Source organism: Crotalus tigris, unplaced genomic scaffold, assembly GCF_016545835.1.
Source record: "Crotalus tigris isolate CLP2741 ecotype Arizona unplaced genomic scaffold, ASM1654583v1 scf7180000023874.160978, whole genome shotgun sequence".
NCBI classification, from domain to species: domain Eukaryota; kingdom Metazoa; phylum Chordata; class Lepidosauria; order Squamata; family Viperidae; genus Crotalus; species Crotalus tigris.
In genome coordinates this window covers 11363-155541 of record NW_024100242.1, presented here as the reverse complement: position 1 = coordinate 155541, position 144179 = coordinate 11363, and the positions used below count along the sequence as shown (strand labels likewise).

The 144179-nt window shown below is 44.8% G+C and overlaps 2 protein-coding genes across 4 annotated transcripts; one reads left to right on the top strand and one right to left on the bottom strand.

Moving 5' to 3' along the window:
- Window positions 1–35734: 35734 nt before the first annotated feature.
- Window positions 35735–70725, top strand: ANKRD13B (ankyrin repeat domain 13B). The gene is made up of 15 exons (XM_039322196.1): window positions 35735–36073; window positions 46297–46432; window positions 49069–49193; window positions 54892–54937; window positions 56152–56295; window positions 57961–58150; window positions 59338–59404; window positions 59501–59582; window positions 61984–62048; window positions 62129–62259; window positions 62364–62521; window positions 63899–64057; window positions 64878–65038; window positions 70184–70260; window positions 70364–70725. Exons 1-15 carry the CDS (start codon window positions 35912–35914, stop codon window positions 70572–70574), a joined length of 1914 nt encoding a protein of 637 aa, XP_039178130.1. The 5' UTR covers window positions 35735–35911; the 3' UTR covers window positions 70575–70725.
- A 4257-nt stretch (window positions 70726–74982) lies between these two features.
- On the bottom strand, window positions 74983–100010 carry LOC120298429 (coronin-6-like). Of its 3 annotated transcripts, none has more exons than XM_039322194.1 (9): window positions 99864–100010; window positions 91943–92072; window positions 88488–88669; window positions 85788–85907; window positions 81825–81929; window positions 80569–80714; window positions 78754–78811; window positions 77342–77572; window positions 74983–75975 (listed from the first exon to the last, which is right to left on the bottom strand). In XM_039322194.1, the coding sequence occupies exons 1-9, from the start codon at window positions 99864–99866 to the stop codon at window positions 75853–75855; spliced, it is 1098 nt and encodes a 365-aa protein (XP_039178128.1). In that variant the 5' UTR covers window positions 99867–100010; the 3' UTR covers window positions 74983–75852. The 3 variants fall into 3 exon arrangements, with proteins under 3 accessions (XP_039178128.1, XP_039178126.1, XP_039178129.1); XM_039322192.1 differs by lacking the exon at window positions 85788–85907 and adding an exon at window positions 84460–84579; XM_039322195.1 differs by lacking the exon at window positions 85788–85907.
- Between the last annotated feature and the right edge of the window lie 44169 nt (window positions 100011–144179).

Here is a 144179-nt window from a genome sequence, read left to right as displayed (position 1 = left end):
TGGACAATGAGCTTGTCTAGCGTGGTCTAAAATTCCTAAAATTTGGCTGCAGTGGGAGAAGTCAGCAGCTTCCTCTTTTGAAAACAAAACAAAAGTCATGGTGCTAGTCCCCTTGAGGGAGAGGCCAAAGAGAAAGTGAGGCAGCCAAGGGAGAATTTCAGCTCGGGTGTCCTATTCCTTGCAGAAATGGGACACCCAGGGACCTGTGAGATTCCTGCCTCTTTTGGAGAGGGCGTGCAGCTAGTCCTCAGTTTACAACCATTTGTTTAAGGACCATTTGAAGTGACAACAGCACTGAAAGGAACTTGGGGACTTGGCAACTGGCATGCATTTACCACGGTGGCAGCGTTCCAGGGCCATGTGATTGACATTTACGACCTTCCTGGACAAGCAGACTCAGTAAGGGAAGCCGGATTTGCTTAATGACCTCCTGATTCTCTTAACAACTGCAGTAATTCACTTAACACCCTTGGCAAAAAAAGGGGGGTGATCCACTCACTTAACACCTGGCCTGCACAAAATGCTTTCTAAAGCACAAATATTTTTAAAAAGCGCAAGCACCTTTTAAAAAACATAAATGCCTTTTTCAAAACACAAACACCTTTTAAAAACAAAAGTACTTCTAAAAAATACAAATACCATTTCAGAACACAAAAGCCTTTTTCAAAGCCCCAAACTCTTTTTAAAAGCACAACCCCCTTTTTAAAAACACAAACGCCTTTTTAAAACAGAAACATCTTTAAAAACAAATAACTTTTTAAAACAAATGCTTTTTAAAAGCACAAACACCCTTTTAAAAACACAAGCACCTTTTTAAAAGCACAAACGCCTTTTTAAAAACACAAATGCCTTTTTAAACCACGAACGCCTTTTTATAACACAAACGCCTTTTTAAAAGCACAAACACCTTTTTAAAAGCATAAACGCCTTTTTAAAAACACAAATGCTTTTTAAAACACAAACACATTTTTAAAATACAAATGCCTTTTTAAAAACAAATGATTTTTAAAAACACAAAAGCCTTTTTCAAAGCCCCAATCCCTTTTTAAAAGCACAACCCCCTTTTTAAAAACACAAAGGCCTTTAAAAACAAATACCTTTTTAAAACAAACACTTTTTAAAAACACAAACACCCTTTTAAAAACACAAGTACCTTTTTAAAAGGACAAATGCCTTTTTAAAAACACAAACGCCTTTTTAAAACACAAACCCTTTAAAGACAAATACCTTTTTAAAACAAACGCTTTTTAAAAACACAAACACCCTTTTAAAAACACAAGCACCTTTTTAAAAGCACAAATGCCTTTTTAAAAACAGAAACGCCTTTTTAAAACACAAACACCTTTAAAAACAAATACCTTTTTAAAACAAACGCTTTTTAAAAACACAAACACCCTTTTAAAAACACAAGCGCCTTTTTAAAAGCACAAATGCCTTTTTAAAAACACAAACGCCGTTTTAAAACACAAACACCTTTAAAAACACTTTTTAAAACAAACGCTTTTTAAAAACACAAACACCCTTTTAAAAACACAAGCACCTTTTTAAAAGCACAAACGCCTTTTTAAAAATACAAATGCCTTTTTAAAACACAATCCCCTTTTTAAAACACAACCCCCTTTTTAAAAAAACAAACGCCCTTTTAAAAGCACAAGCACCTTTTTAAAAACCCAAATACCTTTTTAAAAATATAAATATCTTTTTAAATACAAGGGCCTTTTTAAAAAGGCAAACACCTTTTTAAAAAACAGGACAACCACTGGCCTTTAAAAATTTAAAAGAAAGGAAAAATGGGGCAGGCCACTGGTCAAACACCTGGCCCATAGCTTGGGGAATGACCCCAGTGCAAGCCAGCAATCATTCTTCTGACGCACAGACACACACATACACACACACACACACACACACACATTCTGCACCGAAGTGACTTCCTGTCCAGGATGCGCACTGAAGGTGCCCCACTGAAAGGGAAGTCTGTTTGAAGCAGCTCGCCCCAGTTTTGACTCGTGACACAACTTTTTCCACAATTACCAAGCGGGGGCACGCAGAGGGCACCCGGCAACCGTCAAGCTTCCTGAAAAATCCTCTTTTTTATTTCTTCTTCTTTCCCAAAAGCCAGATTTCTACACAGTGAAAAGCCAAACGCTGACTTAACACTTGAGTGACGGCCCGGGATTTCCACGAGCCCAGAGACGCTCACCAAAAGAGAGGAGCAACCTAGAACTGAGGAGAAATTTCCTGGCAGTTAGAACAATTCATCAGGGGAACTGCTTGCCACTAGAAGTCAGGGGGGCTCCAACACTGGAAGTTTTTAAGAAGACACTGGACAGCCATTTGTCCGAAATGGTGTAAGGTTTCCTGCCTGAGTAGGGGGTTGGACTAGATGACCTCCAAGGCCCCTTCCATCATCATCATCATTATTATTATTATTGTTGTTGTTGTTGTTGTTATTATTATCAACCTGCCTCCAGAAGCTGTGAATGCTCCAACACTGGAAGTTTTTAAGAAGAGCCCGGACAGCCATTTGTCTGAAATGGGATAGGGTTTCCTGCCTGAGCAGGGGGTTGGACTAGATGACCTCCAAGGTCCCTTATATCATCATCATCATCATCATCATTATTACTACTACTACTACTACTACTACTACTACTACTACTACTACTACTGATCATTGCACAGTCAGCCAGATGTTCAGACTGGATTTGGCAGTTTGTCTACCTATTGAGTCCTTACCCAGGACCTGGGATAGGCAGATGTGGATGTTTGATGGTATTACAGATATCGTATTATTATTGTTGTTTTGTTGTTGTTGTTATTTTGTTACATATTATATTATATTAATTATATATTATATTATATATTATATATAATATTATATATATTATATATAATATTATATTATATTATATTATTACTGTATATTGTATTATATTACTGTATATTATTATATTATAATATTTATATTGCCAAGAACGCATGGGTTCAAACTGCTAAAAACTTTTTCAATAGGAGTTTGTTTGGAGATTGTACATACACTGTTAATTTTATATTCGTTATATATTGGTGTGAAATTAGACATTTTAAGGAATGCCTAGGAAATCTGTAAAAGTGCCCAAAATGGGACCTCAAAGTATGAAACGCTTAATATTTTACACCTTTCCTAGGCGCTCTGTGCAATGCCAAAAGGCAAACTGGCAAAAAATAAAATATCCCAAATAAAATCCCATTTTTAGCCTTCCCGGTGACGACCAGGAGGTCAATCCTGGTTTTTTTTCCTTGTGTTTTTTTCCCCCCGGTTAAGAAAGTTCTTTATACCTGGTCCGCGACTTATAACGGTTCGTTTAGTGACCATTCAAATTTACAAAGCAACGAAAAAAGGGACTTACGACCAGTTTTCACACTTACAAGCCATTGCAACACCCCTGCAATCACGTGATAAAAATCCAAACAGTTGGCAACTGACTCGTATTTATGAATGTCCTGGTGCTTGTGACCTTCCCACAAGCAAAGTCAACGGGGAAGCTGGGTTCACTTAACAACTTAACAACACTTAACCACCGTGTGACTAAGTCAACAACTGCGAAACAAAAAGGTCGTAAAATGGGACTGAACTCACTTAACAGCATCGCCGGGATCACAGGATCAAAATTCAGACGCTTGGCAACTGACTCACATTTATGACGGTCGCAGTGTCCCGGGGTCCCCTTTTATGACCTTCTGCCAAGCAAAGTCCATGGGGAAAGTCAGATTCATTTTAACAACTGGGTGACTAGCTTAATGTCTGAATTTTGATCCCGGCACCATGGAGATGCTGCAACCGTCATTATATGTGACATATGTTCCTCCCTTTTTTCAGGACTGTTGTAACTTCGAGCGGTCACTAAATGAACTGTTTTAAGTTGAGGACTAGCTGTACTTTCAATCTGCCTCCAGACCAGGGGGCACGGTGTACCCGGTTATCCTTCCCCAATCTGGAGTGCAGATAGAATAGAGTCATCACTTTATTGTCACTTTAAACCAGGGGTAGGCAACCTTGATTCTTTTATGACTCGTGGACTTCAACTCCCAGAATTCCTGAGCCAGCATGGGGGAACTGTGGCCCCTTCATGACTCGTGGACTTCAACTCCCAGAATTCCTGAGCAGCCATGCTGAGGGGAAAGGTAGAGGTTTCCAAGCTGAGCCATGCTGGCTCAGGAATTCTGGGAATTGAAGTCCACCAGTCATGAAGGGGCCATAGTTCCCCCATGCTGGCTCAGGAATTCTGGGAGTTGAAGTCCACCAGTCATGAGGGGGGCCATAGTTCCCCATGCTGGCTCAGGAATTCTGGGAGTTGAAGTCCACAAGTCATGAAGGGGCCATAGTTCCCCCATGCTGGCTCAGGAATTCTGGGAGTTGAAGTCCACCAGTCACGAAGGGGCCATAGTTCCCCCATGCTGGCTGAGGAATTCTGGGAGTTGAAGTCCACCAGTCATGAAGGGGGCCATAGTTCCCCCATGCTGGCTCAGGAATTCTGGGAGTTGAAGTCCAGGAGTCATAAAAGAGCCAAGGTTGCCTACCCCTGATTTAGATGTACCCTAATCAGCATTCATTAAAATGAGATTCCCTTGCTGACAGCTCTCAAAGCGGCATAAATGCGGACAAAAAATATCCATAAAATAAATTATGCATATACCCACCTATACACCGATACGTGGCCATCAATTCAAATCATCCCCCCCCCCGCTATAACAACAACAGCAACAACAACAACAACAACAATAATAATGTAATAATAATATAGTAGTAGTAGTAATAAAGTTGGAAAGGACCTTGGAGGTCATCTAGTCCAACCCCCTGTTCAGGCAGGAAACCTTAAATCACTTCAGACAAATGGTTCGCCAGTCTCTTCTTAAAAACATCCAGAGTTTGAGCATTCACAACATCTGGAGGCAAGCCATTCCACTGATGAATTAACAGAATGACAGAGTTGGAAGGGACCTTGGAGTCATCTAGTCCAACCCCCTGCTCAGGCAGAAGACCCCATACCATGTCAGACAAATGGCTGTCCAGTCTCTTCTTAAAAACCTCCAATGTTGGAGCATTCAGTTTCTGGAGGCAAGGAGTTCCACTGATGAATTAACAGAATGACAGAGTTGGAAGGGACCTTGGAGGTCATCTAGTCCAACCCACTGCTCAGCCAGGAAACCCTATACCGTTTTAGACAAATGGCTGTCCAGTCTCTTTTTAAAAATTTCCAGTGTTGGAACATTCACCGCTTCTGGAGGCAGGTTGTTCCACTGGTTAATTGTTCTCACTGTCAGGAAATTTCTCCTTTGTTCTAGGTTGCTTCTCTCCTTTATTATAATAATAAATAAAGTCGGAAGGGACCTTGGAGGTCATCTAGTCCAACCCCCTGCTCAGGCAGGAAACCCTACACCATTTCAGACAAATGGCTGTCCGGTCTCTCCTTAAAAACCTCCAGTGATGGAGCGTTCACTGCTTCTGGAGGCAAGGAGTTCCACTGATGAATTGTTCTCCCTCTCAGGATATTCCTCCTCAGCCGGGCGCGTGGGCACCTCCACACTGATGGCAGTCACAACTCCTCAGCAGATGCAAGGCGCTTTTGCGCACTCGGCGGTGTGGCACGACGAGGCACCGTGCCAGGAAACGCCGGGCATCTCCCAGACAGGCAGAAAAGTGGGCGCTGAGCAGATCAGACTGTTTCCCGTGGGTGCCAATCCTGAGACGGAAGAGAGACACCCCCCTCCTCATCTCCTGCCCCCATCCCACCCCCAGACCTGGGACCCCCCCCAGCAACCGAGGGTCTCGCCAGCGAGGCCCCGAACATCAGCAACCCCCAGCCCATAAACGGAGTCCTCAACTTACATTCCCAAAATATAAGAGACACTTATCCAGGGACTGTTTTTCACACATACGACGGATGCAACATCCCCACGGTCCCGGGATCGAAATTCAGACATTAAGTTAAGCAGACGGTCGCTAAATCAATCTGGCTTCCCCCTCCCCATGGTCTTTGTTTGGCAGAAGGCCATAAAAGTCGAGCCCGGGACACTGCGACCGTCATAAAAATGAGTCAGTGGCCAAGAGTCTAAATTTGGACCCTGGGGATGGCTGTTAAGCGAATTCTGTCCCATTTTACGACCGTTCTTTTGCCCCAGGCCTTAAGTGAATCCCTGCAGTTCAGTTAGCAACCCGGTCGTTAAGTGAATCCAGCTTTCCCCCTTGTCAGAAGGTCGCAAAAGGGGGACACGTGACTCTGGGATGCTGCGGCCGTCGTAGTACAGGAAGTCCTCGACTTACGACTACAGCGGAGCCCAAAATTTCCATGGCCAAGTTGTTAAGCGAGTTTGGGTCCCTTTTTAGGCGACCTTCCTTGCCGCCATGGTTCAGGGAATCCCTGCTGCCGTTAAGTTGAGGACACGGTCGTTAAATGAATCCAGCTCCCCCCCCACTGACTTTGCTGGTCAGAAGGCCGCAAAAGGGGAGCCTGTGAGCCCGGGACGCTGCAACTGTCACAAGTACATGTCAGTTGCCGAGCTTTCGAATTGCCGTTGTAACTTCGGTCGCTAAACGAACGGCTCTGCCTGCCGCTGGCGAGGGCTGAAAGGAAGACAACGCAACAGACAACCTGAACATGTGCAGAGAGCAGGGCAGTCAGCAGTAGCTGCTTTGGGGGGCTTTCTGAGCAAGTCAGGCTCCCTCCCCCTTTCCCCCCCCCTCCTGTTCTTCACCCAGATCTTAAGCCATCTTGGGGAAATAAGCGCAGACGCGAAGCAGGTCTGTTCTGCCCTCCCCAGAATGGAGGTTTATATTTATGGCCTGGCACACAAGGCAGAGCTCTGGGGAAAGGCCTTCCTCACCCTTTGGGGTGTGCTGCGTTGTGGTGGGTCTTTGCCCCTCGGCTTCATGGGGGTCCTCTCTCTCTCTCTCTCTCTCTCTCTCATATCTAATATCTCTCTCTCTAATCTCTCTATCCCTATTATTTGTCTGTCTATCTATCTATCTATCTATCTATCTATCTATCTATCTATCTATCTATCTATCTGTCTATCCATAATCTCTCTATTATGTCTGTTTATCTATCCCTAATCTTTTTCTCTCTATCCTTAATCTTTCTCTTTATCCCTATTATCTATCTATCTATCTATCTATCTATCTATCTATCTATCTATCTATCTATCTATCTATCTATCTATCTAGGTAGGTAGGTAGGTAGATGAATGGACGGATGGATGGACGGACAGATGGACGGATGGATAATAGGGATAGAGAGATTAGAGATGGATGGATGGACGGACAGATGGACAGATGGGTAATAGGGATAGAGAGATTAGAGATGGATGGATGGACGGATCGATGGACGGATGGATAATAGGGATAGAGAGATTAGAGATGGATGGACGGACGGATGGATAATAGGGATAGAGAGATGGATGGATGGATGGATGGATGGATAATAGGAATAGAGAAAGATTAGGGATAGATAGATGATAGATAGATAGATAGATAGATAGATAGATAGATAGATAGATAGATAGATAATAGGGATATAGATAGACGGATGGATGGATGGATGGATGGATGGATAATAGGGATAGAGAGATTAGAGATAGATAGATAGATAGATAGATAGATAGATAGATAGATAGATAGATAGATAGATACTAGGGATAAAGAGAAAGATTAGGGATAGAGAGAAAGAGATTAGGGATAGATAGATAAATAATAGGGATAGAGAGAGATTAGAGAGAGATAATAGGGATAGATAGATAGATAGATAGATAGATAGATAGATAGATAGATAGATAGATAGATAGATAGATAGATAGATAGATAGATAGGCTGGGGAATTCAGGGAACTGAAATCCCCCTACCTTAAAGCATCCTGACTGGGGGATTCTGGGAGTGGAAGTCCACCCCTCTTAAAGCATGCTGACTAGAGAATTCTGGGAAATAAAACCCACCCCTCTTAAAGCAGGCTGGCTGGGGGATTCTGGGAGTGGAAGCCCACCCCTCTTAAAGCAGGCCGGCTGGGGGATTCTGGGAGTGGAAGTCCACCCCTCTTAAAGCAGGCTGGCTGGGGGATTCTGGGAGTGGAAGTCCACCCCTCTTAAAGCATGCTGACTGGAGAATTCTGGGAATTGAAGTCCATTCCTCTTAAAGCAGGCTGGCTGGGGGATTCTGGGAGTGGAAGTCCACCCCTCTTAAAGCATGCTGACTGGAGAATTCTGGGAATTGAAGTCCACCCTCTTAAAGCAGGCTGGCTGGGGGATTCTGGGAGTGGAAGTCCACCCCTCTTAAAGCAGGCTCACTGGGGAATTGTGGGATTTGAAGTCCACCCATCTTTTGGTTGCCAGTTGAGAAACTCTGCCTTGAAATTTTACAATCGAATTAAAACAAAACCAGGCCTTCATTTGAAAAAAAAAAAAAAAAGTTCCAAGACTTTATGGATGATTGATGCAATCAAGAAACACCCACCGGAATTGACGTGTCCCTGGTCAAAATCCCAAACAACGTACAATCCCAAGGCCTCCCAGCAGGATTCTTAAATTTATCAGAAGCTGCTAACAAGGGTTTTGTTGACCTCAGCATTATCTCTCCTACCACACACGTTAGTTTCCTGCTTTCGGTGTGTATTAGCTGGCTACTTGGCCTTTCCTGAAAAATATCATCCATGGCTGCCAAGGTTATGGAGAGATTAGGTGTTTTTTTTCCCCACAGGTCTCATTAAACAGCTCCGTTTTTTTAAAAAAAAGGTCAAAAAGGCCACCTCATCCTTTCAGTCTTCCTGATCCTACACTCTGCACCTCTTAAGATGAGCCCGTTAAATAAGGTGGGCGTGCGAGTGTGTTTGTGCAAGGGTGTGTGTGCGCGCGTGTCATGCAGCCCAGAGAAAGAGATTTAAATCACCACAGGCAAGAGAATGAGCAGTTAAATCAACTTCCAGGTTTTGTCCTCTTCCGCAGGTTTGGCACTCCCCCACAATACTAAAAAAAAACCCATGACATAAGCAAGTTTGCTATGAAAGGGAGAGAAAAACAGATTATCTGTGCAAATGTGAATTTTTTTCCTCTTAAGTTATTACAACTGCGCCTGGAGGAGGTCAGATAATGGAAACTTTAACTACCAAGGTGATTTGCAATTCTCATGGTGTCCTTGCCAAATTTGGAGGTTATAATAATAATAATGATGATGATGATAAAGTTGGAAGGGACCTTGGAGGCCATCTAGTCCAACCCCCTGCTCAGGCAGGAAACCCTGTACCATTTCTGACAAATAGCTGTCCAGTTTCTTCTTAAAAACTTCCAGTGTTGGCGCATTCACCGCTTCTGGTTTGTAGAACAAAAGCTATAAGGCAGTGGTTCTCCACCTGTGGGTCGGGACCCCATTTGGGGTCGAACGACCATTTCACGGGGGTCGCCAAACAACGCAGTCCGCCATTTTTTCCCCCTTTTCCTTAGCTGACTCTCTTGAATAGAGTCTAATTCTATTGGCTTTCAAAAGCCAATCGAAATTGTCCAGGCTGTCTCTGCCCTGCTGAGCCCACCAAAAGTCCCATTCTGCAAACGGTGCTGCACCAGTTGAGTAGTCCTCGACTTACGACTGGTTGGGGGTCGCGGCATTAAAAAGGTTGAAAACCACTGCTATAAGGGAAAGGGCTTCCAGCATTTATAGTCTAAACCAGTGTTTTTATAACTTCACACAACTTTTAAGATGGGTGGACTACAATTCCCAGAATTCCCTAGTCAGACACGCTTTAAGATTTGTGGATTGCAACTTCAACCATGCTGGCTGGGGAATGCTGGGCGTTGAAGTCCACCCATCTTAAGAGTTACCAAGGTTGAGAAACACCAGGCTTGACCATTCTTTATGTGCGGACATCAACTCCCAGTATCATTTGCAATCACCATGCTGGTTGGGGAATCTTGGGAGTTGAAGTCCATACATCTTAGCTAAGGCTGAGAAACACCAGCCTAGACCAGGGGTAGGCAACCTTGGCTCTTTTATGACTTGTGGACTTCAATACCCAGAATTCCTGAACCAGCCATGCTGGCTCAGGAATTCTGGGAGTTGAAGTCCCCCCATCTTAGAGTTACCAAGGTTGAGAAACACCAGCCTAGACCGTTCTTTATGCGTGGACTTCAACTCCCAGTATCCCTTGCGATCACCATGCCGGCTAGGGAATTCTGGGAGTTGAAGTCTACACATCTTAAGAGTTGCTGAGGCTGAGAAACACCAGCCTAGCCCAGGGGTAGGCAACCTTGGCTCTTTTATGACTCGTGGACTTCAACTCCCAGAATTCCTGAGCCAGCATGGCTCAGCTGGGAAACCTCCCCTTTTCCCTTCAGCATGGCTGGCTCAGGAATTCTGGGAATTGAAGTCCACAAGTCATGAAGGGGGCCAGTTTCCCCATGCTGGCTGAGGAATTCTGGGAGTTGAAGTCCACCAGTCATGAAAGGGCCATAGTTCCCCCATGCTGGCTCAGGAATTCTGGGAGTTGAAGTCCACAAGTCATGAAAGGGCCATAGTTCCCCCATGCTGGCTCAGGAATTCTGGGAGTTGAAGTCCACGAGTCATGAAGGGAGCCATAGTTCCCCCATGCTGGCTCAGGAATTCTGGGAGTTGAAATCCACAAATCATAAAGGGGGCCATAGTTCCTCCCTGATGGCTCAGGAATTCTGGGAGTTAAAGTCCACAAGTCATGAAGGGGCCAGAGTTCCCCCATCTTGACTCAGGAATTCTGGGAGTTGAAGTCCACCAGTCATAAAAGAGCCGAGGTTGCCTACCCCTGGTCTAGACCATTCTTCATGAATGGACTTCAACTCCCAGAATCCTATGCAATGACTCTGCTTGCTGGGGAATTCTGGGAGTCGGAGTCCATAGACCTTTTGAGTTGCCAAAGTTGAGAAACACGGGTATGGACCACAGGAACGAAGCAAACATGAACCCTCCATCCTTATAAATCACAATCCCACCCTACAGGGGCTCTGTTGGCGTTCCCTAGGCCTGCTTTTCCAACCTGGCGCTCACCTGTCCGGGCCACAACTGCAAATTCTGACAAAAGAAGGAATAAACTGAGAAAGGAGTAACTATCCGCTTTCATCAATATATTGAAGCCGCGTTGTCCTTTTTAGGACAGCAAAAGTGAATCTTGCACAACTCTTGCACCAACCCTGGTTGTGTGGGGGAATATTTTCACTGGGTTACGACCCTCCCTGCCTCTCTTTTCACGCTGCTCCCCAGTTTCAAGGAAACCATCTAGGTGTCTTCCAAAGATATTGGACTACAACCCCCATAATTCCTAGCCAGCACAATTGTCAGGGGATTCCTGTCTTTTCCGGTATAGGGTTTCCTGCCTGAGCAGGAGGTTGGACTACATGACCTCCAAGATCCCTTCCAACTTTATTATTATCTTTTATTCATTAAACATGAACCTCAGTCTACTGAACATTCAAATTGGCTGGCGCTGATGGTTGACATGGGTTGCTTCCAGCATCCTAGGTGTCAACCAGGCACCTCCTTAAAATATAAGGTGTTCCGAGTAGCGCAGTTTTTTTGTAATGTTGTTGGAGTTATTGCAGGAAGCTGCAGTTTCTTGATGTATTTTACAAAGTTTTTGGACATAGTTCCCAGTGTCCCGAGGACAATGGGTACCACTGTTGCACGTTTCATTCATAATCGCGCAGTTTCGATGGCCAGGTCGCGATATTTCGTAATTTTTTCCAGTTCTTTTTCTTCGACTCTGGCATCTCCTGGTTACAGCGATATCAATCAGCTGTACGCTTCGGTTCCCTACAACTGTGATATCCGGTGTATTGTGTTGCAATTGGCGATCTGTCTGTATTCGAAAGTCCCACAAGATCTTCACCCTCTCGTTTTTAACAACTTTTTCCACCCTATGTTCCCACAACTTTTCGGACATGGGCAAGTCGTATTTTTTACACAATGCCCAGTGGATTAATTTAGCAACTTGGTCATGTCTAGCTTTGTAATCACTTTGCACGATTTTGCTGCACTCACAAATTATTATTATTACTACTACTACTATTATTATTATTGATCATCACACAGTCAGCCAGATGTTCAGACTGGATTTGGCATTTTGTCTACCTATCGAGTCCTTACCCAGGACCTGGGATAGGCAGATGTGGATGTTTGATGGTATTACAGATATCGTCGCAGGATGGAAGCAGTTCCTAATAAGGCCGCCTTTTGCAAGTGACTAATAGCGAATTTGTCAATGCCAATGGTGTTCAAGTGGTGCTCCAGTTGTTTTGGGATTGCACCCAAGGAGCCTATGACTATTGGTACTACCCTTGCTTGCTTTTGCCACAGTCTTTCTATTTCTATTTGTAGGTCTTTGTATTTTGTTATCTTCTCCAGTTCTTTCTCGTCTATTCTGCTGTCTCCAGGCACTGCCACGTCCACTATCCAGACTTTTTTGTCTTTCTTATCGACAATTGTTAAGTCTGGGGTGTTATGTTGCAGGTGCTTGTCTGTTTGAATTCTGAAGTCCCAGAGCAGTTTAATTTTATCATTTCTTGCAGATCTTCCAATGCACCATTGTTGCTACTTTGTCATGCCGCTGCTTGTAGTCAGTCTGTGTGATCTTCTTGCAACAGCTTACCAAGTGGTTAAGAAGCATTGATCATGTTACCTAGTTGGGTCATGAAACGTCTGCAAGAAAACCACCAAACTCAGAGAGCACCCAGGACCCCACAGTCGTCGTCGTTGTTGTTGCCGTCTTCCTCCTCCTCCTCCTCCTCCTCCTCCTCCTCCTCCTCCTCCTCCTCCTCCTCCTCCTCCTCCTCCCTTCTAGCACTGATGAGTTAGCTAGTTGGGTCATGAAACATCTACAAGAAAACCACCCAGCTCAGAGAGCACCAAGGACCCCACAGTTGTCGTCGCCGCCGCCGTCCTCTCCTCCTCCTCCTCCTCCTCCTCCTCCTCCTCCTCCTCCTCCTCCTCCTCCTCCTCCTCCTCCTCCTCAAACTTGCTCCTTTTCCACAAACCACACTCCCTTCTAGCACTGATGATGTTACCTAGTTGGGTAACAAAACATCTGCAAGAAAACCACCCAGCTCAGAGATCAATAAAGACTCCAGAATCCTCTTCTCTCTCCTCTTGGTCTTCCCCCCTTCATTCCTTTGTCTTCTCCTCCTCCTCTTCCTCCTCTTCCCCTTCCTTCTCCTCCTCCTCCTCCTCTCTGTAAACCCTACTCCCTTCTAGCACTGATGATGTTCCCTAGTTGGGTCATGAAACATCTGCAAGAAAACCACCCAGCTCAGAGAGCAACAAGGACCCCACAGTCGTCGTCGTCCTCCTCCTCCTCCTCCTCCTCCTCCTCCTCCTCCTCCTCTCCACAAACTCCCCTCCCAGCACTGATGATGCTACCTAGTTGGATCATGAAACGTCTGCAACAAAACCACCAAGCTCAGAGGGCACCAAGGACCCCACAGTCGTCGTCCTCCTCCTCCTCTTCTTCCTCCCGCTCCTCCTCCTCCTCCCATCCTTGCTCCTTTTCCACAAACCACACTCCCTTCTAGCACTGATGATGTTCCCTAGTTGGGTAACAAAACGTCTGACAGAAAACCACCCAGAGAGCACCAGGGAGCCCACAGGTCAACCCTGAGCCACAATATTCTCTTCTGTGGTGGTTTAATAACCACCACAGATAAAGTTGCAGAAACCAAAAGCAGACACAGATCCAAGGAGGGCTTTCTGTAACATATGAACACAACCCCCCCCCCCATAACTTTTTACCCATTGCATCATCAATTGTGACTTATAACGTGCTAAATCAAGATTCACCCTAACCCAGATCTAAACCACCTCAGTACGGCTTAACACCAGGCTGACACCCAGACATTCTCAGATTCAACCCTCCATTTGGACCCTTATTAGATGCACTGGATCCCAAGATCCTTTTTGAAATCACGCGGACCTCAAGAGGCCCCACTTTGCTTCTCCCCCCCCCCGACAGATCGCCCAGCAAGCCCGTTGATTCCCATAAACACCTCCAACGTATATAATTCACATTATTTACATAATATCATTCCCGTTTTTCCCAGGTCTGAACGCACAGGGAGTCCTCGACTTACGACCGAAAGGTCCGCTGCGAAGCAAAATGGTTCTTAAGTGAGTTTTGCCCCATTTTACATGCCACAGTTGTTAAGGGAATCACTGCATAAATTAGTAACCCAGTCGTTAAGTGAATCCGGCTTTCCCTCATTGACTTTGCTTGTCAGAAGGTTCCAAAAGGGGATCACGTGACACCCCTGGGGACGCTGCGACCGTCATTAATATGAGTCAGTTGCCAAGCTGGCAATTTTGATCACGTGACCATGGGGGTTACTGCAGCGGTCGTAAGTGTGAAAAACGGTCAGGAGTCAGTTTTTTCAGTGCCGTTGTAACTTTGAACAGTCACTACACCAGAGGCGGGGAACCTTGGCTCATTTATGACTCGTGGACTTCAACTCCCAGAATTCCTGAACCAGCATGGCTCAGCTTGGAAACCTCTCCCTTTCCCCTCAGCATGGCTGGCTCAGGAATTCTGGGAGTTGAAGTCCACCCATTTTAAGAGTTACCAAGCTTGAGAAACACCAGCCTAGACCAGGGGTAGGCAACCTTGGGTCTTTTATGACTCGTGGACTTCAACTCCAGAATTCCTGAGCCAGCCATGCTGAGGGGAAAGGAAGAGGTTTCCATGCTGAGCCATGCTGGCTCAGGAATTCTGGGAGTTGAAGTCCATGAGTCATGAAGGGGCCATAGTTCCCCCATGCTGGCTCAGGAATTCTGGGAGTTGAAGTCCATGAGTCATGAAGGGGCCATAGTTCCCTCATGCTGGCTCAGGAATTCTGGGAGTTGAAGTCCACAAGTCATAAAGGGGGCCATAATTTCCCCATGCTGGCTCAGGAATTCTGGGAGTTGAAGTCCACAAGTCATGAAGGGGGCCATAGTTCCCCCATGCTGACTCAGGAATTCTGGGAGTTGAAGTCCACTAGTCATAAAGGGGGCCATAGTTCCCCCATGCTGGCTCAGGAATTCTGGGAGTTGAAGTCCATGAGTCATGAAGGGGCCAAGGTTGCCTACCCCTGCGACTAAACAAACTGTTGTTAGTCAAGGATCACCTATAGTTATGGAGCCTTTGCAAACACATCCAAGGAGGGGTTCAGACGCAAGAGAGAGGGGCGGCGGGGGGGGGGGTGTCCTTCCTGACTGTCCCAAGCCTCCTTCCAAAGGAATTTTGATGGTCTCAGGAAATCCCGATTAAGTTTTCCCAAATGTGAGCTTCACACAAACCACACAGACTTGAATCTGCATGACACACCACGGGGAAGGCAGTCAAGGAAGCTAAGACAGTACTAACAACCCCATAATCCACATTTTTGGAAAGGACTCCGAGCCTATCTCTCTTAATTCATCCTTTCATCATCATCATCATCATCATCATCATCATCATCATCATTATTATTATTATTATTGATGTTTAGCAAACTGCCTGGGCACATTGTAGCTAACGCAACCATGCAAAACACAGGATACTAAACCATCGCAATCACTGCTAAGAAATCAGGCCCAGATTCCAGATCCTAAGCTGGGGCTTTCTTGCCCCAGGGGGGAGGGCCCCAAAGGAGCGTGATCCCGAATTCAAATCCTGCATCTGTTGAGTTGGACTCCATTCTCTGGCCTACAGAAACCGAAGGCCAAAATTTGGATGACAAAGAGAATTATTAAAAGCCGCTCCAGATTCGGGGTGGGTTACTCGCACCCGGAGCCGTGAACCCCCAAATCCACTTAATGGGGGGAGGGGCTTCCCTTCCAGGAAAGGCCGTGTGACCTGCCCCTTGCCACCCCCCACCCCCAAAGCAGAAATTCAGGTGTGCCAAGACTCCCTGCGGAGACAGACCCCTCCCTTCCTCCTAAAAGACATCTCCCCCCCCCAACTCAACTCCCACCAGCCCCAGCAGACGAGTGGCTGGGTGGTTGGGAAACATGGGAGTCGTAGTACCGTGCACCCCCAAGGGTGCCCAGTTACAGAAGGCTTCTCAGGTGGCCCATGGGGAGGGGGGACACCCTCCCCCCCCCCAATCATGGGCGCAGGCCCTACTCTACTTTCTCCCAAGTGGAGACTTGAAGAGGAGACGGGTGGGGGGGGGGCGGACAAAAAAATATACATGGAAAATCCAGAATATAAAGAGGGGGGGGTCGTAGGCGCAAAACCGGAGCGAGGGAAGGCTGCGGGTCTCCTCCGGGTCCGCCAGGCCGAGCATCCTCTCTGCTGGAGGGGCGGACGGGAGTGGGGGGGGCAGGCCGGGTGGGGGAGGGGGGCGCAGCAGAGCCAGGGCGACCCCCCCTCCCTTGCCCCATCCCCCTCTCCTCTGCAGAGCCCGGCCTGGAGACCCGGGCAAGGCCGGCCGGGGGAAGCGCGCAAGGGGCCGCTGGGATCCTCTAGGGAGTGGATGAGACGGGCGCATCTCCCTCTCCCTCCCCCCTCCCTCCCCCTCCCCTCTCTCTCGCTCGCTCGCTTTGCACCAGCAGCAGCTGCAGCTGCAGCCTCCTCCGCCACCGCGGCGCCCGCCGCACCTGGCCGGGCAGCGCAGGGCTGGGCGAGGGGCAGAGGCGCAGGCCCGCGCCCGGCCGGGGCTCACCTGGCGCGCTGCAGTCGGCGCACACCTCCGCCCGGCCCACCTTCCGCGCCATCCTGAGCGGCCGCGCAGCCAGCCTGCGCCCGCCGCACCTTGGCTGCTGCTTCTGCTTCTTCCTCGCCGTCCTCCTCCTCCTCCTCCTCCGCCGGCCAGCCGCCGCTTCCCGGACTGGGCGCAGCAGCAGCAGCGGCGGCAGCAGAAGCAGCGGCGGGCGCAGGAGCTGCCCCTCCTGCAGGAAGCCAGGCGGGCGGGCGGCGAGAGCGCAGGGCCGGCCCTCCGGAGGCGGAGCGAGCCGGGCAGCGGGGCGCCCCCGAGCCGCCGCCGCCTCCACCGCCGGGGTCCCAGGCGGAGGCTGTGCGGGGGCGTCCCGGAGGCTGGCAGGCTCGCTGCCCGCCCTGCAGCGCCCGATCCTCCGCTGCGTTGCGCGGTGGTCTAGGGTAATGGGGTGGGGGGCGCTGCCCCCTGTCTCGGGAGGCTCTCTTGGCCCCGGGGTGCCCGTGGGCGCCGGGTTGGGGTCGCGCTGGGCAGCCCACCCTGGCTAGCTGGGTCCCCGCAACCCCCATCTGACGGGGGTCTTTAAGTCAAGCCAAGATTGGGGGGGGAGAGAAAAGGGGTGTCTTGCCATCCGAACCCTGGAGCAAAATTCGCACCCTGAACCCCAAATATACTTCAGGGGTGGGGGTTCCTTCCCCCTGCCAGCCCCCTCCCCGGCAGAAATGCGGGGGTGCCCAGAATCCCTATCCTTCCCCCGTGAAATCCTCAGTCTCCCCCCCAGTGCAATTCCCATGAGCCCCAGCCGATGGAGGAGTTGCGTGTGTGTGTGTGTGTGTGTGTGTGTGTGTGTGTGTGTGTGTGTGTGTGTGTGTGTGTAAAACGGCAGGAGGGCCATTCACACGTGCTTGACCCGCTTTTGTCCTCCTCTCGCTGGCCAGGCGGACTTTCCGAAACTTGTTCCGCAGAGGGCCCGTTCACACGTGCCGCGTGCACGATCCGTGTTTATTGCTTTGGCCTCCTCGGGTTGCAACGCGGCGGGGGGGGAGGCTTTGCAAAAGGCTGATTATTATGCAAGGCCGGGTGGGCAAGAGGGGAGAGTCTGCCCCCGCCCCTCCTGATTTGGCCGGAACTTTTGCGTGACGGGTTGGGTCCACCGTGGGGATGGGGGGGGGGGTGGAGGAGAAATGGGGTGGGTGGGGCCAGCCCGAGGAGGAAGTGATGTCCTGGCCTTGGTGACATCATCGCCCCCGCGATGCAAATGAGGTGGGCTGCCTGGGGCAGCTGGGCATGATGTCATCGGGGCTCGGGCGGGGACGCCGCTGGGTCCTACAGGGAGACGTGCAAACTCCCGCATGGGGGTGTGTGTGTTACGTTTGAATGGCAGCCGACACGCAACGGGGGGACGGGGGTGTTGCACGGAATCGGCTGAAGGAAGCAATGCAAAACGGCCGAGAGAGGCAAAAGTGCAGAAATCTGAATTGAGGATGCATAAAATTGTAGGCTCATAAAGGCCAAAAAAGAATTGGAAGGGGTGGAAGATGGGACTTCCACTCCCAGAATCCCCCAGGCAGCATACGAAACAAAGAGAAAAACGGATTATCTGTGCATATGTAATTCCCCCCCCCCCCGCCGCTAAGTTATTACAACTGCCCAAATTCAGCTGGGAGGAGGAAGAGGAGGCCAGATAATGAGAATACATAAAAATAATAATAACAACAATAATAAAGTTGGAAGGGACCTTGGAGGTCATCTAGTCCAACCCCCTGCTCAGGCAGGAAACCCTAGACCAGGGGTAGGCAACCTTGGCTCTATTATGACTTGTGGACTTCAATACCCAGAATTCCTGAACCAGCCATGCTGACTCAGGAATTCTGGGAGTGGAAGTCCACCCATCTTAAGAGTTAACAAAGTTGAGAAACACCAGCCTAGATAAGGGATAGGCAACCTTGGCTCTTTTATGACTCATGGACTTCAACTCCCAGAATTCCTGAGACAGCATGGGGGAACTATGGCCCCTCATGTCTCGTGGACTTCAACTCCCAGAATTCCTGAGCCAGCATGGGGGAACTATGGCCCCTTCATGACTTGTGGACTTCAACTCCCAGAATTCCTGAGCCAGCATGGGGGAACTATAACCCCTTCGTGACTCGTGGACTTCAACTCCCAGAATTCCTCAGCCAGCGTGGCTCAGCTTGGAAACCACTCCCTTTCCCCTCAGCATGGCTGGCTCAGGAACTCTGGGGGTTCAAGTCCACGAGTCATAAAAGAGCCAAGGTTGCCTACCCCTGGCCTGGACCATTCTTTACACATGGACTTCAATTCCCAGTATCTTTTGCAATCACCATGCTGGCTGAGGAATTCTGGGAGTTGAAGTCCACCCATCCTCAAGTGGCCAAAGTTTGGAAACACGGAACTAAAGCAATTCTAATAATCAAAACTTTTCACGAAATCAAGCTTAAATATTGTCTGCAGTGTGTTTTTTTTTTTAATTTATCAGAAAAAGCAAAAATGTTTCCTCTTGGGCTTATTTCTTCCGATTCGTCCAACTTCCTCACTGAACACGCTCAAGCAGATCCTTCTGCCTGATATCCTCTGCAAAATATAAAAATCTAAAAAATCAGTTGTTTCTTTCCGCTTTTCAACTCTGGCCTTATCTTTCTGCTCTGCGGAAAGAAAAATTTGACACTTGGTTTTTAAAGTTCTCACGAAGTGGCTTCTCCAATTAGCTTAACCCTTCGCCTTCTTTTAATTGGCCCTTTTTTTTTAATTCTCACTTTTTTTTTTACCTGCTACACATTGCATCACCTCCGTAGATACCATAGGCTAAATAAAAAATAAATAAATACAGGGGCTGCCCCAAAGAAGAGGGAGTCAAGCTCTTCTCCAAAGCGCCTGAAGGCAGGACAAGAAGCAACGGATGGAAACTCATCAAGGAGAGAAGCAACTTGGAACTAAGGAGAAACTTCCTGACAGTTAGAACAATTAACCAGTGGAACAACCTGCCTCCAGAAGCAGTGAATGCTCCAATACTGGAAATTTTTAAGAAGAGAGTGGACAGCCATTTGTCTGAAATGGTATGGGTTTCCTGCCTGAACAGGGAGTTGGACTAGATGACCTCCAAGGTCCCTTCCAACTTAATAATAATAATAAATATAAAAAATAAATTTTCTACATTTTTCTTGCCCTTTAAGACCCGAGGTCATTTTCTTGGATTTGAGAAACAGGCAGAAATAGGTAGTCCTTGAATTACAACAATTCATTTAGTGACCGTTTGACAACAACACTGGGAAAAGTCACTTTCAACCGGTCCTCACACTTGACCATTGCAGCATCCCCATGTGGTCACGTAATCAAAATTCAGACCCTTGGCAACGGACTCACATTTATGACAATTGCACTGTCCCGGGGTCATGGGATCACCATTTGTAACCTTCCCAGCTTGCTTCAGACAAACAAAGTCAATGGGGGGAGCTGGATTCACTTAACGACCATGTGATTCGCTTAACAACCATAGCAAATAACAGCTGTAAAATCAGGCATGACTTACTTAGCAGTTGCCTTGCTTGGCCAGGAAAATTCTGGTTCCCGCTGTGGTCCAAAGTTGAGGACCTGTAATCGAAAATATTCATCCTATTTGAATAGAACAGAGCTGGAAGGGACCTTGGAGGTCTTCTAGTTCAGCCTCCTGCTCGAGCAGGAGAACCATCCTATACCATCTCAGACAAGTGACTGTCTGGCCTCTTCTTAAAAAAGCGCCCACGATTTCTGGAGGCAAGCTGTTAATTGTCCTCCCTGTCAGGAAGTTTCTCCTTAATTCTAGATGTTTTTTTCTCTTCTCCTTCTCCTTCTCCTTTTCCTTCTCCTTCTCCTTCTCCTCCTCCTCCTCCTCCTCCTCCTCCATATTTATGCCACTGGGATCCAAATCCAAAGTTTCCGCATGCCAAGCGTAATATCATGGTCCTTCAAAATTTACACCAACGCTTTCATTGCTTGTATCTTACGATCAATATTGTTTTATTTAGTATCCTAGTATGATTTCTGTTGGTTGCTTATTTAGTATCCTATGAACTATCCCTGAATGTTGTATCTTATGATTTATGTTGATTGTTGCTCATATGTACACTGAGAGCTTTTGCACTGGAGACAAACTCCTTGGGTGTCTAATCACACTTGACCAATAAAAATTCCAATCCAATCCAATCCAATCCTATCTATCTATCTATCTATCTATCTATCTATCTATCTATCTATCTATCTATCTATCTTTCTTTTCTATCTGTCTGTCTGTTTTTATCCATCCATCCATATCTATCCATGTCTGGCTGGCTGGCTGGTTGGCTGGCTACTTATCTACCTACCTACCTATCTTTCTCTCCATCCATCCATCTATCCATCCATATCTATCTATCTATCTATCTATCTATCTATCTATCTATCTATCTATCTATCTATTTTTATCCATCCATCCATATCTATCCATGTCTGTCTGTCTGTTTGGCTACCTATCTACCTACCTATCTACTCTATCTATCTATCTATCTATCTATCTATCTATCTATCTATCTTTCTCTCTCTCCATCCATCTGTCCATCCATATCTATCTATCTATCTATCTATCTATCTATCTATCTATCTATCTATCCATCTATCTTTCTCTCTCTCCATCCATCTGTCCATCCATATCTATCTATCTATCTATCTATCTATCTATCTATCTATCTATCTATCTATCTATCTATCTATCTATCTACCTACCTACCTACCTACCTACCTATCTATGTATCTATCTATGAGACCTGGGTCTTGGGAGTGTTTTCTACCATTGGAGAGTTCTCTTGGGTGTGAAGGAACCCCTGCTTTTGAGGGGGATGGGCAGTTTAGAACTAGGAAGTATAAATAAAAATAAATTAAATAGCTAGCCATTCTGAACTGCCCTCTCCAACTGAGGACCAGGGAATAAGTCTCTCCCTAGAAGGAGCTTGGCCGGTGGTGCTGAACCCATCTGGATCTTGCAAAACTGCCCTCTCTGCGGGGGTCCCTTCAGATGGGGTGACGTCCCCCAACAGAGTCTCGACAGGGTTCCCACCTGGGGGGGGGGAGGATGTGGACTGGAGTTTTCAACCCCCTCCCCCCTTTTTTTTCCTTTGGTGATTGGAATTGCTGCTGTGCTGTTGTTTCAATCAAAACAAAATAGCTCATTCATTTATTTCTGGAGACTTCATACAGATGTGTGGTTGCATCATTAACACCCAAAGAGATGGAAAATAACAGTGTCATTTCAGGTCACTGTTTAATTTTGCAATTTCTATTCTATTTTATTTCAAATTCTATTCTTTTTTTCTATTCTATTCTATTCTATTATTTTAATTCCTATTCTATTCTATTCCTTATTTTAATTCTATTCTATTCTATTCTATATTCTGTTCTATTCTATATTCTGTTCTATTCTATTCCTTATTTTAATTCTATTCTGTTCTGTTCTGAATTCTATTCTATTCCAAATTCTATTCTATTCTATTTCAAATTATATTCTATTCTTTTTTCTATTCTATTCTATTCTATTCTATTCTATTCTATTCTATTCTATTCTATTCTATTCTATTCTATTCTATTCTATTCTATTCTATATATATATATCATTTAAATCAAACTTGGCCTATCCCAACAATTGTGCTAAGCCAGAATCCATCTTAATTTCATTGCCCGGGTGTGCAGCACACAATTAACCTGTAGTTAATTAAACCTGGTTTACTCAACCTAATTTTCTGGGTTTGGATGACATGTTCTTTTTTCTTTTTCACATTTCCTTGGAATGAAAAAGAAAAATTTGCGAAGAACCAAAAATGACGTTAATGCTGCAATTTGCCTGTCGTTTTAAAAGAAGTAAATAAAAAAAGCCACGGAAAGTTATCTTGCTTAAAATTCAAATCAGAACAGAGCTGGAATGGACCTTGGAGGTCTTCTAGTCCAACCCCCCACTCAAGCAGACCCTATCTATGCCATTTCGGACAAGTAACTGTCCAGTCTCTTCTTAAAAAGCTCCGGTGTTTTCAGCTTCTGGTGGCAAGTTGTTCCACTGGTTAGCTGTTTTCACTGTTAGGAAGTTTGTCCTTAATTCCAGGTTGCTTCTCTCTTTGATCAGTTTCCAACCATTGTTTCTTGTTCTGGTGCTTTGGAAAATAGGTGGAACCCCCCCCTTCTTTGTGGCAGCCCCTCAAATATTGGAATACTGCTATCATGTCCCCCATTTCTGATTTTCTCTTTTCTTTTTTCTCTTTTCTAACTCCTAGTTTCTGTAAATCCTCTTCCTTCCCCCCCCCTTGTAGTTTTTAATAAGGGCTGTCATTTTTATTAATTCAGGTGTTGACAACTTGCACATAATAGTACAAACCAAGCATGGATTTTTCCTTTTAATATATACAGGGAGTCTTTGACTTAAAACCGTTCATTTAGTGAGACACTGAAAAAAGGGACTTATGGCTGTTTTTCACACTTACGACCGTTGCAGCTTCCTCTGGTCACGTGATCAAAATTCAGACGTTTGGCAACTGACTCGTATTTATGACCGTTGCAGTGTTCCCTGGGGTCACGTGATCCCCTTTTGCGAACTGACAAGCGAAGTCAATGGGGGAAGCCAGATTCGCTTAACGACTGTGTGACTCACTTAACTTTAGTGATTCACTTAGCAATGGGGACAAGAAAGGTCATAAAATGAGGCAAAACTCACTCAATTTTAAAAAAATTGCTCAGCCATGGAAACGTTGAGCTCCAGTGTGGTCGTAACTGGAGGACCCAATGGCTGGTAATTGAGCACCGATTTGTCCTTCTGAAGTTGTACAACTTTTTTTTGTTATTATAAGATTTTTATTATTTTTTTCCATACAGATAACTTTTTTTCCTATCCACCATGTACAATTCTTGACCTTTTTTTTTTTCAATACTTTTATTAAGGATTATTCCCTGTGACTGGCTGGGGAATTCTGGGAGTTGAAGTCCACCCATTTTAAAGCTGCTGTGATTGAGAAACATCTATTTACCTCAGGACGAGTTACAGTTCCCAATCTCCAATTTCATCCCATTTCTACAGGCCTCCAAGGTGGATAATATGAGAGAATAAAAGAGAATAAGTTGTTTTGTGAGGTTTTTTGGTTACTGATTCCAATGCTTTTTACTGTTTTTATTGCTTTAACGTGTTTTTTTAAAGTTTTAATTGTAATCTATGCTTTGAATTGTGAGCTGCCCAAAGTCCTTTGCAGAGATGGGTGGCTATAGAAATTAAATAAATACATATAAATAAATAAATATACACAAAATTGAGCTTTGTTGTCCTACCGGCCTCAGTGGGTGCTGAAAAGAAATTAAAGTCCCATTCTTTAAGACAGTGTTTCAACCTTGGCCCTTTTAAGATGGGTGGACTTCAACTCCCAGAATGCCTTGCTGGCTGGGGCATTCTGGGAGTTGAAGTCCACCCATCTTAAAGTGATCAAAGGTTGCAAAATGTTGTTTGAAGATGATCTTTCCCTAATCCGTGAAAACAGAACACAGAAACTCATTATTCCGAAGTGTGAGTGAATGATTAATGTCAATTTGAGAGATTAACGCCGGTTGGATTCTTCTAAATTGGATTACTTTCTTAGCAGCCTTAACTGATGCCACTGAAGCCTCTAACAAGGGATGGTATTTCAAAGCCAACAAGGGCATTTGTCCAATCTAGGGGGTTGCCTAGCTAGCTACTTGGTGGCTTGGTGTGGGTCGTGGCTTGGCCCCACATGCAAATGTAGATAATATGCAGTGTCTTAAGTTTTAATTATTCTTGTCTTGTGGAAGTATAGGAAGGGAAGGGAAGGGAAGGGAAGGGAAGAGAAGGAAGGGGAAGGGAAGGGAAGGAGAGAAGAGAAGAGAAGAGAAGAGAAGAGAAGAGAAAGAAGGGAAGGAAAGAGGAGAGGAGAAGAGAAGAGAAGAGAAGAGAAGAGAAAGAAGGGAAGGGAAGAGGAGAAGAGAAGAGAAAGGAAGGGAAAAGAAGGAAGAGAAGGAAGAAGGGAAGGGAAGAGAAGAGAAGGGGAAGAGAGAAGAGAAGAGGGGGAAGGGGAAGAGAGAAGAGAAAAAAGAGAAGAGAGGAAAAGGGAAGAGAAGAGGAGAAGAGAAAGAAGGGAAGGGAAGAAAAGAGAAGGAAGAAGAGAGAAGAGAAGAGAAAAGAGATTTTATTTAACCAAGTGTGCTTAGACACACAGCAATTTATAATTATATAATTATAATTAAAAGTAAATTATATGATTTATAAAAATAGAATATCTCTTTAGATAGAAAGATAGATAGATGATAGATAGATAGATAGATAGATAGATAGATGAATGATAGATAGATAGATAGATAGATGAATGATAGATAGATAGATAGATAGATAGATAGATAGATAGATGATAGATAGATAGATAGATAGATAGATAGATAGATAGATAGATAGATAGACAGACTTTTATTGTCATTTTTTCCTGTGGGCACAACGGCACACATTAAAAATGAAATTCAGTTGCTTCCTCTCAAAGTGTACACATACATAACATGCATTTAAAACATTCTATATACAACATAAATCTAGACAGCATACTAAAAAGCAGAGACATCACCCTGCCAACAAAAGTGCGTATAGTCCAGGCCATGGTTTTCCCAGTTGCAATGTATGGCTGTGAAAGTTGGACCATAAGAAAGGCTGAGCGCCAAGAATTGAGGCCTTTGAACTATGGTGCTGGAGAAGACTCCTGCGAGTCCCTTGGACTGCAAGGCGTTCAAACCGGTCAGTCCTAGAAGAGATCAACCCCGACTGCTCTTTAGAAGGCCAGATCCTGAAGTTGAAACTCAAATCCTTTGGCCACCTAATGAGAAGGAAGGACTCACTGGAGAAGAGCCTAATGCTGGGAAAGATGGAGGGCAAGAGAAGAAGGGGACGACAGAGAATGAGATGGCTGGATGGAGTCACTGAAGCAGTAGGTGTGAATTTAAATGGACTCCAGAAGGTGGTAGAGGACAGGAAGGCCTGGAGGAACGTTGTCCATGGAGTCGCGATGGGTCGGACATGACTTTGCAACTAACAACAACAACATACAACATATGTATAGACTTACACCCTTACATATAAGTAACATATAAATATTAATCATTGTCCATCTTGAAGACATAATGGAAGGAGGAAGCTTTAGAGTTGACAAGATTAATTGTATGGAACAAAACTGAATCTGGATGTTCTGCTTCGGATACCACGGAGCCCCCACCCCACCCCAAAAGGTAACAAGGAAAAAACAGGTTTACATTTGATTTAACAGACAGTCCTGGCAGTAAATTCTGGAATCCCTTGGATCAGGGTGCACCTGATCCCTGCGGAAAATCAAGAATCTCTTTAGATCAGTGGTTCTCAACCTGTGGGTCGGGACCCCATTTGGGGTCGAACGACCATTTCACGGGGGTCGCCAAACAACGCAGTCCGCCATTTTTTCCCCCCTTTTCCTTAGCTGTGCTACTCCCTTTTATTCTATTGGCTTTTGAAAGCCAATAGAATGGACTCTCTTGAATAGAGTCTAATTCTATTGGCTTTCCAAAGCCAATAGGAATTGTCCAGGCTGTCTCTGCCCTGCTGAGCCCGCCAAAAGTCCCATTCTGCCAACGGTGCTGCACCAGTTGAGTAGTGCTCGACTTACGACCGGTTGAGTAGTCCTCGACTTACGACCGGTTGGGGGTCGCGGCATTAAAAAGGTTGAGAACCACTGCTTTAGATCAAGCTCGTTTAAGCACTAAAGATTTATGTAGCTGTAAGGTGAGTGGCTGTGGACATGAATATGAATGGGGCAATCAAAAAGGAATGTCATGGTTCCGACAGATGAAACTCTTCGATAATAATAATAGTAGTAAAGTTGGAAGGGACCTTGGAGGTCATCTAGTCCAACCCCCTGCTCGGGCAGGAAACCCTACACCAGTGGTTCTCAACCCTTCTAATGCCGTGACCCCATAATACAGTTCCCCATGTTGTGGTGACCCCCAAGTGGGTGTGGCCACCAATAAGAGGGAGTAGGACAGCTAGGGAAAAGGGGGAAAAAATGGTAGACTGCGTTGTTTGGCGACCCCCGTGAAATGGTCATTCGACCCCAAATGGGGTCCCGACCCACAGGTTGAGAACCACTGCCCTACACCATTTCGGACAAGTGGCTGTCCAGTCTCTTCTTAAAAACTTCCAGTGTTGGAGCATTCACAGCTTCTGGAGGCAAGCTGTTCCACTGATTAATTGTTCTCACTGTCAGGAAGTTTCTCCTTAGTTCTACGTTGCTTCTCTCCTTGATTAGTTTCCACCCGTTGCTTCAAAAGAACCTCGCGGCATTGTTTACCTTAAAGCAGTGGTTCTCAACCTTTCTAATGCCACGACCCTATAATACAGTTCTCCATGTTGTGGTGACCCCCAACCACTTATACATCACTGGGTGCCAGGGGCGTGGCCAAAGAAAAGGGGGGGAAAATGGCGGATAGCCTTGTTTGGCGACCCCCGTGAAATGGTCGTTCGACCCCAAATGGGGTCCCAACCCACAGGTTGAGAACCACTGCCTTAAAGAATCTTTTATTTGAGTAGCATAATATCGGCATTTACATAATCGAAGCCAAAAACTGAATTCCCCTCCCCTGGGCACACAGTATCAAAGCACCGTTCCCTCCTCCAATGAACCATCATAAGTCACATTCCCCAATTAGCTTGAAGCGCGGGCTTTCCCTCCAGTTCTCCAGCCAATTCCTATCATCTCTTATTTCAACAACCTTGATTCTCACGCTGAGTTTAGTGTTGTTATGTCTAGCTGGATTCTCGTTCACATCCCCCCTCCCAAGCATCATCTAACTCTAAAAGAGAAAGGAAAAAAATAGCTACATTTCCATCTGTTGTCAATGCAAAAAACATCCGACGTTAGCAGTGTTGACAATGGATTTAAAAAGTCAAAATGGTGACCGTAACCACTGAATTAAAAAAAAAAAAAACTGGCCCTGTTTGATGTGTGTTGCATGTAAAAAGGAGCTGAGCTTCAATCTTGAGATTTATTTTTTTTAGATACCTTTGCAGACAACCCTGAGGGAAACAGCTGCCAAGCTTTGGATGGCCTCACAGAAACTCAGACGTCTTCCCCAGATGTAGTCTCCAGCCTAAATACATTTCTAGAAAAACAGATCAGGAGATAAAAGGCAATAAAAGAATAAATGGAGAGGGCCAGGTTCAAAGGTCTGGAGAGACATGCAGAGTTAGCAGACTTGGGACAGGATACTATATCGCAGTGTCTCTCAACCTTGACAATTTTAAGGCATGTGGACTTCAACTCCCAGAATTCCACAGCCAGCATTGCTGGTTGTGGAATTCTGGGAGTTGAAGTCCACATGCCTTAAAATTGTCAAGGTTGAGAAGCACTGCGATATTGGAATTCTATAGCCATTCTATAGGTTAAAAAAAAAAACAGTATTTAAGCTTTTCTGCAGAGAGTGCTCTTGTCTGTCTTGGCGCCAAAAATTCGTGCAGAAACAAAAAGAAAGAAAGAAAAGAGAGAGAAAGTGAAAAAAAGAAAAAGAAAGAAAAAGAGAGAGTCCAGGAAAGGAGAAAGGAAAGGGAAAGGAAAGAAAGAAAATGTAAAAGAGAGAGAAAGTGAAAAAAAAAAAGAAAAATAGAGTCCAAGAAAGGAGAAAGGAAAGATAAAGGAAAGAAAGAAAATGTGAAAGAAAGAAGATTAAGAGAAAGAAAGAAAAGGGGGAGAGAGGAGATATAAAGAGAAAGAGAAAGAAAAAAGAAAGAAAAGGATTGAAGAAAAGAAGAAAGAGAATGTGAAAGTAAAAGAAAGGAGGAAGAGAGAAGAAAGAAAAAGTGAAAGAAAAAGAAAATGAAAGAAAAAGAGAAAGAAAAGGAAAAAAGAGAAGGAAAGAAGGAAAGAAGAAGAAGGAAGGAAAGAGAAAGAAAGAGAAAGAAAGAGAAAGAAAGAAAGAAAGAAAGAAAGAAAGAAAGAAAGAAAGAAAGAAAGAAAGAAAGAAAGATTCAACTGCACCGATCAAGAACATCCATGCAGAATGAGGGAACATTTCCTGTCCATTGACTTAAATCCTAACTCCCATGCCACATTCCCAAATGTATCCATGTTAAGTTAAACAAACCAAGGCATGGTTTACTTGTTGCTACTTTCTCATGTTGGATCAGTAAAGCCACCTAGGGTTGAGACTACAAACTGTAGTTAAGAAACTGGCTGAACACAACCAACGGAGGGATTCACACATGACGATTCAACCATAATTTACAGAATAGAATACAGAATAACAGTGGGAAGGGACCTTGGAGGTCTTCTAGTCCAGCCCCCTGCTCAATCATGGTTTGTTCAAAGTTATGTTCCAAAGCACCAGAAGGCAAGACAAGAAACAAGGGATGGAAACCAACCAAGGAGAGAAGCAATCTGGAACAAAAGGAGAGACTTCCTGAAGTCAGAACAATTAACCAGTGGAACTCCTCGCCACCAGAAGTTGTGGGTGCTCCATCCCTGGATGTTTTCAAGAAGAGACTGGACAGCTGCTTGTCTGAAAGGATCTAGGGTCTCCTGCTTGAGCAGGGGGTTGGACTAGAAGACCTCCAAGAGCCTTTCCATTGCTGTTATTCTCTGTTCTAACCTGTTCTAACCAGGTTTGACCAAACTACAGTGGTTCAGAAGGCCGCAACCCAAAACTTATGATATGGAAGTTTTGGGAAGGTCTTCCCTGGTTACTTTTTCTTCATTTCTGGCATCGAGACACACAAACTAGCTCACTCACGAGAAGGAAGTGAAACATGGCACACACAGATAACCCCTGCCCACATCTGTTTTTCTAGAATTATATTTAGGTTGAAGATCACATCCGGGAGAAGACTTCCGAGCTTCAGTGACGCCAGGCTATATTTACACAAGGCCTATCTTAATAATAATAATAATAATAATAATAATAATAATAATAATAACAACAACAACAACAACACCCCAGACTTAACAATTGTCGATAAGAAAGACAAAAAAGTCTGGATAGTGGACGTGGCAGTGCCTGGAGATAGCAGAATAGAAGAGAAAGAACTGGAGAAGATAACAAAATACAAAGACCTACAAATAGAAATAGAAAGACTGTGGCAAAAGCAAGGAAGGGTAGTACCAATAGTAATAGGCTCCTTGGGTGCAATCCCAAAACAACTGGAGCACCACTTGAACACCATTGGCATTGACAAATTCGCTATTAGTCAATTGCAAAAGGCGGCCTTATTAGGAACTGCTTCCATCCTGCGACGATATCTGTAATACCATCAAACATCCACATCTGCCTATCCCAGGTCCTGGGTAAGGACTCGATAGGTAGACAAAATGCCAAATCAGTCTGAACATCTGGCTGACTGTGCGATGATCAATAATAATAATAATAATAATAATAATAATAATAATAATAATAATAATAATAATAAAGTTGGAAGGGACCTTGGAGGTCATCTAGTCCAACCCCCTGCTCAGGCAGGAAACCCTAGGCCATTTTGGACAAATGGCTGTCCGGTCTCTTCTGAAAAACTTCCAGTGTTGGAACATTCACTACTTCTGGAGGCAGGTTGTTAATAATAATAATAATAATAATAATAATAATAATAATAATAATAATGATAATACGATAAGAAAGACAAAAAAGTCTGGATAGTGGACGTGGCAGTGCCTGGAGATAGCAGAATAGAAGAGAAAGAACTGGAGAAGATCACAAAATACAAAGACCTACAAATAGAAATAGAAAGACTGTGGCAAAAGCAAGCAAGAGTAGTACCAATAGTCATAGGCTCCTTGGGTGCAATCCCAAAACAACTGGAGCACCACTTGAACACCATTGGCATTGACAAATTCGCTATTAGTCAATTGCAAAAGGCGGCCTTATTAGGAACTGCTTCCATCCTGCGACGATACCTGTAATACCATAAAACATCCACATCTGCCTATCCCAGGTCCTGGGTAAGGACTCGATAGGTAGACAAAATGCCAAATCCAGTCTGAACATCTGGCTGACTGTGCGATGATCCATAATAATAATAGTAGTAGTAATAATAATAATAATAATAATAATAATAATAATAATAAAGTTGGAAGGAACCTTGGAGGTCATCTAGTCCAACCCCCTGCTCAGACAGGAAACCCTAGACCATTTCGGACAAATGGCTGTCCGGTCTCTTCTTAAAAACTTCCAGTGTTGGAGCATTTGCCGCTTCCGGAGGCAGGTTGTGATTAGAGGTAGTTCTCAGCTTACATCACCTTCGATTAGTGACCGAAGTTACAACGGCTTGGGCAAAAAGTTACCACCGATCCTCACCCTTGCAGCATCCCCAGGGTCGTGTGATCAAAATTCAAATGCTATTTATGGCGGACCGAGGGCCACGCGATTGCTATTGATGACCTTCCCGGTTGGCATCCAACAAAGTCAACGGGGAAGCCTGATTTGCTTAATGACATGTGATTTGCTTAACGACTGCGTGAATTGTCTATAGGTATTCTCAGTCATCCAGGTCAGGGTTGTCCCAAAGGTGATTTTTCAGGAGGCATCTGGACTTTCTTATTTTTCCTTTGAAGATGTTTCGCTTCTCATCCCAGAAGCTTCTTCAGCTCTGACCGGATGGTGGGGAATAGAAGGACTTATACTCCTTGCAGACAGCCGGTCATTTGCATCCTTTCAGAGTCGTTGAAGTCACTTGGAGGTTTGTCTGTGTCCTGAAGGTCATCTGAGTGGTGCAAATGGGTGTGGAGCCTACTTTGCTGCAGGATGTTTTCTGCCCTGTGTCCCTCCTGTAGTCAACAAGGCTCCACACCCATTTGCACCACCTTAAGAACACAGAAAAACCTCCAAGTGGCCTCAACGACTCTCTCAAAGGATGCAAATGACCGGCTGTCTGCAAGGAGTATAAATCCTTCCATTCCCCTTGAAGACGTTTCCCTTCTCATCCAAGAAGCATCTTTGGCTCTGATTGGATGGTGGGGAACAGAAGGGTTTATACTCCTTGCAGACACTGGTCATTTGCACTCTTTAAGAGAGTCGTTGAGGCCACCTGGAGGTTTTACCTGTGTCCTCGGGGTCACCCGAGTGGTGCAAATGGGTGTGGAGTTCCTTTCAACAGTTCTAAGAAGGCTCTACAGCCATCTGCGCTTCTGAGGTGACCCTGAGGACACAACTCAGCCTCCAAGTGGCCTCAACGACACTCTAAAACAGTGGTTCTCAACCTGTGGGTCGGGACCCCATTTGGGGTCGAACGACCATTTCACGGGGGTCGCCAAACAACGCAGTCCGCCATTTTTCCCCCCTTTTCCTTAGCTGTGCTACTCCCTTTTATTCTATTGGCTTTTGAAAGCCAATAGAATAGATTCTCTTGAGTAGAGTCTAATTCTATTGGCTTTCAAAAGCCAATAGGAATTGTCCAGGCTGTCTCTGCCCTGCTGAGCCCGCCAAAAGTCCCAGTCTGCAAACGGTGCTGCAAGTTGTCTGCAGCGAAGGCGAGCTGTCTGGAAGCTTCCACCCCTCCCTGCTGAGCAACTACTAAAAATGTAAGTAAAAGAGGGTCAGGGGTGGGAGGTGGGAGGTCGGCGGGCGCATGGAGGGTTGCTGGCGCACGTGGGGCCCGGCGGGGGCCTTACCTCCCTTGGGCTGGGCCAGCTGGTGGCCCAGCCGGTGGTCGCCCTGCGCCGTCTCTGCCCCTTGCCAGCTACGCCTCGGCCGGCACAGAGGGCGGCACCACGCATGCGCGGCGCTCCCGGGCAGGGAAAGTCCTCGACTTACGACCGGTTGGGTAGTCCTCGACTTACGACCGGTTGGGGGTCGTGGCATTAAAAAGGTTGAGAACCAGTGCTCTAAAAAAAAATGCAAATGACCAGCTGTCTGCAAGGAGTATAAATCCGTACGTTCCCCACCAGCCAGTCAGAGCTGACGAAGCTTCTGGGATGAGAAGAGAAAGGTCTTCAAAGAAAAACAAGAAAGTCCTGCTGAAAAATCACCTTTGGGAGGGAAGAGGAGAAGAAAGATGGGAGGGAAAGAAGGAGAAGAGAGACAGACAGAAAGAGAGAGACAGAGAAAGAAAGAACAAGAAAGAAGAGGAGGAGGAGGAGGGGGAAAGAAAAAGGAAGGGGAAGTGAAGGATAAGGGAAAGAAAGAGGAAGGAGGAGGAGGAGGAGGAAGAGGAGGAGGAGAAGAAGGAGGCCTTTTCAAATGGCTTCAACGACTCTAAAAGAAGGCAAATGACCGGCTGTCTGCAAGGAGTATAAATCCTTCCATTCCCCACCCTCCAGTCAGAGCCGAAGAAGCTTCTGGGATGAGAAGCAAAACGTCTTCAAAGGAAAAATAAGGAAGTCCAGTTGCCTCCTGAAAAGGCTCCTTTGGGACAACTGCATCAATGCATCTTTATCTTAATATAGATGCTACAAGTGTCTTGAGGATAGTGTCAATGCTGCTGACATCGGATGTTTTTGCATTGACAACAGATGGAAATGTAGCCATCTTTTTCCCTTCCGCTTTTAGTGTTAGATGATGCTGGGAGGGGGGATGTGAACAAGAGTCCGGCTAGACATAACAACACTAAACCTAGTGTGAGAATCAAGGTTATTGAAATAAGAGATGATAAGAATTGGCCGGGCTGGAGAACTGGAGGGAAAGCCTGGCTTCAAGCTAATTGGGGAATGTGATTTATGACTGTTAATTGGAGGAGGGAATTGTGCTTGGATACTAAGTGCCCAGGGGAGGGGAATTCATTTTTTGGCTTCGATTACGCAGTGCTGAAATTATGCTACTCAAAATAAAGATTCTTTACGCTAAACAACACCTCAAAAGTTCTTTTGAACAGTTTCATCTGTCGGAACCATGACAGATAGAATGGAAATGAAATAGCCACATATGGGTGGTCCCCGACTTTTGACAAGAATGGAGCCCAAAATTTCCACAGCTAAGTAAGACAGTTGTGAAGTGGGTTGTGCCCCATTTAGTGACCATTTTTGCTTCGGTTGTTAAGTGAATCGTGTGGTCACTAAGCAAACCTGGCTTCCCCCATTGACTTCGCTCCTTGGAAGCCAGCTGGGGGGGTGGCAAATGGGGAACACGGGATCCCATGATGTGGCAACCGACATCAGTACGAGTCAGTGGCCAAGCGCCCGAATCCTGGTCACGTGACCAGGGGGAGGCTGCAACGGTTGTGGAAAAAGTCATGGCACTTTTTTCGTTCTCATTTCGAACGGTCACTAAATGAATGGTTGTAAACCGAGGATTATCGGTCTTGCTTATCTTTGCAAAATTATGTGCCCTGAGATTTAATTTTTCCCCCCTGTTTTCAATGCATATTTTTCTTAGTAGTAGAAATGCCACAATTGTCCCCAGGGTGACATAGGAATAGAATAGAATAGAATAGAATAGAATAGAATAGAATAGAATAGAATAGAATAGAATAGAATTAAACCACAATTAATAGAATAGAATTATGGAATGGAATGGAATGAAATGGAATGGAATAGAATAGAATAGAATAGAATAGAATAGAATAGAATAGGATAGGATAGGATAGGATAGGATAGGATAGGACAGGATAGGATAGAATTATGGAAGGATAGGATAGAGTAGGATAGGGTAGGGTAGGGTAGGATAGAACAGAATTACAGGATAGAACAGAACAGAATTACAGAACAAAATAGAATTACAGAATAGAATAGAATTACAGAACAGAATAGAATTACAGAATAGAATAGAATTACAGAACAGAATAGAATTACAAAATAGAATAGAATAGAATAGAATAGGACAGGACAGGACAGGACAGGATAGAATTATGGAATAGGATAGGATAGGATAGGGTAGGGTAGGGTAAGTAGAGTAGAATAGAATAGAATTACAGGATAGAACAGAACAGAATTACAGAACAGAATTACAGAACAGAATAGAATTACAGAACAGAATTACAGAACAGAATAGAATTACAAAATAGAATAGAATAGAATTTAGACTAGAATAAAGCAGAAGAGAATTCAGACTAGATTAGACTAGAATGACACAGTTGGAAGGGACCTTAGAGGTCATCTAGTCCAACCCCCTGCCCAAGCAGGACACTTCCCACCCACACCATTTCTGACAGGTGGCAGTCCACTTCTCTTCTTGAAAGCTTCCAGGGATGAAGTAACACAGCAACTAATAAAACAACAACATTCCAATATGCTCCTTGCAGGGACGAAACTGCCCCAGAAAAAAAGGTCAAGGTGACACCCATCCTCCTGGCGCAGCAATTCCAAGCGGTCACTCCTGGTTACCGTGACACCCCCCCCCACCTCCACCTTCTCTTGTCTTCTTTGAGGACCCCCCAAGCAGTTAGCCGAGCACAGAAATCCCAGCCAGATCCTGAACCAATTTCTCAGGTGTGGCTCACCTCACCAGGCAGTCTCAAGTCTGGTGGGCAGCGAGCATGGCAGCTACCACAGTCAGTAGCCACGGGTGGCAGCGGCGGGGGCGCCCGACCCAGCGTGCAAACCACGGATGCAAGCTCGCAGGGGGCTTCCCTGCAAAGGGCGCGGGGGTGCAAGGGGAGAGGTACCCCCTTTCCCGCGAGGCTTTGGGGTTCCTGGCCAGAGCTGCGGCCGCCCCCTCCCCCTGCACTGCCATGGCTCCAGCTCCACTTCCGGGCCTCTTCGCCGCCCCCTCCCCACCCGCAAGGCCGCGAGGGACCCCCGCAGACTTCCCCCCCCCCGAAAGAAGAGAGAGAGAGAGAGAGAGAGACAGAGAGAGAAAGAGAGAGAGAGAGACGCCAGGAGCAGCCGCTGCGCCGCCACACAGGTGGGTCCGGACAGGCCTTTTGCAACCTGGCGCCCGCGGGCGCCACCGACTGCCCCAGCCCCTTCCCACGCGGGCGGCAAGCTGGGGCGGGCGGTGCCCGGCGTGGGGGAAGGGGAGGAGGGGGCTCCCTCTCGCGGGGACGGGCGGGAGGGTGGTGCCCGCGCCGACTCCAAGTCCCATGGTCCCCCGCTGAAGCGCTGCTCCGTGGGCTGCGGCGCGCGTGGAGGGAGACGGGGCGCCCCGTTCCACGCGCACCTCCCCCCCCCTTTGTGCACCGCGGCGGGGGCGCCTCCTCCTCCTCCTTCCTTCCTCCACCCTCCTCCTTCCTCTTCCTCCGCCTCCTCCTCCTCCTCTGCCGGCGTGCCAGCAGCTCCGGGGCCCGGCTGTCGCTCGGCTCCCCGCGGCCCGGCCCGGCCCCGCGGCGCCCATGCGGCTGCAGCCCCGGCCAGCCCCTCGCCCCGGTGCCAGGAGGATGCTGGCCGCTTCTCCCCGAGCTACGAAGGGCGCCGAGAGCCGCTACCCGCTGCACGCGCTGGTCTGGCGCGACCGCCCCGCCGAGCTGGACAGAGCGCTGAGCAACGGCCAGCAGGTGGGTCGGGGGTCTGCCCGGGTCGGGGCCGGGGGTCTGCGAGGGAGGAGCCAGCCTCCGCACCCCCAGGACCCTGTAGCGGGGCCGAGGCGGGGCTGCGGAGGCATCTGGAGGGCGAGGCTGGGCGACCCCCGCGGGACCCCCTCCCTTTAAGGCGGGGGCGCCGCTTCCCCTCCCCCCTCCCTCTCCCCCAGCCCCGAGAAGGCGGGTTCTGGGGCATCTGCAGAGGGCCTTTTGTTCAGCAGCCCCCGCATCTTGGGGGGGTGGGGGGATGGAGGGAGGGAGGGGGGGCAGCCTCACCCTTTCCCGGGTATCCTCCAGCATCTCTGCCCCCCACATCCAACATCCGTGGGCAGCCCCCCCTCCCTCTCCGTCTCGTTTTCGCGGGGGTGCCTCTGTCCACGGTGTCAAGGCTGCCCTTCCCTTCTCTCCTGGCTGCTCTCCCCCCCCCCGCAAGAAAACCACAGGCCACATGGCGGCTGGCTCTCTTAAGTGGCCAGACCGGCAGCTGGAAGTCCAGGTGCGGCCGCGGGCGGGCGGGGGGGGGGGAGAGAGGTAAGAAGATCAACCACCCCTTTTGAAACGTGGTGAAGGGGATCTGGGAGTGGGGGGTGTGTGTGTGTGTGGAGGAAAGCCCACTGGAGCCTCCAGAAAGATCTGCCTTGCATAGTCCAGTTGGTCGCTTTCTTTCTGCTCCAGGGTCAAGGGTCCAAAGCGGTGTTTTCTGGGGGGGCGGGGCGGCTGTCTGGTTGCTGCCCCTGTTTTGGGGGCTTCAAAGACCCCTGTCCCAAGAGCAGTCTACCTCTGGAGCAAATAGCTGTTGAGTTGGGTTGATCCCTGGAGGTTAGTCTGAAATGGTGGAGGGTTTCCTGCTTGAGTAGGGGGCTGGACTAGAAGACCTCCAAGGTCCCTTTTGTTATTCTGTGATTCTGTCAGGGTCTCCTGCTTGAGCAAGGGGCTGGACTAGAAGACCTCTAAGGTCCTTTCCAAAATTCTGTGATTCTTTAAGAGTCTCCTGCTTGAGTAGGGGGCTGGACTAGAAGACCTCCGGAGGTCCCTTTCAACTCTGCTGTTCTGTGATTCTGTCGGGGTCTCCTGCTTGAGCGAGGGGGCTGGACTAGAAGACCTCCAAGGTCCCTTCCAAAATTCTGTGATTCTTTAAGAGTCTCCTGCTTGAGTAGGGGGCTGGACTAGAAGACCTCCAAGGTCCCTTTTGTTATTCCGTGATTCTGTCAGGGTCTCCTGCTTCAGCAAGGGGCTGGACTAGAAGACCTCCAAGGTCCCTTCCAGCTTTATTCTGATTGGTTGATTGATTGATTGATAGCCTTCAGAGACCCCGGGTAAGGTTCTCTGTCACTTCTATCAGCAAAATTCTGGATTTAGTTTCACTGGTGGACCTAACCAAACCATTTTAGTAGTTCTCAACTTACAACAGTTCATTTATTGACCGTTCAAAGTTACAGCAACGCTAAAAAAAAAAAATGACCTAGGATGTTTTTCACCCTTACAACTATTGCAGCACCCCCATCTTCCCGTGATTCAGACGCTTGGCAACTGACTCACATTTATGACGTACTTGCAGCGTCCCCGTGTGTGTGTGTGTGTGTGTGTGCGCGCGCGTGTGTGCCATGATCCCCTTTTGTGACCTTCTGAGTCAAAGAGGGAAGTCGGATTCACTGAACAGCCGTGTTGCTAACTTTAACAACTGCGGTGCTTCCCTTAATGTCTTTGGCAAGACAGGTCATTAAATGGGGCAAAACTCAACTGTCTCGCTTTAGCAATACAAATTTTGGGCTCCTTTGTGGTCGTAAGTCGAGGACTACTGGTGTTTGGTAAATCTTTGTATGGTTTGTTTGTTTATGATACATGTATGGGCGGGGGGTTGGACTAGATGACCTACAGGGTCCCTTCGAACTCTGTTATTGTATTCTATTCCATCCCATAATTCTATTCTATTCTATCCCATAATTCTATTCTATTCTGTTCTGTTCTATTCTAATTTTAATTCTATTCTATTTTATTCTATTCTATCCCATAATTCTATTCTAATTTTAACTCTATTCTAATTTTAATTCTATTCTATTCTATCCCATAATTCTATTCTTTCTATTCTATTCTATTCTATTTTAATCTGTTCTGTTCTAATTTTAATTCTATTCTATTCTAATTTTAATTCTATTCTATTTTATTCTATCCCATAATTCTATTCTAATTTTAATTCTGTTCTAATTTTAATTCTATTCTATTCTATCCCATAATTCTATTCCATTCCATTCCATTCTATTCTATTCTATTCTAATTTTAATTCTATTCTATTCTATCCCATTCCATTTCATTCCATTCCATTCTATTCTAATCTAATCTGTTCTGTTCTGTTCTAAGTTTAATTCTATTCTATTCTAATTTTAATTCTATTTTATTCTATTCTATCCCATAATTTTATTCTAATTTTAATTCTATTCTAATTTTAATTCTATTCTATTCTGTCCCGTAATTCTATTCCATTCCATTCCATTCCATTCCATTCTATTCTATTCTAATTTTAATTCTATTCTATTCTAGTTTTAATTCTATTCTATATTTTATTTCTATGCCGCCTATCTTGCCTAAAACTTTAATCTCGCTAGAGAGTTGGGAAGAACGGTTGGCTGTAGACATCCAGGCGAAGGCCAGGCCAGCCAACATTGGGCTGACTCGGCTGTCTAAAGATCGAGCCTCCATGTTGAACAGCAGTCTACCTGTGCGGAATGGAAGCTGGGAAGCCGCAAGCAGGCTATAAACTCAGAATGGGGAGCCAAGTCACATTTCAGCCGCGACAGATGTGTCCCTCGTTGGCTTCATGCCTGGGGTGTAACTTCGCTACCATTTGGAAATCATGGCTTATTTGCAAGCCATGTTTCAGCAAACCACGATGTGGCATCGCGGGTGAACCCAGGAAGAGCCAAATTGTTAGATCTTTGGAGCATCGTTGGTGGAGCTCATCTAGGCAAACCCACCCTTGAATTTATACAATACCGGGTAATCCTGACGACCAGTTTAGCAGCTGTTCAAAGTTACAACGGCGTCAAAAAGGGACTTGCTACTTACGACCGTTGCGGTGTCCCCATGGTTACATGATCACGGCAACCGTCCTGTCTTTATGATGCTTGCAGTATCCTGGGGATCATGTGATCACCATTTGTGACCTTCCCAGAGGGCCAGATTTGCTTAACGACTGTGTGATTCACTTAACAACCGCAGGGGATTCACTTAACAACCATGTGATTCACTTAACAACCGCAGGGGATTCACTTCCTAATCAGGCCTAAAATTGTGCAGGATTCACTTTCACAACCCATGGACATTCCCGGGCCCGTTGTAGTCGGAAGTCTAGGTCTACCTGTGCGAGAATCGCAAAAGGTAGGCGTTAGATCAAGAGGACTAGCAGCAGCGTGATTCCTTGTTGACCTGGAGCTGAGTTCCAGTCCTGGTAGCCTGTGACCTGCAGAGAGGCTGGGGCAGACTTCCCATAAGACAATTAACACAATCATCTCTTTTCCCTGGGCTCCTGTCGCTGCTGGGAGGGGAAAACAGATTACCCAGAAAATGCAGGCTTCCTGGTTGATCTCTTGGGATCCCTTTTCCCACAATGCCAGATTCGGTCTGGGGGTCACTCGGAGAACGAAACCCCAGCCCATTGTTTGTGAGACGCCTAGCTGCTTCCTGCTTATCTCTGCTTCTTGTGTGTGTGTGTGTGTGTGTGTGTGTTTTCTTTATCCGTGTTGTATGAGGATACGCCACGCCCGCTGCGGCTTGGCTGGGCTGTTGTGGGTCAACACGGAAGATCCTGGGTTTACACGGGTCACCTTGGCCATAGGGGCAAGTCCAGGCCATCGTGGCTGGTGGGGTGGGGTGGGGGAGGCGCCCCTCTTTTTTGGCATTTTGGGAGAAAGTCACAATCACGACAAGGCTGTCTGAAGTGCAGAAATGGCGTCAGAGCGTTGTGAGGCTGTGTGGAGCTGTTTTGTCACGAGGGTGTTAGAAAGGACAGCAAGCACCACAACAACAAATGTTGACAAAGAAGGGAGGGTGGCAGCAAAGGGGTTGAAGGTGTTGGCTGTAAATATTTAGAGTGTGATTGCCCTCTTTCTTTCTTTCTTTCTTTCTTTCTTTCTTTCTTTCTTTCTTTCTTTCTCTTTTTTCTTTCCTTCCTTCCTTCCTTCCTTCCTTCTCTTTCTCTCTCTCTCTCTCTTTCTTTCTTTTCTTTCTTTCTTTCTTTTTCTTTCCTTCCCTCCTTCCTCTTTTCTTTCCCCCTTCCCCTCCTCTACTTTCCCTTTCCTTCCTTCCTCCTTTTCTTCCTCCTTTCTTTTTCCCCTCTTCCCCCTCCCTTCCACTCACCCACCCTTTCCTACTTCCTTTCCTTCCTTCCCCCTCCCTTCCCCCCACCTTTCTCCCCTCCTTCCTTCCTTCCTCCCTTCGACCCACCTTTCCCCACTTCCCTTTTCCTTCCATCCTCCCTTCCACCCCCTTCCCCCTTCTTCTTTCCTTCCTCCCTTCAACCCACCCTTCCCCACTTCCCTTTTCCTTCCTTCCTTCCTCCTTTCTTTCCCCCTTCCCCCTCCCTTCCACCCACTCACCCTTTTCTACTTCCCTTTTCCTTCCTTCCTTCCTTCCTTTCCCCCTCCCTTCCCCCCACCCTTCCCCACTTCCCTTTCCCTTCCTTCCTTCCCCCTTCCTCCTTCCTTCCTTCCTTCCTTCCTTCCTTCCTTCCTTCCTTCCTTCCTGTCTGTCCAGTTTCTTCTTAAAAACTTCCAGTATTGGAGCATTCACCGCTTCTGGAGGCAGGATGTTCCACTGGTTAATTGTTCTCACTGTCAGGAAGTTTCTCCTTAGTTCCAGGTTGCTTCTCTCCTTGATTAGTTTCCACCCGTTGCTCCTTGTCCTGCCTTCAGGCACTTTGGAGAATAGCTTGACTCCCTCTTCTTTGGAGCAGCCCCTGAGATACTGGAATGCTGCTATCATGTACCCCCTTCTCCTTGTGTTCATTAAACTAGACATTCCCAATTCCAGCAACCGTTCCTTATATGTTTTAGCCTCCAGTCCCCTGATCATCTTTGTTGCTCTTCTCTGCACTTTTTCTAGAATCTCAACATCTTTTTTACATCGTGGTGACCAAAACTGGATGCCGTATTCCAAGTATGGCCTTACCAAGGCCTTGTAAAGTGGTATTAACACTTCACGTGATCTTGATTCTGTCCCTCTGTTAATGCAGCCCAGCACTGTGTTGGCTTTTTTGGCAGCTGCAGCATACTACAGTGTCTCTAATAATCCCCAAACTGGGGACAGGACTCCATGTATGCATTTTGCAAATGCCACACTGTAATTGGCTCCCTATCATGGCTGGCTGAGGAATTCTGGGAGTGGAAGTCCCAACTAAAGTCCTATCTTAAGCTCTCATTCTGGCTTGATTTGAGCTGTGCCTTTCGCAAACTCCTCAATGCTGGTTTATGGTGCAAATCACAAGCGAAGAGGAATTGATTGCAAATTTGATAATGGCAGCTAAGATTAGTGGTGGCTAAATATGGGAGATGGAATTGGATTATTCCAAGAAATGAGGGGCATAATGAAATATGGAATATGGCAATAAATGGTAAATTAACAACAGAAATTGAATTTAAAAAAGGGATAGTTAAAAGTAAATAATTGTAATGACATATGGGAGGATTTTATAAAAACAGGGGTGGTGGAAGGCAAAGGGAATAAATCTACTCAGGAATATATGCTGTTTTGGAGGGGATAAGGGCACAATTGAAATATATTGGATATTGTTCATCATCATCATCATCATCATCCACATCTGCCTATCCCAGGTCCTTGGTAAGGACTCAATAGGTAGACAAAAATGCCAAATCCAGTCTGAACATGTGGCTGACTGTGTGATGATCCATAATGATGATGATGTTGGAAGGGACCTTGGAGATCATCTAGTCCAACCCCCTGCTCAGGTAGGAAACCCTATACCATTTCAGACAAATGGCTGTCCAGTCTCTTCTTAAAAGCCTCCAGTGTTGGAGCATTCACAGCTTCTGTAGGCAGGTTGTCAATAATAATAATAATAATAATAATAATAATAATAATAATAAAGTCGGAAGGGACCTTGGAGGTCATCTAGTCCGACCCCCTGCTCAGGCAGGAAACCCTATCCCATTTCAGACAAATGGCTGTCCAGTCTCTTCTTAAAAACCTCCAGTGTTGGAGCATTCCCAGCTTCTGTAGGCAGGTTGTCAATAATAATAATAAAGTTGGAAGGGACCTTGGAGGTCATCTAGTCCGACCCCCTGCTCAGGCAGGAAACCCTATAGTACCATTTCAGACAAATGGCTGTCCAGTCTCTTCTTAAAAACGTCCAGTGTTGGAGCATTCACCCCTTTTAATTAACGACAAGAATAATTGAATATTAATCATAATTCATTATTTGAGCATGTTTATTCAAGTGGTCCTCAACGTATGGGCCCAAAATTTCCGTTGCTAAGCCAGACAGTTGCTAAAGTGAATTTTGCCGTATTTTACCACCTTTTTTTCCACCGTTGTTAAATGAATCGCTGCAGCGGTTCAGTTAGGAACACAGTTGTGAAGTGTATTTGGCTTCCCCATTTTCTTTGGTTGTCAGAAGGTCGCAAAAAAATTGATCACATGGCGCCGGGACACAGGAACCATCATAAATAGGAGTCAGTTGCCAAGCATCTGAATGTTGATCATGTGACCCTGGGGATGCTACAACGGTCGTAAGTGTGAAAAACAATCACAAGCCACCTTTTTCACCGCCGTTGTAACTTCGAACAGTTCCTAAACGAACTTGTCTCACAGATATGTGACTCCAGGTGATGTATAACATGACAGCAGTTAAGAACTCCATAGCCCTCTGAAAACAGTCAAAATAACTAAACAGACTAATGTAAACAGATTGAATAAACAGCCAAACTCAAGAAAGGGGGGGGGGGAGACAAACAGTCACGTAATCTCATCCAGCTACTTTGCAGATTCTCCCTGGAATAAACGAGCCTGGTGAATAGAATAATAGGAATAAGAATAAAAGAATAAGAATAAGAATAAGAATAGAATAGAATAGCATAGCATAGCATAGCATAGAATAGAATAGAATAGAATAGAATAGAATAGAATAGAATAGAATAGAATAGAATAGAACAGAAATAGGAATAGAATAGGAATAAAATAGAATAGAATAGAATAGGAATAGAATAGAAATAGAATAGAATAGAAATAGAAATAGGAACAGAATAGAATAGGAATAGAATAGAATAGAAATAGAAATAGAAATAAATAGATATAGGAACAGAATAGAATAGGAATAGAATAGGAATAAAATAGAATAGGAATAGGAATAGAATAGAAATAGAATAGAAATAGAAATAGGAACAGAATAGAATAGAAATTAGATTAGAATAGAACAGAACAGAACACAACAGAACAGAACAGAATAGACTAGAATAGAATAGAATAGAAATAGGAACAGAATAGGAACAGAATAGAATAGGAATAGGAACAGAACAGAACAGGAATAGAATAGAACAGAATAGAATAGAATAGGAAACGGAAGGGAATGGAACAGAGCAGAATAGAATAGAATAGAAATAGAAATAAAATAACAGAGTTGGAATAGAATAGGAAATGGAATGGAATAGAATAGAATAGAATGGAATGGAATGGAATGGAATGGAATAGAATAGAATAGAATAGAATAGAATAGAATAGAATAGAATAGAATAGAATAGAATAGAATAGAATAGGAATATGGAAGGGACCTTGGAGGTCTTCTAGTCCAGTCCCCTACTCAAGCAGGAGATCCTCTACCATTTCAGACTGCCTAGTCTTTTTTTAAATATTTTTTTTCCCAAAGCTACATTTTAAGGGACTTGCTGAAAATTGACAGAGATGGACCTTAGATGGAACGATGCACAGAAGGTGGGGACTTCCAACAGGAAAGGCAGGTGGCTTGGGTCTCCCCCCCCCCAGACAGAGCTCCTTCGGACACAGGACCCCCCCAGAGTCCTCCTCCTGCCTGACCTGATGGAAGGAATCAATGTAATCAAGGGCAGTCCCTCAAGTAACCGGGTTCCATGCCAGGCAGGGTTTCAAAGCTTTTAAAACCACCATTTTGAATTGCACCCCGAAGTCAATTGGCACCACAATGCAGCTTGCAAAAACTGCGGTGTAATTGTCACTTCCTTGTTAGGCGGGCGGCTGTACTGCTACCAAGGTGGGGAATAAAAGGCGGGTAATCCTCGTCTTGCGACCGTTCGCTTAGCGACCGTTCCACTGCACTGAAAGAAAGTGACCGTTTTAGGACCGTTTTTCACACTTAACGACCGTTGAAGGCTCCCCCTGGTCACGTGATCCAAATCTAAACACTTGGCGATCTGGCTCCTGTTTGTGATGGTGTCCCAGGGTCATTTAATAAGCTTTGGAGGAGCAAAGACAGATTCAAATCACTGGTGTTGTGAGGTGTGTGCGTGTGTGTGTGTGTGTGTATATATATACTAATCTCTCTGTGGATCTCTCTGCTGAGCGTCCCCCCCAACCCCCTCCCTCATTTGCTGCTTGTTTTCTGGCTGCACTGACAAATGTTAGTTCCTCTTATTTGCAACTAATTCTCAGGTGCTGGAAGAAGGGAGGACTGTAAGAATCCCCTGGGGAAGGTTGGCGAAGAAATAATTCTCACGTCTTGGCACGGAGCCCCCCCCAGAGAATTTTGGCCACACCTGCCCATGAAGCATCACTGTTTCTGAGCCTCAGCAACATTACAATGGGTGGACTTCCACTCCCAGAATTCCCCAGCCAGCCTGCTTTAAGAGAAGTGGGCTTCCACTCCCAGAATTCCCCAGTCAGCATGCTTTAAGAGGGGTAGACTTCCACTCCCAGAATCCCCCAGCCAGCCTGCATTAAGAGGGGTGGACTTCCACTCCCAGAATCCCCCAGCCAGCATGCTTTAAGAGGAGTGGGCTTCCACTCCCACAATTCCCTAGCCAGCATGCTTTAAGAGGGGTGGTCTTCCACTCCCAGAATCCCCCAGCCAGCCTGCTTTAAGAGGGGTGGACTTCCACTCCCAGAATCCCCCAGCCAGCCTGCTTTAAGAGGGGTGGACTTTCACTCCCAGAATTCTCCAGCCTGCATGCTTTAAGAGGAGTGGGCTTCCATTCCCACAATTCCCTAGCCAGCATGCTTTAAGAGGGGTGGACTTCCACTCCCAGAATTCCCCAGTCAGCATGCTTTAAGAGGGGTAGACTTCCACTCCCAGAATCCCCCAGCCAGCCTGCATTAAGAGGGGTGGACTTCCACTCCCAGAATCCCCCAGCCAGCATGCTTTAAGAGGGGTAGACTTCCACTCCCAGAATCCCCCAGCCAGCCTGCATTAAGAGGGGTGGACTTCCACTCCCAGAATCCCCCAGCCAGCATGCTTTAAGAGGGTTGGACGTCTCCTTGGCCACTTAACCAGAAGGATGGAAACGGTGCTTGCTGTCATGTCCAAGTATCAAGGGGACAACAGAACAACACAGTTGGAAGGGACCTTGGAAGTCATCTAGTCCAACCTCCAGACAATAGACACTATATAATTCCAGACAAATGGCTGTCCAATCTCTTCTTAAAAGTGATGGAGCACCTACAACTTCTGTTTAGCTGGTTAATCGTTCTCACTGTCAGGACGTTTCTCGTTATTTTGAGTAAGGATCTCAGAACAGAGTTGGAAGGAACCTTGGAGGTCATCTAGTCCAACCCTCTGCTCAGGCAGGAAACCCTACACCATTTCAGACAAATGGCTGTCTAGTCTCTTAAAAACCTCCAGTGTTGGTTCATCCACAAATTCTGGAGGCAGGTTGTTCCACTGGTTAATTGTCCTCACTGTCAGCAAGTTTCTCCTTAGTTCTAGGTTGCTTCTCTCCTTGATTAGTTTCCATCCATTGCTCCTTGTCCTGCCTTCAGGCGCTTTGGAGAATAGCTTGACTGCCTCTTCTTTGGGGCAGCCCCTGAGATACTGGAAGGCTGCTATCCTGTCACCCCTCGTCCTTCTCGTTAAACTAGACATACCCAATTCCAGCAACCGTTCCTTATATGCTTTTAGCCTCCAGTCCCCTGATCCTCTTTGTTGCTCTTCTCTGCACTTTCCAGAGTCTCAACATCTTTTTTATATAGTGGCGATATAAAACACCTCCTTTTTCTCCTGACAGGTGGATGTTGAGCAGGTGGACCCGCGAGGCCGAACACCCTTGCACCTGGCCACCACCTTGGGCCACTTGGAGTGTGCACGGGTTCTCTTGCGGCACGGGGCAGATGTGGCCAAAGAAAATCGGTCTGGCTGGACAGGTGTGTTGCCATTTCTCTCCTTGGCACGTGGGAAGCACAACGGGCATGAGCGCCTTTGATTTAGCAGAACAAGATTTTCCGAGCTGCAGAATTTACACGTAGTCGTTAACTTCAACAACTGGGGCAAGTTATGTCAAACCTCCCTGGGGGAATTATGACCTGGTTCCGAAGTTGCTTTAAAAGGGGTGGGCTTCCACTGCCAGAATCCCCCAGTTAGCCTGCTTTAAGAATCCCCCAGCCAGCATGCTTTAAGAGGGATGGGCTTCCACTCCCAGAATCTCCCAGCTAGCATGCTTTAAGAGGGGAGGACTTCCACTCGCAGAATCCCTCAGCCAGCCTGCTTGAAGAGGGGTGGGCTTCCACTCCCAGAATCCCCCAGCTAGCCTGCTGTAAGATTGGGTCAATCCCCCATAAAGTCTTGAACTTTTTTTTCCAAATGAAGGCCTGCTTTTGTTTTAATTTGATTGCAAGATTTCAAGGCAGAATTTCTTAACTGGCAACCAAAAGATGGGGTGAACTTCCACTCCCAGAATTCCCCAGCCAGAATTCTTTAAGATGGCAGATCTTCATGCTGGCTGGGGAATTCTGGGAGTGGAAGTTGCAGAGGTGAAGAAACACCATCCTTGACCGCCTTGCCTTCCGCCAACGCATCACTGTGCCGAAAAGCGAACTGAAAGTCTTTTTTTTTTTTTAAAGAAAATGAAAATCTTTTCACGCCTGCGTTGAACCGTTTCGATCAAGGACTGTTGATTTCCGGTTCTGCACATTTTCAGCCGACCGTTTCCAAAGTTATTTTCAAAGACGTTTTAATGAATTTTTTAAAAAAAGATTTTCAAAGGAATTTTTTTTTATTAAAAAGTTTTATTAATAATTACATAATAAACCCAATAACCCACCCCCCTACCCCCACCCCCCCATTTCCTGGAACCAAATACAAGGTATATCAAACATATTAAACATAATCTAATTAAGTTAACAAATATATTAATCATAAGCTAAACAAGTTTAACAATTTGTACAACAATTAATATCATACTTAACCCTTAAGTCCCTTTAAACCTTATTTATTAATAATACTTATTTTTTAATCATAAAATAAATGGAACTTTTCAGTTCCATATTTAATCTGAATATAATCTATCCATCTTCTCCATACCATAATATATCTTTCTTGTGCATGATCCTTTAAATAAGCAGAAATTTTAGCCATTTCTGCCAAATTGGAAACCTTAAATGTCCATTCTTCTAATGTAGGCAACGAATCTTTCTTCCAATATTGACCTATCAATAACCTTGCCGCTGTAATTAAATTCAACATTAAAATAGTTTCTTTAACATCAAAATCCTCAAAAATCCCTAATAGAAATAGTTGAGGAGTAAACTTTATCTTCCTTTTAAAAATATTTTGAATGTTCCACCAAATCATAATCCAAAAGGCCTTAATATTTTTACAAGTCCACCAAATATGAAAATAAGTTGCATCAGAACTACCACATCTCCAACATTTTTCAAAGGAATTTTAATAAATTCACACACACACACACACACACACACACACACACACACACACACACACGGATAGGTGGCTGGGAACTTGACTTTGTACATTCAAGGATGTGAAAGTGTGAAAAAGTGGAGGTTGTGACTTTCAAAGAGCCCTCCCCTTTTTTTAACATGCCTTGCACGCAGAACACAATGCAAAAAAGAGACACGGGTTTTCTCCTGCAATGGCACCTGCTCCACAGTTTGTTCATTAAGGCAGTCCTCGGCTTACAACTACGGAATTTCCATGGCTAAATAAGGCAGTCGTTAAGCGAATCGCGGCAGTGGCTAAGCGAGTTACACAGTCGTTAAGCAAATCAGACTCCCCCCCCCGTGATTTTGGTTGTCGGAGCTTGGCTGGGAAAGTCCCAAAGAGTGACCCGGGACTTTGCAACCGTCGTAAATACAGGGCAGTCCTCGACTTAACGCCCACAACTTACCCCTCAAGTTTTATGTTGCTAAATGAGAAATTGGTTCAGTGAATTTTGCCCCGTTTTACCATCTATGGTTCACTTTTCTTCCCAGATTTGTTCTGTGAATCCCTGTAGTTGTTAAGTGAGTAACGAGGTTGTTAAGTGGATCCGGCTTCCCCCATCAACTTCACTGCTCAGAAGGTCGCAAAAGGGGATCACGTGACCCCAGGGAGGCTGCCACCGTCATAAATACGAGTCAGTTGGCAAGCCTCTTTGAGTTTTGATCACATGACGATGGGGACACTGCAACGGTCATAAGTAATGTACAGGTCGTCGTCAACTTAATAACGGTTTGCTTAGTGGCCGTTGGAAGTTACAACGGTGCTGAAAAAAACTGACTTATGACCGTTGTTCAGTGCGGTCACTAAGCAAACCGTCGTAAGCTGAGGACTAAACAACGGTCACTAAATGGACCATTGTAAGTCGAGGCCTCTCTGCCTATTCTGGTGGCCAAGTGCCCAAATTTGGATCGCGTGGCCATGGGGATGCTGCGACGGTCGTAAGGGCGAGGACCCGTTGTAAGTCACTTTTTTTTCCACCGCCGTCGTAACTTTGGTCACGAAACGAGGACCGTGCAGCTGGGCGATGGATGGGTCTCCTGATTCTCTTTTTGGGTTGCAGTGCTGCAGGAGGCAGTTAGTACCCAGGAGCAGGATTTGGTTCAACTGGTGCTGCGTTACCGGGACTACCAGAGATCCATCAAGCGCTTGGCCGGGATTCCCGTCCTGTTAGAAAAACTGCGGAAGGTCAGTCCTCCCCTCACCCCTGCCTCGGTTTCCCCTCCCCCCCCATCCTTGTTGAGAATAATAATAATGGTGGTTTATGGTGCAAATCGCAAGCGAAGAGGAATTGATTGCAAATTTGATAACGGCAGCTAAGATTAGTGGTGGCTAAATATGGGAGAGGGAATTGGGTTATTCCAAGAAACGAGGGGTATAATGAAACATGGAATATGGCAATCAATGGTAAATTGGCAACAGAAATTGAATTTTAAAAAACGGATGGTTAAAGTAAATGATTGTAACGGAATATGGGAGGATTTTTATAAAAACAGGGCTGGTGGAAGAAGGCAAAGGGAATAAAGCTAGTCAGGAATATATGCTGTTTTGGAGGGGATTAAGGGCACAGTTGAAATATATTGTTAGTAGTATAGTAGTAGTAGTAATGATGATGATGATGATAAAGTTGGAAGGGACCTTGGAGGTCATCTAGTCCAACCCTCTGCTCAGGCAGGAAACCCTAGACCACAGGTCGGCAACCTGCGGCTCCGGAGCCGCATGCGGCTCTTTGAGCCTTCCCCTGTGGCTCCCAGCTTTGCTGAGAGAGACAGAGACAGAGAGAGGCAATTGCGCTTCCCTGCTTCTCTCTCCCCCCCCTCTCTCTCTCCGTGTGTGTGTGTGTGTGTGTGTGTGTGTGTGTGTGTGTGTGTAAAAGAGAGTGCACTCACAGTGTTCTCCCAGGAGCTGAAAAGCTTACTGGGCGGAGCTCCTCCCTTTGTTGCATCTCTGCAGGAAGCAGGAAGCAGGAAGGGCAGGAGAGAGCTAGCTAGCCCAGCTAGGCTGACTCAGGAATTCTGGGAGTTGAAGTCCATGAGTCATAAAAGAGACGAGGTTGCCTACCCCTGAGCTTGTTGGACAACAGCTTGAAGCTTGCCAGGTGAGCAGCAGATGGGAGGGGGGGGAGAAAGAGAGAGAGAGAGAGGGAGGGAGAGAGAGAGAGAGAGGAAAGAGAGAGAGAAAGAAAGAGAGCGGGGGAAGAGGAGTGGCAGACCAAGGGCAGATAGAGAGGGAGGGAGAGAGAGAGACAGAGAGAGAGAGATTCTTTTGACATCTAAAATGAAGATAACACTGCATATATCCTTTTTTACCTGTGTGTGTGTGTGTATGTGTATGTGTATGTATGTATGTGTATGTATGTATGTATATATATATATACACACACACACACACATACATACATAAACATATACATATATATATATATATATATATATATATATATATACACACACATACACACAAATACAAACACACACACACCTATAATAAAGGTAAAAAAGGATATATGCAGTGTTATCTTCATTTTAGATATCAAAAGGGTTTTACAGCTCCCAGTGTTTTGTTTTTGGTGGGAAACGGGTCTAAGTGGCTCTTTGAGTGTTTTGGGTTGCCTACCCCTGCCCTAGACCATTTCACACAAAGGGCTGTCCAGTCCCTTCTTAAAAACCTCCAGTGTTGGAGCATTCACAACTTCTGGAGGCAGGTTGTTAACAATAATAATAATAAAGTCGGAAGGGACCTTGGAGGTCATCTAGTCCAACCCCCTGCTCAGGCAGGGAACCTTGTAACATTTCACACAAAGGCTGTCCAGTCTCTTCTTAAAAACCTCCAGTGTTGGAGCATTCACCGCTTCTGGAGGCAGGTTGCTAATAATAATAATAATAATAAAATAAAGTCAGAAGGGGCCTTGGAGATCATCTAGTCCAACCCCTTGCTCAGGCAGGAAACCCTGTACCATTTCACACAAAGTGCTGTCCAGTCTCTTCTTAAAAACTTCCAGTGTTGGAGCATTCACCGCTTCTGGAGGCAGGTTGCTAATAATAATAATAATAATAAAATAAAGTCAGAAGGGGCCTTGGAGATCATCTAGTCCAACTCCCCGTTCAGGCAGGAAACCCTAGACCATTTCACACAAAGGGCTGTCCAGTCTCTTCTTAAAAACTTCCAGCATTGGAGCATTCACAACTTCTGGAGGCAGGTTGTTAACAATAATAATAATAAAGTCGGAAGGGACCCTGGAGGTCATCTATTCCAACCCCCTGCTTAGGCAGGGAACCCTGTACCATTGCAGACAAAGGGCTGTCCAGTCTCTTCTTAAAAACTTCCAGCGTTGGAGCATTTGTTGGAAATGGTAAATCTCTCCCGGGGCTTCTCCCCTTCTTCAGTTCAGACACGCAGTTATTCCTCAACTTAACGACCGCAAGAGAGCCCAGAATTTCGGTCACTAAGCGAGACATCTGTGAAGTGAATGTTGCCCCGTTTTACGACCTTCCTTGTCACAAAAGTCTGTGGAGGTTATCATTCAGGTCAGGTGTCCCAAAGGTGATTTTTTTCAAGAGGCAACTGGACTTTCATGTTTCTCTTTGAAGATGTTTCGCTTCTCATCCCAGAAGCTTCTTCAGCTCTGACTGGATGGTGGGAGAATGGAAGGATTTATACTCCTTGCAGACAGCTGGTCATTTGCCTCCTTTTAGAGAGTCGTTGAGGCCACTTGGAGGTTTATCTCTGTCCTCAGGATCACCAGAATGGTACAAGTGGGTGTGGAGCCTCCCTGGAACACCTGAAAGGAATTCCACACCCATTTGCACCACTCAGGTGACCCCGAGGACATAGGTCAGCCTCCAAGTGGCCTCAAAGACTCCCTAAAAGGCAAATGACCAACTGTCTGCAAGGAGGATAAATCCTTCCATTCCCCTTGAAGATATTTCCCTTCTCAATCCAGAAGCTTCTTCAGCTCTGACTGGATGGCGGGGAAATGGAAAGATTTATACTCCTTGCAGACAGCCGGTCATTTGCCTCCTTTTAGAGCAGTGGTTCTCAACTTTTTTAATGCCGCGACCCCCCCCAACCGGTCGTAAGTCGAGGACTACTCAACCGGTTGTAGGTCGAGGACTACTCAACTGGTGCAGCACTGTTTGCAGAATGAGACTTTTGGCGGGCTCAGCAGGGCAGAGACCGCCTGGGCAATTCCTATTGGCTTTGGAAAGCCAATAGGATTAGACTCTATTCAAGAGAGTCTATTCTATTGGCTTTGAAAAGCCAATAGAATAAAAGGGAGTAGCACAGCTACAGAAAAGGGGAAAAAAAATGGCGGACTGCGTTGTTTGGCGACCCCCATGAAATGGTCATTCGACCCCAAATGGGGTCCCGATTCACAGATTGAGAACCACTGCTCTAGTTTAATGAAGAGAAGGAGGAGGGGGACAGGATAGCAGTTCTTCCAGTATCTCAGGGCTGCCCCAAAGAAGAGGGAGTCAAGCTATTCTCCAAAGCGCCTGAAGGCAGGACAAGGAGCAACGGATGGAAACTAATCAAGGAGAGAAGCAACCTGGAATTAAGGAGAAACTTCCTGACCGTGAGGACAATTAACCAGTGGAACAACCTGCTTCCAGAAGTTGTGGGTGCTTCATCACTGATCTAGTTAGAGCCGAAGAAGCTTCTGGGATGAGAAGCAAAATGTCTTCAAAGGAAAAAAACCAGACAGTCCAATGGTCTCCTGAAAAAGCATCTTTGGGATGACGATGATTTGGAGGATGGAGCACCTCCAAAGACGTTGAGCCAAGGCAGTCTAGATGTGGTGGACTTCCATGACAACAAGGAATTCACGAGCTCTTTATATTTGGAAGCCCGCTTCTTCTCATCCCTTATGACAGGGGTAGGCTCTTTTATGACCGGTGGACTTCAACTCCCAGAATCCCCACAGGCCACTTGGAGGTTTGTCCGTGTCCTCGGGGTCCCCTGAGCCGTGCAAATGGGTGTGGAACACAATTTTTTCAGCAGTTCCAAGAAGCCCCCCCTACCCACCCATTTGTACCAGTCAGATGACCCTGGGGACACAGACCAACCTCCAAGTGGCCTGTGGGAATTCTGGGAGTTGAAGTCCACGGGTCTTAACATCTCCAAGCTTGGACAGCCCTGGCGCAACAACACATCCTGTTGCAACTTTGAATTGTCCTTAAACAACCGGTCGTCAATCAAGGATGACCTGGCCATATAAATTCGCTTATTCAGCCATTATCAGTTTCCTGGGGTCCATTTTAATTGCACTTGATGAGGTTTGAAGAGTCTCCGAGATACAGTGGGATATACGACCGATGAATAATTGAAAGAGATGAATAAATAAAGGAAAGTTAAATGGGAAATGAGATTTTGGGCAGCCCCTTTTCTCCTTTTAATGTTTCTTGGCTGCCAATCCCTAATACAAACTCCAGAGAAGGTCCCGTTCGTATCTTTAAATAATTGCATTTAATGATGATGATGATGATGATAAAGTTAGAAGGGACCTTGGAGGTCATCTAGTCCAACCCCCCTGCTCAGACTGGAAACCATGTACCATTTCGGGCAAATAATAATAGTAGTAAAGTTGGAAGGGACCTTGGAGGTCATCTAGTCCAACCCCCTGCTCAGGGAGGAAATCCTGTGCCATTTCGGACAAATGGCTGTCCAGTCTCTTAAAGACTTCCAGTGTTGGACCATTCACCGCTTCTGGAGGCAGGTTGTTAATAATAATAATAATAATAATAATAATAATAATAATAATAATAATAATAATAATAATAATGTCAGAAGGGACCTTGGAGGTCATCTAGTCCAACCCCCTGCTCAGGCAGGAAACCCTGTAGCATTTCGGGCAAATAGTAATAGTAGTAAAGTTGGAAGGGTCCTTGGAGGTCATCTAGTCCAACCCCCTGCTCAGGCAGGAAACCCTATACCGTTTTGGACAAATGGCTGTCCAATCTCTTCTTAAAGACTTCCAGTGTTGGACCATTCACTGCTTCTGGAGGCAGGTTGTTAATAATAATAATAATAAAGTCAGAAGGGACCTTGGAGGTCATCTAGTCCAACCCCCTGCTCAGGCAGGAAACCCTGTACCATTTCGGGCAAATAGTAATAGTAGTAAAGTTGGAAGGGACCTTGGAGGTCATCTAGTCGAACCCCCTGCTCAGGCAGGAAACCCTACACCATTTCGGACAAATGGCTGTCCAGTCTCTTCTTAAAAACTTCCAGTGTTGGAGCATTTACTGCTTCTGGAGGCAGGTTGTTCCACTGGTTAATTGTTCTCACTGTCAGGAAGTTTCTCCATAGTTCTAGGTTGCTTCTCTCCTTGATTAAAGTTTCCACCCGTTGCTTCTTGTCCTGCCTTCAGGTGCTTTGGAAAATAGCTTGATTCCCTCTTCTTTATGGCAGCCCCTGAGATACTGGAAGACTGCTATCCTGTCCATTTCCTTCCCCTCCTTAACCGTAGCGGAGAGTGTTGTCTGAAGGGATTACACAGATAGTTCTCGACTTACGACCACAATTTCTGTCACTAAGTGAGATAGGGGTTAAGTGAGTTTTGCCCCATTGTACGACTTTTCCTGCCGTCGTCATTAAACAAATCATGCAGTGGTTAAACGAGTAACCCGGTTGTTAAGTGAATCCGGCTGGTCAGAAGGTCACAGAAGGGGATCACGTGACCACGGGACGCTGCGACCGTCGTAAATACGAGTCAGCTGCCAAGAGGCCGAATTGGGATCGCGCGACCGCGGGGAGGCTGCCATGGTGTGAAAAACGGTCCCGTCCCTTTTTCCAGCGCCGTTGTGTCTTGAAACGGCCGCTGAGCGAAACGTCGTAAGTTGAGGACTCTCTGTATTTCATTTTGCCTGTTCTGTTCTCTTTGCTGCAGGCTCAAGATTTCTACGTAGAGATGAAGTGGGAATTCACGAGTTGGGGTATGTGTGCCTGCCGAAAGAAAGCAGCTGATGCCCCAGTTGGGAAGGGGCTGTCGCCTCTTTGCCCCCCAAGTGGGAAAAAACCCACCCCCCCTTAAGAAAAAAAAATCTCCCCCCAAGGGGCATTTGCAGGATTAGCAAAAGCCAAGATAGTCCCACGTGTGCAAAGCCTTCTCGTGTTTATGTTGTTGAATGCATCGTAACAGGCGGGGCTTCAATTCCACAGACAGGTCAGCCATCTTGACTTTTTTGACCCCACCCCATGCCAGACGTCCCTACTTTCCCAGGGTAGAGAACATGGCTGCCCAGACTAGGGGAAGGACTTAATTCCGGGGACAAGACCCAGGGACTCGACACAGAGATATAGAATGACTGAGTGAAGAAAGGAAGGAAGGAAGGAAGGGAGGGAGGGAGGGAGGAAGGAAGGAAGGAAGGAAGGAAGGAAGGAAGGAAGGAAGGAAGGAAGGAAGGAAGGAAGGAAGAAAAAGAGTCCCACCCAGGGACTCTTGACACAGAGATAGGCAGCATATAGAATGACTGAGTGAAGAAAGGAAGGAAGGAAGGAAGGAAGGAAGGAAGGGAGGAAGGAAGGAAGGAAGGAAGGAAGGAAGGGAGGAAGGAGAAGGGAGGGAGGAAGGAAGAGAGGAAGGAGAGGAAGGAAGGAGAAGAGCGGGAGGGAGGGTGGAAGGAAGGAAGGAAGGAAGGAGAGGGGAGAGGAAGGAAAGGGAGGGAGGGAGGAAAGAAGGAAGGAGAAGAGACAGGGAAGGAAAGAAGGGAGGAGAAGAGACAGGGGAAGGAAGGAAAGGGAAGGAAGGAAAGAAGGAAGGAGAAGGGAGGGAGGGAGGAAGGAAGGAAGAGATGAAGGAAAGGAAGGAGGGAGGGAGGGAGGGTGGAAGGAAGGAAAGAAGGAAGGAGAAGAGTGGGAGGGAGGGAGGGTGGAAGGAAAGAAGGAGAAGCGAGAAGAAGGAAAGAAAGAAGGAAAAGAAGGAGGAAGGAATGAAGAAAGGAGAAGAGAGGAAGGAAGGAAGGAAAGAAGGAAGGAGAAGAGTGGGAGGGAGGGAGGGTGGAAGGAAAGAAGGAGAAGCGAGAAGAAGGAAAGAAAGAAGGAAAAGAAGGAGGAAGGAATGAAGAAAGGAGAAGAGAGGAAGGAAGGAAGGAAAGAAGGAAGGAAGCAAGTGCCCCCAAGGCACTCACCCTCCTCTGCTTTTTCGCAGTTCCTTTGGTCTCCAAGATTTGCCCCAGTGACACATACAAGGTGTGGAAGTGCGGCCAGAACCTGCGGGTAGACACAACGTTGCTGGGCTTCGACCACATGACGTGGCAGCGTGGGAACCACAGCTTCATCTTCCGGGGTCAAGGTGGGTGAAAACTCTTGGAAGGCTACTTTGACATTCACACCTGTCGATGGCTCATGAAAGCAGCCAAGTTTTCTTTTGCGCTGGAGAAAAGGTTTTCCTTCCATTCTGCCCCCCCCAAAAGGTGCCGTTGCTTTAAGAAGCTGATTAAAATGTCCTGCTTTCAGGGGTCAGCTCACTTAAAGCAGCCGCATCCTTTTTCCCTTCCCTGCAAAACTGGGGATTAAATAGTTTGCTTTAAGGAGGTGCAGAGTTGTGCTGTTTCCGACGGATCTCTCTATTTCCAAATACATGTTGATGGGTCCACAACTTGTGTTAACAATGCTTAATGAATACATTTGTTTTTGGGCTTAGGATACCCCAGTGTTTTTCCACCTTGGACACTTTAAGAGGGGTGGACTTTCTCTCCCAGAATTCCCCAGCCAGCCTGCTTTAAGAGGGGTGGACTTTCACTCCCAGAATCCCCCAGCCAACCTGCTTTTAAGAGGGGTGGGCTTCCACTCCCAGAATCCCCTAGCCAACCTGTTTTAAGAGGGGTGGACTTCCACTCCCAGAATTCCCCAGCCAGCCTGCTTTAAGAGGGGAGGACTTCCATTCCCAGAATCCCCTAGCCAGCTTGCTTTAGGAGGGGTGGACTTCCACTCCCAGACTCCCCCAGCCAGCCTGCTTTAAGAGGGGTGGGCTTCCATTCCCAGAATCCCCCAGTCAGGATGCTTTAAGAGGGGTGGACTTCCACTCCCAGAATCCCCCAGCCAACCTGCTTTTAAGATTGCTTGATATACAATTATTTGTTTTTTTTTTACTTCATTCTGGTTATAAGTCTACCTTATAACATCCTGTAGACTACCTGTACAGGTGTTTCACTGTAACCTAATATTGGAGCTTCCTTGAAGATGTTTTTAAAGGGGGGGGGTTACATGAATCGGTCATAAAATGAATTAGACCAGGATTAGAGACGTTCTCAGGACTTGGTGAAAAGAACTAGCTAGCTTTGTTCTCTCGTCACTTAAGCTCCCGCCTGCTTGTACAGGGGTGTGATGCCACGTCTTGCTATAAAAAGGGGAGGGGGTTTAAGAGACAAGGCTGCTTTCAATATTTGGACCAATTGGACCATGCTTCTGGGGAAGGGGCTTCGTTCAAAGACTTATGAGACAAGGCTGCTTTCAATATTTGGACCAATTGGGGAAGGGGCTTCATTCAAAGACCTATGAGAGGAGGCTGCTTTCAATATTTGGACCAATCAAATGATGCTTCTGGGGAAGGGGCTTCATTCAAAGACTTATGAGAGGAGGCTGCTTTTAATATATGAACCAATTGGATGATGCTTCTGGGGAAGGGGCTTCGTTGAAAGACTTATGAGACAGGGCTGCTTTCAATATTTGGACCAATTGGGGAAGGGGCTTCATTCAAAGACCTATGAGAGGAGGCTGCTTTCAATATTTGGACCAATTGGATGATGCTTCTGGGGAAGGGGCTTCGTTCCAAGACCTATGAAATAAGGCTGCTTTCAATATTTGGACCAATCAAATGATGCTTCTGGGGAAGGGGCTTTGTTCAAAGACTTATGAGACAAGGCTGCTTTCAATATCTGGACCAATTGGATGATGCTTTTGGGGAAGGGGCTTTGTTCAAAGAGGGGACCCCTCTCTTTCTCTCTCCCCCCCCCAGATACGAGTGCGGTGTTCATGGAGGTGGATCACAACAGGCGGGTGGTCTACTCCGAAACGCTGGCGCTGGCTGCCCACGACCAGGAGACCATCCTCGCGGCCATGCAGCCCACCGAGGAGCAGGTGATGGGGCGCCTGATGGCCCCCGTGGTCGCCACGCACCTGGACATGCGCAATATCGCCTTCGAGAGGTACGGGAAGGGAGCGCGGGAAGGCCCACGGCTTGTCCCGGGTTCAAAACAGTGAGCATCCTGGCATTGACTGATGGGCATGGGGCATTGGTGGTGGTGGGGGGTCTTCGAAAAATAAAAAAGGGTGAGGGGTGCAATTTATGCATGTTTGGCAGCCCCCCCCACTTTCCTGGGCTGAAGTGTTAGAAGACCTGGCTTTGCTGACTAACTTGAGGTTCACAGAGGGACATGTCACCTGGTTATTGAACTGTTGATGTTCCCTAGTTGGGTCATGAAACGTCTGCAAGAAAACCACCCAGCTCAGAGAGCACCAGGGACCCCACAGTCTTCCTCCCCCCTCCTTCTCCTCCTCCTCCTCCCCCTTCTCCTCCTGCTCCTCCTCCTCCTCCTGCTCCTCGCAACTCCCCCCACCCTTCTAGCATTGATGATGTTCCCTAGTTGGGTCATGAAATGTCTGCAAGAAAACCACCCAGCTCAGAGAGCACCAAGTACCCCACAGTAGCCTTCTTCCTCCTCCTCCTCCTCCTCCTCCTCCTCCTCCTCCTCCTCCTCCTCCTCCTCCTCCTCCTGTCACATGACCTTGCTTTGTAACTAGCCATTATTTTGGGCTTTTCGGGAAAATGGCAGTCACAGCAAACCTTTGATTCATTTCATGAGTGTGACGGCTGCTTTCCAACTGTCAAAAGTTATGACTGTGATGACCAGGCTCTCTTACGGTCATAAGCCGAGAATCACTTACGACACATTTGGATAAAAAATAAACAATTTACAGGGAGTCCTTGACTTACAGCAGTTCGTTTAGTGACTGTTTGAAGTTACGATGGCATTGGAAAAAAAGGGACTGAGGACCATTTTCCACCCTTTTTCCACCCGTTGCAGCATCCCCACGGTCAGGGGATCCAAATTTAAGACGCTCGGCAACTGACTCGTGTTTACGACGGTCGCAGCGTCCCCGGGGGTGTCACGCGATCCCCTTTTGCGACCTTCTGACAGGCCAAATCAATGGGGGGAAGCCAGATCCACTTAACAACTGGGTTACTAATTGAACAACTGCAGCAAGAATGAGCCAAAACTCACTTAACAAATGTCTCCCTTAGCAACATCAATTCTGGCCTCCCTTGTCGTCGTAAGGCGAGGACTCCCTATCATTCTCCCAGTGATTCCTTGTCTCTCTCTCTCTCTCTCAGGAACAAGACGGGTATATTAGGCTGGAGGAGCGAAAAGACTGAGGTGGTGAACGGGTACGAAGCCAAGGTGAGACCTCTGATACTGAAGACTAGAAGCTTGACAAGTGGATGGGAAGAGGGGTGGGAAGGGGCAGAAATGTACTGTGTGTCCCTCGCTCGACAGGTTTACGGGGCTTCCAATGTGGAACTCATCACCCGGACGCGGACCGAACACCTTTCCGAGCAGCACAAAGGTAAAACCAAAGGTGAGGATCGCTTTGCTTTCGGCCAAAAATCTGGATTTTTTTTTCCTTGCTGAATTGTGCTGCTCCTCCTATTTGTAACATGGGTGTCCTTATTGCGGCCTCCTCGCCTTACGACCGCAAGGGAGCCCGAAATTTCCCATCGCTAAACCAGACTTTGTTAAGCGGGTTTCGCCCCATTTTACAACCTTCTCTTGCCGCCGTCGCTAAGCGAGTCACCACTGTTAAATGAGTAACACGGTTGTAAAGTGAACCTTTCCCCCTCGACTTTGCTTGTCGAGAGGTCCCGCACACGGGACGCGGCAACCGTCATAAATACGAGTCGGTTGCCAAGCGTCCGAATTTTGATCCTGGGGATGCTGCGACGGTCGTAAGTGTGAAAAATGGCCAAAGATCCCCTTTTTTTTTTCACTGCTATTGTAACTTCGATCGGCCGCTGAACAAACCGCCGTAAGTCGAGGATTCTCTGTCATTCATTTTGCTTTTTCGTATTCTTTCTGCTCACCCTGTTTTCCTGGAGTGTTTGGACATGGGTCTCATTAGAAATAATTCTAATTAAAAAAAAAACAAAACCAAAAAATCCTAAGCCACTCTGTGGACTTTGTGCGGTGCCCCAGATATGGCATAGCTTTATATTATATTTCATCTCCTGTGCTATTCCTGTTCATTAGAATTAGAATAACAGAGTTGGAAGGGACCTTGGAGGTCATCTAGTCCAACCCCCTGCTCAGGCAGGAAACCCTACACCAGAGGTAGGCAACCTTGGCTCTTTTATGATTCGTGGACTTCAACTCCTAGAATTCCTGTGCCAGCCATGCTGAGGGGAAAGGGAGAGGTTTCCAAGCTGAGCCATGGATGGCTCAGGAATTCTGGGAGTTGAAGTCCACAAGTCATGAGGGGGCCATAGTTCCCCCACACTGGCTCAGGAATTCTGGGAGTTGAAGTCCACGAGTCATAAAAGAGCCAAGGTTGCCTATCCCTGGTCTAGGAGGCTCACCGCTTAGAACAGGAGGACTTAGGACAGGGGTAGGGAACCATGGCTCTTTTATGACTCGTGGACTTCAACTCCCAGAATTCCTCAGCCAGCATGAGGGAAACTTTGGCCCCTTCATGACTGGTGGACTTCAACTCCCAGAATTCCTCAGCCAGCATGAGGGAAACTTTGGCCCCTTCATGACTGGTGGACTTCAACTCCCAGAATTCCTGAGCCAGCCATTCTGAGGGAAAAAGGAGAGGTTTCCAAGTGAGCCATGCTGGCTCAGGAATTCTGGGAGTTGAAGTCCACAAGTCATAAAAGAGCCACGGTTGCCTACCCCTGCCCTACACCATTTCAGACAAATGGCTGTCCAGTCTTTTCTTAAAAACTTCCAGTGTTGGACCAGTCACAACTCCTGGTGGCAGGTTGTTCCACTGGTTAATTGTTCTAACTGTCAGGAAGTTTCTCCTTAGTTCCAAATTGCTTCTTGATGAGTTTCCATCCGTTGTTTCTTGTCCTGCCTTCAGGGGCTTTGGAGAACAGCTTGACTCCCTCTTCTTTGGGGCAGCCCCTGAGATACTGGAAGACTGCTATCCTGTCCCCCCTCATCCTTCTCTTCATTAAACTAGACCAGGGGTAGACAACCTCGGCTCTTTTATGATTCATGGACTTCAACTCCCAGAATTCCTGGGCCAGCACGGCTCAGCTTGGAAATCTCTCCCTTTCCCGTCAGCATGGCTCGCTCAGGAATTCTGGGAGTTGAAGTCCACAAGTCATGAAAGGGGCCATAGTTCCCCAATGCTGGCTCAGGAATTCTGGGAGTTGAAGTCCATGAGTCATAAAAGAGCCAAGGTTGCCTACCCCTGAACTGGACATACCCAATTCCAGCAGCTGTTCCTTATATGCTTTAACCTCCAGGCCTTTGATCATCTTTGTTGCTCTTCTCTGCACTCTTTCTAGAGCAGTGGTTCTCAACCTTTTTAATGCCGCAACCCCCAACCGGTCGTAAGTCGAGGACTACTCAACCGGTCGTAAGTCGAGGACTACTCCACTGGTGCAGCACCGTTTGCAGAAGGGGACTTTTGGCGGGCTCAGCAGGGCAGAGACAGCCTGGACAATTCCTATTGGCTTTTGAAAGCCAATAGAATTAGACTCTATTCAAGAGAGTCTATTCGATTGGCTTTCAAAAGCCAATAGAATAAAAGGGAGTAGCACAGCTAAGGAAAAGGGGGGAAAAACTGGCGGACTGCGTTGTTTGGCGACCCCCGTGAAATGGTCATTCGACCCCAAATGGGGTCCCGACCCACAGGTTGAGAACCACTGGGCTAGAGTCTCAACATCTTTTTGACATCGTGGTGACCAGAAACTGGATCTTCCGTCCACAAATTCCAAATGACACCCCTTTTTAACAGCGTTCATCTCTTGCAGGTGGTAAAACCCCATTGCAGTCGTTTCTGGGCATTGCCGAACAACACGTGGGTCCCAACAACGGGGTGAGTCACTGGAAGAACAGCGGTGCGAGGGTCCCGGAGCACGGGGAAGCAACTTGCATATTTTCTCTGACCCTCTGCAGGCTCTCATCACGCAGACGCTGAGCCACGCCAACCCCACGGCCATCACGCCTGAGGAATACTTTGACCCCAATTTTGAGCTGGGGACTCGGGATATGGGGCGACCCATCGAACTCACCACCAAGACGCAAAAGTGAGAGCAGAGCCAGGGGGCCGTTGGACTGTTTTTGAAGGGTGGGACAAGCGGGGGGGGGAGGGGAACCTTTCCTCACGGTCGTCCTCCCCTTCCTCCCTCAGGTTCAAAGCCAAGTTGTGGCTGTGCGAAGACCACCCTTTGTCCCTGGCCGAGCAAGTGGCCCCCATCATTGACCTCATGGCGGTCAGCAACGCCCTCTTTGCCAAACTCCGGGATTTTATCACGTTGCGTCTGCCGCCTGGCTTTCCGGTCAAAATTGGTGAGGGTCCGTGCCAGGAAAGGGTTAGGCAGAAGAAAAATTGCCTATAGAACAGTGGTTCTCAACCTTTTTAATGCTGCGACCCCCAACCGGTCGTAAGTCGAGGACTACTCAACCGGTCGTAAGTTGAGGACTACTCCACGGATGCAGCACCGTTTGCAGACTGGGACTTTTGGCGGGCTCAGCAGGGCAGAGACAGCCTGGTCAATTCCCATTGGCTTTTGAAAGCCAATAGAATTAGGCTCTATTCAAGAGAGTCTATTCTATTGGCTTTCAAAAGCCAATAGAATAAAAGGGAGGAGCACAGCTAAGGAAAAGGGGGGGAAAAATGGCGGACTGCGTTGTTTGGCGACCCCCGTGAAATGGTCGTTCGACCCCAAATGGGGTCCCGACCCACAGGTGGAGAACCACTGCTATAGAAGCAGCATGCTTCTCTCCTGCATCTCTCACAGAGCAGAGAGATTGGAGAGAAAGGGATTTTAAGAGAGTCCTGCAATCTCTTTGCTCTTCAACGTATCACAAGCAATGAGATTGTGCAAGAATCCGGGGCTGGGTGCAACCGGTTGTGCTTTGTGAACAGCTTACAGTACTCTCTTGTAGGTGAATTCTGGGACTTGAAATCCACCCCTCTTAAAGCATGGCTGACTGGGGAATTCTGGGAGTGGAAGTTCACCCCTCTTAAAGCATTCTGGCTGGGGAATTCTGGGAGAGGAAGTCCACCCCTCTTAAAGCATGGCTGGCTGGGGGATTCTGGGAGATGAAGTCCATCCCTCTTAAAGCATGGCTGGCTGGGGGAATTCTGGGAGTGGAAGTCCCCACCCCTCTTAAAGCATTGCTGGCTGAGGAATTCTTGGAGTGAAAGTCCATCCCTCTTAAAGCATGGCTGGCTGGGGGATTCTGGGAGTGGAAGTGCCCACCCCTCTTAAAACATGGCTGGCTGGGGAATTCTGGGAGTGGAAGTTCACCTATCTTCAAGAATGCTGGCTGGGGAATTCTGGGAGTTGAATTCCACCTCTCTTAAAATTGCTGAGAAAACACTAGGCTGAATGCAGTGGGTTTAAAAGCTTCGGTGTTTTTTTCTGAAGATGCTGAACCAGAAGCTACAGATCCATTCATTGTGCAAATCCCATTGTATGTTTGTGTCTGTGTGTTTGGGTGGATGGGGGAGAGAGAGAGAGCTGTTCTGCTTTACAGCGATGGTGGAAGATGGGAGTTGTAGTGGAAGACACAGACAAGAGGCTGCTGAAGGAGACCACATGGGTGGGTCTTCCTTCTGCAAAAGTGATCCTCATGCTGAAGGAGGCGGCAGGGCTGCCCTGTGAGACACACCTACACAAATACACCCCTGCCCTGTGCTCCCTTCCCTCTCGCCTCCAGAAATCCCCATCTTCCACATCCTCAATGCTCGCATCACCTTTGGCAACTTGAACGGCTGCGACGAGCCGGTGGTCTCCCTCCGCAGCACGGGCAGCCCCGGCAGCGATGCCCCCTCGACCGGGAGTGACCGGTCCAGCATCAGCAGCTCCAGCTCCCTTGGTGAGTGGGGGGGGTGAGAAGGGAAGGGGCACATGGAGTGGGTTGATAGGGTGGGGGGGCAGGAGGCGCCCCGCAAAGCCAAGTGGGGGTTCGGAGGGGTCTATCAAGCAAGTGGAACCATCTGCCTCCAGAAGCGGTGAATGCTCCAACACTGGAAGTTTTTAAGAAGAGACTGGACAGCCATTTGTCTGAAATGGTGTAGGGTTTCCTGCCTGAGCAGGGGGTTGGACTAGATGACCTCCAGGGTCCCTCCCAATTCTGCAATCCTTCCTTCCTTTCTTCCTTCCTTCCTTCCTTCCCCATCACTAGAGGTTTTTAAGAAGAGACTGGACAGCCATTTGTCCGAAATGGTATAGGGTTTCCTGCCTGAGCAGGGGGTTGGACTAGATGACCTCCAAGGTCCCTTCCAACTCTATTATTATGGATCATCGCACAGTCAGCCAGATGTTCAGACTGGATTTGGCTTTTTGTCTACCTATCGAGTCCTTACCCAGGACCTGGGATAGGCAGATGTGGATGTTTGATGGTATTACAGATATCGTCGCAGGATGGAAGCAGTTCCTAGTAAGGCCGCCTTTTGCAATTGACTAATAGCGAATTTGTCAATGCCGATGATGGTGTTCAAGTGGGGCTCCAGTTGTTTTGGGATTGCACCCAAGGCGCCTATGACTATTGGTACTACCCTTGTATATTATTATTATTATTAAGTCAAGATGGCATCACAAGCATTTGATTTATTTATTCAACTTGTATGCTGTCCATCTCACTGTCCAAATGACGCCTGCATCCCTCTGACGGTGGCTGGACCCCCTTCCTGCAGGCTCCTGCCGCTGCTTTGAGATGGACCCCTCCCTCTTCGAAGCCCCCCAGGGTTACAGCATCGTCGGGAGACACCCGGAGCCGTTGCGGGAAGATGAGGATGATTTACTGCAGTTCGCCATCCAACAGAGCTTGCTAGACGCGGGCAGCGAATATGACCAGGTAAGGGACCACCGACCTCGGGAGGTTGGGGGTCTGGGGGGACCAGAAGCTGGGCATCGCTGGGCTGGCCCAAGAAGGAAACTCATCAAGGAGAGAAGCAACCTGGAACTAAGGAGAAACTTCCTGACAGTGAGAACGATTAACCAGTGGAACTCCTTGCCTCCAGAAGCGGTGAATGCTCCAACACTGGAGGTTTTTAAGAAGAGACCAGACAGCCATTTGTCTGAAATGGGATAGGGTTTCCTGCCTGAGCAAGGGGTTGGACTGGATGATCTCCAAGGTTCTATTCTATTCTATTCTATTCTATTCTATTCTATTCTATTCTATTCTATTCCATTCCATTCCATTCCATTCCTGAAAGTTAGAACAATTAACTAGTGGAACTCCTTGCCTCCAGAAGTTCTGGGTGCTCCAACACTGGAGGTTTTTAAGAAGAGACCAGACAGCCATTTGTCTGAAATGGTATAGGGTTTCCTGCCAGAGCAGGGGGTTGGACTAGATGACCTCCAAGATCCCTTCCAACTTTTATTATTAATCTGCCTCCAGAAGCTGTGAATGCTCCAACACTGGAAGTTTTTAAGAAGACACCGGACAGCCATTTGTCTGAAATGGTACTATAGGGTTTCCTACCTGAGCAGGGGGTTGGACTAGACGACCTCCAAGGTCCCTTCGAACTTTATTATTATTATTATTATAATCCTGCACTACACTTGATCTCTCATACCGTGTTTTCCCGAAATGAAGACCTGGTCTTAAATTTTTTTTGCCTCCAGAAGAGGCACTAAATCTTAATTTTGGAGAAAGCCTTATCTTAGGACCGCCACAGCCAGGCCTACCACACCCCGACACCTGTCGCACGGCTGCTTGACTTCTTCTGCGGCTGCTTGCCGCCACTTGTGGCTGAACGCCGTGTGGCACATTGCACCATTTCTGCTCCTCCCGGCACGATGCCGCGTGGCTCTTTGGGCTACTTCCGCTGCGGACGTCGGCCCAAACCACCACGTGGCCTTCTGCCACGAGCAACAGAAGCAGGCTGAAGTGCGCAAGCCGCGGAAACAGCCCGAAGCACCACGCAGCGTCTTGCCATGAGCAATGGCAACGGCACAATGTGCCACATGGCGTTCTGCCGCAAATAGCGGCCAGTGGCTGCAGAAGAAGCCAAGCAGCGGCACGACAAGTGTCAGGATGTGAAAGGCCCAGTTGTGGCGGTCCTACTGGTAAGGTAAGCGGGTGTGGGGCGCATGGGGCAGCTTCACCCCCCCTACCCCTGCCCTAGCTTGATTTTTAGGGGTGCGCCTTGCCGCCAAACTAGTAGGGCTTATAATAGGCCGACCCCCAAAAATGAAGCTAGGGTTTACTGACGGGCTGGGTCTAATTTTCGGGGAAACACGGTAAAACTATATCTTTCTCAAGAATGGAGACGAGGATCGTTTCAACGTAGAGGTTTAAGTGGCAGTAGATTTGACAGCTACTATCTTCATATAATAATAGTAATAGTAGTAGTAGTAGTAATAATAACAACAACAACAACAACAACAACCCAGACTTAACAATTGTCGATAAGAAAGACAAAAAAGTCTGGATAGTGGACGTGGCAGTGCCTGGAGATAGCAGAATAGACGAGAAAGAACTGGAGAAGATAACAAAATACAAAGACCTACAAATAGAAATAGAAAGACTGTGGCAAAAGCAAGCAAGGGTAGTACCAATAGTCATAGGCACCTTGGATGCAATCCCAAAACAACTGGAGCACCACTTGAACACCATTGGCATTGACAAATTCGCTATTAGTCAATTGCAAAAGGCGGCCTTGCTAGGAACTGCTTCCATCCTGCGATGATACCTGTAATACCATAAAACATCCACATCTGCCTATCCCAGGTCCTGGGTAAGGACTCGATAGGTAGACAAAATGCCAAATCCAGTCTGAACATCTGGCTGACTGTGCGATGATCCATAATAATAATAATTAATAATAAAGTTGGAAGGGACCTTGGAGGTCATCTAGTCCAACCCCCTGCTCAGGCAGGAGATCCTATACCATTTCAGACAAATGGCTGTCCAGTCTCTTCTTAAAAACTTCCAGCGTTGGTGCATTCACCGCTTCTGGAGGCAGGTAGTTCCACTGGTTAATTGTTCTTCTAACTGTCAGGAAGTTTCTCCTTAGTTCTAGGTTTTTTCTCTCCTTGATGAATTTCCGTCTGTTGCTTCTCGTCCTGCCTTCAGGCGCTTTGGAGAATAACTTGACTCCCTCTTCTTTGGGGCAGCCCCTGAGATACTGGAACATAGCTATCATGTCCCCCCTCGTCCTTCATTAAACTAGACCAGGGGTAGGCAACCCAAAACACTTAAAGAGCCACTTGGACCCGTTTCCCACCAAAAACAAAACACTGGGAGCCGCAAAACCCTTTTGATATCTAAAATGAAGATAACACTGCATATATCCTTTTTTACCTTTATTATAGGTGTGTGTGTTTGTGTGTGTGGGGGTATTTGTGTGTGTGTATGTGTGTGTGTGTGTGTGTGTGTGTATATGTATGTATGTATGTATGTGTGTGTATATATATATACACACACACACACACACACACACATACACACACAGGTTAAAAAAAGGATATATGCAGTGTTATCTTCATTTTAGATGTCAAGAGGGTCTCTCTCTCTCTCTCTGTCTCTCTCCCTCCCTCTCTATCTGCCCTTGGTCTACCACTCCTCTTCCCCCACTCTCTTTCTTTCTCTCTCTCTCTCTCTCTCTCTCTCTCTCCCTCCCTCTCTCTCTTTCTCTCTCTCTCTTTCTCCCCCCCCCCCTCCTATCTGCTGCTCACCTGGCAAGCTTCAAGCTGTTGTCCAACAAGATCAGGGGTAGGCAACCTCGTCTCTTTTATGACTCATGGACTTCAACTCCCAGAATTCCTGAGTCAGCCTAGCTGGGCTAGCTAGCTCTCTCCTGCCCTTCCTGCTTCCTGCTTCCTGCAGAGACGTAGCAAAGGGAGGAGCTCCGCCCAGTAAGCTTTTCAGCTCCTCGGAGAACATGTGAGTACACTCTCTTTTACACACACACACACACACAGAGAGAGAGAGAGAGAGAGAGAGATTGAAGCAGGGAAGCGCAATTGCCTCTCTCTGTCTCTCTCTCTCTGCAAAGGCAGAGGAGGCTGGGAGCCACAGGGGAAGGCTCAAAGAGCCGCATGCGGCTCCGGAGCCGCAGGTTGCCGACCTGTGAACTAGACATTCCCAATTCCAGCAGCCTTTCCTTATATGCTTTAGCCTCCAGTCCTCTAATCATCTTTGTTGCTCTTCTCTGCACTCTTTCTAGAGTCTCAACATCTTTTTTATATTGTGGTGACCAAAACTGGATGCCATATTCCAAGTGCCATATTCCAAGTGCCAAAACCCCTAAGTTCAACTTCCCGCTCCCTTAACTGTCTCCCATTGCTGACTCCCCCTTTCCCCAATGACCAGTGAGGTTCAAGCCAGATGTTTCCAGAATGATCACTTCAAGAAAGGCAACTGCTTTCTTCTCCCAGCCGGGTGACCCTGAAGCAGCATCTCGAGCAGATACAGTAGTTTCGCTTTCCCCCAGATATCTCCGCCCCTTTCCACCCTCCCTAGAGTCTACGGCAGGCTGCCATCGTAGGGTAGCAAAACACGCCAGCCAGCATAAAGTGGCAGCTGAACTGGGATTGAAGCCCATACCATCCGTACGTGCGTTGCAGCTGCAAAACGGGCTTCCACCGTCTTTCCAACCATAGTCAACACGTTCGCCATCTCAATATTTTTTTAAGATTTACGGACTTCAATTCCCAGAATTCCACAGTCATGCTTTAAGCTGGTTGGATTTCAACTCCCAGAATTCCATAATCAGCATTTTTTTTAAAGACTTATGGACTTCAACTCCCAGAATTCCCCAATCAGTATGCTTTTAGCTAATTGGACTTGAACTCCCAGAATTCCCCAATCAGTATTTTTTAAGATTTACGGACTTCAACTCCCAGAATTCCACAGTCATACTTTAAGCTGGTTGGATTTCAACTCCCAGAATTCCCCAATCAGTATTTTTTTTTAAGTTTTACGGACTTCAACTCCCAGAATCCCACAATCATGCTTTAAGCTGGTTGGACTTCAACTCCCAGAATTCCATAATCAGCATTTTTTTTAAGACTTGTGGACTTCAACTCCCAGAATTCCCCAATCAGTATGCTTTAAGCTGGTTGGACTTCAACTCCCAGAATTCCCCAATCAGTATTTTTTTTTAAGTTTTACGGACTTCAACTCCCAGAATCCCACAATCATGCTTTAAGCTGGTTGGACTTCAACTCCCAGAATTCCATAATCAGCATTTTTTTTAAAGACTTATGGACTTCAACTCCCAGAATTCCCCAATCAGTATGCTTTTAGCTAGTTGGACTTGAACTCCCAGAATTCCCCAATCAGTATTTTTTAAGATTTACGGACTTCAACTCCCAGAATTCCACAGTCATACTTTAAGCTGGTTGGATTTCAACTCCCAGAATTCCCCAATCAGTATTTTTTTTTAAGTTTTACGGACTTCAACTCCCAGAATCCCACAATCATGCTTTAAGCTGGTTGGACTTCAACTCCCAGAATTCCATAATCAGCATTTTTTTTAAGACTTGTGGACTTCAACTCCCAGAATTCCCCAATCAGTATGCTTTAAGCTGGTTGGACTTCAACTCCCAGAATTCCCCAATCAGTATTTTTTAAGATTTACGGACTTCAACTCCCAGAATTCCACAATCATGCTTTAAGCTGGTTGGACTTCAACTCCCAGAATTCCGTAATCAGCATTTTTTTTAAAGACTTGTGGACTTCAACTCCCAGAATTCCACAATCATGCTTTAAGCTTTTTGACCAGCTGGCTGGGGAATTCTGGGAATTGAAGTCCCCCCCCCTATCTTAAAGTTGCCAAAGTGGAGAAACACTGCTTTTCTGGGGTCCATATTATTACACGACGATGGCCAGTTTGTTTAATCGCGGCTTGAATGTGGCTTAGGCCAGTAAACCCTAATTGAGGCAGGATCGCGGGATGTGAAGTCCCAAGAAAGTAAACCGAAGGCTGGCGCCACATCTGAATCAGGTCTCTTAAGTATCCAAGGGACGGTGTTTGTCTCCTTCCCACAGGTGACAATTTGGGAAGCGTTGACCAACAGCAAACCAGGCACTCTGCCGGTGTCCCAGGAAGGACGTAGAGTCTGCAGGTGAGTTTGTCTGCCGGCCTCACTTCCTCTTCCGGATTTGTCCATTTTACTTCCTCCTTCCGAACACCTGTCAACACCTGTCCTCTCTGTTTGCCCTCCCCAGGACACCCCAGCACACGCCGCCCCCGCGGCCCGCCGTCCCCCAGCAGCCACCCCCCCCAGCAGGCCGGGGTCCCGGGCTGCCCACTTACGCCGAGCAGCTGCGCCTGGCCATGGAGCTCTCCGCCAAAGAGCAAGAAGAAGCCGAGCGGCGTTCGCGCCAGGAGCAAGAAGAACTGGAACGGATCCTGCGCCTCTCCCTTACCGAACAATAGGGCCCCCCCTCACCCAGGGGGTCTTGGGCAGGGGCACGCACACACAGCTCCGGCCAGCGCCTGGGGGCCACCAGCCAGCACTAACGGACTGTGCCTTTCCCAGTTCTGGCTCTGCTCATGCACAAACCTGGGCACCACCAGGACGGAGCGAGTCGGGGCGTGGGGGGCACAGCCAGGAAGGGGGGGGGCTGGCAGGGGGTCCCGACACGTTTCCCCTCTCACAGCTGAGCCATTTAATTTGCCCCTCTTTGGATGGTGGTGGTGGGGTTAATCAGTCCGACGTCGGACACTGTCCGTCCGACTTTCCTCTCTGTTGCCCATTGTGGCCAAGAGGGGAGGGGTCTCCTTTCCCCTCTTCCTTTTTCCGGGTTGGGGGCTGCAAGGCTCTGAGTTCTCCTCCATTGGGGCAGCATCTCAGCCAAGTCTCCTCCTTCAGGGTGCAAAACCCCCAGAGGGCCACCAGAGGGTGCAAGCACACACACACCCCTGTCATCTGGGCTGCCCTCTAGTGGCCAGCTTGTTTTTTGCAACCCTAATTCGGGACTCCCGATTCTTAACCCGGGTGCAATCGGAGAACGGCGGGGAAGCTCATGAAGAGCTGTTTTGGGGGTGGGGTGGGGGTGGGAGCAAATTTGGAGCCTTAATACCTAATTGCCGGAAGGGGGGGTTGGACTAGAAGACCTCTGAGGTCCCTTTCAGTGCTGTTCCTGGTGGTTCTCGACTTAACAACAGTTCGTTTAGCGACCGTTTGACATTACGACAGCGCTGAAAAAAGTGACTTACGACTGGGTTGTTTTTTTTTTTCACACTTAGGACTGTGGGAAGCTGCAAAGGGCCGTAATTGTGTCCGATTGCCAAGGGTCATGTGATCACTTTGGGGGGGGGTCAGCCTTGTGAACTTCAGAACTGCGTCGTAAGTAGTTCATCCTAACCAGTCATAAGTTGAGGAATTCCCATACAGGTAGTTTGAAATTACGACGGTGCTGGAAAAAAGTAACTTACCGCCTGTCCTCACACTTACGATCACTGCTGTGTCCCCTGGCCACACGATCCAGGTTTAGGCACTTGCCAACTGGCCTGTACAGGTAGTCCTCAACTTAGGACCACCGTCGAGACCAACATTTCTGTGGTTAAGCAAGACCGTTATTGAGTTTTGCTCCATTTTACCCCCTTCCCTGACACCGTCGTTAAGTGAATCACTGCAGTTGTTAAGGTAGGAACACGGTTGTTAAGTGAATCCAACTCCCCCCCCGTGGACTTTGCTTGTTGGAAGGTCGCAAAAAGGGATCGCGTGACTTCGGGACGCTGAAACCGTCATCCATACCGGTCAGTTGCTAAGCGTCTGAGTTTGGATCACGTGACCAGGGGGATGCTGCAACAGTTGTGTGAAAAGCGGTCCGAAGTCAACTTTTTTCACTTCCGTCGTTAGCTCCGAACGGTCGCTAAACGAACGGCTGTATGCCGAGGACCGCCTGAATTGAATTCGGGAAATGCAAAGTGCAAAAAAAAAAAAAAGGAAAAAAAGGAGACTATAGTTAGTTAATCCTGGTTTAATTTAGCACAGAGCCCGGAGGGTGGATCTAGAAGCCTTGTTAATTTGGGGAGGAGCACGTTAAAAAAGTGGGCGGGGCTTGGTGCCCTCTTGGCCGCCATCTTGACTTTTTTGACCCACCCCGATTCAGACGTGCCCAGAAGCCCACCAGAACGTCTGTCTTTGCCGAGCACAAAAAAAAAGGGGAGCGGCGAAAAGCCACCCCGAGATGTTTGGGGAGCCCCACGACAGCATGTTGCCCCCCCCCTTCCCTGCACACCCAAGTTTTGCACCAGTTGCACCAAGTGCACTTAACCCCACCTGCTGCCTGCCAATCAGGTCTCCAATCGCCTTCTGGGCTTCCAGGTTCCTTTCGTGGTTGTGCCCCCCCTCCCAGCTGACCCCCAATAGTTGCAGGGCCATTTATGGGGTACCCAGGCTGGCATTGGGGAGGGGAGACTTTGGTGCAAGAGCAGGTGGGGCCAGGCCTCTTCAGGGTCAGGAGTGGGAGGGAGGTGGGGGGCACAGCATGGGGGGGCAACCCTGCACCCCTTTTTTCTGCCATCGCTCCCCTCCTGGCGTCTTGGGTGCTTCCCTTTCAGGGGTCCTGATAGCCCAGGATGGGGGCTCTCTTCCCATTTGGGGCCCCCTCCCCAATTGCCGGTGCCCCCTGCAAGGTCGTTACTATCCTGTTGTTCCATGGTGCTAACCTCTTGGGGGGTGGGATGGAGACCCCTCTGCCAGGGTAGGGGTGAGGATGGCGGGGGGGGAGGCGAGGAACAGCCTGTAGCCCCCCTCTTCCATTCCTCCCCGGGGGAGCCAGTGGGGGTCCTATGTTTTGGGTGGTGGGAGGGCCAGGGGGACTAAGGTGAAGCTGCTACAGCCATTACAAAAAGGGGAGGGGTCTTCCGGGCAACCCACACATCTGGGCGGAGGCAATGGAGACGCGCCTCCTGTGGGCCAGGTGTGTTTACCTGCACAGAAACACCAATAAAATACCTTAAGAACCCTTGCTTGTTTCTGCCTGTTTTTAGGGGGGGTGGGGTGGGGGTCAGCAGGCTGCACCTGGGGTTGGGAGGGGACCTCCCACTTCTTCCAGTATAGAGGTGGAAACCTGCCCCCCCCAAACCCCCAATTGTCTGAAATGGTATAGCGTCCAGCAGAAGGCTGGACTAGAAGACCTCCAAGGTCCCTTCCAGATTCTATTCTATTCTATTCTATTCTTCAATCCTTCTATTCTATTCTATTCTTCATTCCTTCTATTCTATTCTATTCTATTCTATATTCCTTCTATTCTATCTATTCTATTCTTCATTCATTCTATTCTATTCTATTCTATTCTTCATTCTTTCTATTCTATTCTTCACTCCTTCTATTCTTCATTCTATTCCTATTCCTATTCTGTTCTATTCTGTTCTATTCTATTCTTCATTCCTTCTATTCTATTCTATTCTATTCTATTCTATTCTATTCTATTCTATTCTATTCTATTCTATTCTATTCTTTGCAGCACCAGGAAGCTTCTCAAAGCTTTTTTTTTTAAAAAAAAAACCACAGGATTGCAATTCACCAGAGATCTGATAACACTAGATTTTCTCTCTGGTTCCTTTAGGAAAAAGAGATAAATCAGAAGGAATTGGGTAGCCCGGCTTCCAATTAAAATACTTCATTTAAAGTCATCAGGCCTTTGTGAGCTGCAGTGTCCTTTATCAGATGCAGACTGAATAGCCTGGTGCAGGATTTATATAACAGAATAACAGTTGGAATGGACCTTGGAGGTCATCTAGTCCGACCCCCTGCTCAGGCAGGAAACTCTATATCATTTCGGACAAATGGCTGCCCAGTCTCTTCTTAAAACCTTCCAGTGTTGGAGCATTCACCACTTCTGGAGGCAGGTGGTTCCACTGGTTAATTGTTCTCACTGTCAGGAAGTTTCTCCTTAGTTCTAGGTTGCTTCTCTCCTTGATGAGTTTCCATCCGTTGCTTCTTGTCCTGCCTTCAGGTGCTTTGGAGAATAGCTTGACTGCCTCTTCTTTGGGGCAGCTCCTGAGATACTGGAAGGCTGCTATCATGTCCCCCCTCATCCTTCTGTTCATTACTAGACAGACCCAATTCCAGCAACTGTTCTTGATTTACGACTGGTTGTTTAAGGACAATTCAAAGTTGCAACAGGATGTGTTGTTGCTGCGTTAAACGGAATGTTACATCCAATAAAGCATTTTCAGCCATCTTAAAACATCTCGGTTAATGACCACCTCACTCAACGACCGAGTGTCCAAACCTTGGAGACTATAAGACCTGTGGACTTCAAGTCCCAGAATTTCCCAGCCAGCTACACGATTCCCCTTTTGCGATCAAAGTTGGGGAAATGCATTCACTTTTAAGAACCGGGTGACTAATTTAACCACAGTGATTTCACAACTTGACAAGTAGGGCAAGAAAAAGTGTAAAATGGGGCAAAAATCATTGAACACCCGGTCATAAGTTGAGGATTATCTGCATTGCATATTTCATTCGATCCAGTGTAGAGTTTAGAACTGGGATATTTCAAGTTTGGCCATTTTAAGAGAGGTGGACTTCCACTCCCAGAATCCCCCAGCCAGCCTGCTTTAAGAGGGGCGAACTTCCACTCCCAGAATCCCCCAGCCAGCATGCTTTAAGAGGGGCGGACTTCCACTCCCAGAATCCCCCAGCCAGCATGCTTTAAGAGGGGAGGACTTCCATTCCCAGAATCCCCCAGCCAGCATTGCTGTGCATGGAGGGAGAACGCGACTGTCCTCTGAGGTTGCTAGTGGGTTCTCTCGAGGGCATCCAGCTGCTCCGGGTGCCCATTTCCTCACCACCCCACCGCAAAGAAAACAATTCGGAGCCAAGAAGTCTGATCAACCATTCGAAATATATATATATATATCTATATATATTTATCAGCATATGCAAATGAGCAATGGCCCTATTTTCTCTCCCCCCACCCCACCAGGGAGGCGGTCACTTTGCACTACAAGCCAGGGGGGGTGGAGGGGGGGGAGGCATTGCTGTAACCCACCATGCTTGTTCCTCCACCTCTAGCTGCACATCTGCGCCTGGCCCAGCTGCAAAACATCTGTACAATGTTCAGCAATTGAGATGGAAACAAGCAGGAAACCCCCCTCCTCAATACCTGCAGACGCCCCCCCCCGACCAGTGTTGCTGGGCCACAGGGTCCCCCTCCCCCCACTTCCAGCAGAGGCTGGAGACTCCTCTTGGCCCCCCATCCCCCAGTAAAACCAATCCCCCGCCAGCAGGGTCTGGCAGCCCACTTCTCTCTCCCTCCCTCCCTCTCCACAGACCCAGACCCAGACCCCTTTCTAATCCTGCAAATCTAAGGGTCCAACGTTTCCTCTGTCGCACGGCAAAACTCAACAACAACAAACCTGTGGCTCACCACAACCCCACCCCCTTCGCCCCATTCCTGGGGGAGGGGGGCTGAAGGGTGAGTTGGCATCACAGCCACCCTACCCCGCAACCCCCGCCCACCCCGAGCGTCCAGCAGTCCACGGAAGACCTTTTCTCTGAACCCTGCTTCCACCCCAAAATCAAGGTAGCCCGGAGTCAGGTTGGAGAGAAAGGGATGAGAGGAGAGCAGGGCCATTTCCCGCGGCGGGGAGCAGCTGCCCCTGCGAAATGCCCACTGAGCTGAGAAGAAGCGGATGGACGGGGGAGATGCTAGGTCTGTCTCCGGGATGGCAAAGTTCTGGGGGCGGAAGTGGGCTAGTCCGTCACGTCTGCGAGTTCGCAGAGAGTGTTTTCCAGGTCAGTGATGCGCTTCTCGTGATCTTGGATGGTCTGGCGCAGAGTGCGGGTTTCTTGCAAGAGGTCCTCGAGGGTGGAGGTCTGGGGGGGGTGAGCAAGAGAGAGGAGGAGGAGGGGAAGGGGAAGCAGGAGATGAAGAGAAGAAGGAGGAGAAGAAAAAGGAGAAAATGGAGGAAGAAGAGGAGGAGGAGAGGGAGAAAAAGAGGAGGAAGATGAGGCGAATGAAAAGGATAAGCAGAAAAGAAGAAAGAAAGGAGAAGGAGAGGAGGAGAAAGGAAAAAGGAGGAGGAGGAGGAAGGGGAAGGGGGAGGAGGAGGAGAATGAAAAGAAGGAAAGAAGACAAAAAGAAGAAAAAGCAAAAAAGGATGGAGGAGAATGAAAAGGAGGAGAGGAGAAGAAAGAAAGGGGAAGGAGAGAAGAAAGAGGAAAAATGAGGAGGAAGGGAAGAAGAGAACGAAAGGAGGAGAAAAAGGAAAGAAGAGAAGAAAAAGGAAAAAGGAGGAAGAAGGAGGAGGAGGAGGAGGAGGAGAAGAAAGGAGAAGGAGAGAAGAAAGGAAAAAAGAAGAGAAGGAGGAGGAAGGGGAGGAGGAAGAGGAGAATGAAAAGAAGGAGAGAAGAAAAAAAGAAAAAGGAAAAAGATGGAGGAAGGAGGAGGAGAATGGAAAGGAGAAGGAGAGGAGAAAAAGAAAGGAGGGAAGAATGGGGAAAATGAAGAGGAGGAGGAAGGGAAGAAGAGAATGAAAAGGAGAGAAGGAGAAGGAAGGAAAGAAGAGAAAAGGAGAGAAGGAGAAAGAAAGGAAAAGAGGAGAAAAAGGAAAAAGGAGGAGAAAGAGAGAAGAAAGAGGAAAGAGGAAAAAAGAAGAGGAGGAAAAAGGGAAGAGAGAAGAAAAATAAAGAGAAAGAGGCAAAGAAAAAAAGGAGAATGAGAAGAAAGGGGAAAAAGAGGAAGAGGAAGGGAAGAGGAGAATGAAAAGAAGGAGAGAAGAAAAAAAGAAAAAAGACGGAGGAAGAAGGAGAATGAAAAGGAGAAGGACAGGAGAAAAAATAAAGGAGGGAAGAATGGGGAGAATGAAGAGAAAGAGGAAAAAGGAGGCGAGAAGGAGAAAGAAAGGAGAAGAGGAGAAAAAGGAAAAAGGAGGAAAAAGAGAGGAGAAGAAAGGAGAAGGAGAGAAGGAAAAAAGAAGAGAAGGAGGAGGAAGAGGGGAAGAGAGGAGAAGAACGAAGAGAAAGAGAGGCAAAGAAAGAAAGAAGGAGAAAGAGAAGAAAAAGGAAAAAAGAGGAGGAGGAGGAGGAGGAGGAGGAGGAAGAGGAGGAGGTGTGTCAGTTAACGGAGGAGGAAGGGGCTGGGTTGATTCCCACAGACAAGGCCCACGATGTCTCCCTCCCTCTCTAACACACCCACACACCCACACCCACACAACCACACCCAAGAGGCTCAACCACTCACAGAAAAATTGGCGTCGCAGGCGGAGAGACCCCTGCGGGAGCCGGGCGGGGGCTTGCTGTCCAGGATGTTCTTCTTACTGACTTTGAGCTCGCGGTTCTTGAGGGGGACGTAGCCGTCACGGAGGGAGACCAGGAGGGGCTCCGCGTCTTTCCCGGCCAGCCATTCCTCCGCCTCCAGGGCCGGCTCGGGGCCAGGGGTGTCCGGGTACAAGTCATCCTGGAAGAGGTCCGACTGCCGAGAATGGGGAAAGGGGAGAGGTCAGCAAGGGGCAGGGGGCGGGGGGGCAGGACCCTCCCCCTCCCCCCAAAAGCCCTGGCCGCGTTTCCCCAGTCACCTCCCTCCCCACTCACCCCCAGCCTTCGGGGAGGGCTTGCTCTGCTTTCTAACTCGAACGAGTGAATCCGTGGATCAATGAACGAATCAACGGAAAAGCCGATGAAGCAATCAATGGACAATTAATAAACCAATAAAGTATTCGATGAAACAGTGGTTCAATGAACCAGTCGACAACAAATCAATGAATCGGTGAATCAGTTGAGAACAAATCAATCCATCCATCAATGAATTTCGAATAAATGAATGAATCATTCGAGAACAAATGAATGAATCAATTGAGAACAAATCAATCAACCAATCAATCCATTGAGAACAAATCGATGAATCAATTGAGAACAAATCAATCGAGAACAAATCAATCAATGAATTGAAAACAAATCAATGAATCAATCTTGAGAACAAATCAATGAATTGAGAACAAATCAATGAATCAATCGAGAACAAATCGATGAATCAATTGAGAACAAATCAATCGAGAACAAATCAATGAATCAATTGAGAACAAATCAATCAATTGAGAACAAATAAATCAATGAATCAATCAATTGAGAACAAATCAATGAATCAATCAAGAACAAATCAATCAATTGAGAACAAATCAATAAAGAACAAATCAATCAAACTCATTCAATGAAATCAGAACAAATGAATGAATCAATAGAGAACAAATCAATGAATCAGTCAATGAAATGAGAATTGATTAATAACAATAATAATAATAATAAAAAAGTTGGGAGGTCCCTTCCTACTTTACTATTATTCAATCAGTGAATGATGGCCAAATCAAACAGGGGGACTAATCCTTTTGATTTTGATGGAAGGGACTTCGGAGGTCTTCTAGTCTGACCCCCTGCTGAAGCAGGAGACCCTACCTACACCGTTCCAGACAAGTGACTATCCAGTTTCTTCTTAAAAGCCTCCAGCGATGGAGCACCCACAGCTTCTGGAGGCAAGCCCTCCCACTGATTAACAGAGTAACAGAAGTGGAAGGGACCTCGAAGGTCATCTAGTCCAACCCCCTGCTCAAGCAGGAGACTCTACCTACACCGTTCCAGACCAATTCATTAAAGGCTCACCTTTCGTGGTACAGTCATAACAATGGGCTCACATTTCCGTTCGTGCAACTTGTAAAACCTGCGGGGGGGGGGGTAGAGAGAAGAATGTGGGTCTGACATGGGGTTGGGGGCTGGGGGTTTGCACAGGCGTGAGACGAAGGCCTCCCACCCCCCCACACACACCAACCCCCATCTCTTTCCCCCCCTCCCTCTCATAATCCCCTCCCTGCTTCTGAAGCGCTTGGATCCAGTTTGTTCCAAGCAGGAGTGGGATGGAAACCATTTCTTGAAAGAAAGGGGTGTTTTTTTGACCCCCCACCCTAAAAAATTTCTTTTAAAGTCATACAATCTCCCCCTCCCCCTCACTCACTGACCACCACCACCACTACCCCGTTTGGGGTTTCTGTCCTCTTCGCGTCAATCTCGCCCCATGGTTCTCAACCCGGACCACTTTAAGACGTGTGTGGACTTCAAACGACTTCACGTCACAACCGCTTTACTTAGCGCCATGGAAGTGGCGGTGTCAATAGTGGCCATAAGTCAAGGACTTGTGCATCGTCACGAGATCATCCCGAAGAGGCAGCTGGATTTCCTTCTTTTTCCTTTGAAGAGCTTTCTCTTCTCATCCCAGAAGCTTCTTCAGCTCTAACTGGATGGAGTGGAAAAGGAGGATTTATACTCCTTGCAGACAGCTGGTCATTTGCCTTCTTTTAGAGAGCTGTTGAGGCCACTTGGAGGTTACCTAAGGTCATCTGAGGGTGCAAATGGGTGTGGAGGCTTCTTGGCTGCAAAATGTTTTCTGCCCTGGGTCCCTCCGGTAGCCGAGAAGGCTCCACACCCATTTGTACCACTGAAGTGGCTTTAAGGACACAGATAAGCCTCCAAGTGGCCTCAACGACCCTCTAAAAGGATGCAAATGACCAGCTGACTGCAAGGAGTATAAATCCTTCCGTTCCCTTTGAAGACGTTTCCCTTCTCATCCAAGAAGCATCTTCGGCTCTGATTGGATGGTATGGAACGGAAGGATTTATACTCCTTGCAGACAGCTAGTCATTTGCCTTCTTTTAGAGAGTCATTGAGGCCACCTGGAGGTTTTACCTGTGTCCTCGGGGTCACCTGAGTGGTGCAAATGGGTGTGGAATACCTTTCAGCAGTTCCAAGAAGGCTCCACACCCATTTGCACCACTCAGGTGACCCTGAGGACAGACAAACCTCCAAGTGGCCTCAAGGATTCTCTAGAAGGATGCAAATGACCGGAGGTCTGCAAGGAGTACAAATCCTTCCATTCCCCTTGAAGACGTTTCTCTTCTCATCCCAGAAGCTTCTTCAGCTCTGATTGGATGGTGAGAAATGGATTTATACTCCTTGCAGACAGCTGGTCATTTGCCTCCTTTTAGATAGTCATTGAGGCCACTTGGAGGTTTTACCTGTGTACTTGGGGTCCCCTGAGTGGTGCAAATGGGTGTGGAGTTCCTTTCAGCAGTTCCAAGAAGGCTCTACAAACATCTGCGCTTCTGAGGTGACCCTGACGACACAGGCAAGCCTCCAAGTGGCCTCAACGACACTCTAAAAGAATGCAAATGACCAGCTGCCTACAAGGAGTATAAATCCTCCCATTCCCCACCAGCCAGTCAGAGCCGAAGAAGCTTCCGGGATGGGAAGCGAAACGTCTTCCAAGGAAAAAGAAGGAAGTCCAGCGGCCTGTTGGCGAAAGCCCCTTTGGGACGACGACCCTGACCCGGAGGACAGAGAATCCCCCGCGGATGTTATCACAGGAGCTCTGCCCCCCCCTGCCCCCCCGCTTGGATTTCGGACCCTCTGCACCCGGAGCCTCACCTGGCGATTTCGCACTTGCTGACGTCCAGCCCCCGTTTGGGCATGAAGCCCATCCCCCGCTGGGGCTCCTTGCTGCTGTAGGTGCTCAGGTAGTGGACGTAAGGCGCCTCGTCCGTGATCTCGAAGTAGCGGATGCTGCTGTCCCCCTGCGGGCAAGGAGGCCGGGGTCTCAGTCCGGGGCCCCCCACCCCTCCTGGCTCTCTGCCCCCAGAGGGAGGGGGGAAAGTTCCTCCCAAGCCAATGTTGGCTTTTTTTAAAAAAAAAAAATCAGCCATATTGCGAATATCTTCCCTTTCTCCCTCCCTCCAATCCCCCTCTACTTCCTTCCTTCTATCCTTCCTCCCTTTCTCCCTCTCCTTCCTTCTATCCTCCTTCCCTCCCTTTCTCCCTCCCTCCTTTCCTCTCCTTTCTTCTCTCCTCCGTCTTTCTCCCTCCCTCCTCCCCTCTCTCCTTTTATCCTTCCTCCCTCCCATCCACCTCCCTTTTTCCTTCCTTCCTTCTATCCTCCCTCCCTCCTTCCTTCCTTCCACCGCCCTCCCTCCCTCCATCCTCCCTCCCACCATTTCCTTCCTTCCTTCTTCCCATCCACCTTCCTCCCTGCCCTTTCTCCCTCCCTCCTTCCTTCCTTTCTCCCATCCATCTCTCTTCCTCCCTTTCATCACTTCCTTCAGAAATAGCCGAATGTTTTTGTCCCCTGTGCGTTTCAAGAAACACACAGCGTTCCAGGAACGGCGCTGATTTCCGTTGTGTGTTGTTGTTGTGGTGGTGGTCAAAGTGACACAGGTTCCACCCAGAACTCAGCTCTTGAGGGGTGGTTAAGAAAGGAAAAGTAGCAGAGGACGGAGGAGGAAAACACCGACCTTCGGCGCCAAGATTTAAAAGTATGCCGAGGTGGCGCAGCAGTTAGGGTGCAGTACTGCAGGCCACTTTAGCTGACTGTGTTCAGCAGGTCAGCGGTTCGAATCTCACCGGCTCCAGGTTGACTCAGCCTTCCATCCTTCCGGGGTAGGTAAAATGAGGACCCAGATTGTTGGGGGCAACGTAAATATATATATATATATATACATTGCTTACTGGTGTACACCGCTTAGAGAGTGCTTGCACTTAAAGCGGTATATAAGTCTCATAAATAAATAAATAATAAATAAATGCAGGAGGGGTTGGCTGGAGAGGGGAACTGGCAGGGGGGGGGTCTGGCTATCCCCCTCCCCAAATCCCTGGGGGGGGGAAGTTACTGTCCTCCCCTGTTTACCTACCTTTCCACACAGGTAGACTATGCTGGAATCGGGGTCGTAAAAGGGCAGGAGAACGCCGTTGCTGGTATCCATCTCCTGCAGGGCAATGGGCTCTTCAAAGTTCTTCTGCAAAAGCAGGAAAGCAGTCAGGAACCCCCCACACACACACACCGGGACACTCCAAAACCCATGTGCACACAGTTGGGGGAGGACCCAGGCTGACCCCCCCTCCCACCTCCAGCCCATCCCCCTAATTCCAACCCCTGGATTCGTCCGTCATGATGATGTCAGTTGTAACCCAAACCCTCCCGAAGAGCCACAGCCTTGGGCTATGCCGAGTGACGGAACCGAGGGAGTCCCCCAGAGGACATCTAGTCTGACCTCTCCCTAAGCTCCCTCCTCTTCGCCTCATGCATTCTAACCGCCTCTCCCCCCTCAGCCGAGCTGCAGTGCCCCATGGGCTACGCACTAGAGGTGGCACTTTGTACCGTGGCACTTTGAAGACACGTGGACTTCAACTCCCAGAGTTCCCTGGCCAGCCAGAGGAATTCTGGGAGTTGAAGTCCACAGGTCTTAAAGTAGCAAAAGTTGAAGACCCCCTTGGCTGCACAGACTAGATCAGGGGTCTTCCAACTTGGCCCTTTTCTAACTTGTGGACTTCAACTCCCAGAATTCCCCAGCCAGCGTGCCTGGCTGAGGAATTCTGGGAGTTGAAGTCCACAAGTCCTCAAAGGGCCAAGTTGGAAGACCCATGCTTGTGGACTTCAACTCCCAAAATCCCTCAGCCAGCATGCCCGGCTGAGGAATTCTGGGAGTTGAAGTCCACAAGTCAGAAAATTGCCAAGTTTGAAGACTCCTGCTTGTGGCCTTCAACTCCCAGAATCCCTCAGCCAGCATGCCCGGCTGAGGAATTCTGGGAGTTGAAGTCCACAAGTCACAAGTTGGAAGACCTCTGGACTACATAGTCCGTTCCTAGACCCCCCCCCACCTATTTTAGAATGCCCCCATCCTCTTTTTTGCAGCCCCCTGCCCAGGAACACAGCACACCCCCATGCATCCTTCCATCCTCCCCCCACCCCACAAATCCACAGCAATTGGACTCTGGGAACTGGGCATTGTCCAGGGATGGACCGAGCAGTCAGAACTGGAAAGTCAAATCAACTTGAAGTCCGAGCCTTGGTGACTTCTTCAACTTCCCAGTTCAGCTTTTTGGCCCTGGGATCACCTGGTGGCCTCCCATCCAAATGTTAACTGCAGAAGTCTGTGGAGTCAAGGTGGGCGAGGTGGTGCCCTCTGGTGGGCAATCAGAATCCTGCGGTCATTAAGTGACTGGCATCCTTGTCAGAAGGTTGCAAAAGGGGGTCACGTGACCCCTCAGGGGACACGACGACCGTCATAAATACGAGTCAGTTGCCAAGCTTGTCTGAATTTTGTTCACGTGACCCTGGGGATGCCGTGACGGTCGCTAAGTGTGAAAAAACGTGGCGTCGCTTTTTTCAGTGCTGTTGCAACGATGAACCGTCACTAAACAAAGCGTCGTAAGACGAGGACTGCCTGTCCTTCTTTTAATTTACTGAGCTCAATTTGACGCTCGGTTTCAATATCTTTGCAGGGCTGACTTTCGTGAGTGTGGGAGATGCGTGTGTGTGTGTGTGTGTGTGTGTGTGTGTGTGTGTTTGTATAAATTTGATGACCAATTTCAGGAGCCTTTGCAGCACTGACTTCTATGTGTGAGTGTGTAAATTTGTGTGTATGTAAATCTGTGGCTCAGCTTTAGTATTTTTGCATCACTGACTTCCATGGGGATCTGTGTGTGTGTGTCTGCTTGTGTGTGTAAATTCGATGCTCAGTATATGATCTTTGTAGCATAGACTTCCGTGGGGATTTGTTGGTGTGTGTGTGTGTGTGTGTGTTCTGTTAATTTTGTCTATGTGTAAAAATTTATGCCTCAGGATCTTTCTAGGACTGACTTTCATGGGGATCTGTTTGTGTCTGTGTGCTTGTGTCTGTTTGTGTGTGCAAATTCGATGCTCAGTCTCAGGATCTTTGTGGGACAGACTTCCATGGTGTTCTGTTTGTGTGTGTCTGGGTGTAAATTTGTGTGGCAGTTTCATGCTCAGTCTCATGAACTCTGAAGCGCAGACTTCCATGGGGATCTGCTGCGTGTAAAATTGTGTGCAAATTCAATGCTTCGTCTCACGATCTTTGTAGCTCAGACTTCCATGGGGATCTGTTTGTGTGTGTCTGTGCGTAAATTTAGGTGTAAGTTGCAGTCTCACGATCTTTGTAGCAGACCTCCACGAGGATCTCTTTGTATGTCTGTGTGTAAATCTGTGTGTAAGTTCGATGCACAGTCTCATGATCTTTGTAGCAGACTTCTATAGGGATCTCTTTGTGTGTCTCTGTGTGTAAGTTTGATACTCAGTCTCATGATCTTTGCAGTACTGGCTTTCATGGCGTGTGCATGTACGTGCATGCGTGTTTTGGACTTGGGGCATGTGGGAACGCCCACCCTCGCTCCTGTCTGTGGGCACCCATCCTCCTGCGACGTCCCTTGGCCTGCCCCCCAGAAACAGAAGGGGGAGCTGGGCAGGGCAATGCCCGGGTTCCCAGATGGAGGTCCGGGAGGGGGGTCCACACCATGCAGCCCGACTACCGGGTCCCAGAGTCCAAACTCCCGCTGGCTCATGCGGGTGAACCCTGTAGTGAAGATCTGTCCCTCGCGGGTAAAGATGGCGCGCATGGGCCGCATCCCTTCGTGGGCCGCCAATCTCTCCTGGCAGACGGGAAAGAGAGCATTACGGCCCCGCCGGGGCACAGAGAAGCTGGCTGGCCAGAAGGGTGAGGCAACTGTGGCAACTTTATGATTTGTGGATTTCAACTCCCAGAATTCCTGAGCCAGTCATGCTCGAGCAGAAATTCTGGGAGTTGAAGTCCACTATCTTAAAGCATGCTAGGTGGGGGATTCTGGGAGTGGAAGTCCACCTATCTTAAGGCATGCTAGGTGGGGGATTCTGGGAATTGAAGTCCACCTATCTTAAAGCATGCTGGGTGGGGGATTCTGGGAGTTGGTCCACCTATCTTAAAGCATGCTGGGTGGGGGATTGGGAGTTGAAGTCCACCTATCTTAAAGCATGTCGGCTGGGGAATTCTGGGAATGGAATAGTATTTGCTAGCTCTGTTTTTACTGTAATGTAAGCTGCCCAGAGTTGCTTTGGACAACAAAACGGGCAGTACGTCAAATTTAAGAAGTACCATGAAGTCAAATAAAACAATAAAATATAAGATGAAAATATATATATATAATATAATATAAAATAAATAAGATATAAAAAATAACAATAAAATGAAACAAATAGAGTAAATAAAACATATAAACAAAATAATGCAATGAAATAGAAAACAAACTACACAATAAAATGACATGAAACATCCAATAACCCAATAAATAAAACGCAACATAAAACCGTAAAGCAAAATGTAAAACAGAACAAGAAATTAAATTATAAAATAAAACGTAATAAAATAACAAAACCATAAAACAAAATAAAATAAAACATAATTAAAAAATAAACCATCACGTAAAAGGAGAGATGCCCTGGCTATTTTTGCAATTCTATTTTCTGTAGGTTGAGCAAACAGCTTGACCTCCCCCCTACACCTAGAATTCAGGGGGGGGGTCACCCCAATAAGAAGGGACTGGACAGCCATTTGTCTGAAATGGTAGGGTTTCCTGCCTGAGCAGGGGGTTGGACTAGATGACCTCCAAGGTCCCTTCCAACTTTATTATTACTATTATTATAATCCTCCCTGGAGGCTGGAGCGTGTCCCCCTTTGCTTTCGCCCACTTTCCTGCTCCTCTTCTCCTCCTGTGGAGTCAAAGGTCAAGATATCCTCGTGTAGCCCCCCCCCATGCACCCCTTCTTCTCCACCTCTCCCGGACCCCAGGCATGGGCTGCCCCAGTGGATGCCGTCCGTCCGTACCAAGTCCCAGAGGGCCAGCTGACGCTCGCTCATCTTGCTGAAGCCGGTGGTGAAGACGCGGCCATCGGCCAGAAAGATGGCCCGGACGGGGCGGGCCCCCTCATGGGGCTTGAGGGTTTCCTGGGGGCAACGGTTAGTGGGTTAGATCACACAAACACGGCAACCACAAAGCGTTCGTACGGTGTTTCTCAACCTCGTCCACTTTAAGACGGGTGGACTTCAACTCCCAGAATTCCCCCTGGCTGGCTGGGGAATCCCGGGAGTTGAAGTCCACAGGTCTTAAAACACGCGTCTCCCATCTTGGCCCTTTTATGACTTGTGGACTTCAACTCCCAGAATTCCTCAGCCAGCGTGGCTGGCTGAGGAATTCTGGGAGTTGAAGTCCACAAGTCATAAAAGGGCCAAGATGGAAGGCCTCTGCTTGTGGACTTTGACTCCCAGAATTCCTCAGCCAGTGTGCCTGGCTGAGGAATTCTGGGAGTTGAAGTCCACAAGTCATAAAAGGGCCAAGTTGGAAGGCCCCTGCTTGTGGACTTTGACTCCCAGAATTCTTCAGCTAGGCACGCTGGCTGAGGAATTCTGGGAGTTGAAGTCCACAAGTCATAAAAAGGCCAATGTTGGACATCTCTAGTGTAGCCCATGGGGCACTGCAGCTCAGCTGAGGGTGAGAGGTGGTTAGGACACCTGAGGCGAAGAGGAAGAAGATTATGGAGAGGTCAGACTAGATGTCCTCTGAGGGATCCCTCGGTTCCATTACTCGGGATAGCCAAAGGATGTGGCCCTTCGGGAGGGTTTGGGTTACAACTGGCATCATCATGGATGAATCCAGGGGTTGGAATTGGGGGGTGGGCAGGCTGGAAGGGGGGGGTCAGCCTGGGTCCTTCCCCAGCAGTGTGCACATGGGTCTTGGAGTGGCTGGGGGGACGGGTCCTGACTCTTTTCTGAGTCTTTCCAGAAGAACTGCAGGAGATGGGCATCAGCAACGGGGTTCTCCTGCCCTTTTAAGACCCTGATTCCAGCATAGTCTACCTTTGTGGTAGACTAGGAATTCTGGGAGTTGAAGTCCACCCGTCTTAAAGTGGACGAGGTTGAGAAACACCGCAGATTAAACCATTTAGTAGAGGTCAGTCCACCGCAAAGCACCCCAAAAGGAAGCGGACCCCCCTTTAATGGGACGGACCCCTATAGGTGCCTGCCAGGTGCTTCCCCAGTGGGATTGAAGCTCCTGTCCACCTGGGACAACGGGAGCAGCCATGCAGATGGGGAAGATGGGAATTGTAGTCTGATGCATTTAAGCTCAGAAGATCAGGACTGGATTCAACCAAGCCGGGGTTGAGCACAGCTTGGTTTTTATTCCTGAAAGTTAGGTTATTTCTCTGCCGATTCGGATAGTGGCACCCGAATTTATTGTTGAATTTAGCACGTCTGGCAGGGATGGTTACAGGCTGGGAGTCAAAAAAGCAAGATGGCGGCTGCAACCAAGCTAGGGGACCCCCCCCTCCCCTTTTCTTTGAGGGAGTTCTTGCACGGATATAGTGTGTCGTTTGGGTCGCCATCTTGACTTTTCTGACCTCCGAGAGAAGTCTGGACTATCCATTTAATCCCATCACCGGCAAATTAAGATCAAACTAGGATCAAACTAAGCCAGCACAGTCACCAGGATCAGTAAAAGGCAGAACTCTCCACCCAAGCTGGGAGAATGAGGTTAACTGAAGAGCTTGAGAGAGTGAGTAGATTTGAATTCCCATCATTGCCCAGCAGTTGCAGCACCTTTATTTCTAAATGTTATTTGGGAAATCAGAGAGTTGGCTTGGAGTATCCATACAGAAGAAGGTGGGGGATTCTGGGAATGGAAACCCACCCCTCTTAAAGCATGCTGGCTGGGGGATTCTGGGAGTGGAAGTCCACCCCTCTTAAAGCAGGCTGGCTGGGGGATTCTGGGAATGGAAGTCCACCCTCTTAATGCAGGCTGGAAGGGGGATTCTGGGAGTTGAAGTCCACCCCTCTTAAAGCAGGCTGGCTGGGGAATTCTGGGAGCGGAAGTCAACCCCTCTTAAAGCAGGCTGGCTGGGGAATTCTGGGAGTGGAAGCCCACCCCTCTTAAAGCAGGCTGGCTGGGGAATTCTGGGAGTGGAAGCCCACCCCTCTTAAAGCAGGCTGGCTTGGGAATTCTGGGAGTGGAAGTCCTCTCCTCTTAAAGCAGGCTGGCTGGGGAATTCTGGGAGTGGAAGCCCACCCCTCTTAAAGCAGGCTGGCTGGGGAATTCTGGGAGTGGAAGCCCACCCCTCTTAAAGCAGGCTGGCTGGGGGATTCTGGGAGTGGATGCCCACCCCTCTTAAAGCAGGCTGGCTGGGGGATTCTGGGAGTGGATGCCCTCTCCTCTTAAAGCAGGCTGGCTGGGGGATTCTGGGAGTGGATGCCCACCCCTCTTAAAGCAGGCTGGCTGGGGGATTCTGGGAGTGGATGCCCTCTCCTCTTAAAGCAGGCTGGCTGGGGAATTCTGGGAGTGGAAATCCACCCCTCTTAAAGCATGCAAGCTGGGGGATTCTGGGAGTGGAAGTCCATCCCTTTTAAGTTGGAAACGCTGGTCTGAACCATCCAGAGGATGCCAAACGAAGGAAGAAAAACTTGCATCTACCCCACATGCTGGGAGGGTAGGTAAGGCAGTCCCCCCCCCACCCCTCGGTCGGTCCGACTCACAGCTACAACCAGGTGCTGCCGGGGGTCGATGATGCGCAGGTGCTTGTCCTTGCAAGTGGTGACAATCTGGCTCCCGTTGCGATTCCAGCACACATTGTAAATGACGTCCGTGTGCAGGTCGTCCAGCGTGAGCAGCGCTTCACCGGTGCCCACGTTCCAGAGAATAATCACGTTGTCCCCTCCTGATCCAGAGAGGGCGTCAGGACACTGTCAAAGGACCCAGACCCCCCCGACCTCCCCCTTCACCATTTCAGGTAGTCCTCAACTTACGGCCACAATTGAACCCGACGTTTCTGACACTAAGCAAAACTGTTAAGTGAATTTCGCCCCATTTTGTCACCTTCCTTGCTACACCACAAGTGAATCCCTGCAGTTTTTAAGTTAGTAACACGGTCGTTAAGCAAATCTGCCTCCCCCCCTCCCCATTGACTTTGTCAGAAGGTTGCAAAAGAGGATCACGTGACCCCCCCCGGGACTGTCATAAAGACGAGTCAGTTGCCAAGCATGGGAATTTGGATCACGTGACCTACGGGGATGTTGCAACGTCCGTGGGAAAAATGATCCTACGTTGCTTTTTTTCAGTGCCGTTGTAACCTGAATGGTCGCTAAACAAAACGGTTGTAAGCTGAGCCCTGCCTGTAATTTTGCCTCATTGCTACGACTGGAACAGTGTGCCTTCCTGTTGTGAGTTTAGTGTGTATTTTAATTTTAGTGCGTATAGTTATATTAAGACAGCCATTTGTCCGAAATGGTCTAGGGTTTCCTGCCTGGGCAGGGGGTTGGACTAGATGACCTCCAAGGTCCCTTCCAATATTATTATTATTGGTGCTTTTTCATATTTTGGTGTGCTAAGCCACCCAGAGACACTTCAAAACCAGATGGGCAGCAGGTAAATTTTGTAACAATAATAATAATAAGAAAGGCTGGCGATTTAGCGATGCCAAGCTGATAGCTCCCCACCCTGAATTATAAGAAAGGGGGTGTCAAGGCAGCGTCCACTTTCCCTGGACGAAGGGGAGATTGCTTCGGCTCTCAGAGTAACCAAATAATAATAATAATAAGAAGAAGAATAAGAATAAGAATAGAAGAGAAAGAACTGGAGAAGATAACAAAATACAAAGACCTACAAATAGAAATAGAAAGACTGTGGCAAAAGCAAGCAAGGGTAGTACCAATAGTCATAGGCTCCTTGGGCGCAATCCCAAAACAACTGGAGCACCACTTGAACACCATTGGCATTGACAAATTTGCTATTAGTCAATTGCCAAAGGCGGCCTTATTAGGAACTGCTTCCATCCTGCGACGATACCTGTAATACCATCAAACATCCACATCTGCCTATCCCAGGTCCTGGGTAAGGACTCGATAGGTAGACAAAATGCCAAATCCAGTCTGAACATCTGGCTGACTGTGCGATGATGACAATAATAATAATAATAATAATAATAATAATAATAATAATAATAATAATAATAATAAGAAGAAGAAGAAGAAGAAGAAGAAGAAGAAGAAGAAGAAGAAGAAGAAGAAGAAGAAGAAGAAGAAGAAGAAGAAGAAGAAGAAGAAGAAGAAGAAGAAGAAGAAGAAGTTGGAAGGGACCTTGGAGGTCATCTAGTCCAACCCCCTGCTCAGGCAGGAAACCCTATATCATTTCAAACAAATGGTTGTCCAATCTCTTATTAAAAACTTCCAGTGTTGGAACATCCATAATTTCTGGAGGCAAGTAGTTCCACTGATTAATTGTTCTAACTATTTAATGTTTAATTAAAGACTGGAGGCCTTTGAACTCTGGTGGTGGAGAAGACTCCTGCAAGTCCCCTGGACTGCAAGGCGATCCAACCGGTCAGTCCTGGAGGAGATCAACCCCGACTGCTCTTTAGAAGGCCAGATCCTGAAGTTGAAACTCAAGTCCTTTGGCCACCTAAGGAGAAGGAAGGACTCACTGGAGAAGAGCCTGATGCTGGGAAAGATGGAGGGCAAGAGAAGAAGGGGACAACGGAGAATGAGGTGGCTGGATGGATGGAGTCCCTGAAGCAGGAGGCGTGAGCTTAGATAGACTCCAGAAGACGGTAGAGGACAGGAAGGCCTGGAGGAACGTTGTCCATGGAGTCGCGATGGGTCGGACACGACTTCGCAACTAACAACAACATCTTCAAGTGGTCAAGGTCGAGAAATTTTGGTCTATGGATGGGTGCTCCATCATTGAGGTTTCTCAAGAAGGGATCAGACAGACAGCCTTTGGTCTAGAATGATATAAGATCTCCTGCTTGAGCAGGGGGTTGGACTAGATGACCTCCAAGGTCCCTTCCAGCTCCATTATTATGTATTCTGATTATCTTTTAAGATCCTATCCAGGTCAGATCTTGAAAGCTTTATTATGGGCTTTATGATGCTGTATTTACCTCTTGCCCATTAGTCGGGATATAATTTTGTAGGGTTTTTTTTTTCCTTTTGCGGTGTATTGTGTGTTTGTGTTGTCCAGTGCCAAGAATCACCCTGTCTGAGTCGAGCAGCCTTATAAATCTTGAATCCACCCATCCAATAAAAATTAAAAATAGATAGAGCAGAATAAACGACTGCAATTTTTCTAAGTTGGGAAAGGAAGAAGAAAGCCTGGCTAAATTAACCTGGGAAGACTCAGACAATCTTTTTCCTTTAAAGGAAAGAGTTAAGATTCTAGTCCCTGTGGAATTCCAGTGGGGGACTCCCACAGCCATTCCTGATGATCGCTTCCAAGGAAAAAACATTCAGCTTCCCACCTACATAGGCCATGTAGATTAGTATTTCTCAACAAAACAACTCTAAGATGGGTGGACTTCAACTCCCAGCTTTGGAATCCGGTTGAGGAATTCTGGGAGTTGAAGTCCACCCATATTTCAGTTGTCCAAGTTGAGAAACGCCAGCCTAGACCAGTGGTTCTCAACCTTTTTAATGCCGCGACCCCCAACCGGTCATAAGTCGAGGACTACTCAACCGGTCGTAAGTTGAGGACTACTCAACTGTCGCAGCACCGTTTGCAGAATGGGACTTTTGGCGGGCTCAGCAGGGCAGAGACAGCCTGGACAATTCCTATTGGCTTTGGAAAGCCAGTAGAATTAGACTCTATTCAAGAGAGTCTATGCTATTGGCTTTCGAAAGCCAGTGGAATAAAAGGGAGTAGCACAGCCATGGAAAAGGGGGAAAAAATGGCAGACTGCGTTGTTTGGCGACCCCCGTAAAATGGTCGTTCGACCCCAAATGGGGTCCCGACCCACAGGTTGAGAACCACTGGCCTAGACCATTCTTCATGTGTGGACTTCAACTTCCCAGTATCCTTTGCAATAACTATGCTGGCTGGGGAATTCTGGGAGTTGAATTCTACACATCTGAAGAGTTGCTGAGGTTGAGAAACGCTCACTTCCCGTGAGGAACTGCATCCCCACGGAGGTTCCCAGGGTGGGTGGAGAGGGTCTTACCTGCGCTGAGTAAGACATTGCGGGCCGTGGGGTGCCAGGTTAGGATGCCCACCCGCTTGGAATGCCCTTCCAGGGTCACCACCGGCTCCGTCAGGTTACGCATGGGCAGGAAATCCGGAATCTGCCAGACCTGGAGGGAGAGGAAACGGTTTTTGGGTCAAGCGAGAACTTGGCTAAAAGTCGCAAAAAACTCACCAAGGAGAGAAGCAACCTGGAACTAAGAAATGGTGTAGGGTTTCCTGCCTGAGCAGGGGGTTGGACTAGATGACCTCCAAGGACCCTTCCAACTTTACCACTATTATATTATATTATATTAACTAAGGAGAAACTTCCTGACAGTTAGAACAATTAACCAGTGGAACAACCTGCCTCCAGAAGCTGTGAATGCTCAAACACTGAAAGTATTTAAGAAGAGACTGGACAGCCATTTGTCCGAAATGGTATAGGGTTTCCTGCCTGAGCAGGGGGTTGGACTAGATGACCTCCAAGGTCCCTTCCAACTTTATTATTATTATTATTAACAACCTGCCTCCAAAAGTTGTGAATGCTCCAACACTGGAGGTTTTTAAGAAGAGACTGGACAGCCCTTTGTCCGAAATGGTATAGGGTTTCCTGCCTGAGCAGGGGGTTGGACTAGATGACCTTCAAGATCCCTTCCAACGATTATTATTATTGTTATGGTTATTATTATTATATAATATATTAAAATATAAAATAAAATAAAATAATAAAAAATAAAATCAAATAAAAAATATATAATATAATAAAATCAAATATAAAATAAAATAAATAAAATTAAATACAATAATAAAATAAATAAAATCAAATAATAAAAAATAAAATCAAATAAATAAAATATATAATATAATATAACATCAAATAAATACAATACAATACAATAAATACAATACAATACAATAAATAAAATCAAATACAATAATAAAATAAAATAAATAAAATCAAATAATAAAAAATAAAATCAAATAAATAAAATATATAATATAATATAAAATCAAATAAATACAATACAATCCAATACAATAAATAAAATAAAATACAATAATAAAATAAAATAAAATAATAAAAAATCAAATAAATAAAATATATAATATAATATAAAATCAAATAAATACAATACAATACAATACAATAAATAAAATAAAATAAATAAAATAAAATAATAAAAAATAAATAAAATAAAATAAAATAAACCACCAACAACTGTTAAAAAAATAATCCACAGGCAGCAGAAAACTTCCACCCCTTGAATAGGCCTTCCTGAAGGCCAGCAGTAAAATGATTAACCCACTTTCCTGAGGCAGGGAGTTCCAAAGTCAAAGGAATTCTTTTCTGCTCTCTTAACCCAGGGCCTCATCCCCCCCCCCCAAACATTTCTTTGACAGATTTCTCCCCCCTGCCCATAGCACAATCTTTGCCCACCCCAGGAAGCTTGATAAGTTTCTTCTGTTAAGATGCCACAGAAGCGTCAAGATGAGCCCCACGCCGAGTGCCACGTCAAGGCTGGTCTGTGTCCAACCCGTAGACTGGAAACCAGAGATCTTTTTGTTGGGTATTTTAAACAGAAAATATAGTAAAGAAATAGGGTACTTAATTTTACATATAATAACGGCGGCAAGAATAGCATATGCACAGTGCTGGAAAAATGAGAATATACCATCAGAGGAAGAAGTAATAAGGAAAATCCTGGACTGTGCTGAGTTGGACAAATTAACAAAAGAGATAAAAGAAAAGGAAGACACAGAGTATTACATGGAACAAGTTGTATGTCTGGTTGGAGACTAGAAATAATAGAGGAGAATAAATATGGAAAGGTCAAAAGTGAAAACTTGTGTGTGATAATGTATAATAATAATAATAATATGAATTATTCTTAGTAAGAAGTAGAACATGAAGGAAGAAAAATGTAAATAAGAAATAACGGGGCAATAAGGACAAATATTCTAAAGAAGAATAAGGGGGGAAATGTAAATAATAGATTACCGTTACGCAATTGCTGTAAAAAAAAAAAGGAGGAGTATATATTGTGTGTCTATGTGTGTTATGTTTTGCTTTGTTTTGTTCTGTTGGTTAAAAATAAAAAATTAAAAAAAAAGGCTGGTCTGTGCAACCTTAGGAACGTAGCTACTCTTTGCTTATCCCTTTTGCTACAATCCTGGGATCACTTGGTGGCCTCCGCTCCAATCCACCTGGTTCTGCTTAGCTTATCCGGAGTTAGCAGGGTGAGGCCATCTGCATCACATGCAGATAAAAATAGAAATATATCAGCAGCTGTTTGGATTTTTTTTCCCCACCTTTTCTTCACACCTGGAGTTGCAAAACAGACTGTACCTCTGAGACTCTTCTGCCTCAATTAAAAAAAAAAATACTTAATCTTTTTTAAACATTTGATCTTGGCCCTCTTGCTTATTTGCCAGGGAGAAACGGCTGAAAGAGAGCTGCAGCACAGCTGGAGACTTGAACTCGGGTTTCAGGGGGTGGGGCAGGCCTCGGACATCGCCAACCTGGTGCCCCCCAGACCCATCAGGAATTCGGGTGTTGGACACCCAGCACCTCAAAACATGGGAACTGTGCTGCCTTTGGAGAACTAACTGTGATTTCAAGAAGATGCTTCTGGGGGCTTCAGACCATGACCAAGTTTATGCTGGGGAATTCTGGGAGATGAAGTCCACCCCTCTTTTAAAGCAAGCTGATTGGGGGATTCTGGGAGTCGAAGTCTGTTCCTCTTAAAGCAGGATGGCTGGGGAATTCTGGGAGTGGAAGTCCACCCCTCTTAAAGAAGGCTGGCTGGGGGATTCTGGGAGTGGAAGTCCACCTCTCTTAAAGCAGGCTGGCTGGGGGATTCTGGGAGTGGAAGCCCACCCCTCTTAAATCATGCTGGATGGAGGATTCTGGAAGTTGAAGTCCACCCATCTTAAAGATGCTGGATGGAGGATTCTGGGAGTTGAAGTCTGTTCCTCTTAAAGCATGCTGGCTGGGGAATTCTGGGAGTGGAAGTCCTCCTGTTTCAAACCATGCTGGCTGGGTAATTATGGGGGTTGAAGTCCACCCATTTTAAAACATAGTGGCTTGGGAATTCTGGGAATTGACATCTATCCCTCTTAAAGCAAGCTGGCTGGGGAATTGTGGGTGTTGAAGTCCTCCTGTCTTAAAACACAGTGGCCGAGGAATTCTGGGAATGGAAGCCCACCTCTCTTAAAGCAGGCTGGTGGGGAATTCTGGGAGTGGAAGCCCACCCCTCTTAAAGCAGACTGGCTGAGGAATTCTGGGAATGGAAGCCCACCCCTCTTAAAGCAGGCTGGCGGGGGAATTCTGGGAGTTGAACTCCACCCCTCTTAAAGCCTGCTGGCTGGGGGATTCTGGGACTGGAAGTCCACCCATGTTAAGGCTGAGAACCCCACCCTACCCCCGTGAGACAGCTGTGTCCTTAGCAAAGTTCAATTCTCACATGTCGAATCCTTTTAAGTGCCCTCCGTCAACAGTTGTGCTGGTGGCACAACTAAATCCCGGCGAGGCTGGGGGAGCTTTGAACATGGGTGCCCCCCCGCCCCCTCCCCACTGCTGTTTCCAGCAAAGACACTTTTCCATCACACCCAAAGTGTGGGCTCTTTGCAAAAGCTGGCTTGGGACACAAACGAAGAGGGGAAAGTGCGCCCGTTTGTGTGTGTGTGTGTGTGTGTGTGTGTGTGTGTGTGTGTGTGTGTGTGTTGAAGGTTCTATTCTTAGGTGCTGACTCCTGGCTGCTATTCTTAGCCCAAAATGCTGCCTCATCGCCCCGGAAAGGGTGCCAGCTCCCAGCCAGAGCCTGCAGCTTGAAGCCCACCCTTCGGCCAGCCAACCCCATGGAGAGGAAATGGTTCCTCTCTCCCTTGGTACCAACGGAAAAAGGGGGGGCAGCGGATGGGACGCCCTGGACCCTCCACATCGAACAGCGAGGACAATGAAGCAGTGGAACAGAAGTTGCCTTCAGAAATCGTGGGTGCTCCATCACTGGAGGGTTTTAAGAAGAGACTGGACAGTCACTTGTCTGAGATGGTGTAGGTTCTCCTGTTTGAGCAGGGGGCTGGACTAGATGACCTCCAAGGTCTCCATTCTATTCTATTCATTATTCTATACTATTCTATTCTATTTTATTCTCTTCTCGTCTATTCTATTCTATTCTATTCTATTCATTATTCTATTCTATTCTATTCATTATTCTATTCTATTCTGTTCTGTTCTATTCTATTCATTATTCTATTCTATTCTATTATTATTCTATTCTATTCATTATTCTATTCTATTTTATTCTCTTCTCATCTATTCTATTCTATTCCTCTTTTAATTCTATTCTATTCTATTCTTATTCTTATTCTATTCTTTCTATTCTATTCTATTCATTATTCTATTCTGTTCTGTTCTATTCTATTCATTATTCTATTCTATTCAATTCTATTCAATTCTATCACTATTCTATTCATTATTCTATTCTATTCATTATTCTATTCTATTCTATTCTATTCTATTCTATTCTATTCTATTCTATTCTATTCTATTCTATTCTATTCTATTCTATTCTATTCTATTCCATTCCATTCCATTCCATTCCTGTTTTAATTCTATTCTATTCCTGTTTTAATTTCTTTAATTTCTATTCCAGTGGTGGCGAACCTATGGCACGGGTGCCAGAGGTGGCACTCAGAGCCCTCTCTGTGGGCACACGTGGCATCGCCCCATTCTGGGAGTGGAAGTCCACCCCTCTTAAAGCAGGCTGGCTGGGGGATTCTGGGAGTGGAAGCCCACCCCTCTTAAAGCATGCTGCCTGGGGGATTCTGGGAATTGAAGTCCACTCCTCTTAAAGCAGTCTGGATGGGGAATTCTGGGAGTGGAAGTCCACCCATCCAAAACCTCCAAGGCAAGGAAACAGCAGCTTCAAGACAGAGCTACACAGTTCAAGGAACTCAGTTCCTTCTTCAACCACTTAGTTGTTCTTTGTGTGTCTGGCCTCCTTTCTTTGCTTGCCTCCTCCTCCTCCTCCTCCTCCTCCTCCTCCTCCTCCTCCTCCTCCTCCTCCTCCTCCTCCTCCTCCTCCTAATGAATAAGGCACCCAACACAGAAAAAAGCTCCCCATCAGACGCAAAAGTGCTTTTTCAAGAGACCGGAGGCATGAATCTCCCTAGCCTTCCAATCAAAGATGTGAAATTAAATCCCCCTCCCCTCACAACTGACCCCAGAAGAAAAACTAGTCCTGGAGGGAGGTTAAACTTTTTCCTTTCGTCCACCTTCCCAAAAGGCTCCCCACCCACCCAACCCAGAGGGTCTCCCCAGAATGCTTTCTAAGTGAGCCCACCGCTGCACCCAGTGTGGTCAAAAAAAGTCAAGATGGCAACCGCCACACGCTAACTAACCAAGGAGAGAGAAGCAACCTTGAACTAAGGAGAAACTTCCTGACAGTTAGAACAATTAACCAGTGGAACAACCTGCCTCCAGAAGCGGTGAATGCTCCAACAGTGGAAGTTTTTAAGAAGAGACTGGACAGCCATTTGTCTCAAATGGTATAGGGTTTCCTGCCTGAGCAGGGGGTTGGACTAGATGACCTCCAAGGTCCCTTCCAACTTTATTACTGTTATTGTTAACATTAAGCCTGAATGAGATAGTCAAGAGAGGGGTCATTAGTTGTCTTTAAAAACAACACAAACACATTATTATTATTATTATGGATCATCGCACAGTCAGCCAGATGTTCAGACTGGATTTGGCATTTTGTCTACCTATCGAGTCCTTACCCAGGACCTGGGATAGGCAGATGTGGATGTTTGATGGTATTACAGATATCGTCTGTAATACCAGGATGGAAGCAGTTCCTAGTAAGGCTGCCTTTTGCAATTGACTAATGGCGAATTTGTCAATGCCAATGGTGTACAAGTGGTGCTCCAGTTGTTTTGGGATTGCACCCAAGGCGCCTATGACTATTGGTACTACCCTTGCTTGCTTTTGCCACAGTCTTTCTATTTCTATTTGTCGGTCTTTGTATTTTGTTATCTTCTCCAGTTCTTTCTCGTCTCTTCTGCTATCTCCAGGCACTGCCACGTCCACTATCCAGACTTTTTTGTCTTTCTTATCGACAATTGTTAAGTCTGGGGTGTTGTTGTTGTTGTTGTTGTTGTTGTTGTTATTATTATTATTATTATTATTATTATTATTATTATTATACTTTCACCAAAGTGCCTTCACCGCCTCCGATTCTAATCGCTGTTTTGTCAAGAGACCCTAAACACAAGTAGTCCCCGACGTAAAATCGTTCCCTTAACAACGGTTTGTATTAAAGATAAGCCCTGAAAAAGTCAGTCCCGAACTCAATTCGAACTCGTGACCGCTGCCCCACCCCCGCCAGTCTACGTGATGGCAATCGAGGGTAAATCCCATTGACAACCAGTTGCAGCGTCCTGAGGTCACCCAATCGCAATTGGTTAGGGTTTTTTGCCCGTTTTGGGCAAAACGAGGGAAAAAAAACAATGCCATTGGTCAAGCTGGATTCGCATTCACAACCCAGGTCAACTCAACTTTCGACCGCAGGACTTGACTTACTGACCACATTGACCCGTGGGAAACTTAGTTGTAAAGTTGGCGTCTGGTCAACTTAAGACGATGATGACTAAAAATCAGAAATTGTGGTCGTACGTTCAGGATGGAAACTAACCAAAGAGAGAAGCAACCTAGAGAACTAAGAAGAAATTTCCTGATAGAACAATTAATCAGCAGAACTCCTTGCCTCCAGAAGCGGTGAATGCTCCAACACTGGAGGTTTTTAACAAGAGACGGGGCAGCCATTTGTCTGACATGGTATGGGGTCTTCTGCCTGAGCAGGGGGTTGGACTAGATGACATCCAAGGTTCCTTCCGAGTCTGTCATTCTGTTAATTCAGTGGTGGCGAACCTATGGCACGGGTGCCAGAGGCGGCACTCAGAGCCCTCTCTGTGGGCACGCACGCCGTCGCCCCAGTCCTAGACCTTCAGCTGGGTTTTATAAAACCTTTTCGCTTTAGGCCTCCGCCGCCATGTGCAAAAAAAAAAAAAGGTTCAATCAATCAGTCAATTTCAACTTCTCGCGGGAAAAAAAAAGATCTTGCAAAGTTGGGTTTGATTGATTGAACTTTTTAGTCCCACCCAGTCTGCTGTTACCACTGTAGCCACGCCCACCCAATGGGCCACACCCACCCGGCACCCGACGATGCATAAGTGGGTTTGGGGTTGCAGTTTGGGCACTCAGTCTCTAAAAGGTTTGCCATCACTGGGTTAATTAACCAGTGGAACTCCTTGCCTCCAGAAGTTGTGAATGCTCCAATACTGGAAGTTTTTAAGAAGAGACTGGACAGCCATTTGTCTGAAATGGTGCAGGGCAGTGGTTCTCAACCTGTGGATCGGGACCCCATTTGGGGTCGAACGACCATTTCACGGGGGTCACCAAACAACGCAGTCCGCCATTTTTTTCCCCTTTTCCTTAGCTGTGCTGCTCCCTTTTATTCTATTGGCTTTTGAAAGCCAATAGAATAGACTCTCTTGAATAGGGTCTAATTCTATTGGCTTTCCAAAGCCAATAGGAATTGTCCAGGCTGTCTCTGCCCTGCTGAGCCCGCCAAAAGTCCCATTCTGCAAACGGGGCTGCACCAGTTGAGTAGTCCTCCACTTACGACCGGTTGAGTAGTCCTTGACTTACGACCGGTTGAGTAGTCCTCGACTTACAACCGGTTGGGGGTCGTGGCATTAAAAAGGTTGAGAACCACTGGTTATAGGGTTTCCTGCCTGAGCAGGGGGTTGGACTAGAAGACCTCCAAGGTCCCTTCCATCATCATCATCATTATCCCTCCCTCCATGCGAAACGTCTGAAGGGTTAGGGTTGTGACATCCCTGGCACCGTCACTTACCATGATGGTTGTGTCTTCGGATGCGCTGGCAATGACGTTGTCGTTGTGGGGACACCAGTCGATGTCCAGCACGGGGGCCGTGTGTCCAGTCACCAGGGGAACGTTCTTGTCCACGCGGCCCACCTGCAAACATACATGGAGAACAGGGTATTTTTAATTAATTTATTTCATTTATATGCCTCTTTCCAAAGGAAGATTCTGGTCCGTGCACCCAGGAAAGATCGGCACGAACTTGGTGGCTCCCCCAGACTTAGTTTGGCCTAGCGGTCAAGGCACCAGGCTAGAAACCAGGAGATGGAGAGTTCTAGTCCTGCCTTAGGCCAACTGGGGTGACTTTGGGCCGATCACCAGGCGACGGTGAGTTCTAGTCCCGCCTTAGGCGTGAAAGCTGGCTGGCTGACTTTGGGTCGATCACTGGGAGACGGTGAGTTCTAGTCCTGCCGTAGGCATGACAGCTGGATGGGAAACTTTGGGCTAATCACCGGGAGACGGTGAGTTCTAGTTCTGCATTAGACATGAAAGCCAGCTGGGTGACTTTGGCCGATCACCAGGCGACGGTGAGTTCTAATCCTGCCTTAGGCATGACAGCTGGATGGGTGACTTTGGGCCAAACACCAGGCGACGGTGAGTTCTAGTCCCACCTTAGGCATGAAAGCCAGCTGGGTGACTTTGGGCCAATCACCAGGAGGCTGTGAGTTCATCCCGCCTTAGGCATGAAAGCCGGCTGGGTGACTTTTGGGCCAATCACCAGGCAACGGCGAGTTCTAATCCTGCCTTAGGCATGACAGCTGGATGGGTGACTTTGGCCAATCACCAGGCGACGGTGAGTTCTAGTCCCGCCTTAGGCATGAAAGTCAGCTGGATAACTCTGGGCCAATCACCAGGCGATGGTGAGTTCTAGTCCCGCCTTAGGCATGAAAGCCGGCTGTGTGACTTTGGGCCGATCACCAGGCGACGGCGAGTTCTAGTCCCGCCTTAGGCATGAAAGCCAGCTGGGTGACTTTGGGCCAATCACCGGGCGACGGCGAGTTCTAATCCTGCCTTAGGCATGACAGCTGGATGAGTGACTTTGGCCAATCACCAGGCGATGGTGAGTTCTAGTCCCGCCTTAGGCATGAAAGCCGGCTGGGTGACTTTGGGCTGATCACCAGGCGACGGCGAGTTCTAGTCCTGCCTTAGGCATGAAAGCCGGCTGGGTGACCTTGTGCTAGTCCCTCCCTCTCAGCCCGGCCCATCTCACAGGGTTGTCGTTGTGTGGAAAAGAGGAGTAGGACTGTGTGTTGGACACGTTTGTCGCTCGAGTCACTTGTCAGAATAACGGCAGGATTCCAATCAATACAGTAAAGAAATAAGCCGAGAGGGTCTCCCCCTGGGGGGGGGGTCTATTAGGAGCCTCCTGACTTTGTGGTCCCGACAAGGTGCGTTACACAACTCGTCCTTTCCACCAAGGACAAAGAAAACAGAGCGATTATTCCTCGTGACGTAGCCCAAAATCATCGGGGACAATTTTGGCAGCCCCGTCACGCTCTTGCAAACTGCACTTCCCGCACTCCGACTCCCAGGTGCGCCTGGCAGAACAAGAACATCCTGAACCCCTCCTGGGCATCCGAGCGCGGGCTCCCCTCCGAAGGGGGGGATTGTTCGGGAAGGCCGGGCGACTTTGAGAGGGCGGGTCTCGGGCCCCTTCTCCCTCCCCCCCGTGGCTTTTCATTTTTTGTCCCTCTGGTGTTGAGGGGTTGCCCTCCCCCAGCCTCACGCAGGCTTTAGTTGTTGGTGGAGAGGAAGAGAGGAAGGGAAGGAGAAGGAGCGGAGGAAGGGAGATAACAAGAGAAAGAAAGGGAAGGAAAGAAGGGAAGGAAAAGGAAGGGAAGGAAGAGAAAGGAAGGGAAGGAAAAGAAGGGAAGGGAAGGGAAGAGAAGGGGAGGGGGGGAGGGGAGGAAAGGAAAGGGAAGGGAAGGAGTGAAGAGAAGGGAACGGAAGGGAAGGGAAGGCAAGGAAAGGAGGGAAGAGAAGGGAAGGGAAGGAAAAGAAGGGAACGGAAGGGAAGGGAAGGGAAGGAAAAGAAGGGAAGGGAAGGGAAGAGAAGGGGAGGGGAGGGGAGGAGAGGAAAGGAAAGGGAAGGGAAGGAGTGAAGAGAAGGGAAGGTAAGGCAAGGCAAGGCAAGGCAAGGAAAGGCAAGGAAAGGAGGGAAGAGAAGGGAAGGAAAAGAAGGGAAGGGAAGGGAAGGAAAGGAAAGGAGGGAAGAGAAGGGAAGGGAAGGGAAGGAAAAGAAGGGAAGGGAAGGGAAGAGAAGGGGAGGGGGGAGGGGAGGAAAGGAAAGGGAAGGGAAGGAGTGAAGAGAAGGGAACGGAAGGGAAGGTAAGGCAAGGCAAGGCAAGGAAAGGAAAGGAAAGGAAAGGAGGGAAGAGAAGGGAAGGAAAAGAAGGGAAGGGAAGGGAAGGAAAGGAGGGAAGAGAAGGGAAGGGAAGGGAAGGAAAAGAAGGGAAGGGAAGGAGTGAAGAGAAGGGAAGGTAAGGCAAGGCAAGGCAAGGAAAGGAAAGGAAAGGAAAGGAGGGAAGAGAAGGGAAGGAAAAGAAGGGAAGGGAAGGGAAGGAAAGGAAAGGAAAGGAGGGAAGAGAAGGGAAGGGAAGGGAAGAGAAAGGGAGGGGAGGAGAGGGAAGGGAAGGAAACGAAAAGGAAGGAAAGGAAAGGGAAGGGAAAGGGAAGGGAAGGGAAGAGGGAGGGAAGGAGGGAGGAGGATAAATGGGGAAGGAGAAGAAGAAAGAAAAGGAGAAGGAGGAACAGAAATGATGGGGAGGAGGGCTGTGGGGTCCTTGGTGCTCTCTGATCTTGGATGTTTTCTTGCAGACGTCTCATGACCCAACTAGGGAACATCATCAGTGCTAGAAGGGAGTGGGGTTTGCTGAGGGGAGGAGGAGGAGGAGGAGGAGGAGGAGGAGGAGGAAGGATCAAGGAGAAGAGAAAGTAGGGAAGCCATGAGGGCTGGGAGATTGTCGGGGGGATCAATGCAGCCCCTACCCTAGATCTACGGTGGCAGAGTTCTCCTCCAGGCGCCCTGACCTTGAGCGAGCTCCCTCGCCTGCCGCCCCCCCCCCCAGGGAAATATGAGCTGTGGAAAAAATGCCCCCCCCCTTCAGCCTCCTCCCTTCGTTTTAATTGTTCCCAAAGTGAGTCACTTATTATTGTGACTCAGCCGGACAACTGCTCCAGTCCATCTCACACAGGCTGGCCAGTCCAGGGCAGGAAGGGGGGATTGGGGGGGGGGGAGAGAAGGGGACACTTAGAGGTCAGCTGTCTGAAGAGGGAAGAGGAAAGAGGACAGTGGCGAGGGTGCAAAACATTCACAAGCAGCAAAGGCCGGGCTGAAGTGCACGGAAAAAGACTTTGGGAGGAGGAAAAAGTCCAGAGAAGAGCAACTAAGAGGATCCAAGGCCTGGAGACTTAAAACGTACGAAAAACGGCTGTGGGACTTGGGTTTGGCTAGTCTAAAGAAAAGAAGAAAGAGGGGAGACAGGATAGCGGTATTCTGGTATTCGGGGGGGGGGCTGCCACAAAGAAGAGGGGGTCAAATTATTCTCCAAAGCACCAGAGGGCAGGATGAGAAACAATGGTTGGAAACTGATCAAGGAGAGAAGCAACCTGGAATTAAGGAGAAACTTCCTGACAGTGAGGACAATGAACCAGTGGAACAGCTTGCCACTAGAAGTTGGGGGCGCTCCATCACTGGAGGTTTTTAAGAAGAGACTGGACAGCCACTAGTCTGAGATGGTATAGGTTCTCCTGCTAGAGCAAGGGGCTGGACTAGAAGACCTCCAAGGTCCCTTCCAGCTCTATTCCGTTCTACCTTAGGGGTGAACCTGACAGCAATCTTCCAATATTTGAGGGGCTGCCCCAAAGAAAAGGGAGTCAAGCTATTCTCCAAAGCGCCTGAAGGCAGGACAAGAAGCAACGGAGGGAAACTAATCAAGGAGAGAAGCAACCTAGAACTAAGGAGAAACTTCCTAACAGGGAGGACAATTAACCAGTAGAACAGTTTGCCACCAGACGTTGTGGGTGGTCCATCACTGGTAAGGTTTTTAAGAAGAGACTGGACAGCCCCTTGTCTGAAATGATCTAGGGCGGAGGTAGGCAACCTTGGCTCTTTTATGACTTGTGGATTTCAACTCCCAGAATTCCTCAGCCAGCATGGGGGAACTATGGCCCCTTCATGACTTAAGGACTTCAACTCCCAGAATTCCTGAGCCAACATAGGGGAACTATGGCCCCCTTCATGACTGGTGGACTTCAATTCCCAGAATTCCTGAGCCAGCATGGGGGAACTATGGCCCCTTCATGACTGGTGGACTTCAATTCCCAGAATTCCTGAGCCAGCATGGGGGAACTGTGGCCCCCTTCATGACTCGTGGACTTCAACTCCCAGAATTCCTGAGCCAGTATGGCTCAGCTTGGAAGCCTCTCCCTTTCCCCTCAGGAATTCTGGGAGTTGACGTCCACGAGTCATAAAAGAGCCAAGGTTGCCTACCCCTGGTAGGGTCTCCTGCCTGAACAGGGGGTTGGACTAGATGACCTCCGAGGTCCCTTCCAGCTCCATTCTGATTGATTGGCTCTCTTGCTTCCTTTGGGGTTCAAGATATTTTGCCAAACACCGTTTTTTTTTTCCTCCTGCAGGTTCATCCAGGCCACCTGGAAATTGTCCTTAGATGCAGGATGTGTGGGCAGCGATAGTCCAATGGGGCATGTCCATCTTTTTGCCGGAGAGGCGAGCAATTCGTCACGCCTCCCCAACTCGGTGTCCTGCCTCGGCTGTCTGGAGGGATGTCGTGCGCATCGTGGTGTCATGGCAGAAACGATGTGAAATGGGTGGTTGAACAAAGGGAGGAAATAGCAGGGTGTCCTTCAGGGGGTTTGACATTGTCAGGTCTTGTGGTTCTCTGTTTGGCCGGCTTTTTTTTTGATTTAATGTCCTGGCCGTGTCATACTTTGCCTGGTGGGAGTTCTTGGTGCTCTCTGAGCTGGGTGGTCTTCTTGCAGGCCTTTCACGACCCAGCTAGGAAACATCATCAGGGTTAGAAGAGAGGAGGAGGAGGAGGAGGAGGAAGAAGAAGAAGACTGTGGGGTCGTTGATGCTCTCTGAGCTGGGTGGTCTTCTTGCAGGCGTTTCACAACCCAACTGGGGAACATCATCAGCGTTAGAAGGGAGGAGGAGGAGGAGGGGGGGGGAAGACGATGACTGTGGGGTCCTTGGTGCTCTCTGAGTGGTTTTCTTGCAGGCATTTCACGACCCAACTAGGGAACATCACCAGTGCTAGAAGAGATGATGATGATGATGATGGTGGTGATGATGATGATGATGATGATGATGAGGAGGAGGAGGAGGAGGAGGAGGAGGAAAATTATGGGGTGTTTGATGCTCTCTGTGCTTGGCGGTTTTCTTGCAGGCATTTCACGACCCAACTAGGGAGCATCATCAGTGCTAGAAGGGAGGGGGATTTGCAGAGAGGAGGAGGAAGAAGAGGAAGAGGAAGAGGAGGAGGAGGAGGAGGAGGAAGAGGGGGACTGTGGGGTCCTTGGTGCTTTCTGAGCTGGGTGGTTTTCTTGTAGACCTTTCACAACCCAACTAGGGAACAGCATCAGGGCTAGAAGGAAGGAAGGAGGAGGAGGAGGACTGTGGGGCTGCCCTCTGAGCATGGTGGTTTCCTTGGAGATGTTTCACTGCCCAACTAGATTATATACAGCGGTTTGCCCTGCCCACCATTAAATATATAAATAGAGAGTATCTAAAGCATTAATTAACCAACAGCCAGATAAGCATGGATTAACACCAGCCGAACAGTCAAGCAGAAAGCAATACCCCAATCAAGGAATTACTAAGGAGAAAATCGCTGCCCCATCAAATGTCTATGTCCTCCCTGCGTGGAAAGGAGCTTTAAACCTCTGTTTCCAGCTGGACCGAGGACCGGGCACGGTCCCAACAGCTGGAGGCATTAAGAAGCCAACTCCGATGAAGGCTGCATTCACACAACGCACGAAAAACCCAAGGATAGCGACCGCGTTGGGCGTTGGAACGGGAAACGCGATCTCCAGCCACGACGTTTTTTTTCCTCCCTGCAAAAGTGCCGGATCGGTTTACGTCGGCCACATCAAGCGTGTTCGGAGGATTCGGCCACATCAAGCGTGTTCGGAGGATAAGTGTCCCCAAAAGGGATTTAAGCAAACTTTCTCAATAAATAAACTCCATCAGAGGGAAAGAATAACTTGGGAAACGGACGTCAAACATCCAGGTTAAGGATGGCTGCAAAACATGGTGGATTGCAAATCAAATATGAATTGGCAGAAAAAGGCAATTTGAGGGGGCATCAGGAAAAATATTGCACAGGGGATCCTAAAAGTAAAACAATTTGTTTAGTAACCGTTCAAACTTTCAACAGAACCGGAAAAAAAAAAGTGAATTATGTCCAGTTTTCACACTTGCAACTGTTCCAGCATCCCCATGATAAAAATTTGGACACTTGGCAACTGACCCATGTTTACGACGGCTACAGCGTCCTGGACGTAGAGATGGGAAGGCCTGGGGGGAAAAAAGCTGGACAAATAGGGGGGGGGAAACAGAGTTTTTTCTGGGTTTTTTTTTTTTTGAAACGGCTTTGGAAGGGGGGGAAGGAAAAAAATGTTTTTTTCCCCAATTTTTCCGGGTTTTTTTTTCACTCCAGGTATCCCCATCTCTATCTGGAGTCAGGTGATCCCCTTTTACCGTCTTCCAACAAGGAAAGTCCATGAGGAAGCCAGATGGGTGGAAACTAACCAAGGAGAGAAGCAACCTGGAACTAAGGAGAAACTTCCTGACAGTGAGAACAATTAACCAGTGGAACTCCTTGCCTCCAGAAGCGGTGAATGCTCCAACACTGGAAGTTTTTGAGAAGAGATTGGACAGCCATTTGTCTGAAATGGTCTCTAGGGTTTCCTGCCTGAGCAGGGGGTTGGACTAGATGACCTCCAAGGTCCCTTCCAACATTATTATTATTATTAACAAACTGCCTAAATAAATGGTGAAGAAGAGACTGGACAGCCGTTTGTCTGAAATAGTACTATAGGGTTTCCTGCCTGAGCAGGGGTTTGGACTAGATGACCTCCAAGGTCCCTTCCAACTTTATCATTATTGTAATCAAGGAGAGAAGCAACCTGGAACTAAGGAAAAACTTCCTGACAGTCAGAACAATTAACCAGTGGAACAACCTGCCTCCAGAAGTAGTGAAGGCTCCAACACTGGAAGCTTTTAAGAAGAGACTGGACAGCCATTTGATCTGAAATGGTATAGGGTTTCCTGCCTGAGCAGGGGGTTGGACTAGATGACCTCCAAGGTCCCTTCCAACTTTATTATTATTATAACCCTGCACTACACTTGATCTCCCATATCGTGTTTCCCCGAAATTAAGACCTGGTTGCTCTGCACTCTTTCTAGAGCAGCGATTCTCAACGTTTGTGTGACGGCGACCCCGTCACACAAACGTTATGCGCATGCGCAGGCGCGGCACGCATGGGGGCGGGGCCCCACGCGCGGCGCGCATGCGCGGCATTGCCCCCCCGCGTGGGGGTGTGCATGGGGGCGGCCCCCCGCGTGTGGCGCGCATGCGCGGCGGCGCCCCCGGAGGCGTGCCGCCACCCCCATGCGCGGCACACATGCGCGGCGCCGCCCCCCGGAGGCACGCCGCCACCCCCATGCGCGGCGTGCATGCGCGGCGGCGCCCCCCGGAGGCGCGCTGCCACCCCCACGCGCAGCGCGCGTGCGCAGCACCGCCCCCCGGAGGCGCAGCGCGCCCCCAGAGGGGACAAAATGGCGGATCGCCACCTTTGCCGACCCCCGAAAAGAGGTCGATCGACCCCAAATGGGGTCGCGACCCATAGGTTGAGAACTGCTGTTCTAGAGTCTCAACATCTTTTTTCCATCGTGGTGACCAAAACTGGATGCCGTATTCCAAGTGTGGCCTTACCAAGGCCTTGTAAAGTGGTATTAATACTTCACGTGGTCTTGATTCTGTCCCTCTGTTAATGCAGCCCAGCACTGTGTTGGCTTTTTGGGCAGCTGCAGCACACAGCTGGCTCCTATTTAAATGATTGTTCCTCCTACATAAATGTGGATCCATTCCACGTATCGTGGCCGGAGCAAGTTGTGGTGGCATTGCGTGGTCACAAAAGAGGATCACATGACCTGGGATAGTGCAACCGTCATCAATACGAGTCAGTTGCCAATCGTCTGAATTTTGATCCCGTGACCCTGGGACACTGCAACCGTCCTAAGTACAAGTCAGTTGCCAGCACCTGAATCTCCAGCATCACACTGGGGTCGTCAGTGTGAAAAACATCCATAAGTCCCTTTTTTCGGTGCCGTTGTAACTTTGAATGGTCACTAAATGAACTCTCATAAGTCAAGGATCACCTGTAGTTTTACTCAATACAGGTAGTCCTCGATTTATGTCCATTTCCTCCCTGAGCAGGGGGTTGGACTAGATGACCTCCAAGGTGCCTTCCAACATCATCATCATCATCAATAATATTAATATTAATGTTAATGTTAACATTAATGTTAATGTTAATATTAATGTTGATGTTGATATTAATATCAGTAATATTAATATTAATATCAGTAATATTAATATTAATAATAATAATTACTACTACTAATAATAATAATATTAATAATAATAATAATTACCTTGACGTGGTTGTGGGGCTTGTGTACTCTGAGGAAGATGAGAGCTATGCCAGAGGTTCAACCATACTGGACAGGTCTCATCAGAGGAGTCAGACAAAGAGTGTCTCTCCCATAAAAAATATGGTGAGACGTAAATTTCAGAATGCCATACCGGCTCGGACGTCGCCCGGGTTAACAAGGTCCGCACTAGATATTGGAGTTCCTGGATATCTGGTGAAAAATGGGTTACAGGACTCAGGACTGTTGGCTGAGCAACCAGGGCCAGCAGCTGCAGAACTACTGGAAGAAAAGGTGTTTACCCGTCGCAGATACACAGTGATGGAAAACAAAGAAATAATGATCTGTTACTACAGATCAAGTCCAACAGGACGAGGATATCTAAAACGAATGCACGAATTCTGGAAAGAACAACATCCAGAATCAGAAATAACAGAACAGAGACTAGCAGATCAACGCCGATTTATAACACGAAAATAAAGTATTTACAGAAACAGAATTGGACGAACTGCAAAGGTTTACCCAGGGCAAAGAAATCAAAGCCTTACAAGAAGTAATTCAGAATGTAGAGGCAAACCAGGGGGAGTTGGCAGTGAAAGAATCCAGTAGAGATATACAACTGTTCTCATTTGGAAACCAGGCACCTCTTCCTCAGGAAGAACAAAACCCTCTAACTAAAGAAATAAAAGAATTGAAACAAAGAATAACTGAGCATCTAGAACAGCACAAAAACAACAGAATAAGGCTGCCTGCATTGAAGCTTGTTCCAAAGAAACAGCTAGCACAAGCATTAAAAGATGCAAAAACTGCAATAGCAAGTATAAGCACCAATTCACTGCAAGAAACAAACCAACTAATATACAGCACAGCTGCAGTTATAACTGAATACCTGGGATGCAAAATCAACAAAGAAGAAAAACAAACAAACAATGCACCACAAAAATGGAAGGTTAGACTAGAAAATAAGATCAGCAAGTTAAGATCACATGCAAGCAAGCTAGAACAGATGAAAGAAAAGAAGCTGAAGAACAAGAAGACAAAAGAATACCTAATCAAGAAATACCACTTAGAAAAAAGGAAGATCAAGGAAGCACTGGAAATAATAAAGCAACAAATAACAGCTATAGCAAGGAAAATCAGTAGATATGAAGCTCGAATTGCAAACTATAGGCAGAACCTCCAATTTCAATCCAATCAGAAACGTTTCTACCAATCCATCAATGGAGAAACTGCAAGGAATCAGTCAGTACCTGACAAGGAAGAAACAGTGCAGTTCTGGAAGCAGATAGGGGATAACCCAAAGAAATACAACAAGGATGCGGCTTGGTTAAAAGAGGTGGATGCAAATAAAACAGAAGTTGAAATGAAAGAACTAGTAATAACAACAAAAATGGTAGAAAAAAGAGCAAAGAAAATCAAAAATTGGTCAGCACCAAGTGAAGATGAACTGCATGGGTTTTGGTTGAAACATCTAACTGTTATACACCAACTCATTTCCAAGCAGTTCAACAATATACTACAAGGAGGAGAAATTGAAAAGTGGCTAACAACTGGGAAAACCTACCTAATAATGAAAAATCCAGCAAAAGGGGCAACACCAGGTAACTACAGGCCAATTACCTGCTTACCAACACCATTCAAATTACTAACTGGTGTGGTAGCTGATGCAGTACAACAGCATCTAGTTGAAAACAATCTCTTTCCACCTGAGCAGAAAGGAAACCGCCCCAATAGCAGAGGAACAAAAGATCAACTCCTCATAGACAAAATGATCTTGGAAAACTGCAAGAAAAGGAAGACCAACCTGAATGTGGCATGGATTGACTACAAAAAGGCATTTGACTCTCTGCCACATGACTGGATATCAGTGACTAGAAATAACAGGAGTCAGTAGAAAAACATCAGAAATTGTGCCAAAAATCGATGGGCACAATGGGAAGACACAGTTGCAGACAATGGTGAAAAGCTGGCCGAGAGGTTAATATCAAGAGAGGAATATTTCAAGGATGATTCATTATCACATTACTATTTGTATTGCACGTTTCCCTGTCAACAATACTGAAAAATCCGGACGATGGTTATCAAACATCAAAAAACATCTGCTAGAACTATCCCACCTCCTTTCGTTGGATATGGATGAGTCTGAAGCTGGATGGAAAAAACATCATCTGAAATAGATCGCTGCCAACACTGTCCGTATATATAGCCAAGATATTGCAATGGAGTTTGGCTTGACAAATGTGCCACACTTATTATCAAACAAGGAAAAATAGTGAAAACTGAAGGAATCAAGATGCCCCACGAAAATAACATTAAGAGTCTGGATGAGGAAGAGTACTACAAATACTTGGGTATCCTTCAAGCTGACAACATCAAGCACACTGACGTCAAGAAAAAGATTAGAGGTGAATACATCAAGAGAGTGAAGAAGATCTTAAAATCCAAACTCAATGGAGGAAATACCATAAAGGCAATCAACACCTGGGCAATCCCAGTCATTAGGTACACAGCTGGAATAGTGGACTGGACTCAAGCAGAACTAAAAGCAATGGATAGGCAGACCAGAAAAATAATGACAATGAATCATGCCTTCATCCACGCAGTGACATTGATAGACTTTATCTACCAAGGCAAATAGGTGGGCGTGGAATGCTACAAGTACATCAGATGGTTGAAGAAGAAAAAAATGGCTTTGGAAGAATATCTGAAGAACAATGATGAAGATGCACTGAAATTAGTATATCAGGAAGGCTTACTAACTACTGGAGAGACCAAACTGGCCTATAAGAAAGACCAAATGAAGAACAGAATAGAGGCATGGGAAGACAAAGCACTATATGGCCAATACATTTAAAGAATAGCTGGGAAAGCAGATAATAATAAAACCTGGCAATGGCTAAGAGCAGGAAAATTGAAGAAAGAGACCGAGGGACTAATTCTGGCTGCACAAGACCAAGCCTTAAGGACAAATGCATACAAAGTCAAAATTGAGAAGACAGCAACAGACAGTAAGTGACGCCTATGCAAAGAAGCTGAAGAAACAGTGGACCACTTGGTAAGCTGTTGCAAGAAGATTGCACAGACTGATTACAAGCAGCGGCATGACAAAGTAGCAACAATGGTTCATTGAAAGATCTGCAAAAAATATCATTTGCCTGTAAGCAAAAACTGGTGGGATCATAAAATAGAGAAAGTCATAGAAAATGATAAAATTAAACTGCTCTGGGACTTCAGAATTCAAACAGACAAGCACTGCAACATAACACCCCAGACTTAACAATTGTCGATAAGAAAGACAAAAAAGTCTGGATAGTGGACGTGGCAGTGCATGGAGATAGCAGAATAGAAGAGAAAGAATTGGAGAAGATAACAAAATACAAAGACCTACAAATAGAATTAGAAAGACTGTGGCAAAAAGCAAGCAAGGGTAGTACCAATAGTAATAGGCTCCTTGGGTGCAATCCCAAAACAACTGGAGCACCACTTGAACACCATTGGCATTGACAAATTCGCTATTAGTCAATTGCAAAAGGCGGCCTTATTAGGAACTGCTTCCATCCTGCGACGATACCTGTAATACCATCAAACATCCACATCTGCCTATCCCAGGTCCTGGGTAAGGACTCGATAGGTAGACAAAATGCCAAATCCAGTCTGAACATCTGGCTGACTGTGCGATGATCCATAATAATAATAATAATAATAAAAAATAATATAATATCGTAATGGAGTTTGGCTTGGACAAATGTGCCCCACTTACTATCAAACAAGGAAAAAGAGTGAAAACTGAAGGAATCAAGATGCCCCACGAAAATAACATTAAGAGTTGGATGAGGAAGAGTACTACAAATACTGGGTATCCTTCAAGCTGACAATATCAAGCACACTGAAGTCAAGAAAAAGATTAGAGGTGAATACATCAAGAGAGTGAAGAAGATCTTAAAAGTCCAAACTCAATGGAGGAAATACCATAAAGGCAATCAACACCTGGGCAATCCCAGTCATTAGGTACACAGCTGGAATAGTGGACTGGACTCAAGCAGAACTAAAAGCAATGGATAGGAAGACCAGAAAAATAATGACAATGAATCATGCCCTTCATCCACACAGTGACATTGACAGACTTTATCTACCAAGGCAAATAGGTGGGCGTGGAATGCTACAAGTACATCAGATGGTTGAAGAAGAAAAAATGGCTTTGGAAGAATATCTGAAGAACAATGATGAAATGCACTGAAATTAGTATATCAGGAAGGCTTACTAACTACTGGAGAGACCAAACTGGCCTACAAGAAAGACCAAATGAAGAACAGAATAGAGGCATGGGAAGACAAAGCACTACATGGCCAATACATGAAAAAAATAGCTGGGAAAGCAGCTAATGAGCTTAAAGCTAGATTGATGCCATTCAGATGGGAGATCCCAATGGGCATTACTCTGAGCCATGCGGGGATGCGTCACAGGCTGAACACGGTTGCCAAAGCTAAAGAGTTTTATAATACGGTCCTGGGTGCAGGCTCAGCTTCATCTGTTCAGAAGCTCTTGAGTGGTAAAGAGCTGGAACAGCAACCTGAAACATTAGGTCTGATCTCTGCTGGGAAGATGCAAGCTGAATGGCAACGTCAAACAGAGGTTAAAGAGCAGAGGATGACCCGTGCAGCACATAGACGTAAGGAAAAGGAGCAACAAAAGAAAGAAATTAAAGAACCTTCTTCAGAAAGTGCTTCATTGCCGGTGGGAGGAGCAAGACCCAAGAGTTCTGCAACACATACAGCAATGGCAAATCTCCAGGTAGTCTTCTCCAGGCTCCTGATCAAGGGAGATGGCAAAGTTTCTGACCTGGAATGTTAACGGTCTAAATTCCCCTCAGAAAAGAAAGAAAATCTTTTACTATTTAAAGCAACATAATAATGATGTTATCTGCCTACAGGAAACTCATATTTTACTTAAAGATCAAAAATATTTAGTTAACACCCGTCTGGGATCTCATTTTGTATCTTCAGCTCCTGGGAAAAAGGGGGGAGTGGTTATTTATGTGAAGCAAAATTTACCAGCTTGTCTGGTAGAATCAGATCCCCAAGGAAGATATGTAATGATTGAACTTGGTTTACATGGTAAGAAAATACTTATAGTGGGACTTTATGCACCAAATCAGCAACAGGAACAATTTTATAGATTGTTACATCAAAAAATAACTTTGCTGGATTATAGATCCGTGATATTAATGGGTGATTGGAATGGTGTCCTAGATATACAAAGGGACAAGAAAGGCTCTTCTTCTCTTTTTAAACAGGCAAAACTACCTAAAGCCTTTTTTGACATGAAAGAGGACTGGGAACTAAGGGACTATTGGCGGGAATGTAATCAAGAGGAGAGAGACTTTACCTTCTTTTCAGATAGACACCAATCCTTTTCAAGAATTGATTTCTTTTTGATTACAACAGATTTATATAATAGAGTAAAGAATGTAAAGATTTTTCCTAGATCGCTGACGGATCATAGTCCAGTTTGGATGGAGCTGACTCAAGAAAAAGAGGAGAGAAGATCCTGGAGGGTGAATGAGAACTTATTTAGACAAGAAAAGAATGTTCAAAAGTTAAAAGAGTGTTTAAAGGATTATTTTGCTCTGAATATGTATAAGGGGACTTCAATGTCAATGGTATGGGATGCAGGTAAAGCATTTATGTGTGGGATTTTGATAAAAATGAATAACTTTCATAGGCAAAAGCAGACTCAGAAACGTAAAGAATTGGAAGATGAGATCAAACTAAAAGAAAAGTTTTTGATTTTAAATCCTTCAGATGAAAGGATTAAAGAATCTATAAAGTTGCTAAGAACACAATTTAACATGTTGATGGCGGATCAATCCGCAACCAATTTATTGTTTATGAAACAAAATACATTTTGTAATGCTAATAAACCAGGGAGATGTTTGGCTTATCAATTAAGAAAGAAACAGAGACAGAGAATAATAGGTAAAATAAACTATAAGGGTAAACTAGTGTATCAGAAGGAATTGATTAAGAAATCTTTTTTAGATTACTATCAAAAATTATATAAATCTACTAATGTGCAAATTTTAGATATAAATAAATATTTAAGTGAGGCCAACTTTCCCAAACTGACAGAGGATCAGAAACATGAAATTAATGGTTTATTTACTAATGAGGAAATTGCGATAGCAATCAAACAATTGAAACCAGGGAAAGCACCGGGCACGGATGGGTTGACATCTGTTTATTACAAAGCTCTAATGGAAGAGATGATTCAACCATTAGGTGATCTTTTTAATAATATTTTACAGGGCTCAGAGATTCCTCCTTCATGGCGTAGTGCTTTTATATCCTTGATCCCAAAAGAGGATCAAGATCTTACTTTACCAAAGAATTATAGATCTATATCTCTTTTAAATGTTGACTATAAGATATTTGCAAAAATTTTAGCAAATAGGCTTATGAGGGTTGTGCATCATCTTGTGCACAAGGATCAATCTGGGTTTATAACTGGTAGGTACATGAAAAATAATGCTAGACAAATTATTAATTTATTAGAATATCTAGATAAGAATAATCAAGTTTCTGCAGGGCTGATATTTTTAGATGCTGAAAAAGCTTTTGATCAATTGAATTGGCATTTTATGTTAAGAGTAATTGAAGAGATGAATCTTAGTGAAAAGATATTACAAGCTCTTACGGCAATATACCAAAAACAAACGGCACAACTTATTGTTAATGGAGGTTTGTCAGAGGTTTTTACAATAGAGAAAGGTACTAGGCAGGGATGTCCATTATCACCATTGCTGTTTGTTTTAACATTGGAAATATTGTTGATTAAAATTCGAGAGTCGCAGGAAATAAAAGGAATAGAAGTTAACAAAAAAGAATATAAGTTAAGAGCTTTTGCAGATGACTTGGTGGTTACTTTGTCACAACCTACTTATTCTGTAGTAAAGTTATTACAGTTGACTTATCATTATGGTTTGGTTTCAGGTTTTAAGATTAATGTTAATAAGACTAAAATCCTACCTAAAAATATGACTATTCGGGAGAAGCAGATTTTGGTTAATTTGACGGGTTTTTAAATTGTTAATAAGGTAAAATATTTGGGGGTGATTTTATCTGTTTCTAATGCAAAATTGTTTAAGAATAATTATGAAAGGTTGTGGGTTAGAGTACAGAAAGACTTGAGGAATTGGGAGAAGTTGCAATTATCTCTCATGGGAAGAATTGCAGTGATAAAAATGAATGTTCTACCCAAGTTCCTTTTCTTGTTTCAAATGTTACCGATTTTGAAGAATGAGATTAATTTAAGTGAATGGCAGAAAGGTATTAACAAATTTATCTGGGCAGGGGAAAAAACCAAGGGTAAAGTTTAAAATCATGCAAGACTCCCGTGAGAGAGGTGGACTCAAGGTACCGAATTTGAAATTATATTATGATGCGGTGGTTTTAACATCAATTAGTGATTGGGTAAATTTAACAAATTTGGAGATACTCCATTTGGAGGGATGGGATTTACTTTTTGGTTGGCATGCCTATTTAATATTTAATAAAAAGTGGACCGGGCTTTTAAATCTCATATTATAAGAATCTCTTTACTTAGGGTTTGGAGAAAATATTATAAAAGTGATTTTAAAATACCATTATGGGCTATACCTTGGCATGCGATAGAGGGGATAAAAAGAGGTGTCAAAATGGATACGGTGTCTTATACACAGTTACTTAGATGGGATGGACAAAACTGGCAGTTAAAACTATTGGAAGAGCTAGCACATGAAAATATTATTTATTCTTGGTTTCAATATAGACAGATGGAAGATGGATCGTAAGGTGGGTTTCCTCAGAGAAAATGAAAATCTTATTAAGCAAGTGAAGGATCAAAGACAAACTCATATTAAGAAAATTTATGGGGTTCTAGTGGAATTGGATTCAGAAACAGAATTAATTAAGGATTGTATGATTAAATGGGCGCAGAATTTTGGTGAACCAGTTCTACTGAATACCTGGGAAACTATCTGGGTGAGAAATGTTAAATTTACACAAGCACAGAATTTAAGGGAGAATTTTTATAAAATGTTTTATAGATGGCACCTTGATCCACAAAAAATGTCTTTTATGTACCCTGACCTACAGCCTAAATGTTGGAGATGTGGTTGTTTGGATGCCACCTATTATCATATCTGGTGGTCGTGCAGAAATATAAAAGCTTTTTGGATTAAGATATGGTGGAATATTCAGAGAATTTTTAGAAGGAGTGTAAAATTTACTCCACAATTATTTTTATTAGGTATAGTTACTGATTGTGATACAAAGGAGGTTATATTGATGTTGAACTTGATCACAGCCGCAAGGCTGTTAGTAGGACAATATTGGAAGAAGGAATCTTTGCCTACTTTGCAGGAATGGTTTTTTAAAGTGTCTTATCTGGCGGAAATGGCAAAGATTTCGGCTTTCTTAAAAGAACAATCGCAAGAGAAATTTCTTGCTGTTTGGGATAAATGGATAAAGTTTATACAATTTAAATTGGATATAAAAAAATATCATCTAGCTTTTTTATAACTTTTATTTTTATATATACACATATATTTTAGTGTTATATTCTTTTTTTTCATATAATTTTTTTATTTTTTTTTAATTAAACCTATATTCTGCTCTGGGAAGCTCCGGGGGGGGAGGGAGTGGGGGTTTTGGGGAGGGTTGGGGAAGGGTTGTTTTGTTTTGCTTTGTTTTGTTTTGCTTTGTTTTTGTATTGTATTGTATTGTTTTTTTTGTCTTTTTGTAAAAATTTATAAAAATTTTTAATAATAAAAAAAAAGAGAGTGAAGAAGATCTTAAAGTCCAAACTCAATGGAGGAAATACCATAAAGGCAATCAACACCTGGGCAATCCCAGTCATTAGGTACACAGCTGGAATAGTGGACTGGACTCAAGCAGAACTAAAAGCAATGGATAGGCAGACCAGAAAAATAATGACAATGAATCACACCCTTCATCCACACAGTGACATTGATAGACTTTATCTACCAAGGAAAATAGGTGGGCGTGGAATGCTACAAGTACATCAGATGGTTAAAGAAGAAAAAATGGCTTTGGAAGAATATCTGAAGAACAATGATGAAGATGCACTGAAATTAGTATATCAGGAAGGCTTACTAACTACTTGAGAGACCAAACTGGCCTACAAGAAAGACCAAATGAAGAACAGAATAGAGGCATGGGAAGACAAAGCACTACATGGCCAATACATGAAAAAAATAGCTGGGCAAGCAGATAATAATAAAACCTGGCAATGGCTAAGAGCAGGAAAATTGAAGAAAGAGACCGAGGGACTAATTCTGGCTGCACAAGACCAAGCCTTAAGGACAAATGCATACAAAGTCACAATTGAGAAGACAGCAACAGACAGTAAGTGCCGCCTATGCAAAGAAGCTGAAGAAACAGTGGACCACCTGCTAAGCTGTTGCAAGAAGATTGCACAGACTGACTACAAGCAGCGGCATGACAAAGTAGCAACAATGGTGCATTGGAAGATCTGCAAAAAATATCATTTTCCTGTAAGCAAAAACTGGTGGGATCATAAAATAGAGAAAGTCATAGAAAATGATAAAATTAAACTTCTCTGGGACTTCAGAATTCAAACAGACAAGCACCTGCAACATAACACCCCAGACTTAACAATTGTCGATAAGAAAGACAAAAAAGTCTGGATATTGGACGTGGCAGTGCCTGGAGATAGCAGAATAGAAGAGAAAGAACTGGAGAAGATAACAAAATACAAAGACCTACAAATAGAAATAGAAAGACTGTGGCAAAAGCAAGCAAGGGTAGTACCAACAGTCATAGGCTCCTTGGATGCAATCCCAAAACAACTGGAGCACCACTTGAACACCATTGGCATTGACAAATTTGCTATTAGTCAATTGCAAAAGGCAGCCTGATTAGGAACTGCTTCCATCCTGCGACGATACCTGTAATACCATCAAACATCCACATCTGCCTATCCCAGGTCCTGGGTAAGGACTCGATAGGTAGACAAAATGCCAAATCCAGTCTGAACATCTGGCCGACTGTGCGATGATTGATAATAATAATAAAGTTGGAAGGGAATTTGAAGGTAATCTAGTCCAACCCCCTGCTCAGGCAGGAAACTCTATACCATTTCAGAAAAATGGCTGTCCAGTCTCTTCTTAAAAACTTCCAGTGTTGGACCATTCACCATTTCTGGAGGCAGGTTGTTCCACTGGTTAATTGTTCTAACTGTCAGGAAGTTTCTCCTTAGTTCTAGGTTGCTTCTCTCCTTGATTAGTTTCTATGCTATGCTTATTCATCTATCGAGCAGGAACTTCTCTGTGATTTTTTATGTTTTTTTTAAGTAGTGCAGGTGTTTGCCCTTTACATCAAAGTCATGTAAGAAAGTATCATAATTGTCTTATAATGATGTTACAGTTCAGCATAAACTTCACCAGCATATTAAATGCTAGGTTTCTGTCAGAAGATGCGTGTTTATATTGTCTTTATTCCCTCCTATTGCTCCACAGAGTTCAGGATGGCTTGCAGGAAAGTGTGGTTTCCACCTTCCCACACTTCATGCCAAAATAACCTTATGTGTGTTACAAAGACAGCTGTGTCTTACGAACAACTAAACCTTTTTATTTTGTATTCTCAAGCATCTATCTAATGTGGTGGACTGCAGTTATATTAGTCCATTGAAGCCCAAGTCACTCTAAGTTTATTGTTGTTTGGACCAACATGTGACTCTGTTCTTTTAGTTATAACAGACTAGCACAGTGATGGCGAACCTTTTAGAGACCGAGTGCCCAAACTGCAACCCAAAACCCACTTATGCATCGTCGAGTGCCGGGTGGGTGTGGCCCATTGGCTGGGCATGGCTCATTGGCTGGGTGTGGCTGCGGTGGTAACGGCAGACTGGGTGGGACTAAAAAGTTCAATCAATTAGTTCCAACTTTGCAAGATCTTTTTTTTTTCCTGTGAGAAGTTGAAATTGACTGATTGAACCTTTTTTTTTTTTTTTTTTTGCACATGGCTGCGGAGGCCTAAAGCGAAAAGATTTTATAAAACCCAGCTGAAGGCCTACGACTGGGGCAATGGGGCGCGTGTCCACAGAGAAGGCTCTGAGTGCCACCTCTGGCACCCGTGCCATAGGTTCGCCACCACTGGACTAGCATGTATACTTTTTCTTATAAAAAGCTAGCATGTATTATTCAGAAAAAGCTGAAGGAAGCAAGATGAAGCACAAGCTACAATACATACTTAAACCAATGCAGATAATAGAGTCTTGGAGGTCTTCTAGTCTTACCCTCTGCTTGAGCAGGAGACTCTATACCATTTCAGATAAATGATTGTCACTCCAGTCTCTTTTTGAAATCCTCCAGTGATGGAATAGCCACAACTTCTGAAGGCAAGTTGCTTCATTGGTTGATTGCTCTCACTGTTAGGAAATTTCTCCTTAGTTCTTGATTGCTTCTCTCCTTGGTTAGTTTCCATCCATTGTTTTTTATCTTGCCTTTGGCTGCTTTGGAAAATAGTTTAACCCCCTCTTCTTTGTAAGAGCCCTTCAAATATGGACATGGATGTAGACATGGACATTGATATGAACACTGACATGGACTTTGACACTGACAACAAGAGAGAGCCCCCTATCACGATCTGTATTAAGTACCAAATAGCTTTATGTTCAGTTCTTCTCTTCCTTCCCTTAAAGTTTGTCTCTTCTTGATTTGGATGGGAGGTCAGTCAGCTGTCTGAGCCTCCTCTATGGTTGCCAAGAGTATATCATAGTGGGTTAGAAATATGAACTCAGATTGTTTCAACAAAAATGCTATCTGCTGATCATGAGAGAACCTTCTGCCAGATCACACCTCTCTCCAAGTCAGTGGAGCATGCTAAAATGAGCATTGCATTACATACTGCTGTTTGGGTTGTGCATGTGTCTGGGTGTGTATACACTGTATGCAAACATATGTATAGTGAGAGAGAAAAAAGGGAGGAGAGAGGGGCAAATAAGCTGCCAAACATCTGGAGGACCCAGGCACAACTGGCATCTATGCTGACATGTATGCTGCCGATTGTGCTGTGGAAGATACTTTGCAAAATGCATCTGTTAGGAAAATTGAACCAAAATGGTATGGTCATGTTTATGCATGTTAGGTTTAAATGTTAGAAATAGACCCCTAAAATATGAAAAGGAAAAATGAGACTAAAAAAAGAAGCTAGTTTCTCTTCTTCATCTTTAGTGGCACTGGACAAGCAGTCCTCATTTACCAACTGCTTCATTCAATGATCACTGAAAGTTTCCACACCAGTGAAAAAAGTTTGAGGCCAGTCCTCAAACTTATAGCTGTTCCCATGATCACATGATCACCATTTGGAACCTCAGCTTTTGACAAGTAAAGTCAAGCAGAAAGTCAAATGTTAGGGTCATGTAATATTACACTTAATGACCCGTAGTGATTCACTTAATAGCCACAGTGGAACTGACATTCTGGTATAGTCACAGGATGTTTCACTTAGCAGCCATGTTGCTTAGTGACAGAACTGCCCATCCCAATTGCACTTGGTATACCTGCACAAAGGAAACTTTGCATCTTATTTCTATGAAGTTATTCATTTTTCAAAAAAAATTCAGAATCAAATAGTTCAAGAGTTCATTACGAAAGGAGATGGACAACACTAAATGTTGTCTTGCCCAGTGTTTATTTAAAAAATATTTTTAAAAGTAGTTATCCCCCCACCTTTTAATATATCCTGTTTAACTTGCCTTGTTTGAAAAAAAAGGTTGTTTGCCCCCCTGTATCACAAATAAGTGATGTGTATTAGCATTTCAACATATTAATACTGCTGGACAGATCCTCAGCACCATTACCATTTTCAAATGGCAATTATTTTCCAACTATTAATAGTTTATAAGGTTTCTTCCAGCTCTTCTCATTTTTTTCCCTATCTTGTGGCCATCAATGAATGAAATCCCTTGGCTGAGCTTGATTTCCACTTCTATTTTGCAAGGCATCTTTTAAAAAGTCAGAAGAGGGGCCAAAAAGGAGGGGGTAGCATTAAAATATTTTCAAGGCCCTTTCCCCAAATACTTCTCAACACTTTCTTCACAATTGTGCTGATCTACCTCCTCTTTTATTCTCACCAGTGTCCTTGAGATAATTTAGTCCCAGAGAGAATAACTAACCCAAAGTCATCCACTAAATTTTGTACTGGGATAGGAACACTTCCTGTTTCTTTTCTTATCTTGACTATTTCAGAGAGAGATGGCTTGTGGCTCAAATAATCATAAAGAGTAATGTCAAATCAAGCAAGGTTAGTGTCAAAAAATTGATTAAAAAATAAAGCAGAACTAACCCGTTTGACTATGCAGGCTCTCACTGTTAAAATTATTCATCCAGTACAAATTTATAGACAATCAAAGCCCTAGGCAGGTTTATAAAATTAGTTATTTCATAACTCAATCCCAATGGATTTTGATTTTGTTTTTTTAATGGCCTGAATGTTTTTCCTGTATAGTTAAGTAGAAGAGCAAGAAAAGCTGTTTGGGAATCTGAGTTTAAAACTGAGGGTTCCCTAAAAGCTCCTCTTGATCATGGATATGTTGTTATTGAAGTTTTGATTAGCCCTGATGTAAGGATACAACAATCCCAATTTATCTTTCTAGTTACTATATTACATCTCTTCTTGACAAGACAGACTCATGGCGTTGAGAGAGACCATTTAGGCATTAGAGCTTAGCATCCTTCCAAGTGCAAAAAAATTCTGATTTCCCATCCACTTCTCAGATACTTGATTCTTATTGCTAGAAAGTCTTTTATTTTTTTTTCTTGATCTTATTTATTTATCTATTCAAATTTATATGTTGCCCATCTCACAAAAAGTGACTCTGGGCAGCATAGAGCAATTATATAAGGCAATAAAAATATGTAAACCATCATCATTAAACAATACAAACATATTCCTTCATGTATCTCAAATCCATTATTTAGTATCCAACTCTCTGGCAGGAAAGATAATAGATCTTTATTCTATGAGAGATCCTTTCAATTATTTGAAGAGTTTAATCAGTTGTCTTTTCTCAAAGATATACATCCTTCTAAGTCTTTTCCTCAGTCCTTCTGTTTTCATAAGTCTTTGTTTCTAGAGTCCAGGAAGACTCAAGGCGGGATCTAACTAAAAATTACTTTCCATGATTTGAAAAATTGGACTTTGGTTGGTGCAGCTACAATTTGCATTTACCTTTTTTGCCTTTATATGCTGATTTATATTTAGACTTCAGCCTATCTTTTGCAAGTAGGTTAGATATCACCCGTCTTATATTAATACACATTCACTTTCATGCATTCATAATTTCTGTTATATTCCTTATTATCTTCTCTAGCTGTTACATTCACTTTTAATGTCATATTTTATTTGTATCATCTAAAAATATAAGTTGGTTGCCCAGCTCTACTCAAATTATTATGGCATGTGACAGGTCAAAGGGCAATGGACCAGTGGTGGGATTCAAATATGTGAACAACCGGGTTCTCTGTGTGGAGGTTGCTTCAAGAAGTCTGTTCTGGGCCTGGGCAGCTACCGGTTCTGCTGAACTGGTGCAAACTGGCTAAATCCTACCACTGCAATGGACTCAGGACTCATCTTTGTGGAATACCCATTTAATATATCCTTTAATTTGATGAGGAACCATCAATCAATGCACTTTGAGTGTGATTTTCAGGTCAAGGATTATTTATTTCACTTAATTTGTTTTGTATTTAGCCTACACTTAACTAACTTGTTATTTTCATATCACTGGGTATGTTGTTAAATCTATAGATAGAAGTCTACAGTTGTCTACACTATTCCCAAAGTTAAAAGATCGAAAGAATATTGATACTGTTGAATAGGGGCAGGGCAGCAATTAACTTATAGGAATATAGACTTAAACTAAATGTTTGGAACATATAATAGAAGATGCAGTGGTCTCTTATTCACTGGATGGACTGATCTTTTGGGGTTGTAAGTTCCTGTGTAAATCTTTAATTCTCTGATATTATGCAAATCAAGAAATTAAGCACCTCAGGCTTGTCTATTCTTATATGATCCAGGATAAAATTGGGATGATGTAGATCAGGATTTTTTGTCATTTTAAATATGTATCAAATATAGTGAAGCCTTCTGGAAAGATGGTCCCACGCTTTTGATATTTCAAAGGGCTATGAAGATTTTGCTCTTCACACTGGCCTTTGGTGGGAATAACTGATACCCCTTTTCTTTCTTGTTCTTTCTATTTCATTTCTCTGTCCTCTTTATTTCTTTTTATGCATGTCTCTGTTTGTATGTGCTGTTTCTTTGTTTTTAACAATTAACAATTTGTAAATCACTTAGAATCACTGGGAGTCAGGCATCATATAAATGTAATAAATTGTCGTTATTGTTGTGGTGGTGTTTTTCTCAAAACATCTCCAGTGCGTTATCCAAGCAACAGACTTCCCATCTAGGTTTGGCAACATACAACAAACCCATAGGTATGAAGCTTCTCTTATAGTGCAACGTACAAAAGTTAACAAATTGTCCACAATTGAATCCATCTGCTCTTAGTACAAAGAATGTATTAATTTAATTTCTTGCTTAATTTAAGTTGTTTTTAATTAATGAAGTGTAGGCAATTCAAAGGTCATGGGATTTATTATTGGGATGAATATTATTATTCATCAGGTTTGATTTCATTCCATTTTTCCAGTCTTAAGTTAATTGCATTCTATTTGCAACTCTCAAGCAAGCCCACATTTTTTATGTTTATGATAATATGTCTTTAAATATTTTTTCCTCATGCATTCATATTCATCTACTCATATATTTTCATATGCACTTAGCTGAGGAGCAATTAGGGCTATGTGTGATAGGAGTTTAAATTTTTAGGACACCTGCAAATAGATCTCAGACGCACAGTCCTCTTACGTAAATATAATGAACAGATTTTGAATCAAAACTTTTCCCAAACCTCTACCAAATTGGGAATTTTTTTTTAAAAAAAACAACGTTCGGGAAAAACCTCTCTTTCGTTACATCCCACTGTGAAATCTAGCATTGCACTTTGCATTTCATGTGAACAGTGGGTAAAAATGAAGAGAGAAACTTTTCCCTAAATTGAAATACAAGGTTGTCCTTGCCTCCCCCGACTCCTCAATGGAAAATCAAACCTTGAGACAGGATTGTTGAAAATTCATCCTGCACAGCATTATCCCAGAAAAATTCTTCCATGGATAAGTGATGGTGATTTTGGTCCACCTGGGTGTTAACACTGTGTTACTATTCTCCTTGCCTTCTGTACTTTTTCACTGCATTAACTACATTAGTGTTTGACCTTGTGCGTTTCCACCTTTTGGAAAGGATATTTCATTGGGCAGGGTCTGGGTTATTGCCTCCTTATTGGCATTCCTTTCCTGTCACTGAGTACTCATAAAGATTCAGATATTATTTCACAAGAATTCATTGGGTAGCTGAGCTCTGCATAAGTATTGTATGAATATTTGACTTTCATGGTAAGTTTCAAAAATGCACAAGTCTCTACAGATAAGGTTGGGCCTCTTTTATCATGTTTCATTCGCTACTTGAATTATTTCTATACCTGAGACACGTCTTAGAGTTAATGCAACTCAGTTTCAATGCAATGAACTACAGGTAGTCCTCGACTTACGAGCACAATTGAGCCCAAAATTGTTGTTAAGTGAGATGTTGATTCAGTGAGCTTTGCCACATTTTACACACCTTTCTTGCAGGTGTTAAGTTAGTAACATGGCTGTTAAGTGAAGCTTGCCTCTCTGTTGACATTCCTTGTTGGAAGATCGCAAAAGCAGATCACATGACCCAGGCATACTGCAGCCATCATAAATATGAACCAGTTGCCAAGCATCCAAAATTTTGATTATGGGGATGCTGCAATGGTCATAAGTGTGAAAAATGGTCATAAGTCATTTTTTTTCGTTGCCATTGTAATTTTGAATGGTCACTAAATGAACTGTTGTAAGTCAAGGACTACCTGTGCTTTGTTATTCTGGCTCGTCTTTTCTTACATGCCCTTAAGGGGAGCATATAACTTTACATTTCAGGAGGTTTAATAGCATTGAAGCATTCCTGTTGTTATATTTGTACAGGCCCCTGATAGGAATATAATTATAAATAGCTCTTGACTTACAACTATACATTTAGCTAAGTTACAACAGCACTGAAAAAAGTGACTTTCATTGATCCTTGCACTTATGACCATCATAGCACCTCCCTTCACAATCATGTGATCCAAATTTAGCTCGTATGTATTTGAGATAGTCATGTGATCATCATTTGCAGCCTTCCCAGCTGGCTCCTGACAAGGAAAATCATTATGGGGAAGCTGGTTTCATTTAGCAATTGCATGACTGACTTAACAACTGCAGGGATTCACTTAGAACTGTGGCAAAGAACACTGTAAAATTGGCTATGACTCACTTCACAAACATCTTGCTTAGCGACATAAATTATGGTCCTACTTGTGGCGATAAGTTGAGGAGTACCTGTGTTACTTTTAAGAAGCCTATGTCATTGCTGTTGCAAGTGAAATGAAATCATAATGACCACATTATGCTAACGGTCACAGAAACCAGTGCTGAGAAGACATCTTTAAAAGCAAAGGAATCCCATTTTGTTCCTCAGCTTTTTAATTTTTTTCACAAAATAAAAAGAAATTTCAAATGTACTACTAATGACTATTAAGAGAACACCTTGCTGCCCTACAGCAAGGAAGAGAAATTTAGGGATTGAATTCTCTGAATCCAACTTAGGGATTCAAAAAAGAAGCACAAACTGAAATAGCTGGAGAAGAAATAGAAATAATTTTGGGAAAACATAGTTTCAGGTAAATCATAAAAAAAATAATATTCACATTAATAATAGGGGAAACGAAATAGAAATTGGCTTTTTATATACTTGGGGAACATCTGCACTTCCCCATTCATCCCTACATAAAGCAGTGTCACAGCTATGTCACTTAGTGAAATGTATATATTTCATGTATATGTTTTTCGTGATTAAATCTATTCTGAGGAGCAATAGTAAATTTAGACGTGATCATGCTAGCAGTTTTCTATTTATTCATTGAACCTTTGCACTACAGTAAAAATAATTATATCTAATCTTCATGGAAGTTTATTTACTTATCTACCGACTGAGCATGAGTTCTGGTTATTAATACATACGTTTTAATTATTAATTAATTATATTAATTTACTATATCAGTGATGGCGAACCTTTTAGAGACCGAATGCCCATACTGCAACCCAAAACCCACTTATGCATCCTCGGATGGGTGTGGCCCATTGGCTGTATGTGGCCAATTGGCTGTGTGGCCCATTGGGTGGGCGTAGCCCATTGGGTGGGCATGGCCCATTGAGTGGGCATGGCTGCGGTGGTAACGGCAGACTGGGTAGGACTAAAAAGTTCAATCAACCAATTCCAACTTTGCAAGATCTTTTTTTTCTCTGCGAGAAGTTGAAATTGACTGATTGATTGAACTTTTTTTCTTTTTTGCACATGGCGGCAGAGGCCTAAAGTGAAAAAGTTTTATAAAACCCAGCTGAAGGCCTAGGACTGGGGTGACAGCACACGTGCCCACAGAGAGGGCTCTGAGTACCGCCTCTGGCACCCGTGCCATAGGTTCGCCACCACTGTACTATATTAATATACTTTATACTATATTAATGTATTAATTATATATTATAGTATTATATAGTATTATAATTATATAGTGTTATATTAAATTAGATTTGTTTAAGCTTCAGCTATTAAAAAACCCCTTTGTGCTCTTATTTCTTAAGATCACTGGGTCAATACTAGATGTTGTTAGTGTGATAATGCTGCCTCAAGAACTTTATATGTTTTTCTTTCTTTATAATATAACCTTATTACCTAATAAATAAGCTTATAAAGATGTATAGAATATAGCTTGATTTACTGCAGGGTTTATTACTGCAGTGGCTAACCTCAGGATGCTTTTTGTACAATACCTTGCAGGGGAAGGAATGTGGTGGGTTAGATGGGAAGGAATATTGGATTTAATGATCAATGGGACTTTTCTTATTTCCCTTATCATGTGAACTTAGAAATATCTTTTTCTGCCATCGTTTAAATGGAGCATCAGCCATCAGTATTGATAATGTCTGGAATAAAAGCTGATTGCCCCAAGTTTGGCTTTTTAGATGAATACTAAAATCATAAGGATGATATTTTTCCTGGGGACAGATCATGGGACTAATTAAATTAAGGATCAGCAGAGCAAGAAAAGGTTATGGGAGGAGATGAGATGTGAGAGGTGTAGATAAGATCCTAAAAGGTCATGTAGTAGAGGTCATGTCTGAATTATCAAACAGATTTATCTGTACAGAGTTACTTCTGAGAGGTTGTGAGGGAGTGGAAAAAGAGGAGCTACATTGGGATTAACTTCTAAACACTTTCTTAGTTAAAGAATAAAGAAATATAGCACATGCTCATGTGGATTATTTAAAAAAAAAAGTTACAAGAAAATTTATTCTAATTAGAACCAAGATTTTTTCCCCAAAATCATATTCTTGAACCAGGAATAAGTTAGGGCAAAGTACTTTCTGGAGCAATGTGGGTTGGGGTGAACTATTTATGGGGCTTCCAATCTGGTACCTGCCTGACTTCTTCCTTTCTATATCTCTCTCTGGTAGCTTCATGACACCTCAGTTTTATTTTTATAGAAAAAAATTAAAATGTCAGTGAAGAGGAAATTTGGGAAATAACATAAAAGGTGAATGAAATAAGAACCTGGCATATGGCACAAGTGTCTTTTTGTTTGCCTGATATTGAGGTCAAGCTTCAATACGACCTTGTGCATCTTTGTTCTCGGGACAAAGGTGAATATGCTCTGATAGATGCTTGAAACAATTACAGTGAGTTAGGGGAATTCAAGCAAAGAACTGGGAAAAACAGTTCATGCCTTCAGGGCCTCATCTCCAATAGAGATTGGAAGGAAAAATAAATTCGAAAATATAGAGTGGAAAGAATAAAAGAATTAGGGGGAAAATAGAATTGGAATAGCTAGTACCCACTGTTTGGTGCTCAAATCAAACTGAAATTATTCTTGCTTTTTGTATTTTCATAATATGCTAAATTCATTTTTTCCCCTATTTGGTACTACATCCTCTTTAGTGACACTGTAGAAGGAGAGCATGATAGTTTATGGCAACCAAAATTCAGAAAGAATCCGATAGCATCTTTGGAGAGTAATCAATTTTATTAAAAGGCATACACTTTTGTGAATTATCACTCACTTCATCAGATGTGTGGAGTGGAGAACTACCACTTATCCTCTTTTGTAGTATGCAATGGACAGGCATAAGATTTAAAGTTATGCTACGTGAATACCTTTTAAAGATGTGTAATATAGTCCAAACTTTTAGCAATCAGTAGATGGACTAGTGTTTTTCTTTTTCTTGAATAAGTCACTAATGTGACAATCTCCATCACTATATTTTCTTGTGAAATTTCAATTTGCCTGGAGCACTTAAAAAGATTTGATTTATTGTAAATTATTAATTACTCTAGAATGAATTTCCAAAGTTTGAACTTGGAACTGAGCGTGTTCGGTTTGCCAAAAATTTTAGTTCCTTGAGTTTAACTCCATCTATACATGCACACAGTCATTTCACATACGTACACTGATAATGCACTGTAAAAAAAGCAATATTGATGTTTTTCTCTGTTTGATTGTTATAAGGATTCTTTTTTGTGCAGTGTGTTTTTCATAGGGATACTTTACAGATCAAGAAAATTAGAAAAATAATCCTGATGCAATGGCATTTATAACTGCATAAAGACTGGTTTTGCCAAATTAATAGTCCAATGCTGAAATTATGGATATTTCCCTTAATCAAAACAGCATTCAGAATGAAGCAAATTTAGGGACCCAGGAAACTATAGACCAATCAGTTTAACATCAATACCTGGGAAGATCCTAGAAAAGATAATAAAAAAAAAAACAGATCTGCGAACATCTAGAACAGTGGTTCTCAACCTATGGGTCGCGACCCCATTTGGGGTCGATTGACCATTTCACGGAGGTCACCAAGCAAGGCTGTCTGCCATTTTTTCCCCCTTTTCCGGCGGGTGCCTTACCTCCCTTGGGCTGGGCCAGCGGGTGGCCCAGCCAGTGGTCGGTCTGCTATGTCTCTTCCGCTTGCCAGCTATGCCTCGGTTGGCGCAGGGGGCGGCACCACGCATGCATGGCGCTCCCGGGCAGGGAAAGTCCTTGACTTATGACCGGTTGAGTAGTCCTCGACTTATGACCGGTTTAGTCCTTGACCTATGACCAGTTTAGTCCTCGACTTACAACCGGTTGGGGGTCGTGGCATTAAAAAGGTTGAGAACCACTGATCTAGAAGCAAAGAAAGTTATAACTAGTTAGCCAGTACAAGTTTGTTAAAAACAGATCATGCCAAACTAATCTTATTTCATTCTTTGAAATGAACTAAACTAGTAGAGCAGCGAATTGCAGTAAGGTATTTGATAAAGTAGACCACAAGCTACTCCTTGGTAAGCTAGAAAAAGGGGGAATGGACAACATCACCACCAGATGGATCTGTAGCTGGCTGTCAAACCATACTCAACAAATAGTCCTCAATGGCACTTCATCCACATGTAGAGAAGTAACCAGTGGGGTAACACAAGATTCTGTCTTAGGCCAGTACTCTTCAATATCTCCATAAATGACTTACATGAGGGAATTGAAGGGGATCTCATTAAATTTGCAGATGGCACCAAACTGGCAGGAGTAGCCAACACCCCAGAAAACAAACTCAGGATCCAAAAAGATCTTGACAAACTTGAACAATGGACCCTATCCAACAAAATGAGTTTCAATGTGGAGAAAAGCAAAGTCTTACATTTAGGCAGGAAAAAAAATTAAAGGTACAAATACAGGTTAGTCAAGACCTGGCTTAAAACAGTAAATGTGAGAAGGACCTTGGAGTCCTAGTGGACGATCATTTGATTATGAACCAGAAGTATGCAGCAGCAGCCAAAAAAGCTAATACAATCCTGGGTTATATAAACAGAGGCGTAGAATCAAGAACATGCGAAGTATTAGTACTGCTTTATAAAAACCTAATAAGACCACACCTGGAATACTATAGCCAATTTTGGTCACCATACTACAAAAAAGATGTTGTGACCTTGGAAAAGGTTCAGAGAAGAGCAAATAAAATGATCAAAGGCCTGGAGACTAAAACATATGAAGAACGGCTGCAGGACTTGGGTTTGGCTAGTCTAAAATAAAGAAGAAATAGGGGAGACATAATAGCAGTATTCCAGTATTTGAGGGGTTGCTACAAAGAAGAGGGTGTCACATTATTCACCAAAGCACGAGAGGGCAGGACAAGAAACAATGGTTGGAAACTGATCAAAGAGTGAAGCAACCTGGAATTAAGGAGAAATTTTCTGACAGTGAGGACAATTAACCAGTGGAACAGCTTGCCTCCAGATATTGTGGGCACTCCATCACTGGAAATTTTCAAGAAAAGACTAGACAATCACTTGTCTGAGATGGTATAGGTTCTCCTGCTTGAGCAGGGAGCTGGACTAGAAGACCTTCAAGGTCCCTTCCTATTCTATTCTATTCTATTCTATTCTATTCTATTCTATTCTATTCTATTCTATTCTATTCTATTCTATTCTATTCTATTCTATTCTATTCCAAACAAAATGAAATAAATTCCTGAGAATCTCTACTTGGAAAAATCTGTTGAGATATCCAAAGATTGTAGAAAAATACCAGGCATATTAAATCTCAATATGTTTTTTTTTCTTGCAGAATTGTTTTCTCATAAAATATGCCTCTGATCCTCAAGCATGAGGTAGCAGAGGAAACTATTCTAATTGTATTAGATATCTTGAAATGAATAAGGATAAACAGAAAGTGGAGGCTTTTAACATACGGCAAAAGAACTACAGGCCTATCATGTTAGCATTTCTGCTTAAGCTGAAATCAGGCCTGTCCATTAAAATAGAATAAATCTGTACAACTTTCAATGCAGCATGCAATTAAAGCTATCGGAGGATAAGGAAAAGCAATTAGACTTGGAAGAATTCTGGAAGACACCTCCTCCCAGCCTATTGTGTAGAAGTAGGGCTGATTATTGAACAGGAGTGATCTGCAGCCTAAAGAAATTTCAGGAACTTGAAATGATCATTGCAGTCATTGCATCTGTTTGGTGGAGAAGTAAATTCTATAAAACCAGTTTAGTGCCAGAATTTGTTTTGGAGGTGGAGTGGAACTGAGAAACTTCCAAAGCAGGGTAGGTGACTATGGTCTTTTTATGATCTGTAGATTTCAGCTCCCCAAATTAGATAACTTTAGACTACTTAGATGATGGTAGCAAAGAGTGTTATGTGTTGCCATGTAGTGGTCATCTGAGCTTTTTCATCTCAGATATGCTAGCCTGGATCTAGTTAGATCTTTCTTGTCTTATCCAGTTATTTCAGCCTTCTTTATTTAATGCTATAATCTCACAAGTTCAATTAGTTGTTGGAGTAGAAAAGAATGATTGTCACAAAAATGTTGTTCTTAAGTGGCAGTATGCTGTAATTTCATTTTTTTAAAACACATTTTATTGGTTTTCCAGTTTTACATTTAAGTGCTTAGAAAGCAGTGTGGTGACTGGGCAGTCAATAGTTCAATAACAAAGTCTCTAGTACATATCTCAGGTTGCATTATCAAAAATCCCTTCTCTATTTCCCTTAACATTCAATATATCATACTTAAATTAGTAAATTTCTAACCATGATAAACTCAATTAAAACATTTATCAATATATATATTTTGCTTATACATATCCATATCCCGTTTTTAAGTTTTAGCTAATTTTTCATTTTTAATTACACTATTCCAATGTGCTTTAATATCCATAGTATTTAAATTCCTGGCAACCCAAATTTCCTTTATTTCACTGCACAAAAGTTATAATATCTAAAATACACATATTACTTACTTAAATATATTCTTATTCTATTCATATAGATTTTCTATTTCTCATCTTAATACATCACTACTTACAAATAGAATATCCTTTAGTGTCTCAAATTACAGTATGCTATAATTTCATTTTTAGATTAAGTGTTGGGTGGTAAATCTTGTGAAAGATGGATAGAATGTTTTTAACATAAGTGTGAAAAACATTGTGCCTCAACAAAGAGGCATAAGGTATTGTTACCATCATTGCAAATTGAGAGCTATGCCCTGCAGTTGTATATCGGTATATAGCTTAGTTCATAATTGTGAACTAAGCCATTGTGATGATCTAAACCAAAGTTATTTATTTTTCCTATCCTCCATGGCAACCTTGAAGAACAAATCCCTTTATTACAACAAGTAGCTGTATCTATAGAAGACTACCATCTATGTTTTTCTTTCTAAGATAAACATAAAGAACGTAAACAACCTTCCCTGTTATATTGGTCAAATATTTGACATGTGTTTGTGGTAAAAGGAACACTCCAAAGCGTTGAGAGAGCAAGGTGCCTAGGACTATATTTATGTGGAGGATGATTTAAAGACTAAAATGTCACAATCTTTTGTTTAATGGATATTGTCTGGATCATTTTGTGATCCAAGTGTATTTAGATACTCAAAATTTATTTTATTTTAATGTAATACAAACACTTTGTTTCTTCACATCTTCCAATTGTTTATTATTTTTATTAAGCATTCTTAGTTTTTCTTCTGAATGGCATATTTTAAAACGAGACAGCTTACATTATTTTGAAGAAGGTAACTTAACAACATTTATATTAATTCTAATAAAGTTTAAGAATTTTTTTTTTCTTAAAATCCACAAGAGACTTTTTGATTTGCATGTCTGAAAGTTCCATCCCAGTACTTTAATTAATTCTCAACTAAATATCCAACCTACTATGACTCTGGAAATACTTTTGGACAATGAGTATGTTCCATTATTGTGATGTGCACATACTATGAAAATTATATGATTTTGCCTTTTGCCTCATTAAAAAAAAGGTTCAGTTCAGAAAGGCAGAAAAATGAAGCATTCCAATTGGACAAAATAATATTTAAGATCCACATTCCAGTTTATTTTCAAGCAAAGAAATTCACTGTGTAACTTTAGGCCAGTCCTGCTGTCTTAGTCCAATCAATGTCAGAATTCATGTTTTGATCTTTTAATTTGAAAAATAAATCTCAACTAATATTTAGTTATTAGGAAAACTGTTTGAAACCCTACATTTGCTATTTCATAAGATGCATGCTTTGATTTTGCTTCTCCTGAAGCATCCCCAAGTCTCTTTAAGATGCAATCCAATACATACTTATTTCCGAATAAATCTCAGTGGGTTTATTTCAGGAAAGATGCACTGTTATTGTAAGAAGATAGTTGTAAAAATGATTGTAATAAGAATAATAAATATCCCTAATTAAACAATATATGCCGCTATGTTAGAAAAATCTGGAAATATAAGGCAGAGTTGTTTAAATCCAGAACAAAACTCTCACAGTTATTTCTTATGTTCATTCTCTTTCAACTTATAGCCAATTAATCATTGTTTACTGAAGGAATAATGGCATCCTAATTTGATTGGCAGGCTAGCCTGGCGCCAATGAGTGAAGTTCCGAAAAACTCTGCTTGAAAATCATGGTTTATTAACAGATAATTGTAATAGATTCCAATGAAGTATGCCTAAAGAAGTAGATTATTGAGCATTTTTACTTACCGATAGGCTACAGAATTGAAAGTTATATCACAAACCTTAATATGTTAAAATATCGAATGTGCCAACAATTGAATTAGTGTTATTTAGTAGCTTGTATGTCATCTGCCACTTTACCAGAAGAACTTATAAATGTTAATGATGCCAGTATTTTACAGAGCTCCAAGAACACCATATTCCTGTAATACAATCCAGATACATTTCAAGTTAGATACAGTGGAAATTCAATTTATTTGTGATGTGTTTATGATGATCATTGAGTCCATTAAACTTCCTTTAGCACAATGACATCATTTAGGATAGGAGAACATAATTTCCATTATGAAACTCTTAAGAAGCATATAGCCATCTCAAAGAACATGCAGAGCCAAGTCTATACAGATTGCTTCAAAACTATCTGATTATCTCTTCAGGCATTTAAGTGTCAGAAAGTATCTGCACTCCACATGCCATAGAACATCTAAAAAAGTACAGCTGGATTTGCTACCCAGAATGATGATAATTAAGAATGGGAACATTTGCTGGTGATTTTTCATTCACTAAGCTCACTGTTCTCTTAACTCGGCTGGTTTCCTACTCAACATTCACTTAGTGTAAAAATTTGTATAACATTGCCTATCTGTTCTGAATAGTAACTTATCATACATTAATAATGATAGCTAAAGAGATAATTACAGATAAAAAACATTATTCCACTTCCTGTCATATAAAACTTTTGGTATTTGTTTATTACTATTCAACTTTTTAAAAAAAATTCCAAACATATAACACTTCTCCAGATCTTTAATATGTTAGAATGCATCTTAAAGATGTAAAATAGATCATTTTCATTGCAGATTGTGATGTTGTAGTTGTAGTAGTAGTAGTAGTAGTAGTAGTAGTAATAGTAATAGTTACATAGAGAGCAGTGTGAAATCACAGTATCAGTTCTTTAGCTAATGTTGGCCTTCATTGATACTGAATTCTTCCCAAGAATGTAGGACAGGGGTCTTCAAACTTGGTCTTTTTATGACTTGTGGACTTCAAGTCCCAGAATTCCTCAGCCAGGCATGCTGGCTGAGGAATTCTGAGAGTTAAAGTCCACAAGTCATAAAATGGCCAACTATGAAGACCCCTGACTTAGGATGTGGTAAAGTATCAGCATAAAATATCTGAAGATCCAAGAAGTGTAGTCTTTTTGTAATTTTATTATTATTATTATTATTATTATTATTATTATTATTATTATTGTTGTTGTTGTTGTTGTTGTTGTTGTTGTTGTTGTTATATACACAACAATGTGGAAATCAGAGCTGTCAATTCTGTAGTTGTGTCAGCCTTCATAATCAATGAGTTCTTCCCAAGAATTGGGAATTGGCATATTATTGTTATTATGGACTGAAACATTTTTGGAAACTGGTAGAAATCTGAGATATATACAATTATCAACTCAAGCTTCTTTCCTTTCAGTAGCTATACTAAATCTAAACACAATTGATTATTGTTCCATTTATATCCCATATTTCCTTGAAGGAGCAGAAAATAATATAATTTCTCTCTTTCCCCGATTTCATTGTACAATTCTGTGACACACGTTACAGCGAGAGTGCCTTTTCTAACCAAAATTTTCTATAGCATGATATATAATTCCAGAAAAAAAGTGAGGTGGAGGGGAAAGGAACTGAATTTGCAAAACGTGAGTTAAAGTCCTTTTTAAGGGCCTCTTCTGTGTCACAGGGGAGAGAAAAGAAAAAAGTATTCTCTTACCCAACTGCATCAGCACATGTTGCCTTGCTGGATGTTTGGGATAGTTAAAAAGCTATCATACTATGATTACAAAAAGTGAGAGAAAGAGCCTTTTGAAAGGATATGACATGTCTACAAGCTATTTTAGTCTTTTGGGTCAGGAAAAAAATTGATCAGTTTATTCTCCTCCCTGTAAGAAGTAGATAAAGTTTAAACCCTTTCCCTCCTGCCATTTGCTTCAGCAACAGGAATGAAATATGGCACTGGAACAACCAACTCCCAGTGGAGAAATAAAATCTTCTTTCTTTCTTGTACATTCTAGAACGTTAGAAGACCCAAAGATTCGAATCCTTGGTAAATCCAGGATGCATTGAATGAATGGAAAAGAAACTTAATAAAGGGCGCAAGGACTTCTTGATGAAAAATTGGGTGAGAAGATGATCCCTATCAATTCCTCTTTCACCCTTTTGTCAGAAGGAAAAAAAAAAACTAGTATCATTCTGAGCCAGGGTTGAAAGAATGCAGAGCATAGACCGTCGCTTGAAGCAGAGTCAGAGGCAAGCAGAGACTAATCCTAGTTGCCGAAGGTGGTCATGAATCAAGTTTTTGAGGTGGTTTCTTTTATTGTTCCAAGAAATTCAGGATCCCAGCCCGCCTTCTAGGGAATCCTGAAGAGCACAATTGGCTCATTAGAGATAAAATGCATCCAGGCAGGCACCCTATGGGGCTTGTAATCTTCATCTTTTGTGAGTCAGGGCAATGATCTTGGGCTGATCAAAGCCTTTCATGAGGAGATCTCCTGATAAAACTGGGAACTCTTAATATCTTGAGGAGATTTTATTTGGGTAAGCTGTTGTCTTTTTTGCCAATTTCATCAAAGTTAAAATGTTCTTTGTCAATTTCAGTCTTGTGTCAAATTAGTTTAAATAATCTTTTGTTCTACTGATTGGAGTTCATTGCAAGGTCAAGAAGAAGTGGGGGAAAGGTGCCATTTCACTTCTCATCCAACAAGCTTCTTCACTGAAGAAGCTTCTTGGATGAGAAATGGAATATCTTCAAGCAAAAAAAAAGAAAATCCAGTTTCTTTTTGAAAAAGCACCTTTGGGACAACCATGATCTGAATGATCGAGAATGTCCATAGACAAATGGAAGAGAAGGAATCATCAAAATTATATCCCAACCCCACATCTGGAATTGTGAATAGAAGCTCTATGTGCACATCCTGCTTGAACAGAAAACAAATTCTGGAGTATCCCAGAATCCTACCCCCCCCCCAAAAAAAAAAATCAGTCTCTTTTAACAGTTCTCACACTCGGCATTCAATATCCAATCCAAAGACAGTCACTGTTGAAAAATCCCAACTTTTGTAGATGACCTAAATACGACTCTTATCTGGATAATGCATAAAAGACATATGTTTGAAAGGAAGAAAGTGCACTGAATTGCTTTTCAAGGGCAAGCTGTGGTTTACAATTAGTAGGAAAGTACATCTATGAAATGATTTTTTTTTTCAATTTTATGTACTGCAATAAGTCTCCATACCAACTCTCCAATTTGCATTACTTTTAAAAGAAATGCATTTGAAACACATTGTGGGATGTGTGTCATTCAGCTCTGCTTGTACAGGAAAACAGGAATGAAATTTGAGATAAATAAGGTTTCAAAGGCCAGCTTCATTACAGCAGGCCTTCTCCAACTTGAGCTGTCAGTTCCTGAATACCTCATCCACAGCCATAATGGGTAAACAATCTGCAGAGTTTTGATTTGAAAGCTATTTCTCTAAAACTAACTTCTTCCTGTACATAGGACCAAATAGGCCGGGAAATATTGCAAAAGCTCTAATAAACCAACATCTACGAAGAGTGAGAAAATGTTCAATTCTCACGAGAGCCTTTTTCATTTCTTGACTGTTTCTCTTTGGTCATCTCTAACTGTGCAATTCCAGTGAGACTCACTTTTTTTCTACAATTGAGGGACCAAGTGGGGTTTAGAAAAGAGCAACACTGACAGATCATCTTGTATATCATCAGTCAAATTGGAAAATGTCTCGATATCACCCTATTTTCTAATGTTCTTGAGAACAATTTGAAGGGAAGCTATGACATGAGACTGTCACTATCAGTTCTGCAGCTTTATGATACAGCTGGTAAAATAAATAATTTGAGTTACATTTTTTTTAGAAGTCGCACGCAGAAACGTTCATATTATTTCAAGCCTGGTTGCACTTTTATTTTTCTTCTTTTCCTTATGTTTCCCAGGAATGGTATTTGACATCTTAGCCCCATGGGTTGCAATCTGAAAAGATATTTCACAAAACTTGCCTCATTTCATCTTAATCATCCTAAGTAATTTGGTGTTATTAGGTTAGCCAATGTTCTAGAATTAGGGGACAAATGCAAAATCTTCTCCACCTTTTATCCACTTAGTTTTATTCATTTTTATATTCATTTTTATATTTTAAATATTTTATATTCATTCATATAGTTGTATTCATTTTTTTTCTATACATATACCCTTATTAGTTGCCTTGTCTTTGAAGCTAAGAAGTCCTGAACTTTGTAACTTTTTGCATAATGAAATCTCTGCTGAATTAGAATCCCTTCTGCCAAAGTTAAGATTTAAGTTGATAATGTATGGGGACTCTTTAACCATACTTGCAGAACAGAACTATGAAGGAAAGAGTGTTAATCTTTAAATTAATTGCTTAAGGAGCCACAGCAAAAGTGCAGTGGCATTCATGCCCAGCTTGTAGGTTTTCCAAAAGCATCTGATTGGCCAATGTAGAATCAAAACACAGAAAGAGGAGCTTTTGTTCCAACTAGCAGCATTGCTGTTTTTATATCCTTACTTTTTAAAAACAGATTTAATACCATTTAGCTCAGCTTGTTCTGTTTTTCAAGGTGTCTATGTTTTTATTCATTTTATTTTTATTTATGCCTTATTTATACCTCCTTTTCTTAGGAGTTTACAATATGATCTCTTCTCCAATTTTTTAATGCAACAATAGTGATATGAGTAGGCTGGATTAATTATTTAGGACTGGCCCCAAAACAGCCAGGGAGCCTCTATGACAAAGTATGGATTTGAAGGTCCCCAGTTGGAATCTGTCATCCTAACCTCTCTATAGTCAAACATATTAGCAGAAAAACACCAGAGAAAAGGATGGAGGCCTAAGCAAAATACCACTTTTTAAGTTATTTGGAAAAGAAGAATGAATTAAGTTCAGAAGGACAATACAGAAGTTACAAAACATGGCATGAAGATGGACTTGAAATCCAAAGCCTATTTTAGGTAGAGTGAGGGAAACATTTTGAACTGAAGATGCTGAACATTACTGTTATATCCAGGTGATACTCTTGAATCTTCCCCTTCTTAGAAAATAAAATGTGATGTAAGATATAGCCTTTCCTTCATCTTTTCCATTCATCTGAATCTGCTGATGCAGTCACTTTCTTCTCGTGAAGATCCCATATTGGTCTCTGTTTCAGAATTCAAATGAGCTAATTTGGATATAAATATGTGACCAATAGGACTTAGATCTGAATCATCCTAGTTTTATTCCCCTTCATGATTATCTTCTATTTTTTGTTTGTTTCTTAGTTGACAAGGTAATTCTTTGATGGCTTTTTGTCACTGACAGAGAGATCTTGCTCAAACAAATCGGGAAGTGAGTATGAAAGGCAAGAAGAGAGAAGAGCAGTAACCTGGAAAAAAAAATTCAGCTTTTCATCTGCAGCAGACTCCAAAATCAGTGAATCGTTTGATAAGGAATGATATACATAGGCAAAAGGAACAGAACGGGAACTACAGCATCACCGAGTATAAAGCAGCAAGAACACTATGGGTAATGTCATCCTTCTTGTAGTTCCATGACACCTCACTCTTTTCTCCTCAGTGCAAAAATTTACAGATAAAATTCATTTTTCTGCCTACATTCCAGGCATCAGAAAATCCATCCTAAAACCACAGGAAGTATGTTGAATGTTACCAACAACCATATTATTGCTGTGAAGCAGGAATCATCATGTTTGATCTGTCATAGTAACAAGAAACAGGTCTAAGAGGTGGGTTGGGTTAGGGAGGTGGGTTGGGTTAGGGAGATAGCTAGATGAATCCATCACTTAGAAGGGATGTGGTGAACGAAAGCTGTTGGTTGCACAGCACTGGTGGGGTTTTTTTCCAAGCCACTGATTCTCAAAATAAAGTCCATAGATAAGTCGACAAGGTAGTTGTCTGCCATTACCCATTTCCCCAGCATAGGCCTCTAGACTGCTTCAGTCCCAATCTCAAATGATAATTATTTTTGGATTGCAAATGCTTTAAAATAGAAGGCATGGAAAGCTAGACAAAATTGCAATTACAAAAAGTATTTTATTCACCATCAGGTAATGCCTCTCATGCTCTTAATATCAAAAAAGTATGGGGGCGGAGGATGGTTTAACTGGGGGGGGGATATCTCTACTTTTTTCCAAGTGCTTATATAGTATTTCACAAGTGCATAAGTTCTAAGATACACTGATTTAAGCACTATAGCAAATAAATCATTTACTGATAACTGTATGCCTCTGTGAGATTAACCTCCAAAGAATCAGCAGGAAACTGCTTCTTACCAAAATGGATATAACTAAGGATATCTTTTACATATGCATGCATCCTCATTGATAAAATTTGCAGCACTACAACCACACGTCATGATGCATATCAAACATGATTCTGTTGTTCCTCCAGGAAAGGAGAGAGTTTGGTGGCTGTTGGAAGGCTTCAAAAGTGTGGCCATTAACTAATATAACTGTCAACATGCACACGATAAAGCAAAAGTTGAATGATACTATAATGTTCTTTATAGTGTGAAAACAAGGCCAGCCCTACCATGAGCCAAAGCAGAGCAAGCACCATAAGCAGTAGATGTGAAGGGCCATAATTGCAAATTTAATGTATTCTGTTTTTAAATGGTTGTGCTTTTTTTTAAATTCTTCTAATGTTTCTTTTAATTGTTTCTGAGTTAAAGGGGCACAGTGACCTAGTGGTTAAGACACTGGGTTGTTGATTGGAAGGTTGGCAGTTTGAGACCCAAGCACCATGTGACAGGGTGAGCTCCGATTCTTGCCACTAGCAGTTTGAAAACATGTAAATGCAAGTAGATATATAGGTATCACTTTGGTGGGAAGGTAGCAGCATTCCATGTCCCTCAACACAACTGGACAGGGGAAACCTTTACCTTTTTTTTAAGCTGCACATATATGAGATGGAAAAATATTAAATTTGAAAAATCAATCATTCAATCAATCGGGGCAGCCTGCTGGCAGATTTCGATGACTGTGAATTCTGAGACAACTGAATAGTCTCACATCCTATTCCATTCCTTTAAAATTATCTGGTTTCCTAAAGGATGGTTGGAAGAGACCATCCTATAATCAAATTCAAAGCAAAATTCAAGTGCTAGTAAATTTGTTCTCTATATATAGGTTTTAAGGTGGTTCTTTTACCCTAGCCAGAAAGATCTATTGTATTCTGCTAGAAGGCACCATTATTTTTTAACTTTTAAATGTTTTATAAAGTATAGCAACTGGAGTATATGATGAAGTATACCCTAAAACAGTGATGGTGAAACTTTTAGAGACCGAGTGCCCAAAAACCACCTCGCCCCTTCCCCATCACTGTCTCTCCTGCCCGCAGGGCTACCCACCACCTCCATGGCCTGCCACAGTGGATTGCCCAGGGAGCCCAGTAGCGTCATGGTGGCCACACACTCTTTCTGTGTCCCACAGCATCATCTGCACGCGATGGGGCATGAAGGCGGAATCTTTTCCTCATTGCCCAGCTGCTCTGCACAGGCTGCGCCCTGGGCAACTCTCCTCTAAGGGGGCTGCTAGTGAGGAGGGAGCCATGGAGGGCGGTGGGACTGGGGCAATGATGTGCATGCCCACAGAGAGGGCTCTGAGTGCCGCCTCTGGCAGGTGTGCCATAGGTTCGCCACCACTGCCCTAAAACATAACATTGCTAATATCATAAAAGATATACAAAATAATAATTAAGTGATGTTTGAAGAAATCAGATATATACCATAAAATATTAATTTAGAACTAGCTCAGTCCTTGATATTATTAACATATTATTAAATGTAGCTATATAAACCATCTGTTACTCCATTTTTTCAGTTTTAATACAGTGTATTCCGTATTGTACAATAATATTTCTATAATATACTTCTGTATTCTATAATATAATATTTCTATAATATAAAATTCTTGACATTCTGTTATTTAGATGATATTTAGATGCCTTCAAGTAGTAAATATAGGTAAGTGGGTATTCTATTAATATTAATTAGTCCTGAATATTAATGTTACAAGCATTATGATCACTTGACTTTTTCTTTAAAATTAAACATTAAGACTGACTAAGAAACTAAAGGAAGACCACACATCAGGCTATTTGTTTTATAACAAATGTTTTTCTGCAGATTCTCATTTAGATTGACGAGACACTGAGTGAAATTTTCATTAAAAGTTTCTGATATTCTTGCCCTTTTTTAATTATTCAGCATCCAAAGATATTTGGGTATCAATGGATGGATGTCCTCTTCTTCGTCATATTAATTATCTCCCCATTGTTCTGCAGAATCTGGCTTTCCACACAGCCAATAAATCCAATGAAATATATTAAGGGATCTCTTCTTGTTTAGGTTTTCAGAAGTGGAACTACTAACAATACGAAGACAAATTCCCTTTGATGAGTTTTGAAGTATTTTCTTCTATGACAGAACTAGAGAATTCTATAATTTTTCCGGAGATGTTTCTCAAAGCACAATTTTATTTATGTATAGTGCCTTGTGTAACTCTGAAGGCTCTAAGCCAGTGGTTCTCAACCTGTGGGTCGGGACCCCATTTGGGGTCGAACGACCATTTCACGGGGGTTGCCAAACAAGGCTGTCCGCCATTTTTTCCCCTTTTCTTTGGCCACGCCCCTGGCACCCGGTGATGTATAACGGGTTGGGGGTCACCACAACATGGGGAACTGTATTATGGGGTCACGGCATTAGAAAGGTTGATAACCACTGCTCTAAGCACTACAGAAATAAAAGTATTACAGGATGTTAACACCACAATAATACTATGTATAATGTATAAAACTAGGTATTGCATCTTCATCCATCAAAGGCTCATTGGACAAAAAAAAAAGTTTTGACAAGTCTCCAGGAGGCCATGAAAGTAGGATCCTATCTCTCTTGGGTGCAGGGTATGGATTCAGATTTAGTGAAGAGTTTCAAAAGGTAATTCATGCTTAGCTTTGGGTTTCAATTTAGCAGGTGTTCAGTTTAAGAACCCCTATCAAATAATCTGAGTTTTGAGAATGATGACCTGCTAATTATAATACTTGGGAGACAAAGAATACTGGTTTCATTTATCTTTCTTTATGAAACCTCCTTGCAGACCATGGAGATTCACATCTGTACGGAAATCTACCATTTACTATTATTACAATGCCCATTAAAAAATGCTGGCACTAGCAATTCTGTCTTCAGTCAGTAATGAATAAGGGAATATAGTTTGGCAATAGCCAACATATTCTGTGTCCTCTTCCTTTTTCAATTTGAACATTTAAAAGGCTTATCTCATTGTAGGGACATTTACTGCACTAAAATAGCCTTCCCAATGCACTGATTTGCTCTTTGTCATTTCATTTTTATGTCATTCATTAGTGATATATTGAGATTTGTCTTTTGACTCCTGTATTCTCCTTCTATTCTTTTTTATTTAATGAGGCATAAATAATTTTGCAATAAAGATCCATCAAATATGTCTTTTATTGATTTTACTTGGTTCTACATTAGTAATAAATATCTAGATTCTTTTGATATCCATTGGTATACTTTATTCTTACATAAAATCATTTACTTTTTATATCTGATCTCTTCTTTCTTTCTTTCTTTCTTTCTTTCTTTCTTTCTTTCTTTCTTTCTTTCTTTCTTTCTTTTTCCAAGCCAACTTGGAAACTAAAATCTGCAAGTCAAGCAAAAAAACAAAAACAAAAACAAAAAAAACAAGTATAATCCATATTTGTAATTCACACAACTGAAATACTACTTTCTGGAATGATATTTTTTATATCAAA

Coding starts and splice junctions, on each gene's coding strand:
- ANKRD13B (XM_039322196.1), top strand. CDS start 35,912: ATGCGGCTGCAGCCCCGGCCAGCCCCTCGCCCCGGTGCCAGGAGGATG. Junction 36,074..46,296: donor CGCTGAGCAACGGCCAGCAG/GTGGGTCGGGGG, acceptor TTCTCCTGACAG/GTGGATGTTGAGCAGGTGGA. Junction 62,260..62,363: donor CTCACCACCAAGACGCAAAA/GTGAGAGCAGAG, acceptor TTCCTCCCTCAG/GTTCAAAGCCAAGTTGTGGC.
- LOC120298429 (XM_039322194.1), bottom strand. Junction 88,670..91,942: donor CAATGTCTTACTCAGCGCAG/GTAAGACCCTCT, acceptor TCTCTGGATCAG/GAGGGGACAACGTGATTATT. Junction 78,812..80,568: donor AGCAAGTGCGAAATCGCCAG/GTGAGGCTCCGG, acceptor CCCCCCCCGCAG/GTTTTACAAGTTGCACGAAC.